We start from the raw sequence: 130,520 nt of genomic DNA on the forward strand, positions 1-130,520 counted from the left end.
ATAAATTTAATTATTAATAATTTTTATAAATTATTAAAATTATAAATTTAAATAATAAAGTATAATTACTTTATTTAAAGATTATTTTAATTTAATAAGTTAATTAAATAACTACTTTTAAATAATTTTATTTATAAAATTAATAAATAAATATTTATTTATAAAATAAAATTAAAACCTTTAAAAATAATAATTTTATTTTTATTTATTTTAATTAATTTATATTTATATTTTAATTATATAATAATTTTATATAAAATATTGAATACTATTTATTAATTAACTTAACTTATATATTTAAAAATAATTAAGTAATATAAATTATATTAATAATAATTAAAAGTTTATTTAATTAAATAATAAAATATTTAATTAAATTAACTAAATTTATTAATTAAATCTAATTTATATATATATATATATAAATATATTAACTTTATACTAATTAATTTATTATAATCTATTATTTTATATTAATAACTTTTAATTTTTAAAATTAAAATCCTTTATTTATTTTTCTAATTAATTAAAAGCTTTATTTACTAATAAAATAAGTTTTAATTAAATTATTAAATTATTTAAAATTATTATTAAATATATAATTATAATTTACTTAAAATTACTATTAAATATATAATTATAATTTACTTAATTTAAATACTATAAAATACTTTAAATTAATATTTTTATAAATTACTTAAATTACTTAAATTTAAATTACTTTAATAAATAAAATTAAATCTAAATTATTAATTAACTAATTACTTATTAAACTATTATTAAATAATATTAATTATTAATTAATCCTTTTAATAAATTTTTCTTTTATAATAAATTATTACTTATTTTATTAATTTTATTTTTTATTTAATTAAGGGTTTTATTTTATATTTAATTAGTTATATAAATAGTTATAATATCTTTTATTATTTAAATAAAGTATTTAAATAAAGTTAAATAAAGCTTAAAATATTAATTTAATACTTATATAAATATTATTTAAGTAGAGATTATTATAAAAATCTTTAAAAGTTCTAACTTAATTTATTTAAAATACTTTTTAATTTAATTTAAAGATCTTATAAAATACTAAAAATATATATTAAAATTACTTAAAATAAATTACTAATAAAATTACTAATAAATTAATAAACTTTATTATTATTAAACTTAATAATTATATATTCCTCTTTATAAATATTATTAATATATTTTTAATTTATTTTTTAATTTAAATATCTTTTTATTAAAATAATATAAATAAAAATACTAATATATACTTATAATAACTATAAATAATTTTATTTTTAAAAAACTTAAAACTATAATAGCTATAACGTTAAAGTATTCTACTAGTAGTTATAAAAAGAAAGAGAAAGAAAAGTTAAGAAAGAAAGTAAAATTACTTACTTAATTAATTATTTAAGTAATATAAAATAGGTAGGTAAATAGATTAACTAATAGATAGTTAAATAAATTAATAAATATATAACTAAATATTAATTTAAAGGTCTAATAAATAGGCTTAAATTATTAATTATAATAGAGAGAGAGTTATTATAAAAAAGTTATAAGACTTAACTAATAAAAGGTTATACTTAATTATTAATTATACTTAGATAACTTAAATAAATTACCTTTAAAAGGTTATAATAGCGATAATAGTATCACTAATTTATCTTCTTTAAACTATAATAATAAAATAACTTTATTAATTTATCTTTTTAAATTTAATATTTAAATAGCTTAAATAATTTACTTTACTATTAAAACTAATTAATAAAGCTAGTTAATAATTAATTAATATTAATTAGCTTAATTTATATATAAAAAGTAATTAAGTAAAATAAATTATATTAATAATAATTAAAAGGTCTATCTAATTAAGTGATAAAGTATTTAATTAGGTTAGCTAAACTAATTAACTAAACTTAATCTATATATATATATAGGCCTACTAACTTTATACTAGTTAATCCACTATAGCCTATTATTCCTATATTAGTAACTTTTTAATCTTTTAAAATTAAGGTCCTTTATCTCTTTCTTCTAACTAATTAGAGAGCTCTATTTACTAATAAAGTAAGTTCTAATTAAATTACTAAATTATTTAAAATTACTATTAAATATATAATTATAATTCACTTAGAATTACTACTAAATATATAATTGCAATTCACTCAATTTAAGCGCTATAAAAACGCTCTAAATTAACGTTTTTATAAATCGCCTAAATCGCTTGAATTTAAATTGCTTCAATAGGTGAAATTAAGTCTGAATTGCCAATTGACCAATCGCTTGCCAGGCCGTTGCCAAGTGGCACCAACTGCCAATTGGCCCTTTGTCGGTCGGCTTAGCTTACGCGTAAGAAGTGGTTGGGTGAAGTGGATTGTATTGGTGATAGTTAGAAGGTCTGCCTGGCTGGGTGGCGAAGCGCCCAGTTGGGTTGGCCAGACCTGCTGACTAAACCTGGTCCGTGCGTGCGCACGGGCCCACTAGCCTTGCACTGGCTAATCCACTGTAGCCTACTATCCCTATAATATTAAAATTAACTTATAGTTTATAATAATTTTAACTTTTAATAAATTAAATATAACTTAATATATTAATATAAAAAAATATTTTTTAATAATAAATAATATTATAAATATAAATTATTTCTTTTAAATATAAGATTAAAAGACTTATAATTATAATTTTATAATTAATTTTTTATTTAATTATGTTATATTATTATAATTTTATTTAATTTTACTTTATTTAAACTTTTTTAAGTTTTTTTAATTTTAATATCTTTAAAGAAATTAAAACTTTATATTTTTTTAATTTTAAGTTTAAAATTTTATAAATTTTAATATACTTTAAATTAAGTTTATAACCCTTTAATTTTTAAAAATATATTAACTATTTTAAATATTAATAACTTTTCTTTAAAATAAAGGTCTACTTTTATATAGTTATAAACCTAATTATTAATAGTTATTTCTTCTTCTATTAATAATAAAACTATTAAAATTATAAACTTAAAGTAGTAATAAAGTATAATTACCTTATTTAATTATCTCTTAATTTAATAAATTAGTTAAATAACTATTTTTAAATAATTTTACTTATAAAACTAATAGATAAGTATTTACTTAAATAGAGTTAAAACTTATATATATTCTTTAAAGGAATAATAACTTTTATTTTCACTTATTTTAATTTATTTATTTAAATTATATAATAATATTATATATAATACTTAATAATATTAAAATTAGTTTATAATTTATAATAACTTTAATTCTTAATAGATTAATAATATTAATTTAAATAAATTAAATATAGTTTAATATATTAATATAAAAGTATTTTTAATAATAGATAGTATTATAAATAATTATAAAGTTATTATAAAAGTTTTATATAGTAAATTTAATTAAATTAATTTTTAAAAGATATATTATATTTTATTTTTTAAAACTTTAATTATTTACTTTTAATTTAATAATATAATTAAAATATAAATAATTTATAAATATAAATTATAAAGTTATTATAAAAGTTTTATATATTAAATTTAATTAAATTCATTTTTAAAAATATATTATATTTTATTTTTATAATTTTAATTATTTACTTTTAATTTAATAATAAAATTAAAATTATATAAATAATTTATATATATATTTAAATATTAATTAAATATTTAAATTTTAATTAAATATAAAAATAAAATAATAAAATTTTTATATTTAAATATTTAATTAATATTTAAATATATATAATTTAAAGAATATATTAAAATATATTAAAAGTTTATATTTAAAATATTAAAAGTTAAAAATAATTTTATAAATCTTTTAATATTAATTTAAAACATATTTATAAATATAAAAGATATTTAAAAATAAATATTAAATAAATTTATAAAAATTATTAAATAAATAAATATTAAAATTAAATAAATAAATATTAATTAAATATTAAAAATTAAAAATAAAATAATAAAATTAAATTTTTTTAATTTTATTATTTTAATTTTAATTTTAAAACTTTTAATTTTTAATATTTAATTAATATTTAAATATTTAATTAATATTTAAAAGTTAAAAATAATTAAAAATTATTAAAAATAAAAATAAAAAGTTTTAAAAATAAAAGTAAAAGTTTTAAAAAAAGTATTAAAAAAAGTTTTAAAAAAGTTTATACTTAAAATACTAAAAATTTAAAAATTTTTAATTAAATATATAGTTTTATATAAAGTTTATATTTAAAACTAAGTATTAAGTATATTAATAAAAAATACTAGATATATAAACTAACTTACTAAGTATATAAATACTAGCTCACTTATAGATAGTTAATTTTTTATTAATTGTAGTTAGATATTATTAATAAAATAAGTTTTATTGTATGTGATATGCTATGAGAAGGCCCAGAGCTTCATCTGGAGGTAATTCTCGGCTTGCGAGCCCTCATGCAGAGGGAGGAAGATCCCCTTTGGAATCTGAAACTCTACCACAGGGGCTTTCCTGATTTTCTTCGCCATTTCCGCCTCAAGTAGGCTAGCGTACGAGTGATCGAGAAAGTCTTCCATGTTGTAAAACTGCTTAGTGAACTGTTCAGACACAATCTTGGCAATAGTGGCAACATTCGGGTGGTAGTGTGTCTGGAGTTGCACAACCTCCCAGATGCAGCTGTCAATGGCGTGTGTCTCCATGGGATCCTGCACGTCGGGTTGGAAAGGGTCATTCATGCCCTCGGTGGCGAGCCTTTCTATCTTCTCCTGCGTCCGGGGCGCCCGGTGCATCATGAAGGTGGTGGTCGGGTGCTTCTTGAAGAGATTGTACATCCATGGAATGATTGTGACTATTGCGCTTGGTGGGGCATTCAGACTGAGCCGTGCCAAACGTTTGATGAAGCTTGCCACGATGGCGGCGGGTAGATGGGAGGAAGCGAGAAATATGTCGAGGAGACGGAAGAAGCGAGAGCGGTGCTTGGAGTGGAGTATGTCTGCGTCCAGCAGGGAATAAAGCTTCGTATAGAACGCGGGATAGTCGAGGTTCCGCTCCTGAATTAGGTAGAAGACACCGGAGAGCGCCAGTAGGGACATGGAGCCTCCTGAGTCGTAGCAGTCGGTGAGAAAATCCATCAGCAACTCTGGCCTTGTGAACCACGGCGCGATAATCCCGGACATGTTGTCAAGCAGGCGTTTCCTCTGGTCCCTCGTCATGTCCCGTCCCATCAGAGCCAGCCATGCGTCCTGGGCCGCTTTCTTGTGTTTCGAGACCGAGAAGAGCTCGTGGCGCTTGTGATCCTGAGGGGGGTCAACGTAGAAGTCGACAAGCTCCTCGCGGGATTGTGGCACGCCCTCGATAGACGAGAGCAGCTCAAAGACGGCCTCGAACGGGCTGTCGTGCTCAGGCCCTGGTTCGCATGGCCCCCGCAGATTTTGCTCTGTGAGGTTGTCCTGGATGGCCTTGAATGTGTACAGCCTGACGTCATCATACTCGTCGACGAACTTCTCAACATACTCGCGCCGCACTTGTTCAGCCCCCGGACGGCACACGGCGGCCACGATATCTCTCAGAAGCACCCTCGGGAAGCTATGCTGATCCCCCTCGCGGTATGGGTACTGGCCGTGAGCCTTGAGCAGGCGCATGGACAAGGTCAGGGCGGTCAGAGCGTTGTCGTCGTTGGCGAGGAACGACAGCAGGATGCCGTTGTATTCAGCCAAGCGGTCCCTGAGCCAGTGCACCAGAATGACATCCTTCTCGGCCGAGCTTTTCCTCCTCAGGAGCCTGCCGGCAGCAAGGAGCCTGATAAAGATGCGGCAGAGGGCCACCGTGGCGAGCAATGCCTCATGATGGTTCTTGTCCTGGTCTCGGGCGATGTGGAGCAGGGTGGTGATGTTGTTGTAGTGTCGTTTGGACTCGAGTATTTCCGTCTCGAGGAGTAGGATCTTTGCCCCGGGGTCGCCGTGGTGGCTGTCATGGTCGTCACTGTCGGCCAAGGCACGGTTATTACTGCTCGTGCTCGTGCTCTGGGATCGTGCTCGTTTCTTTGGCGGCTCTGTTGAGTCTTGTCCCTTCCGCTTCGACGGCTGACGCATTCCCGCCGCAGACGGCATTGTGTGCAGCGATACTGACGGCTCAGAGTGCTCTCGGCTCCTTGCCAGAGGGCGTGCAGCAGGTGTCTCGAGAAAGATGGTGAAAAACGTACTTGGGCTGGGGAGGGAAAAAAACGGGCCCACCTGTTTTTGGCGACTAGAAGGGCACATTACATGGGCGGGCAGGCACACAGACTGCAGCACCGGGTAACCAGTTGCCAGGTACCTGGGCTAACAGACATGGCACGCCAGACTAACAGCACGGGGCTCTGGCCCAGCTTGAACGTGTTAGCGGGTACGGAGGCACCTGGGCCGGGCCAGGATGGGGCTGGCCGGCCCTGCAAGCAAACCTCTGTCGGAGCAAAGAGAGCAAGCAACTCCGTCAGCGCCCGAAAGCAAAAGGTCCTGCGAGAAAGTGTCTCAACCTCGCACCAACATCCAATCCGTCCCAGGCCCGACACGGCAAAACCCACACCACCCCGTCGTCTTCCACCACATCACAATGGCGTCCCGCTTGGCTAGAAGCGCTGTCGGTGAGTCCATCACTCCAACCCGCCCAATTGGCCCCGGTGCAAGGGACCGCGCACGAGGCTCGAGGATGCGTCGGTCGCCCGGGTCTGCAATTGAGACAGGCTGCCATCGAGACTGCCATCGAGACTGCCATCGAGACTGCCATCGAGACTGACGCGCTGTGCCCGCCTCGCGCCTCGCAGGGTCTGCCCGTCTGCGGCCCTCGATCCTGCCCCGATCTTTGCCCGCCCTGGCGTCGTCCCCGTCCGCCATCAACGCCGCCAGCGCCCGCTACTCGTCCAACGTCCCGGCCGAGGACCCCAAGAAGAAGGCCCAGTCCATCCTCGACGCCCTGCCTGGCAACTCGCTCGTCTCCAAGACCGCCATCCTGTCCTCTGCCGCCGGCCTGTCCGTCTACGCCCTCAGCAACGAGTACTATGTTGTCAACGAGGAGACCATCGTCGCATTCTGTCTGCTGAGCGTCTGGGGTGCCGTCATCAAGTACGCAGGCCCCTCCTACAGCGAGTGGGCCCAGGGCCAGAGCAAGAAGATTGCCGGCATCCTCAATGCTGCCCGCTCCGACCACACCCAGGCCGTCAAGGACCGCATCGAGAACGTCAAGCAGATGGAGGGCGTCGTCGACGTGACCAAGAGCCTGTTCGAGGTCTCCAAGGTATGCGCATCCCTTTGCCGCCCCACCCGCACCCTACCGCAGCGTGGCCTGTATCTGTCTGACCATGCCGCCACAGGAGACCGCAAGGCTCGAGGCTGAGGCCTACGAGCTGGAGCAGAAGACAGCCCTGGCCGCCGAGGCCAAGGCTGTCCTGGACTCGTGGGTCCGTTACGAGGGACAAGTCAAGCAGCGCCAGCAGAAGGAGCTGGCTGATTCGATCATTGCCAAGGTCCAGAAGGAGCTGGAGAACCCAAAGGTCCTGCAGCAGATCCTGGCCCAGAGCGTGGCTGATGTCGAGAGTAAGTTCTTCACTGGCGGTTTGTCCGCTGGCCCCTTAGACTTGTCTCTGCACTGCTGACATTCTCGCAGAGATCGTCTCCTCCAAGGCTCAATAATCGCTCTCGACATAGACGACGCGGATACAGTACTTGGGTTTTTTTTTCTTTGTGCCACCCCTGTGTCTAGAAAGACCGGACACCCGTGCAATAGCCCCCCAAAAAAGAGAAGAAGATGCCAAGATTTGAGAGGCCAAATCCAGTGCCCTCGCTCTCCGCGCTCCCAAGTGAAGTCTGTATCAATCTAGCTCACCAATTGAATGTTCCCGGCCAGTAAGAGCGTGGACGGACAGGCGATCGAGGCCACAAAGCCTCTCTGTTCCGCGCGAGCTCCTAGGCACCCAGGACCATTGCACCTAGCGTGCACGCTTTGAAGACGTCAACCGCGCTCAAGCCTCCCTATTCATCAACAAACTACCTTGACCTTGGGAGGCGAGATGGATGCTATCTCATCACGTGTTTTCCCAAAGGGTGCGGTCCTAAGCGTTTCTACACTGGGGGTGGTCTATAGGAGCTCGGCCAAGAAGAAGCCTAAGGCCGGCACACAGGTGCAAGCATCCCAGTACGGTTGGTCATCCGGGATGTCGCCCGAGACATGGGAATGCCCTCTGGCAAAACCATCTAAGGGGCCAGCAAGAGGGACAATGTCGTGACGAGTTGGGCACAAATTATTTGGACGAAGCTGAGGGGTGGTCATTTGAAGGTTATTCGGACCCGACAGGACCGAGGTTGAGGTACAGGAGGAGACTAATAAATATGCTACAAGGGGTCGGGCAGTGAGGTGACTGTGCAAGCCCTCTTCAGCAGTGCGCCCGAAGCCATGGAACAATGTCATGCCTAGCGAGCTGCCCACGAAGGGTCGAGGTGCTCTTTGCCGATGCAGCAACATCTCCGCAGCTTCCCCGCGCCGGCCCTCGGTTATAGGCGTCATGGGACCAGCATGCCCGGGTCGGAGGGAATCCTGAGACCAGGGGTGACCATTCAACCCGGCTTAGTGAGCGAGTGGTCATGTTTTAAAGCGAGCTTCGGTCGCGATGAGTGCCGCTCGGGAGTGGCCAGCGGATGGCGCACAGCAGATCTGGGCCCGCGCCTGAGTGAGGATACAAACTACGGGCCTCAAATCACCCGCCTCAAGACAGCCAGCATATGTACATAGCTACAATAAGTATAACCGGTCCAACCCCCCAGCCCACCCCCCCCAAACATACAAGCACACACACCCCACCCTTTCCCCTGCCCGAAAGCCGTGGCACACGCGCACACTGCGTCGCAGCAAGGTCATCTATCCGGGAATATCAGAGACAACGGGAGGTCTCTGAGATGGCTCGTCCAGCTGGCTCTGACGCAACCACCATCAATGGCGGCAGCCCCTTCACCCTAAAAGACGAGCCCGTCGAGAACTCGAGGCGGCTTAAAATCCGAGTAATCGGCGCCGGGTTCTCTGGAATCTGTGCGGCAATCAGGATACCCGAGCGGCTCAGGAATGTCGATCTTGTCGTCTATGAAAAAAATGAGGGCGTTGGGGGTGTCTGGTGGCTGAACAGGTATCCTGGCCTGGCTTGCGATATCCCGTCACACTCATACCAGTACACATTTGCGCCAAACCCACACTGGTCATCCCTGTATGCACCCGGGCGAGAGATCCAGGCCTATCTCCAGGGTGTCGCGGAAAGGTTTGGCGCAGTACGTTTCATCAAGACGCAGCACAAGGTCACCCGATGCGCGTGGGACGGCGAGGCCAAGAAGTGGGCTGTCCGCGTGCAGAAGGTCGATACCGGCGACGTCTTTGAGGAGAACGATGTGGACTTTGTCGTCACGGCTCGCGGGCAGCTGAATGAGGTTGCCTGGCCACAAGTGCCCGGGCTTGAGAGGTTTCGGGGAAAGCTTTTGCACTCGGCTGAGTGGGACGACAAGTAAGTGACACGCCATCCGTCAACTTCACACGCCGCGTCGGCATGGGGAGCGGTGTACAATCTGCTTCGCTGGGCAGTGAAAGCTGACGAGTCCAAGCTATGACTTCCGGAACAAGCGAGTTGGTGTGATTGGAAATGGATCCAGTTCAATCCAGATTGTACCAAGCCTCCAACCCGTGGAGGGCATCAATATGACCGTTTTCATGCGCTCGCCCACCTGGATATCCTCAAACGCGTTCGGTGACGCTGCCATGGCTGCACTTGGTCTTGACCCGGATGGGCGTGGGCGTGAGTTTGTTCTCCCCTCCGCACCCCGTCTTCGAACATGTGTCTTTCATCCTCCGTATATGGAACTGACCGAGTGGGCCTGCCCTCGTGTATAGTGACGTCGGAAACGCGGGAATCTCTCGCCTCGGACCCAGAGGAGTACCTCAGATTCCGCAAGGTCATCGAGGATGGAGGTAACGTTATCCACGAGGGGACCATTCACGGATCAGATATGCAGAAGGAGCTTATCAAGACCTTCACCGCGTCGATGAGGGAGAAGCTCGCCAAGAAGCCTGAACTGTTTGACGTTATCATCCCGACGTTTGCCCCTGGATGTCGACGCCTGACCCCCGGCAAAGGCTATCTAGAGGCCCTGTGTCAGGATAATGTGCAGGTCACCAATGAAGCCATCGCCGAGGTGACCGAGACGGGGGTTAGGCTTGTCAGCGGTCGCGAGGTCCAGGTTGATGCCCTGGCGTGTGCCACGGGCTTCAGGACCAGCGCGCCGCCCAATTTCGAAGTTGTAGGCTCCAACGGGCTGACTCTCGCTCAACGCTGGAGTCCGCATCCGGAGAGCTACCTAAGCGTTATGGTCGACGGTTTCCCAAACTATCTCATGATGTTTGGGCCGAACAGCGCCATTGGGTTCGGATCGCTGACGAAAATCCTCGAGAGCGAGTGCGACTACTGTGTCAAGATACTGCGCAAGATGCAGAAAGAGGACTACTCCACCATAGAGCCCAAGCCAGAGAGGGTCAGGGACTTCCAGCAGTATGTTGGGTCCTATTTCAAAGACACGGTGTACTTGGATAAGGTAAGTGCCGAGCAGTCTGCTTCCCAGGAGAGGCGTCGGCTAATATGTCCGCCCCCGCGCCAAGTGCAAGTCATGGTATCGGAGCGACGGCGGCAAGGGCAACTGGATCATCGGCCTCTGGCCAGGTTCGACACTTCACGCTCTGGACGCTCTAGCTTCCGTGCGATGGGAGGACTTCGACTTTGAAAGCGCAGATTCCACAGGTAACAGACTGAGGTGGCTGGGCAACGGGTGGAGTGTGACTGAAACGGACGGCGACCCGTCATGGTACCTCAACCCTGACGAGGTCAATTGGCCAAAAGAGGGCAAGCCGGAAGAGGCGCCACGCTTCAGAGCGAAGCCTTGGTCTTATTGACCAGGGTCCTCTGCCTCGGCCTGAACCCGTAGTGGACCATAAGAAAGACGATACCTCCTAGCTCTCACCATCCCACGTTCTAACATCCTACCACTGTAAACGTACCTAGGTAGTAAGCCAGGCGACAAATGCGTGGAACTCGATGTTGTGTTTATAAATGTCTCTCGAGGCCAAGGGGTGTCTCTGTATGACCAGGTGTAGGGCATCAACCTTCGTCAACTGCCACCATCAACCATGTTGCGTTGCCTGGCCTGCCGTACAATGTTTTTAAACGTAAACATTACAATGTGGTATCTTGCTTGGCACCTTTCTAGCCCAGCCCCAACTGTCCCGAAACGATGAACAAGAATATGGAGGATCTCGAAGAGAAGCAATAAGCAGAGGTGAAAAGAACCGTCTCAAACAGTGCCGACGCGGCACCGCTCCGACCCTTGAAAACTGTCGTCCCCTGGCAGACCCCGCGGTTTACCTACCTAGGTAACCAGCAGCTCGGTCCTCGCCACTAAGCACCATGCAGACTGGGTGGTTCTGCAGAATAGTGAGCTTCAGACCTTGCGGAGACATGCTATAAATGCCTAACCCGTAACGCCGTTGCTAACTGCATAAATCCCGCGCAGTATCAAGTAACTAGATCCCATATCAAACGCCGACACAATGCCTCTTTTCGTTGGTCTCTCCACGAGCACGCTCCCCTGGCTCCCCTGGGGGTATAACGGCCACCTTCCCGTCGCCCTTTCTGCACACCTCACACATGCGGCGCCCCAGGCCGCCCCTTGCCTAGCGACTCGAGCAGTTCATGGGGAGGGATTCTTTGCATGCCGCTGCCGCGGTCGAACATGGACGTCGGTGCTGGTTGGTATCCCTCCCGCTTCTTCCTCAGTCGCTCCATGGCCATACCGGCAACAACGATCAGAAGAGTCAGCCCGAGGGCGATTGCTAGCCCAATGAGCACGATGGCGTAAATCGGTAGGCTGCCATCTTGCTGGCCACTGAAGAAGTTCTTCTTCTCGACGAAGACCCGGGAGATGGTACCTGCAGTATTCCCTGCCTTGGTGGTAAGGGCAAATGGCGTCAACGCAGTCCCGTTGAACAAGGCAGCACTCGCGCTCCCGAAACCGGGAATCATAATGCGCCCGGTCAACATCAGGGACATTTTACCGTCGAGTAGGTCCGAGGAACCTTTCGCGTCGGTGAGGGAAAAGATTTGCAGTGATCGGATGTCAGTTCCATCTTCGAACGGCTGGCCAGCGGATTTCCAAATGGCCCCGTCGTATTTCATCAGGAAGAGAGAACCATTCGCCGCCTTGCCGGTTACCCACACTTGCTCGCCCTTGGCAGAACCAGAGACGACAAAATCCACCGGTCCAGGAAGGTCGGTGCCGCCCGGATAATTTTCCCACGACTGAGCGCCTGAGGTGTACGCGACCAGGAAGCTCGTCGACCCATTGACTGTGAAGTTACCCCCTGCGACAAGGTTCTTATCAGTTACCCATGCCATGGTTCGGGTTTCGCCCATCAAGTTGTTACCCGGACGACTCCACTGGGACGAGGATGGGCTAAAGGAGCAGACTGCTGGGCAGCCCAGAGAGCCGGCCGAAGTGAACGACCCGCCAACAAACACATCGTCGCTGTGCGGGCGAATGGCAACGGCGCTGACCGTGGCGCTGCCGCCTTCCAGCGCTGGAGGTTGTGGGCCGTAGTCATTGGCGCTCAAATCAAACGATACCAAGCCACTGACATTGGCCCCACTGACGAGACCGGTGACGTTGCCACCGGCAAATAGTTGGGAACCTTGGATGGCGACCGCAACAAAAGTCGAGTCCCGGGAGACGCCGGAGGCGAAGCCTGTAACGGTGGCGTTGTCGTCACTGTTGTTCACGATGGCCACATTGTGAATAGTAGAACCATTGCTTCCCGCAAGAGTGAACCTCCCTGCGAGAACAGTGATGTTGAGGTCATCTGTGTTCAAGAAAGCTGCGTCTACAACCCCAGACGCGCTACCATTGAGGATGTCGCGCGGCATCGCAGGGGGGTTGGAGGGTGTCGAGCCAGGCTGGATGCGAGCACCAACGTCTTCGAGTGTGAAGTCAGGCCCCGATCCGCTAAGACCAGCCGCCCCCACGGCCCCAAGCGTCGACGATACGACCGTGCCGGCATAGAGCGGGTTACTTCCGATCACGTCGAGAACGGAGGTGGTGAGCATGCCATCCAGATACTCCGCAGGCACGTCCAGGTTTGGCAGCCAATTCCCCCGGGTTGGTACCCAGACCCCGAAGCCGTTGGCCCCCACAGCCTCATTGCCTTGGAAGGCGTTGAGCTGGCTGAAGTTCCCGGTGAAGCTGACGACCTCCACGGTGGCGTCAGAGATGTTCATCGTCAGGGGTACCACCGTCGACACTGGTCCGTTGACACCAGAGCCCAGGGCACTCCAAGTATTGGTTGAGGTATCGAAGACAGCGACGTTGGAAAGGCCGGTCGCGTCATTGCTCTGCGTATTGTTGAAAGACCCCCCCACGAAGAGTTTGGTGCCATTGGCGTGCATAGAGGCGACGTACCCGTTGAGACCGCCGTCGAGGGGCCGCACCGAGGAGTCCTGACGATCAACGGAAACAATGTTGTTGGAACCTGACGAGGTGAAATTACCCCCAATGAAAGTAACAGTGCCCGAGGTTGCCAGAGCATTGACGGCGGACCCTGTTGAGAAGTTCATGCCGAGCTTGTCGAATACCGATTCCTGGAAGTCGGAGGAATTGAAGCTCGTGACAGCTGGGTCGTATTCGAACAATCCATTCAGCCCCCCCGTGGTGTTATACATGACGAAGCCGACTCTTTGGGCTACAATGGTCTGCTGGGATAGGGTCTGACCCCCGGCCGGGGTCAAGGTTACGGCGGGCCGAAACGAGTCCGAGGTCGCGTCCACGTATCCATAATAGATGGGGTCGTACTTGTCGAAGTTGTTCGTTTGAAAAAGGGAGGTGCTGATCGTGCCGTTGGTGTTGGTGGGTGACATGGTGCCACTGAGGCGGACTTGTCCACGAGAGTCGCACGTGTTGTCCTGCAGGCAGCCTGGTGTGTACATGTTGACTGTATAGTAGCCAGACTCCCTTATGTCCGGCAGGAAAACGACAGAAGCCGAGTCCACGGTGATGGGACTGGAGAGTTGGGCAGCCAGGTACCGGGAGCTGTTGGAGAACGAGGATGAAACCGCCCAGGGGCCGGTCTGGGTAGAGCCAGACGCGGTGGAAATGGCCGCGCAGGCGGGTTCGTTGAAGTCACCGACGGCGAACGCAAAGATGTCGTCTTGAAACAGCTCGATGCCGTTCAGGCCGCCACCACCTCCGTACCAGTCCGAGATGTCGATTCGGAACCCGTTCATTCCTATGACGTCCACGAAATGGAACTCCTGAAAGGTAAGGCCGGCATTGCTGCTCAGTGGACACTCGCTGGTGCAGGTGAGGTTCTGCTTCGATTCGGGATCTATGTAGGTGAAGTTCATGATGCCGTTGATGGGCAGGGCGGTGAAGCGCCACGTCTTGGTGCCGCGGCCATCTTGATGTGTGTTGTACAGACGCAGCTTTGTCGGCCGGTAGCCGAAGCCCATGTTCGCCTGCCAGAACCCAGGTGTGTTGTCGGCGAGCAGCCACGTGTCACCCGCTCCATCGTCGCCACTGGTCTTGCAGACGACGTTGCTGGGTTCGCTGAAGCCCTGGGTCGCGGTGGAACCCCCGGAAGAGAGTTCTGCGGTGGAGAGGTTGATAACCTGCTCGTCCGGCGTACTAGGCGTGCTCGCATTCCCCAGCCCGGTGAAGCTCCCGCCAAAAATGATGTGACCGTTTGAGGCCTTGGTGATTGATAAGACGGGGCCGTTAAAGCCAGCAAAGGGTAAGGCTGAAAAGCCGGCTTCAGTGCCCCTCCACGAGACCGCGTTTGTGGAGTTTTCGATGCCCATGAAGTTACCGCCGACATAGACCGTGTCATCGTCGCATAGGACAGCGTTGACGGAGCCCTGTATGCCGGGTAGCTGCTTGACCTCGGTCGTGTTCGGGTTGAAGAGGGCGATGCCGGTGGATTCCCGGTCGCCGAGGCTGGTGAAATTCCCAGCTATCACGACGCCGTGGGCGACGCCACCGGGGGCATAGGAACACATAGACTGAATGGAAGCATCGGCCTGGACGACGGTGGTGAGGACCCCATTGGGTAGTCGAGCCAGTAGCCCCTCGCTGCCATTTGTTCTAAAGGGGTCCTCGTCCTGGCCCTCGAACTGGTAAAGTGATATTCCTGCGAAGTCACCAGCAAAACCAACCCTGCCTAGTGCTGAGATGTCCAGATCGAGCAAGGCATCCGGCACGGAGGTAAAATTAATGGCGCGAGATGTCGGTATGGACGCAAACAAGGAGACTGTGATGAAGGATTTGAGTAATGTGTAAACACCCGTCCTCGGTTGCCGGGCGACACGGCGCCGCGAGGGGAGGGACCCCATGGCGCGAGTCACTCAGGTGAAAGATGGGCGACCCGTTCGGGTTCTGGAGTTGATGGGTGCCAGTATTGGAAGCCGCGGATTTGACGTGCTACGCGTAATCCATCTCAAGAACAGAACGACTGGGAGTAGGGTCGTGAGGGCTCGGGGGCGGGCGGCTCGGGCTCGGGGGCTCGGATTGCGTGGTTTTGCGGGGCGCGAGGCAGCCGGAGAAATGGGGCGAGGCGGTGGCGATGAAACGAGCGTGTGTTGAAATATTAATATCGAAGGAGGGACAAAGATAAGAAAATAGTCAAGAGACTGATGCCGATTGGGGGGGGGGGCGCGGTGTTGCGGTCCTCGCCTCGGTGTACACCACAGTGGACCGAAATTATTGTCGAAAAACTGTAGTTGCCCAGCCGAATGGGATGAGACGGGAGAGAGGGGGATGTGGCCGGGGGGGGGGGGTCAAGAACAATGGCCCTGTCAGGCCAGGGGAAGAAAAAGAAAGAAGAGGAAGGAAGGAGGGTGAGAGGGTGCGGTTGAGCACCGTGTTGCTTGCGTTGGTTGTCGCGGTGGTGGTGGTGGTGACTGTGGTGGTAGTGAGCAGTCGGGGCGTGATGGCCAGGAGAATGAAGACCTGGGTCGCACGGGTACGAAGTATGTACGGGCGGGCCGCTTCAGGTCAGGGACATTGGAAGGGACCAATGTACGGGTAGGGTACCTAGGGGGGCAGGAACGAAAGCAGCCGGGCAAAGCCACACTACTAAAGGCAGGCCTGAAAGCGGTGGGAGCAGCTGCAGGAGGATGGTAATTGGGGGGGGGCCTTGTAGGGAAAGGGGCAATCCGCGAGTGGGAGGATAAGGACTCTCGCCAGAACCTCTGTCTGCAACTTTTGTCACTGTTGATGTGTCAAGCAAGAGTCAAGAGGAAGACGGTATTGGGGCTGTGGCTTGGTGCAGGGAACCAGGGAACCCGGGGTTGCTGTAGTACCACAAGCCCATGTTTTAATTTGCCAAGGGGCCACAGTACGGGGGTGGTAGGGGATGGTAGGGACCGTAGCGGAATGGTTGAATTGGACACGGCGAATGGCAGCAGTTGCTCTGTTCCTGCAGATGTGGGCCCGCGGACCGGGCTGACTGGGGGGAAGGGGCCATTGGCAAAGCGAAAGCATGAGGAACATCCTGCATGAACCATACCTACTTGGCTACTCTACAGACTAGTAGTACTACCTACCCACCCAGGTACCTAGGTACCTAGATAGATGTCTATATCTACAACAGCAAATCAAACCGTTGACTCCCCGTCTCTTCACCTGATCTGTTGCCCGGGCCCACCTCGTAGCCCCTCGCCTGGTCGCCGTCCCATCTCTTCTACTGTGTATCTGATGATCAATTATTCATTGGCCTAGGAATTGCCAGAGACTAGAATATCCCCCGGCGGTCCGGGACGATCAGGCGACCGAGCCAGAGCAGCGACGCTGGTCCGGCTACCAAGCCGTAGCGTCGCGTACGCAGCACGGCATGGGCCTGGATCTTTGGGCATTCAATGCCGTGACTCGTGGGCTGCTCTTTCCATTCATACCTAGTGTACCTTGCGGACAGCTTCCACCTAGGTGAACACCTAGGTGTTTGCCCCGCAGGGTTACTGTCCCGTCAGTTTTATGGGTGTCTGCGGCGATTGCATCGTGAGCACCTTCCCGACGCTGGGCATGGAGCTGCAAGTCGACGGCGATGACGCGCCGCAGGATCATGCGGAGCCTTCCGAGGGGGAAATATATGTGAAAATTATATATTTCTCAACAAAGCCGGCAAGGGCAACGTGCTTGAAACCTGTTGTCGGCGGGCGGCCCTCACCGACAGCTCCGAGGCGTGAGGCTCGGCCCTAGCTGAGCCCATTTCGCCGAGAGCTCACTTGAATTTGCCATTCTCAGCCTTTTCAGAGTCCCTCATCCTCTCCTTGAACTGCCTCGGCGTCTCAAACGGCTGCCCACCCTTTCCCTCAGCCTTGCCCAGCCCAAACCAGCCCTTGCTCTTGCCTCCCAGGGCGCTCCACAGCCCCAGGTTCTTTTTCTTGGCCTCGGCCTCTGCCTCTCTGTACTTCTTCTCGATAGCCTCACCGCCGAACTCGACTCCGGTCTTGGCCTCATAAGTGGTCGCGAGCCCGCGGCGGAGCATTTCCAAGCCTATGTCACGGCGGAAGAACAGGAAGCGGCGAAGGTAGATGGTGGCAACGACGCGCTCGTACTGGTCGCGCTTGTAGACGCGCGCGCGCACGTAGCGATTCAGTATGGACGATTGGAGCCATTGGAGTGCCTCGGAAGCGTATGGTTGCGCGGGTCGACCAAAGTGCGCGCCTTCTGGTGCGTCAATGCCGGCGAGTCGGATGGGAATCTAGGTTGGGAGATGCAGGTCAGCAACAGGTGGGCATGTGGGAGGGTCGAGTCCCGGCCAAACATACGGTCTGTCCCCTCAACTGTCTCTTGTCCGTAGGAACAGTTCTCAGCCAACCCCAGCCCGCCGGTCGTCCTCCAGGTGTGTGATACAAATGGAAGCCGTCGCCGTCGCCCACGCTCGTCACCCGTCCGAATAGCGTCCTCCTGTTGTAATGATGCGGGAGCACATAGTTGACGCTGGGGATCCGTCGCAAGTACGTCCTGTATATCTTGAGTCCGCCGAGGAGCACCGTCGTGATCACAAAAGCTGGAATCCATGTCCTTGGGTCTTTGTAGTGATCCCAGTCCTTGACATCCAGCGAGTCGTTCCAGCTCACGGTACTCACGCCTGCCCCAGGCGGTTTGTCCTCCTTCTCCCTGTCGGCAGGGGAGGAAGACCAAGGCCATGGCATTTTGCTGTCATGTGTTGGATGGACGCAGGCCAATCCCCGGGGCGAGAGACCTGGAGTCGGCTCCTAGTACGATGCTGTTTGCCCACTTCTAGCTTCAGGGTTTCCGTCATAGGATGACATACTGGGAGGGCCGTGCGCGGGGGAGGCGTGGTTCCAGGGTCGGGGCCCAGCCAAGGTGGAGTTGAGTCTTCGAGTAGTTGCATATATCATTACAGGAACATGGCCGCACCTCTAGCAAAAAGCGATATAATGTCACACTAGAGCTGAGGATATTTGCCCCTACAGTATTGTTCCATAGCAGGTTATCCTATGGGAGGGCGGCTTGAAGTTTTTGTGGAGGGGGGTTGGGGCGAAAGATGCCGTGGCCAGGTAGCAGAAGCCCGAGCAGGGCCCTCTTATTAAACAAATGACAGTCAGCTACTCTTTTACCACGGGGTATCTACTGGTTTGCAGGTTCTGGATAATTTTATTGGTCTTATTTTTTCTCTTCAAAACCCATGTCACCCATACCCTTGTCTGCGGGCTTCGTAATATGGAGTAGTCACGAGCGCCCCTATGCCCTGCTTCTTTCTGTGTCTCGGCCGCCCAAGAATGAATTAGCAACTTGATGAAGAATGACAAATGAATGCTGACTCTCTTCTAGTAGTTGGGATTGCAAACTGCTACTCTTCAAGTTGTCCCAAAAAGGCTACCGCATCAAGCGCCCTGGACTTTGAAAGTCCGCCCACTAGCCGTTTTGCGTTCCTTCTCCTCGCTGTCGGGCCTGGCCCTCCGGAGCACTGTGTATCAAGTTAGTGTCGTTGCAGGTCTCATCGCCAAGTGGAGAGGGTCTTGCCTTGGAGGAAGTCTGCCGTACGTCGTCGCATCCTCGAGTGAATGTATGCCTGTGTCGCGTCAGTCGTTGCCTCACGGCCCACAGGGACGATGCTTGCTGACCTTTGAGGCTTTGATATGATAGTGGAAGTAATCGCGGAACGTCTGGATATGCGAGATCACCTCCGGCATGCGCTGCGGGGTCAGGTGTCGAGGAAATAGGACTTGGCCGGGTCAGCTGGTTCTTGCAAGAGATATGCGGGAAAGCCTCGCCTACCGAAAGTGACATAGCCTATTTCACCAGTGCTGGAGTTTTGGACCCCCGGAACACCCTGAAGCTCCAGGGGCGGGTCTGTACGGAACAAAACCTGTGGTGCATTCTGGATGGCTCGCCGTCTGGCATCCACAAACTCTTGGATGAACACCTTCCCAAACACGCGGTCTGTCTCCTCCCTGAAGACGGTGCTGAAGATGACAGTGACTCTGTCATGGCTCGCTTTGACGTAAATAGCCTCCTCCTCGCGATAATGGATCGACATGACCTCTCCGCCCTCTCGTACGCCTTGCGGGGCCTCCTCGGACGTGAACTTGGACGCTTCCTCTTTCAGCTTGTAATGCTCCGCGTAGGCGTGCTCGAATGGCGCAGCCATGGCGTTTCGCTTGAGCAAAGATATCTTCCTGACCAGCTCGTCTTTCGCCTCTGCGACCTAGCTGTCAGACCCATGTGAGGTGCTCCACAGACATTCAACATACCCTTTTCAGCTGGAAGATTGTCTAAATCGACCGTGACGGAGAAGTCATAGCCTGGCTCGGGAGGCACGACATACTCGCCATACTCGCGGTTGAGGACCTGCTCGGCACCATACTTGACGAGGTCGCGCCAGCATTTTATCTGGATGGAGACTTGGATTTTAGTTTTGGCCTCGGGAGTCGAGATGTGGAAGATGACGCCGTCGAAATCGGACACAGTCTGATCGATGTTGACAGGGGCGGCCCTAGAGGGAGAAGGTCAGTAATGGGTGGGAAGGGGGGCGACAATCGACCATGATACAGGGCAGTGGCACGTCTTACCCTGAGAACCGCTCCGTCAGGACCGACTGAATCAGCACATTCTGGTAGTCGAGAAGAAGCATCGCGACAGTTGCTGCCCGTCGCCGTTTGCCTGCGACGTAATGGCTTATGGATAGGTAATGTCGAGGTAAGGACCGTTTGACTGTGTTGTTAATCACCCCAGCTGTAGCTGCCTCCTGTCCGAGTCAGTGGGGCATGTAGGTCGGAAGGCGACCTTGCGGTATGATGTACTTGGTGCCCGCCCCCCCTGACCGCAGAATGAGTTATGTAATTGAGTCCGACCACGCTGGGGTGGGTGGGGTTATCGATAAGAAGACCCCTGCAAAAAAGTACCGACCTCTTTTGGTGGTGGTCAATAAGAAGGGCTTTGAACTTTTTGCCCAACGAGATCAAGCACCGTCGCAAGAGAGCAAGCGAGGTAGAGCAAGACCACCTGCGCTCCTGCAAATATGGTCAAGTCTTATTTGTATGATGGCTCTGTTCAAACATTCCGTCCCATGGCCCTGCTGACGATAACCGCAGAAAATACGAGCACTCCGAGTCGTTCGGCCTGATCACGTCGAGCTCGTCCAACATCCTCTGGACCAACAACCGCGGGACAGCGACCGGGGCAGGCCAGGCTGTCGTTTCTGCCAACGAGGATGTGATATGCTGGGACATCAAGAAAGGCGAGCTACTGTCTCGGTGGCGCGATGAAAGTTGCAAGGCACAGGTCACAGCCCTATCGCAGAGCAAGACAGACAGCGATGTATTTGCCGTCGGATATGAAGACGGTAGCATTCGCCTCTGGGACAGCAAGATATCCACCGTCATCCTCAACTTCAACGGCCACAAATCCGCCATTACCATGCTGGCATTCGACAAGTCCGGTATTCGCTTGGCCAGCGGCTCCAAAGACACAGACGTGATTGTGTGGGACTTGGTCGCGGAGGTCGGGCAATACAAGCTTCGGGGCCATAAAGATCAAGTCACGGGACTGCAATTCATCGAGCCGGCCGTCCATGCGCAAGATGAAGACACGCAAGAGAGCTTGCAGCTGGACCTTGAGGAACAAAGCGAGGGCTTCCTCCTCACTTCGGGCAAGGACTCTCTGATCAAGCTCTGGGACCTATCATCGCGGCATTGTGTCGAGACGCATGTTGCACAGACAAATGGGGAGTGTTGGGCTCTCGGGGTGTTTCCCGATTCAGATGGATGCATCACGGCCGGTAATGACGGCGAGCTTAAGGTGTGGTCATTGGACACGGCGGGCATGTCCGCGGCAGCGCGTCAAGTGGACGTGCAGAATAGGCATTTCATCCAGGAGCGCGGGACCCTTTTCAGGAACAACAAAGACAGGGCCATCGAGGTGTCGTTCCACCCGCGACGTGACTATTTCGCCGTGCACGGCGTCGAGAAATCAGTTGAGATATGGCGGCTCAGATCTGATGCTGAGGTGAAGAAGAGTCTGGCTAGAAAAAGGAGGAGACGACGCGAGAAACTTGCTTCTGGTAAGAAAAGCAAAGGTGTCGCAGATGTTGACCTGGAAGACGCAGAAGACCAGGAAGGTGAGACTGCCCAGCCAGAGCTGTCCGATTTGTTTGGTCAGCATGTTGTCATCAGGACAACAGGCAAGGTGCGGTCAGTGGACTGGGCGACAAATCATGGGCACAAGCAGTTACAGCTGCTAGTCTCCACGACGAACAACCAACTTGAACTATACGACATCACGGCGAAAGAAAAACGGGGCAAGGCCAAGAACGACGAGGAGCCAGATTACGCGAGATCCCTTGCCGTGGACCTCCCTGGTCACAGGGCTGATATACGGGCTGTATCGCTGAGCTCTGACGACAAGATGCTTGCATCTGCGGCCAATGGGAGCCTGAAAATCTGGAACGTCAAAACGCAGGCATGCATCCGGACCTTTGAATGCGGTTATGCCCTCTGCTGTTCTTTCTTGCCGGGAGATAAGGTCGTGGTGGTGGGTACCAAGAGTGGCGAGATCGAGCTTTTCGATATAGTGTCGGCATCCCTTGTCGACAGCGTATCGGCCCACGATGGTGCGATTTGGTCCCTGCACGTACACCCGGACGGTCGTTCTGTCGTCACTGGGAGTGCGGACAAGACGATCAAGTTTTGGGACTTCAAGATCGTGCAGGAGCAGGTCCTGGGGACCGCCAGAACAACCCCAAAGCTGAAGCTGGTGCAGTCCAGGATGCTCAAGGTTGCAGATGATGTTTTGAGCTCGAGGTTCTCCCCCGATGCCAAGCTTCTTGCTGTCGCTCTACTGGACAACACGGTGAAAGTGTTTTTTACGGACTCGTTAAAGCTGTACCTGAATCTCTACGGCCACAAGCTCCCTGTCTTGAGCATGGATATCTCGTACGACAGCAAGCTGATCGTCACTAGCTCAGCGGACAAGAATGTTAGGATATGGGGCCTGGACTTCGGAGACTGTCACAAGGCACTCTTTGCGCACCAGGATAGTATCCTGCAGGTGGCTTTCGTGCCACACAACTCGGACGGAAACGGCCACCACTTCTTCAGCACTAGCAAGGACCGTAGTATCAAGTACTGGGATGCGGATAAATTCGAGCAGATCCAGAGGATAGATGGCCACCACGGAGAGATCTGGGCCCTTGCTGTCAGCCATGGCGGTAACTCCATCGTCAGTGCCAGTCACGACAAGAGCATACGCGTCTGGCAGGAGACGGACGAGCAGATATTCCTGGAAGAAGAGCGGGAAAAGGAGATCGAGGAGCTGTACGAGGGCACGCTGACGACATCTCTCGGAAACGATGCGGACCCGGACCAACAAAACAACGAAGTGGCTGCTGCAAGCAAGCAGACAGTTGAGACGCTCATGGCGGGCGAAAGGATTGTGGAGGCACTTGAGCTTGGGATGGAAGATCTCCATGTGGTGAAAGAGTGGGAGGAAGCGAAGGCCGGTAACCCAAATGTTGCCCCACCGCAGCGAAACCCAGTCTTCATGGCACTTGGCGGCATCAGTGCGGAAGCCTACGTTATGAATACGCTGCAGCGGATCAAGGCTTCTGCACTGCACGACGCCCTGCTTGTTCTGCCATTCTCGACCGTCCCTTTGCTATTCACATTCATCAACCTCTTCGCGGCGCGGTCCATGAACATCCCCCTGACCTGTCGGATACTGTTCTTCATGCTCAAGACCCACCACAGGCAAATTGTGGCCAGCAAGACGATGAGGGTCATGCTAGACGGTATAAGGATGAACTTGAGACGGGCGTTGAAGAGGCAGAAGGATGAGTTGGGCTACAACATTGCCGCTTTGAAGGTTGTTGGGATGCAGATCCAGGAGAAGAACATCAAGAACTACGTCGACGATGCCTGGGAAGCAGACGAGGAAGGGCGCAGTGCCAGGAAACGTACCTTCCTTCACGTCTCATAAGGGAGAGCAAGCACCACCCGCACAGATGGGAAGCGGGCGGGGCGGGTGGCGTACGGCTGCAGACGGGACGGGTGTTCGCTCGGTGATGAGGGCTTTAGAAATTCAACGGCGGATGGGCGGGCGTGCTGTCCGGCGTGTGTCTTGGCGATCGGACCTGGTAGATTGAGCAATTCCAGTAGGGAGAGTTTTCCCTTCCCAAAGACACATAGCAAAAGCCTTGGTACCTGCCTACCTAGGTACCTAGGTACTTAAGAAGGTAGTCTAGAGGTAGTAAGCTACTAGGCAGCCTCGGGCAGAATCATACAAAGGATGTAAAGGGCTTCTTGAAACAACTGGTCTCACCGTAGAAGGGTGTCCCCAAAGACTCAAAAGGCAGGGCCAGCAGTTGTGGACCAGCGGCAGGGGTCTGGGGGATGCAGGGATTCCTGCAGGCCTGTGACGGGAAGGGGGAGGGAGTGTGGGGGCTCGCTTTGAGGCTGTTCGACTTGTTGCACTCACAAACCAACACCAAGGCGGCGGGACAGTACGCAATTGATTCTGGCTGGTTGCCAAAACCAGAGGTTCTCGTCGGCCAAACCCCACGCCCAAGACTAGACTGGTTTCCCCGAATGCCGGCAGGCCGGGTGCATTGGGCAGGATACCTGATTGACCTTGTTACCGCCCTTTGCTACACCTTTGCCACACCGGCCACCAGCTCCCTCGGGTCTGTTGGACGGATACTACTTCCTGGTATCCCAGTACTGGCCTCGTTCCACCCAACATGTCGGCTCAAGGCCACAACGGCCAAGAACCACATCAAGACCACGACCGGCCCTCCAATTCCCGCAGCACCCGCCACCTGCAGATTCAGGAGCCAGAACGGAGGCCGCTGCTCCCAAGACACATGAGCCATGAGCCCGACAGTGAGCCTGTCTTCTCGTGCGTGCCTAATCCACACTCTCACCTGCCTGTCTACACCAACATCCACCGCATCAGGAGGGATGTTGTCTCCATCGTCGAGGACTACATGAGCCTGGAGCAGCTGAGGGACGTGAGGATAAACATCTCCGTCATACGGCCCTTGGTCGACAAACTGTATGACCTTGACGACATCTCCATTGGTGAGCCTGTCCCGATCCCCTGTACCCACCACCACACCCCCAGGCACTGCTAGGCTAGCTCGCCATGCTGATGCCCTCTCCTCTAGTCTACTGTCTCCTCGTGAACCGCACTCAGTTCCTGCACGAGCAGTCTCATCTGCACAACAGGCAGAATGTAAACTACACCCGTGCCACCCTGTGTGAGCTTGTTGCCACCCGCATCCTCCGCCGCTTCAACGAGGACAACGAGGGGACCGAGGGGCTGCTTGTCCTCGCTCATATCCTCGTCGCCGGCTTCTCGCCCTTCCAGAATGCCCCGGGCGACATCCGCCGCGAGGCTGCCACATCCTCCTCATCCAGCTACCACACCACGTTGCCAGCCCTTGAGGTTGCCATCCTCAGCGAGAGCAAGCTATTCCTCAGCTCCACCTCCTGCCAAAAGGTCATTGATGCCATCTACGAAGGGCGCGTCATATACACGCCCAGTAGCTTCATCAACATCATCCCCGATCGGTACAAGCAGAAGCCAATAAGCCTGTATGACCCCAGGGCCTCATCGCTGTTGAACCAGTACCGCCTGATCGTCCCGAGGACGAGGAACATACTCGAGATCATGCAGTTCGTCATATTACTGGTTCTTTACGTCCTGTTCATGGCCGAGAGGGACCCCACGACCTTCTCCATCCTCGAGGTCATGTTCTCTGTCTACTCATTCGGATGGGTTCTCGACAACTTCGCCACGATACTGGAGCACGGGTGGTGGGTTGCCCCCCCATTTCCTCTCTTTGCCCCCCATTTGCCCCATCCACCCTTTCCCTTCGCACTGGTTCCCGACTGACGAGCTCCTCGCAGGCAGGTCTACACTCAGAACCTGTGGAGCTTCCTGGACGTCACTTTTGCCGTCATCTTCTGGGTATACCTAGTGCTGCGCATTCAGGGCTGGCGCACCAACAGCCAAGACACCGACCAGCAGGCCCTTGATGTCCTCGCGATGGGTGCTCCCGTGCTTATTCCCCGCCTCGCCTTCAACCTTCTCTCAAACAACCTGCTCTTCGTCTCCCTGAGGGCTATGATGGCCGACTTCACGACCCTAACAGCCCTTGCCGCCTGGTGTTTTGCCGGATTCCTCATGTCACTCATCTGGCTGGGTGAGGGGGACCACTCGACCATCACGGTGAGCAAGTGGTTGCTGTGGATATGGTTTGGACTCGACGGAACCGGCATCCAAAGGGCACCCGAGTTCCACCAGATACTGGGGCCGTGCCTCATGGTTACCTTTGCCTTCCTGGGCAACACCCTGTTCCTCACAATCCTCGTCTCCATGCTCTCAAACACCTTCAGCACCATCGTGTCCAACGCCACGGCTGAGATCCAGTACCGCCACGCCGTCCAGACCTTAGAGGGTGTCAAGAGCGACGCCATCTTCGCTTACCAGCCACCCTTTAACATTCTCGCTCTCTTTATCCTGGCCCCTCTCAAGTTTGTTGTGAGCCCCCGATGGTTCCACAAGATCCATGTTGCGGCAGTCCGACTCCTGAATCTCCCCCTCCTCCTCATCATCGCGGCCGTTGAACGTCGTGTCTTATGGCCTGTTTCGGCATCCACACAGCAACCTGTTGCAGACACCGGGGTCGATAAGAGGTATCACTGGTTCTGGGAGAAGTGGCGCATCACGACACACGGGGACATTCATGCTGTGTTCGGCCGTTCGCCTCCGGATGAGGTCGAAGATGCCATCTCCGTCGATGACGACCTGACGCGCCACATGATTCGCCGGCAATTCCAGAGAAACAGCACCGCGGACTCGACCAACCTGCACAACATGATCAAGCATTTCAGGACCAAACAATCACATGAGAGGGACGGCAACGCCGGCACCAAAGACGCGGGTGACCAGCTTGGGGCAACCCCGGCCGCCTCCGACGGCAGGCAGACGCCAAAGTCGCCTGCCCCTGGAAAAGTGTTGAGCAGAAGGGACAGCATGGCGCCGTTCCCGGGGCTGCGGCAGGAGCTGCAGGGCATCTTTAACGACAGCGAGGAGATTAGTGACCTGACGACACGGCTGGAGGCGTTGGAAGACAGCAATGCGCGTATAGAAGCAATGCTTGTCAGGCTGGTCGAGGACGTTGAAGATACCCCCAGTATTGTGGAGGAGTCGCAGGCTGGCAAGCTGGGCACGCTGGACGATTTTGACCGCACTGCAGATGAGCAGTAGCACCGACTGCTCTCCTTTGGTTAGTGTCCAGATGGGAGCCGGTCTGCTTGGTCATGCAATGGGGTCGAGACCTCAAGACAGACTGCGTTTCAAGCAAGTTCCTGTGGGCCGAGGGTATCGTATCAAGTTGAAATAGTAGCCTCTCCATGCAAGTAAAGCCCATCTTATACCAGAAACGCCCGCAAGTGAAAAGAGTCGACCAAAATTCACGCCCCATTGCCCCCCTCGAAAGTAACACCGGTAAGCATATTTCGACGTGGTTCACTGAATCTGGACGTCCTCCATCTCCTCGTCCTCGGAATCCTCTCCGAAGTTCATGGTGGGCGCTGTTTCCGCCATGGCCTGTGCGCCGATGTCCTGGTGCTCTGCCTTTAAGCTCCAGTTGTTAGCGAACCGCCCGCTTTTGTGCAAGTCGGCCACCTTCTCCAGGGTCGATCGAAGATAAACCTCGGGTTGAGGAATCGCAGATCGAAGAGCCTTGAGCGACCAGTAGTTGTACTGTCGGAAACACTGGAAGATCTTGTCCAGAAGCTCGTTCTCCGGCATGCGTGCGGTCTTGGCCTCGGCCTTGGCCTTCTTGGTCTGCGTGCGCGTGTCTTTGATGAAGGTCTCGAAGGCCTTGGTGGCTTGCGTGGTGCCAACCTGGACCACGTTGTTGGTGACGGTGAAACGGTCGATGATCTGGGTTGTGTTCTTTGGTGTTACTTGCTCCTGCGCGCGGACGGCCATAAGGTACGCGGTCTCTGGGTTGTCTGAGTGTGGGGTTAGATCCTGCTTATCTCGTGCCAGCGGCCAGTACGTACCTATTGGGTTCATGTTGACTTCCTGAGAGATGCGGCCATAGATGGCGGTTTTTTCTGCCATGGTATTAGCCTAGTCCGCTTCTATAGAGGCTGTCTGGTGTATTTCATGTCGCAGAGGCTTGGGGTCATACTGGGAATGACTTGTCTAAAAGTATCCCTTCCTCGCCGTCCTCGTCCGCCACGGGAGTTCTGCTGAGCCGGTTTCTCCACCTTGGCTCGCAGGAGATAGGAGGGGATGTTCTGGTCGGCAGCGTCCTTGCGCAGTTTGTTCTTGTTTTTGAAGCCGTCGATGTCGGACTCGGTGAAGATGAAGGTGTTTTTGACTTCCAGGTTGGTCTCGTCCAGGTCATACTCGCGTGGCAGACCCTGGTGGGCGGAGACATTGCTCTTAAGCAGAAGCCTCATCTTCCTCTATAGTGTGGGCCGTAACAGACTCTGGTCAGCGGCCAATGTGCGCAGGCGCGGGGAGAAGTGGTGCAAAACGGACCTTGGACATGCCCCTTTTGTCTGGCTCGCTCCAGAGGCGCAGCTTTCCGATCTCGATTGGGGTATCGTCGTCAATCTTGTCCCAGGCAGCCCAGACGTAAGTGGGCACGCGAGCCATGAAAAGGCTGTCCTGGGCAGTCTGGTTGCCGCCGGGGTCTTTTGGCGCGTAGAAGTCCAGATCGAGGTCGCCGACGTCGTCTTCATATGCATCGATGGCCATCGGGGATCCGCCTTGGAGGGTGTCGGGGTCGGGCTTGACAGCCGGGTCGGGCTTAACAACTGGGTCCGCCATGTTGGGTGATGCCTATGGTCTTGCCTTTGCCTGTGACTGAACCACCCCGAAACTGAGCTTGTGGTCCGCAACGGCAAGGTATCAGTGGTTTGGGAAGTCGAACTTAGGTCTGCGGCGAGCGCAGTGCGGTCCCAAGGCCGGCTAGCTTATGTAAGAACCGGGGGTGAATATGTACCTAGGTACCTAGGCGGCACCTATCGCCGCGCATGAGTACCTGCCGGAGCCTTCCGCTTTCAGGTGTCCTGTTGCCCAATCCGTCGTCGAAGAGTCTGTCTGCTTCGCTGGCTGTGGCTTGGCAAGGTGAGTCCTCTCAAAGTATGACAATTTTGACTTCCAGGCTTCCTTCCAATAGCCCTTCCAACCCACGTCCGTGTCTCTGCTCGTTGACCTGGAGTGCTTCTTGCTAGGCACCTAGGTACTTGGGTACCGAGGTGCACAGCACGCTGGCCGAGCCTTGTCAGACAGCTTCTTTTGCCTGCCGCCGACTCCGCTAATGATGTAATGCGGGAGACTGTTATCTTATCCTGACTCATTTCAGCGTGCGAGCCATGCGACACGTCCTGCGCGAGTCCACCTGTAAAGTCTGATCGCGACCTCGTCTATTTACTGACCTTTCTCTCTCAACACCTTCTTGTGACGACCAACCCAACTTAGACGCGCTCTTTCACCCATAGACCACACGTTGACTCACCACCGGCTCGCCACAACCTATTGGCGCCTCACCCCCAGACACTACTCCATAGTCGAGTCTGGGGTCCCATTCGTCATGTCTAATGAGGACCAGAAGCTGATGGAGCAGATCAGCCTCCTGGCAGGTAAGTCTTCACCAGCTGGCGCGTCGCGGTGGGCGACTGAGCGAATGCTCTGCCCACTTGCAAGACTCGGATGTTTCTGATGATTGGTCACAGGCCAGATCAACCGCGCCAAGAACCAACAGGCTGGTCTCGCCCAGGCAACAAGTGCCACCCCTTCTCCTCCTTTCCCATGTATGTTGAGCTGCCAGACTGAATTCTTGCCTGATAAGCGACTTTCTAACCAGCCGAAAAAAATCCAGCCCCGGGTCGTGGCGGCTACCACCGCGGTCGCCACCAGTATACAGCGACCGGGCGTGCTGGCTACCGCGTCGCGAAGCCCGTCCACCGACACAGGTCCCTTGTCCTCAACGGCCCCAGTGCCACGAATAACGCGAATCAGGCGGCAGGTTCTGTGGCCGATGACTCTTCCGCTTCCTCCTCATGGGTCACGAGGAATGACCGCCACCTTCAACTGATCAACTCCAGTGTTTTCCAAGAGCATTCCGAAGCACGAGCCAGGGCCATGCAGCAGACAAGACTCCACAAGCAGCAGGAAAAGGAGCATCGCGAGCGGGTCAAATTGATGAGCCACCTCAAGCATATTGCGCAACCCTCCACCGCATCTGTGAATCCCGCATCCCTCACGTCCTATGAAATAGTCGTGGAGGGCATCCGCTTCAGAGTCGCAAACAACGGTAGCAAGCTGGTCAAGCTTCCCGGTGCGTCCCGACTCCCTTTGCGTGCGAATCCTGGCTCACCGGCGTCAGGAGACCCCAATGGCCCCAAGGCCACGCCCAAGATGGCCCTGGTCGGAGGCGTCAAGTTCCATCGGTCCAAGAACGGCAACATGTACCGCCAGGCTATCGTCAAGGCCCATCGGTATGTCACTCTTCCAGGCTTGGTGTGTTCGCTTACTGACAACCCTTCAGACAATCCGTCGCAATCAAAAAAATCAACGTCGTTTGCAGAAATTTTTCCAATACTGGTACCCCTTTGTTCCTTCCCATCGCTCCTCTGCTACTAGGAGTGTGCGCCGTACCGCAAACCACGGGCGGATGTTACTGACGCCGACAAAACTTGTGCAGGTTCTTGTCCAAAGGGCCCCATGTGCCGCTACATACACGATCCGTCCCGAGTTGCTGCATGCAAGGATTTTCTCCAGAAGGGTACTTGTCCGGCCGGCGACCAGTGTGACCTATCGCACGAGCTGGTTCCAGAGCGCACGCCTCATTGTGTGCATCATGCCAAGGGCAACTGCAGGGCCAGTGAATGTCCGTATACTCACCGTATATTGCCGCTCGGTGCTCTAGTGTGCCAGTCGTTTGGAATTTACGGCTACTGCGATAAGGGCATCAGCTGTTCCGATCGCCACGTCTTCGAATGCCCCGACTTCAGCAACACGGGGGTCTGTAAGACAAAGGGTTGTAAGCTCACCCATAGAGAGAGGGCAAGCGTCCTCAGAAAGGCAAATGCTGCTCTCGAACAGAACGCGAGCGAAGATTGTGAGGGTGACTTGTCGAGCGATGACGACAATAATTCGGTCAGCAGCGACGATGTTGACTCTGACGAGGTTGAGGAGTTCATCGGTGAAGAAGACCCTACGGATTTTGACAAGGACTTCATTTCCTTGAGTTGATCTATTTGATCTATCTGGTCCCTGGCGAGGAGGCTGACGGTCTCGTGCGCTTCATTCGCGCTGGCTGACTTGTCCTTTAGCATTGACAGACCAAGTCGATGCTCTATCAGGAGAACCACAAGCGAGTGCAAAAAGAGGCCGATAGTGATTGAACTCAGAGAAGAGGAAGAAGAAAGAAGACGTGTATGCCAGTTAGAAGAATCACAATGTATACGGTATCGCATTAAAAGCACGTGGTATTTCCCGCACCATGATTGAACGTCGAAAGCATCGAAACTGCCCACAGTCCGCATATGTGTGTCTGAAATAACAGATCTGCAGACACAAGCCGTCCAAGAGGCATTGCGTGTACCTGGAGCGGGGGCGTACGTCAGACTATGTTCCGTAGCGATTAACTCTCGTGTATCTGACCTTGAAGGAGGTAGCGTAGACATGCAAGGCGGCCAGGTAGATGGCTATCCTATCAGCTGTGGCCCACGGTGGTCGACCTGGCAAGGCCCATCATACAATCGAGATCCGAGTGTCCCGCGGGTACTGTGTAGCTCGCCGTGGGAGTTCCCCGTCTTTACGCGCGCAGCAGCGCGACGTGCCTGGGGAAATCCGGTATCATGGGAGGCACTCGCACAGGCTAAGGTTAGAAATGGCGCTGGGTTGAACCCAGCCTTTCTCACCGCCAAAGTGGGACGTCCCGATTTTCCCGGTGTCTCGGCTGTCGACCTCTGGGCCCCGGGTGTTGGATCATTAAACCTAGTCCTCGAGGAAATTCATGCGTGCGTATCTGTTTACATGACCACACAGCCCACAGGTGTGCGAGGGAAAGACTGGTGTTGAGGAGCAGTCGCTCAGTCGCCGTGTTCCGACTCGGCCAAGATCAGCCTGAGGATAAGCTTTCGTGCTAGTCCTAGCCCACACGGCTATCAACCATGCCCTCGCCTCACTGACTGCGATGACGTCGTACAATTTGAAAGTTCCGCTCTTGGTTACACACTGGGAGATGTGATTGTAAACAACCTTGGAAGATGGTTGCCATTGCCCGGGCAGGCAGGCAGGGAAGGCTTTACTGCGACCGCAGGCAGAGCCCTGGCAGCTGCCCGGCCGGGAGAGGGTAGCAGGCGCGCCAACAACAGACCGGCGTCTTGCAGGTCTCCCCTGCGCGAATGAATGGTTGAACCTGATGACAATTCTGGTGATATGTATGCCCGAGAGCCTACTCGTGCGTCAACAGGCAGATGTTGGAGGAGCACAGACACTCTCACAAGGGCCCTGGGAAATTGTTGACAGGCCTGCAGGCCTGACGGCTGGGCTGCTGGGGAAGTAGGGACGGAGTGGCTGGTAGGGTCTACAAGGGTCACAAGGGTTCCCCTGGCATAGGCCACAGCTTGTTCCGACGTCCGTAGACCAACTCGGTAGTACATTAAGTAGGTAGTAAACTTGGACCACACGGCTGCATGGCCAGTAAGAACATTACTGTTCATGCTTACAGAAGCAACACATTCGCTGCGAAGCCCCTGTGACTTGAACAAAAAAGCAAACAAACAAACAAAACAAACATTTGTCCAGTCCTGACAGTGAGGAAATGCCGTGGCCCAGTGGCCGAACGCCCGAGTCAAGCTCGCACCGAATGACAGGCCGAGAGCTGGCGTGACGATTGACCGTTCACCATGCCGACGATGGCGGGAGGCAGTCAGTCTGTTCCAGCAATGCTACAAGCACGACCGAAACCAGCGTGCCGAAACGGCAGAGGCGTGAGCCACCGTCACGGCCCACAGCCCCAGGACTGCAGCACACCCGACGCGCCGTTTCACCAGCCCGCTGCGAAGGTGACGACCAGGCGGCGGGCCCAGGCCGGCTCGTCCCCTCGACAGACCCGGAGCGAGCATGGGGCAGACACATGGCGCGCATTCATCCACGGTCCACGGCATTCGGCTCGCGCTGGAGGCCTCTCCCGTACATAAAAGCAGGGCTCGAGGGAGCGGCAGGCGCGGCAAGGCGATATTCCGCCCATGCTGAAGGATGAGCTGACGCCCGAGTACAGCATAATCATCCCGCCGCCCCGGAATGGAGACGCAAGGGCGACTCCTCTCCGCGGGAACGAGATACAGTCGGCCACGGACGCCAAATGTGGGTGTAGGAGGAACGGCCAGCCAGGTTTGGCAAGCGTCAAGTCAGCAGAGCCTCCTCCAAGAGGCTTCCTACCTGGGTCGTCAGGGTCGTCGACACCCCACGCCCCGATGCTGGCCACTGAAGCCCCGGCGAGCGCGCTTGGAGTCAGCAGCGTAGCTATGCGCCCTGTTGGTTTCTTTGACCGCCGAGTGGGCCTTGGCCCAAGATGCCGCTTCTTGGCTATCTACTACATAGTACGGACTACCTGTTCCCGACACGGCGGGCAGCCGGATGGAGAGCATGGTGGCATGATACTGGCGAGCGCGATGGCGCCCGGCGTGTCGCTGCTGCCCCGGACGCATCCTCAGAGGTCGACCGGCAGCGGGGGATCAGGTTGGGTGCGGCAAGAGGCCGGGGCCGTGAGGGGAGATGGGAGAGGGGAGGACGACATGCCATTCCGAGTGGCGCAGGGCTGTCTGTGATCGGCCGCGGGAGACGACGGCAAACGGGTAGACCAGGGTTGGTTGAAAGCAGGCGAGCGACTGCCTCGACGGCTGTGCTGGCCATGCTGCCATGCCATGCCGGCTTGTAGTCGCTCGTCAGCCAGCCGGCCGGCCAGCCAGCCCTGCAGCTGCCCTTCACGGTTGGTCGGTCGGGCAGAAAAGCGATGAGGCGACGGGCAGCCAGGCGCCAGGTGCCAGGCGCCAGCTGCAGGGGTGAGGATCTGACGATGGGTCTCGAGGATCAGTCGCGAGTAGCACGCGTCGACATTGTTCGGGAGTGCTGACCGGACTGGATCCGCCGGGCCCTGGATCGGCCGGGGGAGGTTTTGCAAAGGGCAGGATCGAGCGGTGATTGGCAGGCCGGTCGTGGGCAGACGACACACCGACTTTACGACGGGCCATGTTGGGAGGTTTCTATCGGTCGTGTGTGGTGGACAGGCGTAGCGGGATGGGTTTTGGGACTCCACGACGGGCCGCATGATATGCGGCCGCAGTCTCGCTGGGATGTTTAAGATTCGCTCCATCAGCCAAACACGACGCGCCCTCCCCTGCGACCTCCCCCTGTGGTCTTGTGTATCCCAGCGGGCCTTGCATGCTTGCCCAGCCACCGCCTTTTTTTTTTTTTTTACCCCCTTCCCCTTCTCCTTCCCCCCCCCCCTTCTTCCTTCTTTGTGCGCAGCGTGCACGGAGGACCTGCCAGGCAAAAAGGCCCCCAGATAGCGTGGTAGCATGCGAAGCAGGTGCCACCCACTGCCAGGTGCTAAGTGCGCAGCAGTGGCATGCAGCAGAGGCATGCAGCAGAAGAGGGTCCCGGGTGGCCAGGTCGTTCGGTTATCGCGACAGGCAGGGCGATGGTAGCTCAACAAAAGTTGGGCGGATCGCACCACGACGCGTTGCCAGCGGACGGAGGTAACGCGATCTGTACGTGGTGGAGTCTCGTCAAGGCCCGCGGATGAGAAATTTCTGATTCAACAAAGCTTGCCCGGCTCTGCTGGTCTGATACTACTGTGTACTAAGTATGTATGCGGCTACTTGTAAGTTGCACCACGGGTCCACGACTGGCCGTCGTGCCGTCACGAAGAGTACCCTAACCCCCGACCTCAACGGGGCGGAGGCGGAAAGGTTGGCGCGGGATGCACATGTCCATCGACCTCGCCTATCATGATGCTCGACATGGGCATGACTCGAGCCGAGCATTCTCATGCTGGACTGCATGGGCACGGGCTCTGAGTCAGGGCCCCCTGGGCCCCAGGCCCCAGTCGAAATGCACGACCGGGGCAATTGCGAGCGTTTCGGCCTGGCGGCCTGGCAGCCTGGTGGGTGAGGTGAGTTTGCCGGTAGCATTTCGACGTCTGCACGGTCAGCTGGCTCGACGGCTCGACGGCCGGCCACACATAGGGTGGGTGAGTCGAGCACGCGCGGGTGCCCAGATGGGCACGGCACGGCATGGCATACTATTTAGGCCTGGGCTTTGGTTGGTGTACCCAGATGGGCAGGCAGGCTCCTTCCTATGTTAGCACTTGAGTAGGTACCTAGGAGTAGGTACCTAGGAGTAGGTACCTAGGAGTAGGTACCTAGGTAGTCTGGTGGTCTTCCCGCGCCCGCCGGCCCGCCGCTGGGTACCTCGGGGCCTAGCAGACGGATCGTGAGATACCTACTGTGTAAGCCGGCCTTGGGCACAAACGTCCACCGTCCCACGGCAATGGCCGTTGATACCCAACCCACCGCAGGGCTGCACGCTTAGGAGCACCTACAGCATGCTCTGGGCCAGTCGTCGTTGACTGACTCTGGACTGGCGTTGCCCGCCCTGTCGCCCTGCCGCCCAGTCGCCCAGTCGCCCAGTCGCCCTCATATTGGGCATCGTCAGTGTCCAAGATCCTGCGGTCATCGCGTGCCCTTGGCCCTGGCAGGCCTGCCTGGTGCTCCTGGAGCCACGGCCGGCCGAAAAGAAGCCGTGCATGATCTTCTAGAAGGTGGTCTAAGAGACTTGAGATTACCCAGGCGGGCAAGTGGGTACCGGCACCCGTTCCCCAGATTTGGATTTTCCGTCAGTGAACGCCGCCGGATCGCCCGAATCGGTTCGGATCGGACGTGTTTTGTGTCTTGTCCTTCTCCCACCCCCTTCCACCCCCTTGGCCTCTCTCTTTCCTCTCTCTTGTGCTTGTGAGGCAGGGCCATGGTCATGCCATGGTCATGGAGAATACTTATAGCAAGCAGAGAGATCAAATCAGGAGGCCAGCGCCATCAGCCGTGGCGCCTCCCGCTCCTGTCCTGTCCTGTCCTGTCACTGCTCGCTGAAACCTGTGACCACATCTGATAAGGTTTGTTAGCTCCCCCATGGTCTGGCCAGCCAGCCAGCCAGCCAGCCAGCCAGCCAGCCAGTACTGGAGTATGTACAGGACACTACCTACCTACCCGTAGGTAGGTAGGCAGGTGCCCTGTACCCGGGCAGCACCTGGGCAGCCAGCCAGTCTGGGAGAGATCAGCCCCGGCGATCGGCTGGGACTGTGACAATCAGCCCGCACCGCACGATTGCACACCTGGCCTGCTGCTGCCAGTTCCAGCCCAGCATCCCACCGCCGTTTTGAGTCGGTGCTGCTATTAGTCGCCTTACCTCTCTGCTCTGCCCGGGAGGCTGGCCTGCCAGCCTGCCAAGGTGATTGAATGCTAGCGTCTTCTGTCGAAACTCTACACTACCTGAGGTCCCGAGGTCCTGAGGTCCTGACTGGCAAGCAAACTGGAAACGGAGGTCCCAATCGGGACTGCACCCTGTCCGCCGCTCCCGCTCAAATCACCCAGGGAGCATCATCCCGTACTCCACATTGGATGGCAGGCCATGTTGTACTATGTATGCAGCGCAGGCGGTACGTACCGTGGTATTGTGGTATTGTGGTATCCATACCCAACGGCCGACCCTGGTCACACACGCTCATGCCCACCTCCAAGCTCTTTTCCCTCTTCATCAAGCCGGCGCCCAGCCTGCGTCTTCGAGGGGGTACAAATCCAAGCTGCCCCTCCGCCGTCCTCTCCCGACCCCGACTGCCACCGTCCAGAAAACATCATCAACAACTACCTGCTCGAGTCACCTGCCCGAGTTCCAAGGTCCTCGACACAACATCATCCTCGCGTCGCCTCCTACCCGGCCCGGCACACCACGCTCTTGCCGCGCACACCACCGTCTGTGTGGCCACTGGTCAGTGCTGCCCCTCCTCTTCCACCTGTCGCCTCCTCCCTCCCACGCCCCTCCCCGCGTCTCAGCAGCACTCCTCGGCCTGGTGTCTGGATGTCCAGTAGTGTTGCCGGGGCTGAGTGCGGGCTCTGTTGACTCTTGAGTGGTCCCAATAGTGGTCCTGCCCGACCACCCGACTGACTGACGGCCCCACACCCTTGACCGGCTCTGTCCCTCGTGCTTACCACCCCCCTCCCATCCCCCCTCCCATCCCCCCTCACCTGCTATGTATCCTATTCCCCAGATTCTTGCACACCCTACCCCCCTCCCTCGCATATTCTTTTCTTTCTGTTCCACATCTCTCTTACATGTCTGTTGCGTGTCTGAGAAAACCTTGAGTTGGGCACTCCCATCAGCTACTTGGCGAGCATTTCAACGGGGCCCCCCGTCGCACAACCCTTCCCACAAGGTCTGGCTTCTCTCTCCCGGGAAATTTCGAACTCGGAACATTCCCACATCTCCTGTCTTCGCTCATAGTACATACATCCCAGGCTTGCCGCCCGGGGAAAGGAACCCAGAAGCCCACCCTGTGGTTCCTCCACCCACAAGCGCGAGCCCCAGTCACTTCCAAAAATAAAACCTGCCCATGAGAACCTGAGCAACATCCTTCTTTCTTTTATACATACATGGCTCACACACACCCTTCCCCTTCTCATCAACCCGTCCCGTCCCATCTAGCCAGCCGGCCTTCTCAAGACTAACCCCGTCTTCCCACCACAGACAGGAAAGCCTTTCGTCTCCGGCACGACCGAGGCACCGTCACCACAGGTCCTAACTGGTGTCCAGAGAGACCATCATGGTCTCGACGCTACAGATGCAAAATTACTACCGGCATTCTGGGTTGACGGTAGACACCGGACACGCACAACAAAAATACTTTGACGACGAGGACTGCATATTAGACGACGGCATTCTCGACCAGAACGCCATGGACTCGGGCCTTGAAATGTCCCCAAACATGGCCGACAGCAGAAGAGAGTCTTTTGCCGTGTCATCCACGCTCTTCTCCCCCAAGAACGAGCCATGGGCCGCTGTTGACATGGAGTCAAACCCGTCCCAGATGTCCAACAACCCGTTCATGGACAACCAGATGGAGCAACAACATTCTCAGCACCAACACCAACACCAGCATCAGTCCCAGCCTCACCCACAGCCACAGCCTCCGCACCTCAACAGCAACAACCCCTTCTATCGCATGGACCAACACCAATACCAGCAGCATCAACCTCAGCCCTTTGCTTCTCAGCCTACCAATCCTTGGTCCATAAGCAACTCTGGTTCCTGTACCCCTATGGCCCAGTTTGATGGCCTTCCAGCAGAGTACGACACCACCAACGGCAACAATCACAACAGCACTGCTGGGATCCCCTTCCAACGCCCTCAGATACAAGGGCAGACTCCATTCAGCAACCCGGCGAACCAGGTCCCGATGTTTCCCCCCGTCAACGGCCATCCCATGCAGCAGTCAGCGTCAAAGGATGGCTGGATGACTGGCCTCAAGGACCACAAGAACGACAGCCCTACCATCAGGTCGCACAACGAGCTGAGGAGAGGGGATGGCATCCGCAAGAAGAATGCGCGTTTTGATATCCCAGCCGAGCGTACGCTCAACAACATCGACACCCTGATAGCCCAGTCGACCGACGAAACTGAGATCAAGGAGCTTAAGCAGCAGAAGCGGTTACTGCGCAACCGGCAGGCAGCGTGAGTTGATTACCCCCGTCGTCCCCCTTCGGACCACCATCCACTAATGTTTGGCACAGCCTCGACTCGAGACAGAGGAAGAAGATGCACACCGAACGGCTCGAAGATGAGAAGAAGCAGTTTACCTCCATCATTGGGGACTTGGAGGCAGAAATGGACCAGCTGCGTCTCCAGCTTGACCAGATGATGCGCGAGAAGCAGCAGGACGTCCAGCTCATCGAACAGCTCAAGTTCGAGAAGGAGGAGATGGTCCGCACGCACACCATCGAGACTGGTGAGCTCCGCAAGAAGGTCAGCGTTCTCAGCAACCATGTTCAGGCACTGGAGGGTGCGGCAATGTCCCAGGCAAGCGGCATGGCCAACCAGGCTTTCACCGGTGCAACCTTCGGCGACATGGAGGGAATGGCAATGGACGGCCCCTGGGATGGCATGGGTTTGTTCGGCGCAGAGTTCCCCTTGGAGCAGCCAGACGTCAAGCAGGAGATGCAGATTGTGTCCACCAAGAAGTCAGACGTCAATGTCTCGGCCGATGTTGAGAAGCCGGCGACTCAAGGCGGCTTGCTCTTCATGCTATTCCTCGTCGGTGCATTCGTGCTCTCCAACCGCCAGTCCAACGTTCCTCGCGTATCCGAGGATGTCCGCGCCGCCTCGGCTTCTATCCTCGAAAACGTGCTCAAGGACGCTGGTGTCGCGCAGTCTGACTCCGGCGGCATGGAGTCGATGGCCCACCAGCCAACGGGCACATCATGGGCTTCAGTACCTACGGCGTCGATGCCTGTCCTTGGCAATGGCCTAGACGGCGTGGCTCCCTCGATGCTTGGCGATTTGTCGGACAGCCTCACCCAGCCGACCCAGGAGCAGCAGAACGAGCAACTCTTTGGCCTCACCCCGTCCCAGTACGAAGGGGTGAACTCGCATGACTTCCTCCAGAATGCCCCCGCCGAGAAGCCTACCAGCCAGGGCAGGAAGAACCTGGCGCAGGCACTCGCCTCCATGAGGACTGAGAGCAAGGCCGAGGTATACACCAGGTCTCTGTTGTGGGATCAGATCCCAAGTGACGTTGTCCGGTCGTTTGCGAAAATGGTGGCCGAGTGCGGCGCTCCGGACAATGGCGGCCATGGCAAGCCTGCCACAGCATGATTGATGAAGATGAAATAACGACGATTTGACGCCAACGATTCGCATATACGTCGAACCACCAACGAAACACCACGATCATAGACCAGAACCATCTCCGCTACATATGGCTTGTTTCACCCCGGGCCAGCCAGCCAGCATTGCAAGCCTGTATTGAAGGTACCGCCGCACATATACACTTCTCCGACGCGCTCCCGCGCAGCGATTACATACTTTTGTGCTCGCGCACACGCAAAGATTGCTATTTTCTGTTCTCGGCTTTGCACTGACTGGGGTCCTCGTTACTCAACAGCGATTTCTTTCCTTGATCTTGTTGCTTGCTTTGTCCCTTCTGACTCTTTTACCTGTTTTTTTCTGATCATATCGTTTGTGTCCTCTCTGCCTTGGGTTGTTTCCTGATTTAAGCGATTTGATTTTTAGCAGGCGAGCGAGCGTTTGAAATTTGACTGCACACCGTCTCCCAACACACACGTTTGCTTGGTGTTATTCTTAGTTGTATTTGTCTTGGCTCACATATCGGGAACGGGAATCATTGGGCGGCTGGTCTTTGGGGCTTCTTATCTTGGATATGGCAGAGCGCCGAACATTTCAACAGTTGCATGGGCTGGTTTGGGACATGGGACGGCCAATTGTCTGTTTAGGACCGCGGCAACGACAGTACAGAGAGCCCTCGAGGAGACGAAATCCGAATCTTCACGGCAAAGACCCCAGAGTTGAGGAGAGCTTGAGTCAACTGCTCTCGGACTACGGAAGAGAAGCGAACACAGCAGCCAACCCGCGCGGGAAGACTGGTTCTCTACGACTCGATACTTTCTTTCCCGACACCAAACAAGGGTGAGAGCTAGTCCTGGCGGGAGGTTGTCCGCATTCTCTCTCACACACACACACACACACACACACACACACACACACACACACACAGACCAAATTATGTCGGCTTCTCACGGCAACGCGCATACAGTCACTCTCTACTGTCAAGCATCTCATTTGTCGGCCACTTTCCTAGCTTGTTTCCCTTTGAGCGGTTGGGTGATCGGAAAGCAATGTGCGAGGGAAGGTGATGGACAGAAAATGACGGTGGAAAGGGTTGGCGGACGATGGTGATGTGGCTTGGGCGGCATTGAAGCGTTCTGAAGATCAGCTGCAACCCCCACGACTATAGACCGTTGTGCTGGGATGTTGAATCGGATGTGCGCTCTGGGACGAATGCATGTCGTGATGATGGCGAAAGTGAGAATATTCGAGCCAAATGTGACACGTGGAGCCCCCTCTCCCCCAGGCATCTGTTGACATAATCTCCCTATATGCGGTGATGTGATATGCGCAGTGGCTGGCAACTGTGAACTGCTCAGCAGGATATACCTCGGCCAGATGCGATCAGTGACCGCACATTTTGGCGCTGGTGACTGTGTCCTCTGGCTGGCTGTGCGTCTGGGGACCAAGGGCTAGGTCGTGGGCTGGGGCTCACTCTGCTGACCTATGGTGCGCCCGAATACTGATGTGAAAGGGTTGCATGAGTCGGAGCCCCATTGATCTTGTCTCAACCAGTCGACACCCCCGTTCCAAAACGCGGGAGGGTGGCGTGGGTGTGCTCTGTGTTCGCTTAGGCGGTGTGGTACGGATGACCTACCTGGAGACTGGTCCTCTCGTGCTTATCGTACCTGGGCAACTGGGGAAAGAAGGTACTCCGTACCAGCCAACCGGCCAACCAGCCAGCCAGCCAGCCAGCCAGCCAACCCCTCCCCCCTTACCAGCGGGGGCTCTTGTTCTCTAGCTCCGAGCGAGAGTAAGACAGGTCGAGTTTGCATTGGGCATCAACTATTCGTCATATGATTGTCCCGCGACGCGGTAATCTGCAGGCGACGAACGACAGGTCAGTCAGAAGATGCCGAGAGGCTGCTGTGGGAAGCACTGGAGGCCCGGATTGAGAATAAGACAGTTGTGCAAGTCACACACAAAGCCTCTCGACCTTCGATACCGGCTCTGGTCAGATCTCGATCCGGCTCCTCCTCTATCAAACTGCCCCGAGCCCCTTCGCAACAAGGTGGCCTCGCCTACACCCCCGCCAAGATTCACGATGTTTCCTGGAGACAGCATTTCGTAACCCCAGGTCGATCACCACGGATTTGGCGATGACCTTCACACGCATTATCCCCCGAGCATCATCAAAACCTGGAAGGAAGAAACAAAAAAAAACAATCACGATATCATTCTAAAGCCGCGGCCGCGTAGCGGACACCCTGAGCTATTTACAATACCTGTCTGTTCCGACGCTGACCCTGAAGGCAAGATGGCGTAATGAATACGGGCCGACGACATACGTACGGCTGCTCGGTGGTTTTGTAAGAAACCTGCAGCTCGCTGGTAGACCACCGGGTTCGATACAGACGCTGAAGGCCCACGTAGAAGCAATCACAGGGTTCTCAAGGTGCAATGTGAGCGCTCTCGCCAAGCCACAAATTGCCAGAGGCTAGCAACCTTGGAAATACATGCCTGAAGCACAGCCCTTCTCAAAAGTCAGCCCCGAAACGAATCCGATTGCTTCAGGGCAGGCCCTCCCAGTCGGTTCTGATGGGAGAGCATCAACAGGCTGGAGATCCAAGCTCTCGAGGTCCTAGTAGGCAGGCCACTGCAAGTGGCCTAGTTTCGTAGCAGGTTCCCAAGGCACATCTGCATTCCACCCCCAGGCAAGCCGCGAAACTTGCCCCAAACAGAGCCCAGCCAGGCTCGGCCTCCTGCCTGCATTTCCCCAGGCCCGCCGTGTAACGCATTGGTACTCCCTTGTGGTACCACGGCATAGCAGACCGGTGGCACGGGAACGCTCGGAAAGTCGGCCGCCCCACCTCGTAGAGTACACCACCAAAGAAAGACCTGCAGCTCGACTTCTATTTCTTGCCCTGCCTCTTATTTTCAGGGTTGTACTTGTCCTTCCAGATCCTAAAAGACCCCATTAGTATAAGCCCGAGGCTGAGTCAATGATCGCGTTAGGTGTGCTAGCTGCCGAGTCGTCTTCGGCTGGCAGGCAGCTTTCATGGTCGCAGGGGACAAGCAGCAGACTGCCGGCTGGGATGGGGCGAAGCGAGCAAGGCTCGACACCTTTGTGGTCGTGCACGTGGTCCACCACGCACGATGGCCATGCAATGCAATAAAGACCAGGCTAGCGACCAATTCAAGACACCCACAGCCTATCGAGGGTTTGGCTGGCCAATCGGCCTTCAAGACTAGGACGTCGACTGATGTGGGCTAAGCAGCGGATTGTGCGTCCTGTCTCGCTCTGCGGATCGAGGCATAAAGCAGACGGTGGTCGGAAGAGAAACGAAGCGACGACTTACCAAGAATTTCCCAACGTCTTATTACCGTTCTTCTCGGCCAACCGGTAGTACTTGGCGGCGGAATACTATAGGGTTGCCAGTGTCAGCCTCGTTCGGGTGTGGGCAGGGCTCAGAGGGTGTGATTTGGGAGCCAACTGGCCGCCGACGGCTGTGGAGGACTTGCCTTGTCCTTCTTACATCCGAATCCCTCCAGGTAGCACCATGCTACCTCGTTCATGGCATCTGTTCGGCGGCGGCGGGTTAGCTTCCTCTCTCCGCAGGGCATCATCGGGGAAAGCCAATGGGGAAGAGCAGGCTTGGACAGGCTTCGACTCACCCGTGTCCCCGAGATTTGCCGCTGTTTCGTAGTACTGCCACGATGAAAAAGTCAGCCATGGCTGTCGGAAACGTCCAGACGCTTGCATGCTAAATTCCGCTGCTGGTTTCCAGACCAGGCACATAAAGAGCCGCGTCTCGACAGTGCCGTCCGGACAAGGCAGTCACGTACCTGCTTAGCAGCGATGGGGTCCTTATCTATGCCCCAGCCCTGACGGAAGCAATTGGCCAGCTCAAAGATGGCCAGGACCAGTTCTCCCTTGGCCGCCCCGCCCTTCTTGAGGCCGGCCTGCAGAGCCAGGCTCTCGACATCAGCGGCATTCTTGGCAGCAGCAGAAAGGTAGAAGACTGCCTTCTCAGGAATCGGCTCGCAGCCCCATCCGTGCCTGGGAGAGTCAGCATGGCTTCGGCAAGGCGCCAAGTTCCACGGGCGGGCGTGGCCGTCGGAAGGCCCAGGTGGGTGGCACGGCAAACCACTCACCTCAATGCGAGACCGTATAGCACCTGGCTGAGTGGGTTGTTTGCCCCTTTCGGATCGGCCAAGATGCCAAACAGCCTGGTGCTCTCCTGGAGCTCTCCCTCCTCGTGCAGGCGTATGGCCTCCTGGATGTCGGCGTCGATGGCGGGCGAGCTTGCCACAGCGTTGCTCTGCCTCTGGTCGTTGCTGATCCGCATGCTCCCCAGCCCGCCCTGGATCCCGGCAGCGACGTAGGGGTCCGTGGTAGGGCTCGCAGGACGGCCCCGTTGCAGCTCGTTCTCGTTGGCTGTTTTGGCGAGGATCGTCGCACGCTTCTCCCACTGCTTCTCGGCGTCGTCTTCCCCCCCGGCGACGACGATCTCGGGCAGGTTCTCAGGCACGTTCTCGGAGCTAGCAGGGGAACGCTTCAGGTGTAGGCGCTGTGAGAGGCGGCGGCTGGGCCCGCCCTTGTCGGGAGCCGGCAGGCTGCTGGGCCTGTCGGAGGCCGACAAGCCTCTGGAGCGAGGCTTGAAGGCGTCCGAGATGCGACGTGGCCGTGACGCGCCCCCCGCGCCCCCCGCGCCCCCAGGATGCTGAGCATCACTTGCGCTGAGAAAGTTCATATTGTCGTGGCTGACATCCGGGCTAGTGGGATCGCTGGGTGGGTGTATGACCTCGTGCGAGTGCGTATCGGAACGGATGAAGGTGAACTCTGGGACCTGTAGGTTGTTGACGGCATCTTCCCTCTTGCTGTCGTCACTGCTGCCCTCGATCTTGTCCTTCTTCTTCAAGATGTCCCTCAGACCCATCTTGGCGGGTATATATGCGCCGACCAGTGCGAGGACAAGTGTGGTGCAGTGCCTCGCGGCCCAGCTCCCGAGTTGTAAGGGCAGTGCGTGGGTTCCCGGCTCTGGCGTCTCGTACGTGCCCACGGTCGAGGACGCTGTCGCTCTCGTTGCCGGTCTCGTTGCCGGTCGTATCCGTTTGGGATTTGAAATGGCGAGGCCTCGACGGCAAAGGCCAGCGCGAGTATCGAAGCCGGCGACGAGGGGTCCGACGATTTATCAAGGAACCAAAGATGAGGGGACCGAGTGATGATCACCCCCCCACACACGCGTGGATCCTCCAATACAGGGGACACTGGTTTGTCTGCTGGGCAACAAGACAGGACGAAACAGCTTTCCGTCCGGCCATGTCAGGGGGAAGCGCGGCGATGATGGCGACGGCGACGGCGACGGCGACGGCGGTGACAGCTGATGGGCGGCACAGTCAGCTCAGCCCAGGCAGGCAGGCAGGCCCGGGAAATGGGGAAATAATAAGGCTGAGTTGGCGGGCGAGGGTGGCGCATTGCACCTGCGTTCCATTCCAGGACATGGTGGCCCTGGCCTGGGCAGCGCCCAGTCAGCCAGACTGCCGGGTCAGCCCCCAGACTACTGTGTACCACAACAGCCCGTGAAGCGACAGCACTCCCTGTACTGTGAAATTGACACACATACATGGTAGTATGCCAAGTACACTTCCCAGAGGAGTCTGGCTGTGCTGGCAGGTCTGGGTGGAGGTGCTGTAAATTACATGGTCTGCCAAGGATGTCTGTTCCCCTGATAAGGGGCCGATCCTAGGGGCCCAGGGATGTCGCTTGCACGTCGATCCCCCGACGACTCGGTCCCAACATCAACCCTACCCCTCTGGCCCCTGATGTCTTGTATTTTATGTTTTATGTTTTGATTTTTTCCTCTCTTTTCTCCCGAGTCCATCCCAACCTCGTCCGGAACTACTGACCTGCCCCAGATAGGTGCAGCCAACCAAAACCTGGAGTAGCATACTTAAGTACTTAGTAGCAGTGGCGGCAGCAGTAATAACAGAGACCTAGGTACTTGAGTATACATCGTGCCCGACCGACCGATCAAGATGAACAATTCACTGCGCCATGGTCCCGCGGGCCTCTCGTCTTTTCTTCTTCTTGTTCTTCTTGTTGTTGTTTGGTGCAACGATGCAACCCAGGATCTGGGCCCAGGATCTGGCCCGCGGTCAACGTCAGGCTGGGACTAGAACCTGCGGCCTTACGAGAATGTCCAGCCCCGGAAATCATCCACAAAGCGCACTGCCGATGCCAGGTACCGCTCATGAACATCTCCCCAGGTCCTTGCCGCCTCGCGCATCGCCCTCACCGCCTTGACAAAGTGCGCATCCGTGGCATATTGGCCATTGAGAGCCTTGTCCTCGACGTACGCCCACCCCTTCTGGGAGGACCCCTCGGGCCAGGGCACGTAGTCCGGGTCGATCTTGGGCCTCAGCTCGGCAATGTAAGTCGACACCGTCAACAGCCACCACTGCCGCACCAGGGGGATGTGGAACTTGGCGGGGATCATCGGCAGCAGGATGCGCACCGCGTGGCTGGTGGTGAGCAGGTGCACGACCAGGAAGTTGTACGAATGCGCCCCCGGGGGCACGGTGGCCACCAGCAGGGCCGTGGCCGCCTCCTGGCTCTCCTCGAAGCGCCTGGCCGGGTCGCTGCCCACGTCCCACGCGTTCCAGTACTCGAGGGCCAGGTCCTCGTGCTTGTCGAAGAGGAGCTCGATGTTGTCGAAGCCCTTGGCCTTGTCGAACAGGCCCCGGAGCCTCTTGTCGGCCCTGGCCCTGTCGAGGACCTCGAGGGGCGAGGTCGAGGCGAAGGCACCCCCTGGGGGCGGGCGGGTGTATTTGGGGTCGTCGAGGTACTTGTGCATGAAGTCATACTGGGTGGCAGCCATGGCCAGGGCCTCTATGGCGAGCTCCTTGTTGTCCAGCTCGTAGGCGTAGCCCAGGTGGATCAGGGGGTGGCCGAGGCCTGCGATCAGATTGTTGCCCAGGGGCGGGCCGGCGGCGTCGGCGTGGCCCCAGACGTAGTCGTTGACGACCTTTGTCCAGTCCCAGGACTGGGTGCCGAGGCGCCTGCCGACCAGCTGGTCCTCGAAGAAGTCGACATAAGCCCTCTGGTAGCGCCTGTCGCCGAGATAGTCGCGCCAGTCATCCTGGACGATCTCCGCGGGGCTGTCGGACCAGGGCTCGAGCTCTCTGGACTCGTAGTCGTAGATGGTGTGCAGCTGGTCGGGGGAGGCGCCGAGGAGGTAGGCGGAGCCCAGGATGTGTGGCAGGTGGTTGTGGAACCGCAGCGTGTGGTAGAGGATGGCGTGGTTGGTGTGGTTTGCGCGGAGCAGGTGCTTGAGCGTCCGGGGCCGCTTCTCGGGGGCCGCCTCGATGCGGTGCACCTCGACGGGCTCGATGGGGATGGCCTGGGGGGCCGCCGCGCCGACCAGACGGCCGTATATGTATGAAAGCATTGCCCTGCGGTGGTGTGTGCTTCGCGATGTGGTTGCGAGGGCGGCAGGGGAAACGCGGGCGCGGGCGCGGGCAAGCGTCATGTTCCAAAGGTCCCGTCCGCCCCTCATGACTTGAGGCCGGCAGTTAGCTCATTGATCGGCCGGCGTCGCGTCCATCTGCGTGCAGTACCCTTGAGTACGTACCCGGGTACCAAGGTACCTAAGTTGCTAAGGTACCCAATGGACCCACCGACGTCACGGCACTGGCCCCCGCCAGATGTGGTGAGCTTGAAACTCTGTCTGGGGCCGTGGGTTCTACGGATGCCTGGGCAAGTGCTCGCATACCTTCAACGCCCATCACCGGCGCCGCTTGCCCAGATCAGTTCTTTGCCCACCTACCTACTCGGTAGGTATCCATCACAATGGCTCCCAACGCCATCATTGCCCCATCCATCCTGTCCGCAGACTTTGCGAGGCTCGGGGCGGACTGTGCAAGGACAATGGAACAGGGCGCGGACTGGCTTCATGTCGACATCATGTGAGGTCTCCCCGAGCCCCTTCCCTCTCCTCCGCCTGTCGCTGATGCCAGCCCGGTCCAGGGATGGCCACTTTGTGCCAAACATCACCTTTGGCGCCCCTGTCGTGGCCAAGATCCGCCCCCATGTCGACAAGCCCACCACCGCCCACGGCCGGGGCACCTTTGACTGTCACATGATGATCGCAGAGCCGAAGCGATGGGTCAACGAGTTCAAGAATGCTGGCTGTGATTTGTACTGCTTCCACTACGAGGCCGCCTTCTCTACCGCCGCGGAGACCCCCTCGGCCGAGAGCGAGCTAAAGACAAGCCCCAAGGAGCTGATCCGTTACATCCACGACTGCGGCCTGCTGGCCGGCATTGCCATCAAGCCAAAGACGGGCGTTGACGTGCTGTGGGACATCCTGGACAACCCAGACGCCAAGGAGAGGCCAGACGTGAGTGCACACACCCGGATCGCCGGTAGCCACGGCCACGGCCACGTTGGGACGTTGGGGCGGGGGTGATGAAGCTGATGTCGTCGCAGATGGTGCTGGTTATGACGGTCGAGCCCGGGTTCGGTGGCCAGAAGTTCATGGCCAGCGAGCTGCCAAAGGTCCAGGAGCTCAGAAAGAGGTACCCTGAGCTGAACATCGAGGTCGACGGCGGACTGGGGCCGGCCACCATCGACCAGGCTGCCGACGCCGGCGCAAATGTCATCGTGGCAGGAAGCGCTGTTTTCGGAGCCAAGGACCCCTCCGAGGTCATCTCGGTACTGCGCAAATCAGTCCAGTCCAAGTCTGGGAGGCTCTGAATGAGACATGAGAGATGCCGTCACCCAGCCAGTTGTAGGTCCCAGAGCGAGGCCCAGAGCGAGGCCCAGAGCGAGGCCCAGAGCGTTCAAGTTGGGAGGCGCATTAGGTGGCGGTGAGGCCTCATAAATCTTGGAAATTGTTGGTCAGATCGAATTCCTCGCCGTCACACACCTTGCGAGGGCCATGGTGGCTGTGCCATTTGCCCCCATCTTGTCACATCAGAACACATGCCACCTCAAACCCGGGATCGCGCCTGCTGGGACCGCTCCCAAACCTGATGCCACGCCTCTCCCTGATGACCATGCGCGTGTAGTTCCGGTCATAGCACCCTGAATAAATGTGCAAAGGGCACTGGTAGCTTTCGTATTCGTCGGGGGGTAACATGGCGTCCCCATTGCCAAGATGAGGGCATTGGCTGAACCCGGCGTTGGGAGCGCACAACTCGCTGATCTGAAGCCACTTGCACTTGCACCTGGGCGACTTGAACATCGCAACCTTACACATTGCTGCTCGCGGGTCTCCTCTTTGACGGTGACTTCCCTCGACCTGGGGCAGTGGACAAGCCGTTTCTGTGTTTCTGTCTCTCTCTCTCTCTCTCTGTGTGTGTGTGTGTGTGTGTGTGTGTGTGTTTGTGTAAGAAACAAAAACTGAAGATTTGACCTGAAAAGTTCAAACTCCAAGGCGGAGGGATCGCGGGCGAGGAGGTGGGGGGAGGCGTGTTTCTTGGAGTCGGAAAAGGGCGTGACGACCCTGGGTAAGGGGAGGGTGGACTGTCTGTCAGCACCCTTGGGTGAGTTGGTCTTGGGCAGTGGACGGTGACGTCGAGCTCGTTGTAATTCACCTGCCTCACCAGGATGGATCACCGCCCACGTTCGCAGCCACCAGTCCCGGGCAACTCCAACATGGCATTGGAGCTGATTTTTGACTTCGACGGCACAATCACGGAGGCCGACAGCATTGCGTCTGTCGTTGACGCCGCCCTGAGTCACCACAAAGCCTTGTCCCCCACCGAGACTTTTGCATCCTTGACTGATGCCTGGCATCACATTGTCAGGTCATACCTGGCCGAACTTGATTCCTACCACGGGATTCTGGACTCTACCGTCCTGGGTCATCATCACCCGTCGTCTCTACAAGTCGCCAAGGCCCAGTTCTCAAATGGCCAACGCCGCCGCATCGAACAGGCCTCGCTGTTGCGAGTACAAGACGCCGGGTTGTTTCGTGGCGTCCCGCTCCAACACCTTTACCGCTGCGGCCAGGAGCACGTAGAGAAACAGATCATCAAACTCCGCAATGGCTTCTCCGAGCTCATTGATCTCGCACGCGGCCCTTCTTCGGTGAGCGCGTCCCCAGCCGTGGCCGTCAGGCCCGGTCGTATGCCCTGCCCTTAGTAATGCGCCTGCTGATTCCCGGGCCCGGTCTGCTGAGAAGATGCACAGCACGAAGGTGCTCTCGGTGAATTGGTCTGCTACGTACATCAGGGGCGTCTTGACCCGAGTGGGCACCTTGCCCGTCTTTGCGAACGAGACAAACCCGGTCGACGGCTCCATCATGGCTGTCCCAGCTGCGTCTGCTGACATCGCCGCGGCTGCATGGCCCAGCGTCCTGACTGTTGGCTCGGACAAGTTGTCGGCTCTGCGATGCCTCCGACGGCAGCATCACGGGGCCAGCACAAACATCCCGCCTGAGATTGTCTACTTTGGTGACTCGACTACCGATCTCGAATGCCTTCTTGAGTTTGGCGGCATTGTGATCTCTCCAAGGGCCGAGACAGTACAACCACCCGGCAACATGACCTCGGATCCCAGTAGCAAGGCAGTCATGGGAAGCGACCTCCTTCACGTGCTACAAACAACGTTTAGATACAGTGTCCCTCATGTCTCCCAGTACAAGGACGAGCTCGTCTGCTGGGCTCGCGATTTCGCCGAGGTAGTGCACAGCAATTTCCTACAGAAACGGGCGGCCAACGTGCGGGCGTGAGTGGCAAGACCAGCCTCGTCGGCGATCGATTTCCACCCGATGCAGAGCATCAGCGTGCCTGTGGCGGGTTCGGGCTGAGTGTCCAAATCGGATAAGGAAGCTACCAGGTTCGCAAACATCAAGGAGCAAATCTCTGGGGCCAAGACTGGGCTACGGATGGGCACGAGAAATAATAGGGGGAGCCAATACGGGTGGATGGCATCGGAACGTCCAGTCCACCAAGCATCAGTTTCTAAGCAACAGGACGGTATGGCCTGCCCATCCGGCCATTCCTACCGGCATGTCTTGGAGTGAGTACCTAGGTAATCGAATCGCCAATCCTGTCCGTCCTCGAAGTCCCGGACTTTTTGCATCAGTGACCATGAAGGATTGGTGCATTTTGCTAATCATGGCACATGTTCCTGTGAATCCTTGGTGTGGACCCCCCTACCCAACACTGCTTGGGTGACTCATTAATGCACGGCACGCTTCTTACCATGAGCATGCCTTGTCAACCGCCCAAGTACATGCTTCGCTCTCAACGACCTGTCCCGCCAACACAGACATGCCATGCCAAATCGAACAATCCATCCATATGTGCGAGCTTTGTTCAGGTGCACATGTAAAAGACCACAGAACCTCGTTATTGCATACACTATGAAGACATACCGCATCCCCTATGGCTCATTTACTTCCGTTGTGTTGTCTCATATGCCCCGTAAGATAGCAGGACATTCTTTTATAGGTCATCCTGGGAGGGTGGGGGGGCAGATGCTGTTGCCGCGTAGCGAGCACCTGGGCAAAGCGAGTACTACTCTACCCGAATAGTATTCAAAACCTGTTCTCCTACAGGTTGATCACCGCGGAATCACCTATAGGACAGCATGTCATGGGATAGAATCATCTATAATGACCCAGGATGGTGGTCTAGGTGCTATCACCCCAATGACCACGAATTTCGCCTGGGTGCCCGCCACGTGGTCACAGAATCTCCATGGGGCAGCGCTTAATCTTGACCTCCCGTGGGCTCGGCCTCGAGTGGGAAGCTAGAGTCCCATGGGATGATGTCGTCCTCAAAGATGACCATGTGGAGTGGCAAGCCGCAGCGGCCTCTGAAAATCGACGAACTTTTTTAGTGTGTGTGGCTCACTTGGCGATAGTCCAAGTCCAGGTGGTGTTGCGGCTACCTTGTGGCCGAGGAAACCCAAGCACGCGAAAGTATCCTCACAGAGCAGGATAAGGCAATAAATGAAATCTGGTGCCAGAAGGCGGTTCCTGGCGGGATTGGTGCCCGGGAATCATCACGGCAGCAAGAGAAACATGAAACGCGCATCAGCACAACTGTGACTGCCTAGGCTTCTGTGCCCTATCAGATTGTTTTCAAATCTGGTATTCAATCAAATTCACAACATAGGATGGCAATTGGACACTTCACCCGCCATCGGCCAGAGAGCAACTCACGTCCCCCAGGGCTCCTCGGCCCAATTTCCCCGTTCGCCCCACGTCGTTTTGGGAGAGAGAGACAAAAGAAAACACAACAAGAAAATAGAACCGTGACCTGTCTCCGACCCGATCGGCGGTTCCTAAAGGTTGCTAAATTCAAGTCCTGTTTTGCATATGGGGGTACGGTTGATTGTTGGCCGCGAGTTGAAAAGGCCGGATACGAGACAGACGCGTGCACTTATTCATTTCCTCGTGCGTGATCTTTTGCCACTGCTCAACCATTCCCATGACTCGGAGACGCGACCAACGGACAACGTTCTCCATTGTACATCACTCGGATTCGGAATCACCGTTGTGATCCGAAAAGCCCTGGAATTCTTCCTCTGACTCATCATCCGGCGAGACTCCATTTGAAGGCCGGTCGCCGTCCTCGTCCTCGTCCTCTTGCTCTTCAATGTCGTAAGAAGCGCTGACATCCCACCGGTCCCCCTTGGCCTTCCTGCTGACGTACTTGACAAACCGTAGCGTTCCACTGTCACGCAGCACGATGGTCAACTTGTTCCAAGCCGCTGCCTGGAAAAACAAGATATTGTCATCGTCAGCAGATGACTTGTAGATCGCAGCGTCCTCGTCGTCGCCGTCATCGCCCGCCATGTAGACCTCGTGGCCGCCCACCTCCTCGGGCAGCTCCTGCTCCTCGGGCTCCTCGGGGACCACCAGCCCCCTGGGCCTGGCCTTGGCCTTGGCCGCCTTGCCCTTTGTCCTGGGCTCCGAGCTGCTCCCATCTGATGCCTTGCTCTTGTCGTGGTCTTCGACCTCGTGCTCCCCTCCATCATCATCCTCATCGCCCCAGCCGGAGGTCGGGGTGAAGCCAAGATTGAGCTCCAATCGGGGCTTACCCACATGACCGGTGGCGAGCGTGTAGTCCAGACCGCGGCGGAAGCGGCGGGCAAGAATATCGGAGCTCTCAATGGTGCAATTGGTAGCCATGGACAACCAGGCCCTGAACTGAGGGCTGGGGAGGAGCTCATCAAGCAGCTCCCGGACAGGAGAGTCCTTGTCCCTGCCGCCCTGCCCCGGCTGCATATACAGGAAGCGGTGCTTATGGGGTGGCTTGGCGACCCTCCACGGTGTCTGGCCCTCAACCGCGTCGCTTGCCTCGGGCAGCCCCTCGGCCTCCTTGCTGACGACGTAGTCTTTTAGCCTGGCCGCAAACTTGTTGCCCAGGATGTTGGGCAGGGTGATGCTCGAGTTCTCGTCAAAGTGCTCCTGCATCTGCTCCAGGGTGTCTGGGGTCAGATAGGTGGGGTGGAGGAACCGGAGCAGGAACTCGATGTCGGACTCTTCAAAGTCGTCGAAGGTCTTGGCCTGCCCGGCGGGGACAGGCCTGGGCTGTGGCTCGTCGTGCTGGTCAGGGTTGCCCTGCAGCTGCATCAGGCCGCTGTTCTTGACCTGGGCCTCCTCGGCGCCCTCGACGTAGCCTTCCTCGCCGACCTGGGGGATGTGGAACCAGCCGCTGATGGCCATGCGCACACGGGCGCCCTGGGATTCCAAGTGGAGCTTGGAGTCGGGGTGATAGACCTCCTCGACGTCGTGGAAGCTCTCGCCGGGCTGGACCGCGAAGAAGCTCAGCTGATTCCAGGCCGGGGGGATGACCTTGACGACGTCAGGGCCGGGGGTCTTGGCAACGGCGCCGCCCTTGCCCCTGCGGTCAAAGACTGGGAACAGACGGAGGGCACCGCCCCACTCGGGCTGCCACGGCTGGTCCGGGTCGGTGAGGTACAGGATGTAGCTGACCTTGCGGCTGCCAATGACGTCGTCGTGGCAGAGAAGATAGCAGCCGGGAGTGTAGACGTTGATGGCCATGTCGGTCTTGCGGCCGCTCAGGGGCCCGCAGCCTGTGATGTGGGAGACATAGCTGCGGAAGGCCTCGGAGTATATGGCGTCGCGCAGGGAGAGGAGGCTGGGAAGCTTGGAGAGGGCGTCGTCGTCCAGGCCATCGAGGTTGGCCAGGTCGCCGGACTGGTGGATCTTGTAGATGTCGGTCTCCTTGGGGGTGAAGCTGACGTTGTCACGGATCTCGTTGCGGACGCTGCGGAGTAAGGAATCGTCGACCAGGGAGTTGATGACGCTGTGCTTGTAGGGCGAGGATGCGGCGTAGGCCTTTGTGTAGGCGTCCAGGACCTGACGGTCGAAGAGGCCTTGGCGGAAGCGAGCCTTTGCTGCAGGCTCTGGAAGGGCTGGGGGTCACGGGTTGGCGCGGGTCAGCGGTTGAGGAGTCCAAGGCGAGGCAGAGGTAGGTAGAGTCTGACTTACAGGTCTTTGGGCGCTTGGAGGATGCCCTGTTGGGACCTGGCTGCGATGCCGCCTTGCGCTTCATGTTTGGGCAAAAGAGCCGGAGGCACTGGCAGTGCAGACAGAAGCAAGGCAGGGGGACAGGATGGGCGGGCGGCCGAGAAGATATAAAAAAAGAAAAAAGAAAAAGAAAATAGACAAAAATCAAAACAGCCCAAGGCAACCAACCAATGCTGTGTGTGGGCTGATGTGCCCGGCAAGTTTTGGAACAATGAGACGATGGCGGACGGCAGAATGTTTTTAGTGGGCCCCTGTGATCTCATCATGCTCGTCGTCGTCGTCGTCGTCGTCGTCGCGTTGTGGCCCCACCGCCCTGGCTGGGTACGGCCTCATCGCCCAAGCTCACCTAGGCAAGCTAGGTACCTAGGCAGGTAGGTACCTACCTATCTTAGGTAGGCATGTACATACCTAGGTACTTACTCAAGTATGTAAGCTGCCGTGCCTCCTCCACGTGACTGACTGGCCGACCTGTTGCGAGCTGATGGCACCCGCTGCGGCTGTCAAGCTCTCGGCCCGTGTCACACGCCCTGCCTCTACACAGGACATGACACGCAAGAGGGCATGCACGTCCAAGGTGCGCACTGGGTGCATCACTTGCAAGGAGCGCCACGTCAAGTGCGACGAGGCCAAGCCAGCCTGTCTGCGCTGTGCCCAGGCCGGGCACGTGTGCAGAGGCTACAATCCCCTTCGCAGCCAGCAGAGGCCGCCCAGGCCCGAGCCCGTCACACGGAGGCTTCTTCCACGCCAGCATCCTGGCCAGCCAGCCGCCCTCGCAATCACCGTCGGGAGGTCCCTGGCCCCGGTCCGCCTCCATGGGGATGATGTCCTGTACTTCGACTTCTTCCGCTCCCACGCCGTCGCCGACCTGTCCGGCTATCTGCCTTCCTCCTTCTGGTCCCACACCGTCCTCTGCCACTCTCTCACCGACCCTTGCACTCGCCACGCCATTCTTGCCCTGGGTGCCGCCTCGTATCCTCTGGTGCCTCCCGGCCATGCCCACGCCCGACTGAGCTTCCACGGCAGCGCTGCCGTTGGCCATCACACAAGAGCCCTGGCTCTGTTTCGTGCCATGATCGCCGACGGCGTCGACGGCCCCCCCTCCCGGTCCTCCCGGTCCGTCTTTATTGTCACGCCCTTACTCGTGGCATTCGCCATGCTCCAGGGCGACAACCACGCCGCCGACGCACTGCTGTCTGGCCTCAGCCTCTTGGGGAGACACATCCGCCGGGCCTCCAAAGCCCCTGTCGTAAATCAAGAAATGGAGTCACTGACCTGCCTCATGCTTCAGGTCTACAGTAAGGCCCCTCTCGATTTCCGGCGCTGGCCGCCGGTCGTGAGACGGTCAGCCTGCGGCACCCTCGTCTTGTGCTCTTGCTCTCACCGGCCAACGCCTCCACTCGGCTTCCGGGGCTGACTCTGACTATCAATCCCATAGTGCTTTGCGGCCATAACCCACTATATCAGTCTCAGAAGGGCAATGTGCTTGCCATGCCGAGTAACATGTCAGTGCCATCCTCTCGTGTCCTGAAAATTCGGCCGACTAACTCGTGCTAGGTTCCTCGACTCCAGCCCTCCTCCAGATGCCGGCGAGCGGCCCGTGACAGCGTCTTCGCTGGAGCCCATCCTCGCCGTCTGGGCTTCCTTCACCTCCCGCTGTCTGGTCTGGCTGCGCCATACTGACTACACTAAGCATAGCATAGCACCTGGGATTTACGCGAGAGCATGTGCGGAGCAGGCTGACCTGCTGGCCCGTCTCCTCCGCTGGCAACAGTTCATATATGGCTTGCGCCCTGCGCCGGACTTGGACCAGGCCTACATGCGCGGCCTGAAACTAATCCGCCTGCAATACGAGACAATCTTCGTCTGGGCCTCGGAAGGCTTGGACCGTACTCGAATGGGTTTCGACCACCACACTGCCAGGTTCGAGAGCCTTGTCCAAAGCTGCGCCGAGATCCTGGGGCTTGGCCTCGCCGAGGGCGGGGACGATACGAATGACCAGCGCACAACCGGACACTACTCGCCAGCCCCGTACACAGGTTATACATTCGAGGGCTTTGGGGTTGTGTCGGTGCTGGGGTTTGTTGTCACCCGGTGTCGGCTCGGCCCGATCCGACGCAGGGCCATGAGCATACTCGCGCGGATATGGTGGCGCGAGAACGGCTGGGACACGGTCGCGACCTACCGGGGCGCCAAGGCGTTGATGGAGCTTGAGGAACAGGGCGGAATCCCTGGTGCCGATGGGGAGCTGTACATTCCGGCCGAGTCCAGGTACTATTGGGGTGATGCCCGCTGGGAGCACGCCTTGCCCGCGAGCCAGAGGCTGATCTGCACTTTCGCACAACGCAGGCCTGACGAACTAGGGGATGTGTGCGGTGTCCCGGTTGTAATAGGCCTGTCATCCCCGCGGCCCAAACAGTGATGGACGGGAAGCTGCGGAGATTTGATGGGGTGTTGCATTGGCAAATAGGGGGGGGGGTGGACTTGGGGGCATCCCGCTCGCTGTCATGACCAAGCCTGTACCAGGTCCACCAGCAGCTTTCCGGTGGGCCCTTCCTCTCTTCTCCATATTGCTTCATGGTACGTGTAAGCCAACGGCGTTGCACCGGCTTTAGATCCAACACTGTGGGTACGCACAAACTGACGATGGGGACATCCATGGCGGATACATAGGGTCTCATCACGGACAGTGTGACAGCAACATAGCCGCACATTTAAATCATATAAATGCTATACGTCAAGTTTACTGGGTGCTGAAATATTGTTGGTAGAGTTACTGTATAAAATATTACCAGTCTCACAAAAACGTCGCTGTTAAAGCCCTGTGGACTACTTGCCTCTCATCTAGTCAATTTACACTACGCGTCAATTCGCACCATGCAGCCACAGCATCGATGTAGCACAACCTCTTACGTGGGCTAATAGCTAACACCCGTTGCAAGTAGGCTGCACCCACGCAGGGAACCCGCCAAACCGGGTGATGAGAGATCCGTTGGCGGTGAAACAAAAGCTGTACAATCATTGTCATTTGCCATTGGCGATGTTCCCCTTTGATGTCGCGGATCTGCAAGCCGTGGTAATACCTGATGTCCCCTGGGAGGTTACCCGAGAAGAATTTCCCATTGAAAGTGCAACTTGTTGGTCAGCGCCCCCGCAGGCTTATCTCCAGGATGACTGCGTGCTACAGAGGCATACAGAGTGCTCTGGCATTCTTTCTTGTTCTGCTTAATTTTCAGACTGCAGCCGTGTTGCTGGAAGTCTGAGGTAGTGTGGACTAATACGCAGAGTAAAAGGCAGGGCCTGACCAGGCTACCTGACAAATTGACTTGGATGGTGTCGGAAGATTCAAGGCAGCGGGGAGTCACAAGGTCGTCTCTTAACCTTCCGCTCTTACTCTTGAAGGCATGCCAGGTAAGTGCCACGCCAGAACACACGTCTCCACCTATCGCGAAGAAGGGGGGGGGGAGGTCACACACCAGTCTAGGCCAAGTTCTCTCTGCAAAGATGAGCCGGAGCGTCGTTACTCTGTTATTTACTTATTTACTATATTTTTATTTTTATTTTTATTTTTTATGTTTATATATATATATATATATTTGGGGTTGGGATGGCTGTGTTTTCAAAGACTGATTTCATTTGGTAGCCCGGGGATATGGCATAAAATCTCTCGTTGGCTGTTTGAGCTCCCGCTGTTACAGTCGCGCAATTGGGACCTTCGCCCTGGGCCCTTCCTCCCCGGCCTGTTGTTCGTCAAACTCTTGGACCAAGGTCCAGGCGAGCTCCGCGACTGGGCCCCTCGCGTTGCCGAGCATCTGGGCGTTTGTGCTGCTGGCCTGCCTGACGGCAGCGCGGGCAGCGATTCCCTGGCATATGGCGCTGAGGCGAAAAGTGGCAAAAGCCAGTGTCCACTTGAGCTCCTGCTCCATGCCGTCCCACCTGCCACTGCCGAGCCCGGCGGCGGTCGCGTAGGTAGAAGCGAGCTGTTTTGGGTCCGGGAGGCCCGGGGTGGCGCCGGGCAGGAAGGCGGCTTGGGCATGCGGGATCCTATTCTCGGGTGGCCCATTCACAGTGCGGGCCGACGAGAAGGGCATGAGAGCATTGGCAAGATCAGAGAGCGGGTGGCCAATGGTGGACATCTCCCAGCTGTAGGACGGGCGGGCGGGTTCGTGTTGTCAGCGAGTGTCGCCCTTACGGACAAGGTACGGAGGGCCGGGGATTCGACAAGGGGAGAGTGTGTTGGGGGGGGGGAGTACTGACTCCAGGATCCCTATGACCCTCGGCTCCGTCTTATGGAAGACGAGGTTGTCGATCTTGTAGTCGCCGTGGATCAGCGTGCCCCTGTCAGTCGGCTGGCTGGCGGGGTTCTCGAAGAATGTGGTCATTTCTGCAAAGTGCGGCAGGTGGCCGACCTTGAGGCCGTTGTCGAGGTCGGTGACGGCGGCCTGGGCCTCGCAGATGGTTCTCCAGGTCTTGACCTGACGGTTGTAAAAGCCGTCGGGCCTCCCGAAGTCGCCGAGCCCGAGGCGGGCGGGGTCGACGGTGTGAAGCTTGGCCAGGGTGCGGATGGCGTCGGACCACATCTCAGAGCGTTGTTGTGGGGAGACGCCGGGGATGGAGGGGTCCTCAATGATGCGGCCGTCAAGGAACTCCATGATGTAGAAGGGGGTGCCGATGACGGCAGGATCCTCGCACAGGATGTATGCCCTCGGGGCGGGGACGTCGGTGTCGCGCAGGGCGTGGATGATGCGGTACTCACGCTCGACCTTGTGCGCCGTCTTGGACACCAGCTTCCCGGGGGGTTTCTTGCGCAGGACGAAGCGCTGGCCGGTGGGCCTGGAGGTGAGCAGGTAGGTCGGGTTGCTCTGGCCGTATCCAAACTGCTTGACATCCAGGGGCGGTGTGATGTCGGGCACCGCCCGCGAGATGTAAGCCTCGAGGGCGGCGACGTCAATGGGCTGGCGGACCGGCCCGGCCATGTCGGGGCCGAGTGAGCGAGTGAACAAGTCTGAGTGTGTTTGCTTAGGTGTGTGTGGGGGGGACTGTTTGCAAACCACAGAGAGCACGTTGGAGAGACAGATATGGAGAGAGTGAGGGTGAGGGTGAGGGTGAGGGTGAGAGAAACGGCCCAGCCCGCCGGCTCCGCCGTGTCTGTGTGCCGAGGCACACGGGGGCGCGTCCTAGGGTGGAGGTTGCCGACGGAGCAATTGAACGTTGGCTCTTGAAGCTGGGGTAAGCCCCACCTCCCCAGCAGGGGTGGGGGCTTTTATAGGAGTGTACCTCCAACTCATCTACGCTAAGCCAGATACCTAGGCACCTAGGTACCTAGCCTAGCCCTACTGGGGCTTGGGATGCACTCCTGCACGCCAGCGCCAGCGGAGGCCGCTGACCCCACAAGTTCCTGATCTGCTCGAATCACTTACATGCTTGCTGCTCTTGCCCAGAACATGAGGGTGCATGTGGCTTCAAGTATCTTGTTCGTCCCTTTCACCGTGACTAGCACTCCAGAATAATATACAAATTAATCATGGCTGCTGCAGGTGAGCTTGAATCGTATCCTGTCCCCACAGTGCTCCCTTTGATGGCACCTGAGCCCCCGGTTCGCATCATCATTAGGCCCCTACCTCGCAGGTCCATGCCATGTTATCCGCAAATTCTTCGTCTAACCTTTCCGTTATCATGCATATCCTATTTGTCTCGCCACAGCCAGCAGGAGGGTGCCCCAATAATGGCCTCCATGCTTGCTTGCCTGCTTGCTTGATGCGCACATCAACCTGGCCGTCTGTAAAACAACGTTGACCTAAACGCCTCTCATACAAAACCACCCATGCTGACTCTCTCGCCCCCCTCGACCCCCTCATGACTTACCTACTCGGACTCACCTGGTTGGTATACAGTTACCTAAAGTCGCCCGTGCCTGGCCTTGAAGATGGCCACCTTGTCGTCGTAAAAAAGAATCTCCCTCAGGCGCAGTCGCGTCTTGGCCGCTGGTTCCACAAACGAATCGTCGTCGTCTGAGTCTTCGTCGCTGTGGTGTTCCTCAGACTGGGTCTCGTCCGGGTCTGTCGGGCTTGTGGGCGTGCCCTCCTCGTCTGAGTCATCCGCGTCGTCAGAATTGTCTTCTGTGTCGTTTTCGTCCTCGTCGGTGGCCTCGTCAACCTCTGCCGGCGATTGTCCCATGTTCGAAACGTTACCGCTCCCTGAGTTGGCCGCCCCACCGTTGCCATTCAGGAGGCCCGAGCCTGTGACATCAGATGCACGCTGCTCCATGATCTCAAAGCACTTGGTCGATATGCCCACATAGCAGAGCTGGATCTCCGGGCAAAGTGTGATGATGTCTGCCACCTGCATCACCAACTCCTTGGGCTCGAAGTTGCCCATGACGTGATCCGCCATGTATGGGATATGGAGCGACCGAAGCTGGGTCATGTGAGGCAGGCGTTGCAGGAATGTGTGCTAAGTCTGCTGTTAGTTATCAAGGACCCCTATAGCCAAGTGATAAACAAGATAAAGATTACCCAGTCCTTATAGTCGATGGAGACAGAGAGCTCCTTTAGCCTCCTCATCCGCCCACTGGTCACATACTGCAGCAGGTCGCTGGTCAGGCACCAGGACCGCCACCTCATGGTCTCGGCAGAGTTGGCCCCTGGCGACGTAACCTTGTTCGAGCTGTCAAGAAGGAGCTTCTTCAGGCTATTCCGGTGCCGCTTGATGGCCCCCTTGAAGATCGAATCGATTGTGACCTGGGGAGGGGCGCTGGCAGCGGTGCCACGCCTCCGGTCTTGCAGGAACAGGCACTCCAGGGAATTTGGAGCCAAGGTCTCCTTTATAAAGGCAATGAGGGACGGGGATGTCTGATCCGTGTGGATACTCTTTAGGCCCAACTGGTATTCCAATGGACCGTTGGGCACCGGCTTGCTCGAAGTCGGAGAGATCCCGAACCCGGACTCCAGAGGCCTGGGCTCGAATTGCTTCTTCAGCAGTTTCCACAGGTTCTCATGCTGGGCGCAATCAAGGATCGTCAGACTGGCCAGCACGGTCCAGTCAAATGCCTTGCTGCAGACCTGCATGGAGAGGGGCACTCTCTCCAGCTCCAGGGTCGTCAGCCTGAGCCTTCCATCCAGTCTCTTCCTCGCCGGGGTGCCAGGTCCTGAGCCGCCTGGTACCCTCAGGGCCGAAGAACGCCTCGAACTCATCTCCGTGTCGATAGACGGTGCCCCCGCTGCGGGGCTTGGCTCGCCTGAGAATGGCGGGGGTGAAGCACCAGCCGGTAGAGTTGGGGCGCCGGACTCTCCTGTCAACAGAGCTTGCTGCCCGGGGCTGCTTTCAGGCAAGGGCAGGGGTGGGTTTGGTTTCGTCTTGGGTAACTTCCTCCGGATGTCATATACACGCCCGATGAGAACGCCCAGAATGCCGCCGAGTCTCCTCTCTCCAATGGCGCTCTCCCCCGGCCACCTCGCGTTGTGATCTACCTGCTGTAGCTCGGGACTGTCCCAAGTCTGCACAAAGTCCTTGTGGACAGCCTTGGCGGAGACACCCAGCCTGAGCTCTTGGAGGATATGCTTGGACCGCTCGACCAGAACGGCCATCTCGTCGAGATAGGCCAGCTCATCCACATCCAGCACCGTGAGGCTCTTGAGGGGGGGCAGGACACTGAACGTGGGGTATTCAACCTGATTTTCCGAGTAGGTAATGGGTGGGCTTGGGGCCGGGTGCGATGCAGTTGAAGGGAGCGCTATACCAATGGGCGTGAGGGTACTACCTGCTGGCACGACGGCTGCCTGAGGAGCAGCGGGAGCGGGGCTTGATGAGGAAGAAGGGGACGCGCCAGTGTCGTTGTTGTCATGCCACCGGATCCAGACGCGCTCTAGCATGCACTCACGGGTTTCCTCATCCGGCAGGGAGCCTAGCGCGATGAAGATGTCGGACAGGACGCCTGTAGGCATGTCCCAGATGAAAGTCTCAAGACTCTTCATCTTGGAGACGGCCAGAGCCACCAAGGTGCCCAGCATCTTACCACTCTCCTTGTTGATCATGTATTCAGCAACCCAGTCGTTGGGTCCGTTGCCAAGCGAGAACTTGCGCGTGTGCTGTGCATAGTTGTTGTCTCCGAACTTGATGGGCGCCGGGGTCTGGTCGCCGTAATTGCGGAACCGGGTGGTCGTGCGTGCGAAGGAGCTTCCCAGGCAGAGCGTTGACAGACCGTATGTTAGGGCGTCAACGCTCTTGGCCTCGGTGGTGGTGGCGTGGGCATCGGGCCAGACGATGTCGAACCGTGAGTAGATGTGAGGGATTGCGAGTTTATAAAGGGTCGAATTGGTCAGGGCCAGGGAGGTAAGGTCATTGGTGTGCGTGATCTGCGACCGCCCGCCGTTAGCATGACTCTGGAGCTCGGAGCTGCGGGTCCGGACGGAGGAATACCGCACAGAGCCGCGAGGGTATACTTGCCTCTTTGACAACCAGGCGGAGGATGTCCTCAGGGAGGTCTAGCAAATTTTTGGTCTCGGGCGGCTGAACGTCCCAGTCCGGGTCCTTGCTCTTGAGGTATTCCGCGATGGGGTCGTGGTCAGTGATGTCGCCGGCCTCGTCCTGATAGACCTGGGAGATGTGCCTCGGGTCGCCGGTGAAGTCTTGATCGAGACCGGGACTGTCGAAGTCACCCGTAAGGGTATCATCTGGATACGCGCCGTGTTGAGGTGGAGGGTCGTCATAGTCCCGGTTGTTGTAAGCATTGGGGTCGTGGTCGTCGGCATCGTTGGGTGTATTGCGGTCGTCGTAGGAGTCTTCAAAGCCGTTCGACTCGTCATAAGCCTGCTCGGGGTTTGGGTAGCCACCGTCCTGAAAGTCTTCGTCGACGTACTGATCGTGGCTCATTGTGACGGTCGGGTTGGCCACCCAGCTCTCGTCGCCGTGGGGGGGGCGGGCGGTGGGGCAGGGCTCGGCTTTCAAGTTGAAGAGGCGGTTTGTGGCCGAGCTGCGACTTCAGACCAGTTACACAACACCTGGGGTTTGAGTCGGTATTGGTGTTGGCAATGGTATTGGCAGCGGCAGTAAATACCCATATGCGTCAGGCAGGAGGTGGGAGTTTGACTGGGGTATTTATGTGGCTGTCGTGTCCGAGGTCGAGGTACTATGTATACAGACAATGGCCCGGCACGACGGGGACGTGAACACAGGAGTCAGAACTGCGTCTGAGGAGAGAGCGGGCAGGGAATGGATAGGAAACCGGCCGGTATTAGACGAGATGCTGCAAATGACAGAAGGGGGGGGACGAAAAGGACGAAGACACACGGGTGCAAGTCAAGGCCGGGAGCTCGGAGGGGGGTTGTAGTTGGCCTGGATTCGGATTGGACGTTGGGACGATCGACGGATAGCCTTTTCTCAGAATAGCAGCCGCGGGAGCAGGGAGACGAGGAGGCACTCAGCTCATATCATCCAACCCAGCCAGCCAAACGGTCGACAAGCACTGCCCGGCCCAGTCCAGTAGGCCGCAGCAGGGCCCAGCAGCCCTCGCCGGACAGAGCCAGTGGCCAGTGGCCAGTGGCCTGCAAGCACCAACCCCAACCTCCAGCCTCCAGCCTCCAGCCTCCAACCTCCAACCTCCAACTCCCAACCTGCAAACCTCAGCAGGGGCCAACAGAAGAGGGCAAGAGAGGAAGGGACGCTTTGCGGGTCAAGGGGCCTGTGCCATCCTAGCCCGCCCCAACTCACTTTGCGCACAGACCAGCTGGTGGCCCGTCGCCCTACCTTGTCCACGTTTTTGGCCCCTCGCAGCAGGGATGGAGACGCCCGCGGCGCTTGGGAAGCTTACCCGCGAGCGACCCCACCTCTCTCTCAGTCCAGGTTTTGCAGACCACCGTGTATGGAGAGCATGGCCTTGCAGGAACAGCACCTGCAGTGGGTGGAGCAGGTGGACGTCGGGAGGACGAGGAGGCTGACCAAGATACAGTAAAGTAAAGAATTGTTAAAAATGACCACGACCACCCGGCCCGGCCTTCTATACGGCCGCTCCGTGTCCGTCTTGTTTCACTCCCTGGCTGACAGGATGGTGGAGTAAAAATAGACGGCAGGCTGCCATCACACAGTATATACCAAGGACGTACTTACACACATGCGTGCAATAGCAACAAGAGCGTAGTATGTACGAGCTCTGCTCGGCTGTCCGCTATGCAGTCACTCCATCTCCTCCCCACAAGACGTCCCCTCATATGGGAGACACTACTATAGGATCACGCTCTATAGAGGAACCTCGTAGGGTAGCTCGCCTAGCCCAGACCAGGCCCGTTGCATGCGCCGACCTGCATCTTCGCCAGGGGCTGGCCTCTACCATGCACGCGGCCTTGAAGATGGACAAGATGTTGTCAGTATTGTGTCCACTAACCTCCTCTTGGCTCTTACAATTGAGCTCGTTCGTAGCCCCGCATTGTCTTCTGCTACCGCACATCGCCCCTTGGAAGGGTCACAGAAAAACAAGACAGAGAGGGTGTGGGTGGGTGGTTGAGTGAGAGTAAAAAGAAACAAAAGTCTCTCTGCCCCCCTTCCCACCCCCGCCAACGCCATTCCGAACGCAACACTGAGGTACAAGTGAATCGGCGGCCACCGTGATTTTGGGTTCTTGTTGTTGTCTTTTTTCTAAAAAAAAAAAAAAAATGAAAAGAAATTGATCAGTCGTCCTCGATATCATCATCGCTGAGAACTAGCTTGTTCTGCAGGCTGCTGATCATCGAGCCCTCGCCCTCTTCGCCGCGTGTCCTTATTGCAGGCACTCGTCTCTTCCTCGGTGATGCGTCTTCCGTGGGCCTGTCCGTCGCCCAGGCCTCGCCCGCCGGCCCCACACTTTCGTCCACCTCGGCGTCCGATTCCGCGTTCGCCGGGGGGCCTATCCCCTGGAACGACACCACCTTGTCCAGGTCGCGCACGTCCATCGAGCAGGACGAAATGCGCCGGCTGCGCATGATTTGTACCATATATGGAAGCCTCTCGAGAACCATCTCCTTACGCGCCGAACTTCCTAGCGACAGCAAAAACGGGGATCCGGGATTCCGCATTTCCTCGCGTTCATTCTTCGCTGGTTTCGGACTCGTCGCGTTCTTTGTCTCCGACTGGTTGCCGGCCCAGTCACCCACGCTGCCGCCCTTGGCCTTGCGAAAGGCAGAGGCGCCACTGCTGAGCCCCGGATTCCCGTCTCGCACCACTGCAGATGCCGGCATCTGGTCATCTCCCTTGAGCATCTTGGTGGCCCACAGATCAACCAGACCTTCTACTTCCTCTTTGTTTCGCCACAGCTTTATGCTGGTCGGGTAATACATCTTGAAAGCGTCACCGCCCCTGCCAGATGTTGCGCTCTTCCGCTTGACAGGACATGGCAGAGAGAACAGAAGCCCGCGAACCGCCACCTCAAAAGCCATCTCGTCCTGCCGGAGGATATGGCTACCCTGGTCTCTCCCCATGTTCGAGAAGCCCTTACCGCCAAAGAAAATGTCCCAGGACGGATTGAGAAGATCGCTCTCGGAAAGATATTCAACGCATTTGTTGGCGTAGTCCATGGATGAGCACGGGTCGGAAGGGCCACTGCGCTCGCACGACAAGGCGTAGTTCTCATGTAGTGCGGAGATGAAGGTGGAGGTGTCTGTTCCCGTCTCGTCAATCAACGCACCCACCGCTACCTGCGATCGCTTCGGTCGCGAGAACTGGTCTTGATACGGCGGCATCTGTTCCGCTAGGGCCTCCTCCGATCCTGCTGCATACGGTTGCTCGTCTCTCTTGTTGTAGACGACTTTGCCGACCGCGTGGAATATCCCCAGGCTCGCCTCTCGCTGTGAAATTAATTCTAGGCTCTCTTGCTCTCCTTTTGTCAAGACCTGGTCCCTGCTGGCCTTCTTGGTCTTGGTGAATGCAACCCTTGAGCCCCAGTCTCCGTCGCCATCGCCTTTCAGACAGAGGAATTCAAGCGATGAGATCGCACTCCTGACGTCACCGATCTCGGCCAGGCGCTTCAGAACCAACGGCCCTGGAGTCCTGCGTCGCCCGGAGATTCGCGCTTCCTTCTTCACGATCAGCTCTAGGGCCTTGACAAGCAGGGTTGGCGCGACATCATTGTACTCAATAACCCCGGTGCCGGGGTGGCGAAGGATCTCGGGCCCAAGGAGGCGGTGTGCGGTAAAACTGTCGGCAGATGCCGATGTGGTTGTAAGAAGAGTCTCAGAGATGATCATTACGATTGGGATCGATGGTTGAGAGGGCCCGCGTTGCCCAAAGGCGGTCATTGAAGGCGTGCTGTTGGCGAGGTACTGCATCACTGTTCTCCGGAAAGATGTGAGGGCAGTCCCGGAGCGCATGAACGTGTTGGGGAACTCTTCAACCAGGATGACTCGTTTCTGATGTACCCGCGACTCCTGTGACGTCTCCGCGGGGGCCTTAGCTGGCTGATTGGCAGGTTTGTCGCCATCGTCCAAGTCCAGTTGGCCGAAGCGACCTCCCCGTCCTATGAATTCTTCAAACTGAGACGCGGCGGACTGGACACCTCCTGTATTGGCGGCGGACAGTGTGGGGTTCCTCCACTCTAGAATCTCGAAGCCGAGGTCTTTCGCCAGTAACTGAACAGTAGTGGTCTTACCTGTGCCTGCCGAGCCCTTGAGGACAAGCAGGCGCTGGCGCATACGACCGCTCAGCACGTCGTCCAGCCACTTTTGCACGTCAGCCACCTTCTTTTTGTGTACCACAAGCTCATCCATACTCAATGGGCCAAATCGTTCTGACCAGGGCCTCTTGTCTTCGCCATCGCTTGAAGGAGCCGAGCTCAGCCGTGGGGGTTTCATGAACCTCTGGCTAGCAACGCCGCCGGACCCGGAAGATATGCCAGAGTTAAAAGCGTCGCCAATTCTCTTGTGCGCCCTCTTCCCAATAAGGCTCGAACCAACAGCTCGATGTGCTTCGATTTCTTCGTCATCTGAGAGGGGGTCGCTCAGAATATCCAGTGGCTGAGCGTCAGCCTTCTTGGCCACGCCGTTTGTTCCGTCCCCTGTCGCGGCCCTCTGACTCTGCTTAGAGAACAGCGCCTGGATATTTGCCGATTTCCCCTTCTCTTCGATGTTCTTCCTGCTCTTGGCAGGGCTCTTTGCATTGTTTTGAGCGGCAGCTGCGCTGCTTGGTCGGTTCCGACCTCCAGTGGCCTGGACGTGAGTTGTAGTCACAGGTGCACGCGCCGATCGAGAGGACTTGCGGGTGGGGCTCGGCGATTGTGGGGGAGACTTGTCATTGTCCGTGTTGGAAGCCTTGGCGGGTGACGAGAAGTAGAAGTTGAGGTTGTTCCTCTTGGGGGTAGTGGCGGACGGGGGCGGTTTTCTCTTGTCTTCATCATGGTCCCCGTCGGCGACCAAATCCCGCCTGCGACGTTTTGCAGGCGGCGGCGCCATTGCAGACTGATGGGCCTTGTGGCATCTGTCGTGTGCCCGCTGCGGTGACTTTGTAGCGTGTTGGCGACGGATTGTGCCGGGGCAGGGCGCCCAGCAACGCGGCGGAGACCAATTGATGATATGAGGCTGCTGACGAAGCTTTGATGCGCACTAGTACATGCGTCCGGGATGGCATGGGGCACTTTGGCACCTTGTATGGGTACGGGGAGATCTGTGTGGGGATCAGGACGGGTTGCCTGCAGGTGGAGTCGCCGTACTGCGTAGATGGCCGGGCACTGCCACACTGGCACAGTGGGCAGCTGGGTAGGGGGGGTCCAGGGAAGTTGTGACTGTCTGTTGTTGCCTGCACCACGCTACCCATGTGACCTGGCGCCTGGCTGTGGGCGTGGTCAGCCCGCGTCGCGTTATCAACCCGCGTCAACACTTTAGCATCCTGACAACTTCGCCCATCAACTTCACCTCCGCTGTTGAAACCAAATTACGCATCACTCCATACTGTGACTGTGGGATTCTGGGCCCCATCTGGTTCTCTTGATCCATGTATTGTCGAGAATCTGCCCCATAAATCGTCGCAAGAATGACCCAGACAGAGGAAGAGTACGATGAGGCGCAGGCGGGCGATGAGAGCATGACTGGCCCGGGCGCGCCCACGCCGCTGGCAGCTCTCGAGGTGAGTCCTGAGGGGCACGGAAAACCCCAGAGGGGCCCCAGAGGGGGGATTCTCAGGGTTTCGTTGCTCACAAGTGTCGATCGTGCAGGGCCTCGGTGGTCTCACCAAGCGCGACATTCAGCTCATCGTAGATGGGGGCTACAACACCGTCGAGTCTGTGGCGTACACGCCGAGGAGGAATCTCGAGCAGATCAAGGGCATATCCGAGCAGAAGGCAAACAAGATCCTCCAAGAAGGTGAATATCCTTTTCCCACCTTGGCAATGCCCAGGCAGGCATTCGTGAGGCGATCCTTCCTGACCAGACACTGACCTCCACCGGTACAGCATCGAAGCTCGTGCCTATGGGCTTTACCACTGCCACCGAGATGCATCAACGCCGTAGCGAGCTGATTTCCATCTCTACCGGCTCCAAGAATCTCGACACCCTTCTCGCTGGTGGTATCGAGACTGGCAGTGTCACCGAGATCTTCGGCGAGTTTCGCACAGGCAAATCGCAAATCTGTCACACCCTGGCCGTCACCTGCCAACTGCCCTTCGACATGGGTGGCGGCGAGGGAAAATGTCTCTATATTGACACTGAGGGTACCTTTCGGCCCGTGCGCCTGCTATCTGTCGCAAATCGCTATGGTCTATCCGGCGAGGAAGTGCTTGACAACGTTGCATACGCAAGGGCCTACAATTCAGATCACCAGCTGCAACTCCTCAACCAGGCTGCGGCCATGATGTGCGAGACCAGATTCTCCCTTCTGGTTGTCGACTCAGCCACGTCGCTGTACCGGACGGATTTCCTGGGCCGAGGAGAGCTCAGCAGCCGGCAGACACATCTCGCAAAGTTCATGCGCACGCTCCAGCGGCTGGCAGACGAGTTCGGAATCGCCGTCGTCATCACCAACCAAGTCGTTGCTCAGGTAGATGGAGGCCCCTCTGCCATGTTCAACCCAGACCCCAAGAAACCGATTGGCGGCAACATCATTGCCCACGCCTCCACAACCCGTCTTAGTCTGAAGAAGGGCCGTGGGGAGACTCGTATTGCGAAGATCTATGACAGCCCCTGCCTTCCCGAGGCTGACTGTCTGTTTGCCATCCAAGAGGACGGCATCGGCGACCCCTCTCCTAAAGACATGGAGAAGATGGACCGATAGCTGAGTGAGACTGAGAAATTGTTACACTGTGTGAGTCGCTGGCACGCTCGAGGTGGATTCGGCTGCCTCGGGCATGGTGGAACTCAGGGTCTAGGATGGCGGGCAAGCCCAAGCAGGGAACGGGGAACGTTGGAGCTCTCATTATCAGAATATCTGCCTGGCTTGTTGGGCCGCCCCACATGATAGCTAGGCGCTGTCGAATTTCGCTTTGGAACTTTTTCGTATCACTTTACTTCGTATCGCATAGTAGGTAGGAGGAGACTGTGGCGCCGCCGAGCGTCTTGCAATCAAGCTTCTAGGTCTACGACGAGGGTTTCGGAAAAGCGGTGTCCCTCGGCCCAAGTATGGATGCGTGTCATCCTATCGAGCACCCTTGCACACTCTTCGGCTCTTTCCCTAGCGGTGAAGTGACTACCTAGTAGCTCCTCCTGGTCATAGACAGGTAACTCCCAATGGGTGATTGTGTGCCACCCTTGACGGTCGAGCTTCACCCGTTTGTCCTCCAGGCGGCACAGTATCTAATACCCTAGGGTAGCTACCATTGGGGCAGTACTCACTATATAAACTCTAGCAGGGTAGTTCCACCGATCTATAGCACAGGCTGGGTTGGAAACCCTCCAATGGGCAAAATAATAGTCTATGAGCAAGTTATAGGATATCCTGATAAAGTTTTCGGGTTCTTTTGAGCGCTTGTTATGCATAATGGGTGCTGTTGATGAATATCTTGATGTTTGTTGAGAATGAAGAGTAGGTTTTTTCAATCACATATCTCATTGGAGGTCCTCCAGTGACCGCAGTCGCTGGGTGTACTGCCCTTGTACTTATGGAGGGAGTAAGATCAATCAGAGCATTAGAACAAGTCTGAGTACCATACTGAAAAGTTGCTTAGCTGTCCGCTACTTGGCCACGGTCTCTATCCCTCAACCTTGTGTGCGACAAACAACCTCATACCTCATACAATGAAACATCTTAAAAGATGGTCTCCCAAAAGTAGACCTCGTAGAACACAACCACCTGAGGGCATAGTGCCTCGCACGTATCGGCTCAGGGTTTCTCTACCTCCCCGACAACGTCCTATCCAAAGCAGCAGTGAACGCGTTCACCTCATCGACTACATCCTCATTTAGTCAGGACTTTGCACATCTGCAGGCACGGCAGGCAATCCATATTTGTTCTTGGAAGCGGGCTTTTCTTGGGCGTGGGGCAGGAGGGGGTGGGTAGCAGGAAAAACTCACGAGTGTTATAATGTACCATACTCACCCTCACAACGCCATCTTTTCCAAGACCCATGATCTCGTTCACGAGCCTATTTGAGTAGAAAGCACCCCATCTGAAGCCAAATCTTGTCTCTTTTTCCACCGACTCGACCAGCTCCTTCGAGTCCCAACCCTTGACAGTGAAGCTAATCGTCGGTACCCTGACCGATGCATCGTCGCTCGTCTCGCCGTGCACTGTGACGCCTGGTCTCCCGTTGAGGTACCGCAGTAGCCTACCCTGTAGCTCTGCCTCCTGCGCGAGGATGGCCTCCCAACCCAGTGACCCAACATACGCTGTTACGGCCCCGATGGCCCCGACGAGCTCGTAGCTGGCGCCAGCCAGCCCGAGCTTGTTCTCGAGCGTGGCGTGCGGGTTGAAGAAGTGGCCGAGACTGTGCATCTGCGCCTGGGCAGAGCCGGACGCCGCGAACATGATGGCGACATGCGGGCCGTACACCTTGTACCAACTGAACGCGTAGACGTCGACCCCGAGAGCACGGACGTCGACCCGCCGGTGTGGCGCGTATGCAACCGCATCGACGCACACCAGCGCCGAAGGGCTGGCCGCGTGGGCAGCAGCGCTGATGGCCTTGATATCATGAATCGTGCCTAGAATGTTGCTTGCGTGCGTGCACGTCACGAGCCGCGTGCGCGACGACAGAAGGGGCACCAAGTCCGAGGCAAGGAGCTTGGGTGAGGACGAAGGGGCGGTGGGCTTCCACCACTTCAAGACCAGGTCCTGGCGCTTTGCGAGGTCGACCCAGGGCGCGATGTTTGCCTCGTGATCGATGGCTGAGACGATGATTTCATCGCCCGGCTGGAAGGCCAGCGCGGAGGCAAAGTTGCGGAAGAGCTGGGTCGTTGAGGCGCCCAGGACTGTATGGCCAGCTGCGTCAGCAATGGCTGCCTTACGGGGTGTTGATGGCAAACCGAGACGTGCCTATCTCTTCGCGCGAGGCGTTGATGTACCTGGCCGCTGCCTGGTAGCCGTCTTCATATCTCGAAGTAGCCTTCTTGCCAACATCATACGTGGCGCCGAGCTGCACGTTGGAGTTGACCAGGTAGTCACGTATGCTAGGTCGCAGGCGGAATACTCTGTCAGTCGGGTTGCAGTCGGGGCAGTTGTGCAAAGGCCGGGGCTATGGTGTACAAAAATGTCCAAGACGTCACCTACGACTCAACGACAGTTCCAAGCACTTGGCTACCACCGGCATTATCGAAGAACACCTGGTCCTGGCTCAGGGCTGGGAAGTTGGCTCGAACTTTCTGCACGTCCATGGTCGGATCTGATGATTTGTGTTTGTGCGTGTGTGTCCCAGGTTTCCAAGGATTGCGAGCGCGGCACAGGCATCGTGACGGGCACGATCTGGCGAACGCGGGGCAAGACACCTTCCAGTTCGGGAAATGGCTCGGTGCAATCGAGGGTTTCCACACCGTTGACGGCGGCCCGCCATCGGCTCTGCCCGGCGCCGCCGACGGATGTTCCCCTTGTGGACCAGAACCAAACGACAATGCCCGTGGACGTCTCGTCAACCACCATGCATGATCTTTTCTCGGGTCGGCCACAGCATCAATCTAGTGTACCTCAAGGGTACATGCAGGACTCTACGACCATGTCTCATAGGGCAACGGGAGGTTTCGCAGAGGCCAGCCTCCCACCGGACAACCTCTTCAGTTTTACCAAAACATGCTCTTAACCTCATCAAGGACAACCTCCTATAGAATGACATCTTGACTTGTGTCAAGATAACCTCTTAACCTCTGATTAGATAACATCGGATAACATGATAAGTTCAGAGGGAAACTAAGTCGTAAGGACTCTGTATGATGTGGTTCTTGAAGATGTGGTGCTGCAACGGTAATAATGTATGTGGCTAACTGCTTCTTCCTCATGACATGTTTTCAGTCCTGCCTGGGGTGACTTGCGAGAGTGGCCGCGCAGTGTGGTGAGATGCGGTGCGCAGCGCGTGTTGACCAGTCGGCTAATTGATGCAGCCACGAGCATACTGTCGCCGGGAGTGAAACCCTGGAGGCTGTGCGCCGGTCTCGAAAATCGAGCCTCGGGCCACCAATCGTAATCGTCTTGTGCTGGTTGTCAACGTAGCGCGCCGCTGGGTGCCTTGCCTTGTCTTGAGAGTTCTCGACAGCCGTTGCTCCATTTCCCTCCATGCATCATGGGTCGACCGATGGAGCAAGGTTGAATTTGTGAAACCAGCGATTAAGCGTTTTACCGCGGGACACCTGCCCTGCCAGCTGCCAGCTTGGTTGTGTAAGGTCCGTTGGGTGATCATGGATCAAGGAGCCTGCGCGGAGACTGAGCACAGCAAGCAACCTGTATTTACGGCAGGCGCAGATGATGACCACCCTAGAAGAGTGGTGGCCATCGTGCAATTTGTGGGGGACGGGGGGGGGGGCCGCGCGACGTCCAAAGTTCGTCGAGAGCATTTCGGCGTCGCAGAGGTCGTCCTGGTACGGCGGTCCCGCGAGAGGTCTCGGCCGGCTTCGGCTAGAGCTATGGTGGGCGCAGTGCCACGACGCCTCCGCCCCCAGAGAAATCTGGGCCGCCCAGCGCCGGCCGGGGTTCATTGGCCCGCCAGCCCACGCACCACCGAGACGGGACTGCTTGGACGAGGCTTGACCGGCTGGCTTCCCAAGCAAGAGGGAGAAAGCATGGTCGCAGCAACCGGTCTTCTTGGTCATGCTTGGGCCTGCCATACGCTTAAGACTAAAATGCAGGTTCGTTTGCAGGATTCATGGGTGCCGGCTCACAGTGGCAGATCTCTGTTGGGTACCGCAACGGCAGATGAGATGACGACAAAAAAAAACAAAAAAACGAAGCGGTCGACATCATGCTCCGTTGCTAACGGTACTGGAATGTGGCGTGCATTCGCGCATCTTGTTCGCGGGCCGGCTCTTCTCAGCACCGTGAAGGGAAAAGGTCTCCGGTGCGGAGGATGAAGTTGCGTCAGTGTGTGGGGGCCAACCGTTTTCAAAGCCGCGAGCCGGAATAGGGCTCTCCCAAGATGAACTGGCCGGGCCTCTGGGCGGCACTCATCAGGTGAGCGCTGGAGGAAGATTCGTAACATGCGGACAAATGTGGCCGGCGTCGCGTCGGGTTGCCTGCCAACGCTGCGCATGGGCGTGCTCCTTGGGGGGCGGGTCTGCCGTCCAGCAAAGGGTGCAAAGGGATGGAGATTGGACAAAATCAAGTCGTCCTGCGGGGAGCTGAAGGAGACACAGTCAGATCTGCCATAAACTGTACGCCAGGTGTCGGAGAATGAGACGACGGAGTATCCGTTGTTTTGTGACGCAGCCTGCGCAGGTTGGCCCAGGCGAATACAACCCCACCAAAAGCCAATTATGCTGGGTCAGACGAGTGATGGTCGAGTTTGCCTGCCTTGTCTTCCGCCATGCCTGCCTGTGCAGGACCGAGGGCTGTCATGACTGGGCTGTACCGAGCATTGGCCAGTCTGTTCCTGTTGAGCGCGAGTTTTGCTTCTTGGTTCCGTTTTGGTGTCATGTGTTTTTTTGCTTCTTGCCCCCCCCCCTTCATTCCTCTCTCCGTCTTTCATTTCGACCCCAACCCCCCTCCCCTCTCTTGTCCGGCACTATCATGGCAATCTTCCGATGCGTGTCTGGTCGGGAGGACCAGCTCGCCAAGGGGGTGAAATACCAAATGTCGGCCCAGCATCGAAGAGTCGTAGGTACCTACCTAGGCACCTAGATGGGTAGCCTGTTTCCACCTGGTCGCGGAAGCACAAGTATGCTGGGCCGAGCACCGAGCCAACCACTGGCGGGATCTGGGCGCCGTGCCCGCCTTGCTGGCTGGCTGGCGGGCGAGTTGCTCGCAGGCAGGCAAGGTAGGTCAGAAGGCACAAGGGAGTGGAAGAGGGTTCTTCGCGGGTTGAGAAGTCGACTGGGGTGCACAGGACGGACCAGCACGTCGTAGTGGCGGATCCGCCTGACTTCTTATAACACCATCAATGCGCAGGCCGCCCAGTACGTGTTGTACGAGCGTGCTATGCATGCAGCCAGCCTCATCGAGCACCGTACGTTTTGTGACGCATCACTGCTGTCTCTGCTTCAGAAGACCTCGGGAGGGGTGGCTCCTGTTGCTGTTGCGACAGGGGAGCGCTGGACCTGCAGAGAGACGAGTGGCCTCGGAATGGTTGTCGGCTCTTGTTCCCGTCCTGTCTTCAAAGTGCATCACGAGTCAAGACTCGGCAGCGTGGGCGGTGTGTTTCCCCAGGGCGCTGGCTGGTCGGGGAAGGCTGGCAGATAGATACTTAGTACCTACCTACCTAGGTGCCTAGGGTGCCTAGGTAGGTAGATAGGTACCTAGGTGCTTGAGCAGGCAGTTGAGTGCGGATGGATACACACGAGTACATGTTCAGCCTGCTTGGACCTATTACTGTCATGACCGACCCCGCAGGAGTCGAGCCCTTGGCCTGCCTGGAGCTAGCTGGCCTACTGAACCTGAGCCTGAACCCGAACCCATTGCACTGCTGGGGTGCCAGCGGGTGAGTGTGGTGCTCGACTGCAGCTGACGAGCGGGGCCATGGCGCGGTGGATCGTTGTATGCCGGGCTGAGTGCTGTGATGTGCTGTCCTGTGATGTGTTGTGATGTGTTGTGATGTGTCGTGATGCGTTGTGATGTTTGTGTGTTGTGCCACGCCGTCTGGAACGGTACTTGTGTGTACGGAGTATCTACTTGCGTGCGGATACCTTTGGTCCTCTGAGTGCCTACCCAGGTGCCTAGGTAGGTACTTGAGTACTTCCCTAGGTAGGTAGAAGGGAGGGCGGCAGGGGAGGCACCAGAGCTCCTCCCCGTCTGATGTCGCTCTCGGTACCCCTGTCGATGATCCCTCTGCTGCAGCTGCACGGGCCAATAGATAAGGATGGATTAGCCTCGATCTGGGAGGTGGGGTCCAGCTGACAGGGGGGTTAATTGATTTTCAAAGGTTGTCCCAGCGCACCAGCTGCGCACATGGACCTATCGAGATGAGGCGAGGGGCCCCAGGGGTCCCAGGGTCCAGGTCCAGTCCCAGTCCGGGTCGCAAGTGGCAGGCGAAGGGTCTGAGTGCATCCGGATGCAAGAACAAAAGACGATATTCCGACCGCTTCAAAGTTCCGAAACCTGGAAGTGAACCTTGCCGAAGCTCGCAACACTCGGCTGACTTTTCCCGTCACCAAGACTGCTCTGACTCGGCAGCGACCAGATCGTATCCCCAAACAAAGTCGTGGTCCACGGCGATCACCACCGCTCATCTTCCGCGGACGAGGCAGGCTGGCATGGCAGGCTGGCATGGCAGGCTGGGCGGGGCGGAGGGGAGGGATCAAGGATGGGCCTTGCCATCGCATCGCCTCACAGGTCCAGCGGTTCAGTAGTGCAGCTCTGTGGCCGCCAGGCCAGCCAGGCCGGATGGTTGATGGGTCCTTGGGTCCTTGGGTTCTCGGATGCGCCAGTCTTGTGCTTGTCCTCTGCACTTGTGTGGCGTGCTCGTGAGCAGCCCCATCCCCAATCCGTACCCAAATCCATGTCCTTGCCCGTGTCCATGTCGCTGGCCTCAATGTCCGACCATGCGTTGCGCCCCCCCCCCTTGCTCACACTACCTACCTAGGCATGTATGTTGTACGGTTGCAATGTAGTCTGATGTAAGTTAACTCGGTTGCTTTTCAGTTAGTTATTAGTCAGTTTGATCCGTTAGTCAGTTCAGTCTGCCAGTCAGTCAGTCAGTCAGTCAGCCAGCCAACCAGCCGGTACATGCATCCCTAGGTAGTTTGTAGGCAGTTAGTTCATTTACGCAGGCTGTCTCTCCCGTCAATCCTGGCCCTTGTCTGGGCCGACGACTTGTAATTACTGCGTCAAGTAGTAAGTAGCCCGCCGCTCCACCTCTTTACATCCCTGTGCGCCTGGTCTACCTTTCTCTCCCACTGGTGCCCCCTCCCTGGTTCCCGTCTTCCTGTCTGCCTGTCCGCCGTGCCGGGGCTGGGCTGGGCTGGGCTGGAGTGCTGTGGTGTACTGCACTGCACTTGCAAGCACCTCGCTGCGACACATGGACCCCTCCTCCCCACACATGACTGACTGACTGACGGACAGACAGACTGCATTGGCATCTGAGACTCCAACTCCCCGTCTCTCCCGCCCTCTGCCCTTCCTCCTTCTTTCTTTCTCACCTGGTCTTTTCCTCTGGCCTCCTCGGAACTGTCTCTCACCCTGCTGGCCTCACCCCGTCTCTGCAATCCTGAGGGCATCACCGAGCAGCAGCCGACGCGCCAGACAAAGCTCAACAACCCGCAACCCGGTCGCCCACTCCAGTGCCACCGCCCGCCCTGCCTGCAACTCCCCCTGCCTCATGTGGTGGGTGTCGAGGCCGCATCCGGCAGCAACCTAACCCACCTTACCTCGGCCATAACATCACCACAACCGCCAGTACCACCACCACTACTGCCCGGCTGGAAAACCCCCGTGGACACCACGCCTCCCGTCCGAGGTCATTCATGCTCACCGTCTCCCAGAACAACAGCAACAACAACATACCTGTGTCTCACCAGGTGGCTCTCTTGCGCTGCCGCCCCCCAACCCTAGCCGTCGACCTGAGGCTCATTCCGACTGGCATCCCCGTCCTGCTGGGCTGCACAAACACACACACACACACACACACACACACACACAACGCGGTAGCATGGATGACGATGCCATGGACTATGAGATGCAACGCCACGATCCCCACCCTCACGTTGGACCACGGCTAGGGGGCGGTTGCCCGGCACTGGCCGGTTGGCGCGGCGAGCAGTATCGAAGCCCGTGGCAGGCACACCGGGGCTGGAGCCCCCAGTACTTCCCGCCAGTCTCATCGGATGCCTTTCTGTATACTAACCACCACCCCCACACGCCCTCCTTCCTGCAGCACTGGCCTCAAGGCGGCGCCATAAACAACGCCGCCAACAACGCCGCCAACAATGCAAGCAACACCACGCCGCACCTTGGCCTGCCAGCGGCATCGCGTCCGCCAGATTCGAACCACGATGGTTCCTTCAACCATCAGATCCCAGAATTTAGCCCGCTACCTCCAATACCGGCCCAACAGCCATACTCTCCAGTCACCTTCGTCCCGCCGCCACCACGGCCCGCGCAGCGAAACCCGCAAATCCCCCAGGGCCCAGGCGACTTTCAGCATATCCTGCACTCCAACCAGGCCAGCCCGAACCCCGCGACGGAGCCCTTCGACGGCGGAGCACCACGCTCGGAACTCCAACCAGCGTCCAGGCCGCCCCAGCCCCCTGCGTCTGCAACCCCCTCTGAGCCTGGAAACGCTGCCTCTGGTCATGACAATGACGGGGGCATGTCTGCTCGCCAGTCTCACAACCCCCTGCCCCGCGCAGGTGGCCACGGACCACCCCCGCGTCACCCGGATGTGAACGTGCAGCCACACGCCAGGCCCCCCCCGCCGGCCTCAAACCTGCGGCCTTTGCCCCCGGATGCTGTCTCGAGGAGGTCCTCGGCTGCGGCGTACAGCTCCCGCGAGAGTTTCGCGTCCCCGGCGTCTGCTTCCGTTGGTCTGAGATCCCGGTCAGGCGTGATATCCACCGAGGGGAGCAATGATGCACCGGCGTCTCCGGGGTCTAGTTTGGACGACGACGACGACAGCGATCCGGACGAGAACGGCCCACGTTTCCACTATGCCGGCCTTCGCAGTGTCCGGCAAGCCCAACTGCTTCGTGGCCAGATGTCCAACAAGCGCGTCGCTTCCCAGAGGGCCATCAAGGCTCTACAGAACGTAGACATCGAGGGTCTGCCTGAAAATGAGAGAAGTGAGCGATTACCCCGATCGATTGATCCCCGATCCTTCGGGTTCATTCTGCGTTGAAAGCTGACCCATCCAAGCCTGCGTCATTTGCTACAATGACTTTGGCGTGCTCAGCCCGGAAGGCGTCACTGAGCATCCCCTGCGTCTGCCCAAGTGCAAGCACGTCTTCGGCAACCACTGCATCCTCAAGTGGTTTGGGGATGCCGACAGTTGCCCGTACTGCCGGGATAAGCTGCACTCAGAGCCCGCACCCCCCAGCAGGGAACTGTTGCGTAGGACATACCAGGTCGCCAGGGTCGACGCGGAGCTGGGTGTGCCTACATACCGCCGGGTGACACAGTCTCTTAGGAGGGACACTCCTGCCGTCGATATGTACCATCAGTATGCCATGCACTCGCATGGTTCTCAGCCTCCCGCTGAGGTCTCTCATCGGGAGGCCTCAGTTGGTGGCGAGCGGCGGGCGCTGCCCGAGGACCCGAGCGATACACAGCGAAGACAACGCCCTCGGCACGATCCTTCGAGGGCACTCGATCAGCGGCACGGAGGCTTACTCCTTACTGGCGCAGTCAGTGAGCAGAGATTCGATCCTTCCAACACTGCATCACAGCAGCACAGTCCGGTCCGTCAGCCTTTCTCCCCTACCCAGTCATATAGCCCAGCCCAGCGTCATCACCTACCTCATCTCTGGCCCCACAGGACGCTAAACGCACCCAATTTCCAGCAGTCAATCTTCCCACGCAGGCCCAACATACCGCATCAACCGCATAACCCCATTCACCCTACCGCTCTCGCGCCACTCGGGCCCGCTTCTTCAGGCTTCTCGAGCTACGTTCCCCCCAGCCCTCCCACAAACGGCTCATCAACTGGCTATCTTGCGCCGTTGCCACACGGCTACTCTGGCCCGCTTGGTGGCAGCGGTCTGCAAGCACTATCGTCAGCCGAGCTTCCTCTCCCAACACCATTTCCAGGATCACCTCATGCAGCCTTCGCACAACAACCACCCCAGGTCCAGTTTCGGAGCTCTGCCTACGCGCCGTTTAATCATGGCGCAGGGTATGGGCGACCAGGGCACGGTGTGAGTATGGAGAACAATAGCTTTTATCCTCCGAACTAGTCCCTGAGGAATACCGAAACTAGATACTGTGGCATCTCTTACGAAAGTTGTGTACGCAGGATGGGCTCATCTCAGCACACTGCCAGTGGGAAGAATGCAAATTATCCACTGGGGGGCTTTTCATCCCTCACAAAGCACGTCGAGCTGGGTCCAGGTCAGCACTTGAATGCCCACGCAACCAAAACAACCGTCCCCCCCCCGGGGGGAGAGACGGGAATCGCTAGAAGTAAGAGCGTACATGCGAACGAAGTGGAGCGGAACGGTCAATCAGCCAGCCTGTCAATCCGCTACCGAACCCACGTCTAATGCGGTTGACAAACACGGGCTCTGACTTTCCAAATCGAATTGTGGCTGCTGTTTTTACTTCATGTCTTTTGTTCTGGGTGAGGGCATAGCACAACCAGGGCGTCCTCGGCATATAGATCGCATGTCTTCTTCATCTCTTGCACCTCAAGCATCGGAAAACTCCCGCGGTACGGCATACGAGCTTCCCCGTGTCGCTCACCGGCCGACCCTCAGGTGGGCTTTCCCACATCATGACATTGAATTTCTGTCTTTCAAGCGGCATTTGGGGCGGGCATAAGCAGGGTAGGGCAGAGCTTTTTTGTTTTCCCCCTTTCCATCATACATACCAACGGAGTTTCGGATTTGAACAGGAACGGACCCACATGGTGGTTTTGTGCTTAAGGAGCTTCGAGTGATCGAGAGCCTAGCCTAGGTTGATATATCACAAATACAGGAAGCTATTACCTCCCTAAGACCAGCTGGATTTTTTTCGGGACGGAGAGAAGAAGGCTGGACTGGAATAGGGCACCGTGTATGTTAGGCTTGTCTTCTGTATCTCTTAAGCGAAAACAAAGGCAGGGGCCCATTTACCATGAGAAACGCAAAGTGTGTGGCATTATGGTGTGGACAGCGGTCGGGCGTGGGGCCGACTCTGACAATCCAAACGCGGCGACAAGACCTCTGCTCCCCTGCCGGGGCGTGTCGAGTGCTTCATGGGCCTAGCTTGTTCAAACAAAGACCCAATTAGAGTGCTTTGGCGGAAAATCATTCCACCAACATTCTTGCAGCACATGGCCAGCCAGCCACATCAACAGGTATCTTAATATACGTGCAGCCGCATACTTTCTTTTAGTGCAACACCGCCACGCCTGGCAAAATCACAGCATGTTAAACTAGAGCCCTTGTGGCTTACCTGTCTTGTCTGTTAGAAGTTGTTCTACGGCCAAGTGTGTAGAGGACTGGTGGCCGAAGTAAAGACTAGCCTCGGCCGACTGAAATCCTGCATAAAGCGTACAACCGTCTCTGCATTCGTGGGCCTTGCCTGAATTGGAGGCTGTGATGTTGCATATTCTGGAGCCTAAACGGGCTGAGAGGAGCGAGGATGGCTCTAACACATCACGTGCCCAGCAAACTTTTTTCCTGTTTCGGTCTCGACGACAGCAAGTGCAGTCTCATCCGGACCTCGACCACCGCGCTTCCCCTCTCTTTTCGCAAACACAGCAAAACACCCGCGTGGGCAAGCCAGCCATGCTCCCCACGCCGGACACCTCGCACGTGCCCTACTCTAGAGTCTATGAGCCGGCAGAAGACTCGTTCCTCCTCCTCGACACGCTCTCCTCCCCTTCAGAAACCGCCTTTCTGCAGCAGCGGTTCGGCGCGCCCAGCAACGACGCTGGCGACAACCACCTCGCGACGCCACCCCCGCCCCTGGTCGTCGAGGTTGGTACCGGCTCGGGCGTGGTGGTGAGTTTTGTCCACGCGCACGCGCAACCCATCTTCGGAACCCGCGACGTTCTCACACTGGGCGTGGACGTCAACGCCTTCGCATGCGCGGCAACGGCGGCGACGGCAGCGCGCGCTACCGCCGATAACGCGACCACACACGGCATGTTCCTGGGCGCCGTGCGGGGGGACCTCGTAGCTCCGCTGCGACCTGGCAGCGCTGACGTGTTGGTCTTCAACCCACCGTACGTGCCGACAGACGACCTGCCGGCGCGGGACGACGCGCGGCTGGCTGCCGAAGGGGCCGGGGAGGCCGGGACGGACGGCCGCACGTTGAGCGCGAGCGCCAGGTTTGACCGCGACTCGTACCTGCTGTCTCTATCGTACGCGGGCGGCAGGGACGGGATGGAGATTACGGACCGGCTGATCGAAGCGCTGCCAGGGGCGCTGAGCGCGAGGGGCTGCGCATACCTGCTTCTCTGTGCAGGCAACAAGCCCGAAGATGTCAAGGCGAGGATTCGGGGCTTTGGGCCGACGTGGCGGGTGTTGACGGTTGGGGAAAGCGGCAAGCAGGCCGGGTGGGAGAAGCTTCAGATAATTAGAATTTGGATGGACGGCAGCGACGAGCACAGGACTAGCATCTAAGGGGAGGAAAGAGGACGCACAATGAGACGCTTTCTCTTTCTTCTTGGGATTCGGGCAGATACATCCTTCTCTCATTTTTCGACGCGACGCTGCGTGATTGCCCTGATGAGTTCAATCTCCCTGCTCTCCGTCGCCCACGCCGGGAAGAGGCGCCGGACCACCGGCAAAACATGACCCGTACCCAGCGAATTAAAGCCACCTTGGTGCCTGTCAAAGTCGGGTTGTTCGCCGTGTACAGGAATGCAGGGGTGGCAGTCGGCCCGAGATGCCATGCCCACGTCGCATGAGCTTGGCCCAGCTCTGGCAACCATTGATGAGGCCACGCGCCGGGCCCCTGCGCGCCTGACCTTTTCCCGACCCGCCAACTCCGTTTGTCGCACGGACGGCTCGGTCTAGACAAGATTACCTTCCACCTACCGCCCCCGGCCAAAGCCCCGGCCGCGGCCTCCCCCTCTCCCGCGACCGCCGCCCCTTCCGCCGCGGCCTCCGCGCATGCCACCACCTGCTCCACGATCGGCCTCCTTGCGCGCCTTGTTCTTCGGTTTTGGCGCGTCGTCGATGAGCAGCGTATCAAGCGGCAAGGAGTCGGGCAGGATGTAGTACCGGACGGTAGAGCCCCTGATGTTCATGGCATCGAGCTGGACCGGGTCCTGACCCTTGGGGGTCATCTTTACGTTGCGCAGAGCCGTGTTCATTTGTGGGGAGACGGACGTGATTGTGCCGTGGACGATGGTGCCTGAGCAAGACAGATCAGCATCGACATCCAATGCAGCCACCACGGCGCGCGCCCCCCCGGGGGGGGGGGCTGGGAGAACTACCATTCTTGAGCTCGATTGTCACCGTCTCGTTGGCGCATTTCATCAAAAATCTAGCATGGGGTCCATGATTAGCCTCGAGGTATGGCACGGTCGGTTCGCGATGCTTGAGGCAGCTGGTTCAGCACAAACGGTGCAGAGGATGGAGACAAGAAGAGAACGGAGGGCATGGGAAGAGCTTACCTGACGAGCTTCATCTTGGGGTGGGCGGTTGGGACAAGACACCTCGCCTGTTGACTGCTTGTTACCGGGTGTTGAAATGGTCGCGAGCAAGGCTGCCTGGGCAATGACTGGAAGCCAGAGACGCGACCCGAGAGCTCCAAATTCAGAGGCAGGCGGGCGGGCACGGACCATGTCTGGAGTCATGTGATGACCTAGCTACTTTGCAGATACTTCGGACTGTCTGACAGGTGCACACCAAGTAAGGTCCTTCACAAGTAGCCCAGCCAAATGCCATTCGGACAGAGACGGGAGTATTGTTTCTATGTACAAAGGGGCGCAGAGAAGATAACCTGGTGGTTGCAAGGGCCGTGTGCTGTCCCAGGCCAGTCTTGTCCGTCCAAGGCCCCAATCCAAAGTCCATCGCGTCTCGGCCACCAGCGGGACCATCCCAGCCGGCCCCGTTGCTCCGATCACTCTGGCCCGCTCACTTGGTCTTGTCGCTCTCGTACTCCGAGACCTTCTCCCACTCGTCCTCGGTGCTTGCGCTCGACTTGCTACCCTGTGACTGCTGCGACTGCTGCGACTGCTGCGACTGGCGCGGCTTCACCTCGCCGGCGCCGGGCCCCTGTACCTCGACGTCCCTGCTCGTTGCCGGGCCGGGCTGGTCCTTGGTCTTGCTTCTCTTCAGCGCCGTCTCCACCTCGGTCTCACTCTCGGCAGGCGTCCTGTGGGCGGCCTGCGCTTTCTCCGCCACCTCCCGGTCATGGTTTGCCTGCAGCTCCCGCGCGAACCAGTTGATGGCGTACCAGAGGCCACCGCTCAGGAATGATAGGACGATGAAGTGGATGCTGTAGGTCGCGAGTAGCAAGGCAAAGAGAACAACCTGTAGGCATGCGAAGGTGACATTGGTCGCGATCAGGAGCGATGGTGTGGGCCCGGGGATGAATATGGACTCCCATAGGTCTTGCAGGAATTGCGACATGCTGACGGTGTTGTTGGTGTTGTTGGTGTTGCTCTGCTGCTCTGATGAAGGGGCGGGTTCTCGATCGACTACAAGGCAGGCCCGACGTTAGTTCAGCGTCCAGGCTGCATGCAGTTGTGGGTGGCCGCAGAGGATTGCTTACCCGGCTCGATGCCAGCGTGCTGCCTTGCGGGTTCAGCAGAGGGGCAGTGACGGGGCCGAGGGTGTGAGCCTGTCGAGATTCCGCCTCGTGCCGCAGGGCTGCCGGAAGCGGGAAGTCAAGTTGAGCGAAAGAGGTCTCGAGACCGAGGATTCAGAGTCCCGTGCCGCCAGTCACTCGTGAGTTGGGAGTCGGGGGCGTTGGCTCTACGCCCGGAGGGGTTCACGCCAAATAAATCAATGGCGGGGAAGTCGCCTTGACAACACAGCTTCCTTGCCGCTCGGCAGGGGTTGTTTTGGGACGTCCACCCCCGGCCCGGCATCCCACTCTTTCGCGCCTGGAGTCTGCACGTCAGGAGTCGCCATGGCCGCGTGCACTGTTGCAGTGCCCCACACCCTCATGCTTCGTGTATCTTCTCATCTTCGTCTGCTCGTTCAAGACCTGGCTTCCAAACATATACTGCACCATGTCCGATATGCCTGAAAACACGCTGTCTATGCCTGCTAGGTAGTTAAGGGGTATCTAATAGGTATGGCGCGCAACTTCCACGGGGCTCCCATCGCTAGGTTGCCCGCCCACAAGGCTGTAAAAGCCCCTCATGTCCCAGATAACTCACATTCCATGAATATCTACAGCTATGCCTGAATTGTGTTGAAATTCGTCATCTAGGCTCCCAGGCGCCCGCCCGCCCCGGTCCCCCACGGGGCTCGTTCACGAGTCTGACCCGTTGAACCGAGAAGCACATCCAAACGCCCATCCCAATGCTTGAAGAAACGCCATCGATGCTGTCATCCTTGCTCCGCGTGGGGCACCAAGGCCGCTGTTGTGCCGCCGGTACTCTCAATCTAGGAGAACTTGTCCTTCAGTTCGTCGTCATCAACCGTGCTGACAAATGCGTGCCTGAGGAAGTGAAGCCAGATCTTGTTGGGCTTCCTGCCCTTTTTCTTCTTCTTTTCCTTCTTCTTCCTCTTCTTCTCGGTTTCTACGCCACCGGGTTCAGGCCTGTCGGTGCCCTCTTCGTCATACTGTTCGGCCGAGTCGTGGCTGTCTTCATTGATGACAAGATCCCCACGCTCTTCAACATCAAAATCTTCCAGGTTGCCAGCGAGGTCGCCACCAGGCAGGAGCAGTTCAGTAGTCTTGGTCTTTGCAGTTTTGCCCATCCGGTACGCCAGCTCAACAAAACTCCTGACCGTCAGGTCGGTCAGGTTGTAGAGCTTGTCGTCGTACGTCGTGTACTCTATGTCAAACTGGAACTCCCGAGGCTTGGGTCTCTTGTTCTTTGGCACCTTGTTGCCGTGCTTGCCTTTGCGCCACTTTTCAATATCAACATCCTTGGACTGTGGCGCGATATCATTGTTGATATAAGTTAGGTTCGCGTAGTATTGCTTGTAGCCAGTGAGGGTCAGTGACTGTGGTGAGTACGCAGGTCCCGGGGGCGATGACTTGGAGGGGGGCTCAGGGACGACCAGGTTGGGGTCCTTGTGCTTCTTTCCCTTCTTTTTCTTTTTGTCGCCCTTTGGCCTCTTCGGCTTCTTGCCCTTGTATCTGCTCGTCTCAACATCATCGTCCAAACCGCGAAGTTCCAGCTCCGTGCCGGTCATGTCCTCCGGGTCATACTCATGGGGGGCCGTCGGTAATCTCTTGGTGTAGTCCGCCCATGTCACTGCGTCCTCAAGCCCGGTGATGTTGTAGTCGAACACTCGGAGTGTTGGGAAGTAGTTTGGCACGATGCTCGGGCTGACAAGGGCCAAGTGGTATCGCTCGGCCCATTCGCTGTCAAGCTTGCCCTTGCCCTTACCATTCTTGCCCTTCTTCTTCTTCTTCTTCTTCTCCTCCTCCTCCTCCTCCTCCTTCTTGTTGCTGTTCTTGTTGCTCCTGTTACTTTTCGATTCGAAGTCTAGAGTTTTAGGCCGGTTTGGGTTTGGTAGCTTGGCCCACCCCTCACGAAGTTCCTCGAGGTAATCGGTGGCTGACTGCAACGAGACCTCATCCTCGAGGTTCTCACGATCAGAAATGAGTTCATCTCCATCCTGGTCCCCATCCCCGCCCTCGATCTCATACTGGACCTCGGCGGGCCGAATGTCGATCTCGCTTGTGTCCATGAGGACAAAGTGGTCAATGTTCATGTGGCCGTAGAGACCACTGATGACAACGTCGCGGTACTGTTTCAGCCATAGGGTGTATTTCTGCCAGCAGGTCTCATCCCAGAGCATTTTGCTGTCGGTCCGAGCTGGTGGCACGTGGCCCATGAGGATAGCTTTCATGCCGCGATCCCGCATGAACTGCAGTTGAACCCTCAGCCACTCCATGTGCTTGAAGCCAGGCTCGGATGGCTTGACACAATCGTCAACGCCGGCATTCCTGTCGAAGAAGTACAGCGTGTTGAGGCTGAAGACTGCGAGCCTGTTCGGGATGACCTCGACGTAGAACCAGCCTCCAAACTCAAAGCTGTGGCGCTGCTCCTCGGGGATGAAGTGATGCCAGATGTCGGTGTAGTACCTCAGCCACTTGTTGGGCCCGGGCATGAGGACATTATGTGGCAGGATGTCATTGTTGCCAAAGGTGGGGATAACTGGCACGTTGACGCCGTTTTTGTCGTCGGAAAAGGTCTCGGCGAACTTGTTGGCCAGCAGGCGGTTCGTGCCGAGGACTTGAGCGGGCGACCTTGGTATGTCCTCGTCAGAATCGTGGCGGGCACTGTCGCCGGTCCAAATGACGAAATCGATCTCGTCGCGGAGTTTGGAGGTGACTATCCAGTCAAATGTGGCATTGACGAGGGATAGGGGAGTGTCGCAGTCCGAGGTCTCGGCGCCGTATGTTCCTGCAGGGCCCTTGCCACTATGGCAGGCACGGCCCTGAGCGGTGGAGGTGTGGACTTTGTAGAATTCGTCAGGGTGGAAGTCTAGAAGGCGATCAGTGTCAGGGCGGCAGTTCTTCAACTCTCGGGGACTTACCTGTGATGTGCAGGAACCGGCCATGCAGCTTTCTGGACTGGGCAGCCTTCGTCTCTTCTGTAATTGGCGGCGGCGGCGGCGGTGGTATGTCGCCCAGTGGGTGCTGCGCGAGTGCGCCAGCTGCAAGGGGCAGCTGAGGTGTTGCCGGGGCGGGCGCAGCGATGACGCCAGCGCACAGGTGTGTCAGGACTGGAACAAATAGCATGACGCCGTAGACCATTCTGGGGCTGTGACCTGGCGCGGAGGGAGGGCCCGAGGCAAGGTCGGAAGCGAGAGCAGAGTCGGAGTCAGGGCTCGTGAAAGGTACTTAGTATGTTCGAAAAAAAAAAGGTGGGGGGGAGAGATGCATAGGTGTTGTGGCTCCTAGGATTATGCCGAGCGAGACATCGCAGTGCTGGATGATGTATGATATACGGTGAGAAGAGGGTAGAATTAAAAATGATGCTGTCAGTAAGGCCGACCGAGGGCCACACAGTCAGTCGGTCAGAGGACCCTGTTAGACCTGGAGGAACTGAGGCGTGGTCGAGGAGAAGGCACGTCTTTTGAATGTGCCGGTCGAGACTCGGGCCACCAGCTGTTAGAGACAGGGACAAAATGAAGAAATCCCCCCTTCCCGAAAAAACCAAAAAAAGCCACCCAAAAGCCACCAAAAACCCGTGCGGGATGTGCTGTCCACTCGCAGCCTGACAGCCTAGTCGGTGGCCTACTTTGGTACCTGAATAAGGCTGGAGGAGGCTGCGAGGCCGAGACCCAAGACGGTGTGCGGACGGCAGTGACGGCAGCTTACAAGCGAGGTGATACGTCACTGGTGTGTGGTCAGGGCTTAGGGGATCCCGCCCGGCAGATCCAGCCAACCGCCCAAACCTTGGAAGTAGACGTCTCGGTCGAGGAGTCCAGATGGACGGCGATGTTTCGAGGTGAGAAAAGTCGCCCAACGAGCGAGCGAGAAGGAGGAAGGAATATGTATATATATATGTGTGTGTGTGTGTGTGTGTATGTATACATACACATGTATACACATACATATGGACAGACGACAGTCTGTGGAGAGGCAAAGAAATGTGGGGCAACAGAAAAAGAGGCAGACATGCACAAGCACGCACGCACCCCAAGGTACTACATAGTATTCCGCATACTCCGTATCGACCCAGATGCCCTGGCTGTCTGACCCAGTCATCCGGCTTCGAGGAACACGAAACTTGTTGACCGCGGATCGTGACTGACTGCGTGGCCAGCGTCCAGTCCCGGAGCCCCCGGTAGCTGGGTAGCTGGGTACCTACTACATACCTATGTAGTAGGTAGCTGCCACCTGGCCTCGTGCCGCACCGCGCTACCCGCAAGGCTGAACCACCCGCAACCACATACATCAGCACTGGGATTCCCTAGATCCCGTCTCGGGCCAATGCCCGTGGACCATTCCCACACGTGTTGGCATCCTCAACCTTGGCTCCAAACACGGCCAAGCTCTGCACGATTCGTATGCGAGAACCTGTGTGAGCACGCGACTGGAAGAAAAGAATGTTAGCGACAATGCGGTTGCGGCAGCCCAGCTGCCCAGCTGTCACGTCACGTCACACACTCCCGTCATTCCCCCCGTCATGTCATCCCCCGCCGCCCCACCTGGCTTGGTCCGTGCGTCATGCTTGCAGAAGGCTAAAAAATCCCTTCCAGTCCATCTCTCGACAACGGCTTTTCCTCTCCCTTGCCTCAACATTCATATGCAACCGCTTCATAGAACGCCCTGGCCCACACATATGGCTCGGTGTCTTTGCCCTCTTGGAAGGGGAGAGTTGCAAGATTGACACAGCCGTATGTTTGAGGGTGGTTGTAGCACTTTCGCAGTGACGACCTCCTATGGTTTTAAGCCGGCGACAGCACGTCTCATTAGTCCATCAGTTTTTTTTTTTTTTTTTTTGAGGGGGCGTGGTTGCGTCCTCTCGACCTTCCGACTCCTCACAGGCCGCTTCTCATGGCTGGGGTATGAGGACGCCAGCGGTGTGGTCACCCAAGTCTCGTCAGTCAGACGCCCAGCATCGTCAGTTGGCGAGGACCTCAGGACCCCAGGCACGAGGAGCAAGTCCATCTGTGGCTGCCAGCAATTGTAGATGTAGCATTTGGTCATGCCGTCCGGGCGGCAATTTGGATTCCAAGGGAGTGCTGCTGTGCTACGCACGTGCTGTACACAGTACACCTAGGCTAGGTGCTCCGTGCCCACAGGTACCTACCTATCTAGAAGCCCGGCTAGGCATCTACCTATTCAGATAGGTAGGCACCTGGCTGCAAGAGTTGCAGGGGTCGATGGTTGGCGGGCCCCGGCGGGCAGAAATTCTGCCAGCCTCAGCAGCACTAGAAACCGCGTCAACGCGCCGACACTTCGACACAGCTCCCACCCCAAGCAACCCCGGCCCTCTGTCGCCCGTCTGGACGTAGCCAGCCGCCCGTTGGACTCTGCTCTGCTTGGACTCTTCGAACGCAGGAGGCAGCTTTCATGATGGACCCCGAGCCGCCAATCCTCTACAAGGAGACTCGCGTCAGTCTGGAGCCTGCCTCCAACGCGTCCATCGTCCACATCAGGCTTCCTGCGCCTACCAGGTCCAGAGACCGCCGTTCCCTCGGGCCCGACAGGTATGGCGACGATGAGAGGGTATATCGCTCTAGGAACTTGGCAACCGCGGCATCCGTATACCACAGGAAGCACCACACCTCGCCCCGCAGCTTCCTCTGGCGCGTCCTCGAGGACGGCACCGTCCTGAGCATCCGTGCCGCCGACGTCTCCAAACAGCAGACCGCCCCCGACGCGAACCTCATCTTGCACCTGCGTTTCCCCAACCCCCTACGACCTTCATGCATCGCCCTTGCCGACGCTCCTGAGCACGACGCCCTTACCATCTTCGCCCTCGACCACACCAACCATCTCTTCACCATAGTCCTGCGGCCCGATCACTTCCGAAGGCGCTCCGCTACCGACAATGGGATTGGCGACGCCTGCAAGACCCATTTGGCCGGCACCTTCAGCTTCAAGCATCCCCACCGCCTGGCCGCCATCAGCGCCCACCAGGTGGTCGTCACCTTCCATGACGGCGGCCTGATCAGGTTCGACAGGGACCGCGCTCACAATGGTATGGCATCTCTTGTTGTAACACGGGCATCACCCCGGCTGACGTATCCCTCGAAACTAGTCAACGGCCAGCCATGGAAGGAGACCAACTTCAGTGCTCAGGGCTGGGCAACGAGCTTTCGCAGCCTTCTGCCCCTACCGTTCCAGGGCGGCCACACCATAAAGCACGGCAAGGCAAACATGGAACTAAGTGCCGCCACCTCCGTGGTCACAGACTCCTTGGGCGTGGACTACGCCCAGTTCCTGTTCTCGGTCTGTTTAGATCACCGTTTGCGCATCTGGAACGTCCGCTCAGGCGCCATCCTGTACACAGCGGACATGCTGGGCGTGGAGCGCAACCCGCAAGAGATTGGAAAGTGGATCATCGACCCGGGATGCCATAATCTAGTCCGCATTGTCGGTCAGGCTGAAGGCAGGCGTACCTTGGTGACTTACTCCCCGGTTGCCAACGAGTTCAAGTTTTGGAAGGTGGAGACCCAAGATGACACGACCATATTTGTCCATGACATGTTCCCGGACCAGCAACTCAGGCCCCCCGGTCTCTCCTCAGGAGATGTGTGGACCCTGGCGGACTTTGGTGTGGCGCAACCTACCGGCCAGGCCTTCCACCTCTGGATACTGACCAAGAACAACCTTACCTACCGAGTCCAAAAGCTCGAGTTTCGCGCCTCTGACTCCGAAGATGTCTGGATGTCCGGGTGGATGTCTGTCTACATCGATAACGAACAACCAACCGCCGAGTCATCGAACCCCGGCGACCCTACCGACGCCACGGAGAAGTGGCTCCAGACGTTGTTCTACCCCGGGCGATTCTCCAAGGCCACGCTCGAGGCTGCCCTCGCCATGTATGAGCGAGGGCTGGGGTCCAAGGAAGCCACCTCCCGGAATGGGAAGGGCCTGGTCGAGGCAGTATGCTCAGTTTTAGGCTCAGCAGCTACTCTTGACAGGCTTGCAAGCGGCGAGATGGACTTCGACCAGTTCCGATCACACAGTCAGGTCTCGTGGCGCCGATTCTATCGCCTGGTCTTGGAGCTGGACAAGCAACGTGGCGAGGCACTCTCACTGGCTCTCGACCACAACTCGGGCATGGCCTGGGTGCTTTGTGCTGACCTAGTCGCGGCTGTTCACCCCTGCTCAACTCTCGACCAGATTTACCACAAGTCCCAGGGCTCCATAGATATAAACAACGAGAATGTCGCGGCCCTAGTATCCGCTGGACTGGACCTTGTCGATGACTTCTCAGACAGTATTATGCAGCAAGCTGAGGCCGCCCTGCGGTTGGAGTTGTTCGAGGCGTCGCCGGACACGGATATGGAGAGGATACAGCGCTTTTTCGATCATTCAGCGTCATGGCGAGGGATCTCCGAAGAGGACGCCGCTCAAGTCGTCGAGAGCCTAGGGAGTGACTTCAGGATCGTCACACAGGAGCTGTACCGACAGCTCATTGATCTTTTCGCGGCAAACGAGGAGACTCGGTCGCGGGATGTGCGACATCCACTCACAGAATTCGGCAGGAAGGTTGTTGTCAAGTCGGTCCAGGAGACTGCACGGTTGCAGTGGCAGGTTCTGCTTAGCCAGCTGCTCCTCCTGGTTCACATGGAGTATGAGTATGATGAAGATCACGAAGAAAGCGCACTTCACTCCAGACTCGATGTCGGCTATGTCTACCGCCAGCTCATCGAAGCCCTGAAACGCCTCGATTTCCTCAGGTGGCTAGTCAAGACAGAGATCAGCGTTCCTGCTCTGAAACCGGAGCGATCTAACGGTTCGCCAACAGTTGCAAAACGGCCAGATGACACGCGGACAATCACCGTCTTCGAAGTCATTATCAGCCACTTGCTCGGGCTTGTGGATGTTGACGGTCAGCCTTTGGCATCAAGCCTGGCGGATGTAGTCATCGATATCTGTGCGCCAGACAGCGGCATTGAGCTGTCTCCGGAGCTGATACAGTGTTCACTGCTGAAGGCGGACCGGCCAGATTTAGCGCTAGAACTGACGAGGTTTTGTGGGCAAGACCCGTTCCCTGTCTACATCCAAGGCCGCGTCTTCTTGTCGCTCAAAGATTATACCGCGGCCGCACTCCACTTCACGAAAGCAGCGGTTGGAATGAGTAAGTCCTCCAGAGCCAGGCTGCGGGCAATCCCGCTCACTAACGCTCTATCAGGCGTCCCGATGAAGCATACAGAACGGCACACTGGTGGGCTGCTAGATGAGACCGAGAAGAATCTTCTGAACAGCGGTCTTGCCAACTACTACTCCCACATAGTCGCATTATATGACCGACACAAGGCATTTTCCTACGTCATTGACTTCGCCCGCCTCTCCCTACAGTTCGCCCAGGCCCCAGACGCCAAGGGGACGAGGGCTGAAATGCTCAGCCGCCTGTTCGCGGCATCGACATCTATCTCACGATTTGAGATGGCACACGCGACCCTTCTGTCCATGCCAGACCGCGCCCTGAAGCTGTCTTGCCTGAAGAGGCTCGTCGAGCGCATGTGCGAGACGGCCCAGACGTCAGAGCTGACCGCGCTTCCATTCTCAGGGATGCAAGAGGAGGTCGACTCCATACTACAGCAGAAATGCAGGAGCACAACGGACGTTGTCCGTGGGACCCCGTACCACCAGATACTGTACGCGTGGCGCATCACGCACAACGACTACCGTGGCGCCGCGGCCGTTCTCCACGACCGGTTGCAGAAGCTGCGCCAGGCAGGGGAGGGCGACAGCCTCAACGGCGGCGACGTGCTAGATACAGCGGTGACGAGACAGTTCCTGCTGCTGATCAATGCGCTGAGCTGCGTCGACCCCAAGCAAGCCTGGATCACTGTCGAGGAGGCACACTCGGCTGACCGCGTTGCGCAGGAAGGGGGAGCCGACCACACTGTGGCCGCCGCCACTAAGCCGAGGAGGAAAGTGGTCACTCTTTCGGACCTCAGAAGGCAATATCAGACCGAGCTGGACCGTATTGCGGCGATCCAGAATAACCAGTTTGGGTTCATGGCGGACGATGCGGACGATGATGTGATGGTCATTGATCAATGAGCGTACAAAAAGGCAGAACAGCTAGGTAGCAAAGACGAGATTCGGTGCGGACTCTGTATGATTATGAGGCACATGGGGCACAAGCACAGCACAACTGCATTTCGGGCCTGGGTGATGATGCCGAAAAGGCGGGCAGAAATGAATATCAGGAGCCGAGCCAACAAAAGGGCTCCGTGGCCATGAATGAGCTGATAGACAGTTGCATCGAGCGCGACAGTGACACCAAGTTCAGGGGCAGCATCCACGAACGGTCCACAAAACGGGAAGTGCACAGGAGGGAGAAAGCCCATGCCTCGTGTGGGTGGTTGCGCCTAGTTGCATCACGGTGCCAAGGGCCGGGAAGAGAAGGTTTTTACGGGCCAGGGCGCGAAGGCAAGGTGCTTGGTCGGAGTTGATGCAATATGGAAGAAAGAAGTCCCGTTGAACAAGACCTATCATAGTACGAGAACGCCGTGACAATGCTTTGAATGGGAACTAGATAGAATCATGAGCCGCCACACTCGGTGAGCGAGTCCCAAGTGCGGAGTACCCGCAAGGACTCATGCATGAGCCGCCGCGACCTTGCTCGCGTTCTCGGGGGGCGGCGCCGGTAGCGCTGTTCCCTCGGCGCTGCCGCCATTTGCGAGCTCGGGTGCCTGACGGTATAGTATTATTTCTGACTGTTTGAAATATCTCCGCGCATCTGGTAGCACGCGCGGGTCAGTCAGGGTCCCCGGAGCGGTGTGACTGATGGGGTTCTCCCGGGCACGATGGCGACTTACCCTCGTCAATGAGCACCAGACTCAGATAGTATCTAGTGGAGAACTTCTTGTTGACGTCGCGGAACGTTGGGGTCAGATCGAAGCCGCCCAGGAAAAGTCGGATCGGGATGGTCTCTCCTCTTGATGGCGAGCCGTCCATGATCTGTCCACGGCAGGACCCAATTAGCATACGCAGCGGGCGAAGGCCGTTGTCTGGCAGCAGCATCACTCACCTCGAAGCGCACCAGCGTCTCACTCTCGTTGTATTGGTTCGGCGCCGCGCCGGTGGTCTCGCGCCGGATAATGCTAAGCTCCATGTGCTTGATCTTCAGGCGGACTAGCAGGAAGTAGATCCTCCCGACTATGACGTCCTTCAAGTGGTACTTGCTCTTGGAGTACTCGAACTCGATGTGAAGGCAGTCCTCGATGCCGACGTCCATCTTGATGCTGCTGTTCATCTCGGGCGGGATGCGGTAAGAGTACACCCATATGTCTTTCTCGCGGATGACATCTGCCATGCGGCGGCTGACGGTGACGCGGACGAAGTAGCGCAGCTTGACGTTGATGCCGTTGTAGGACTCGTACTGTTTCTCGACATTCTTGAAATTAAAGTCGTAGGTCTGGGGGTGCTGGAGCTCGCCGGGCGCGGCCAGCTCCTGGACCAGGGAGAGAAATTCGTAGTGGTTCCCGCGGTCGAAGAACATTTCTGCAGCGCGACGGCGTCAGCAGGTGAGGCTCTTCCGAGGCGAGGACAAGCCCCCGAGTGCTCCTGTGCCTTCCAGGAGGCGGGCCAGCATACCTATCGTGCCGATGAATTGGACCTTGACGCCGGTGTGCTCCAGGCGCTTGCCGTCCTTTGGCCTGACTGTGACGGCGCCCTTGACCGACTCCCCGTCCATGTACAGCGGTGCCTTCTCGCGGCGGTTCTTGTCCAGCTTCACGTCGACCATGGCGCGCTCGTCGGCATCCTCCAGGACGACGTCGATGTCGACGGGCGTCGCGAAGAAGTACGACATGTTGCCGGCGCCCCGTGAGCTAGGCAGCTTGACTGACGCTGGGCTGGTCTGGCGGGAAGGCGTCGTGTGCGGAATGGGTCGGGAGCCTTGACGAGCGGCGGCGCGTCGACGCTGACGACGGTGACGCTGACGATGGTTGCGCTGAGGTCGGGGTGTTGAGAGGAGACGAGAGGTTGCGCGTGCGAGTGGCCGTGGCAGGGGAAGTGGGATGGGCCGTTGTCGTGGGCGAGTACGTGCAGATCGATCGCTCCTGGTAGGTAGCACGTAGGTAGCACGTAGGTACCTGATAGGTGCAGTGCACTGTTCCGTACTCCTCGGACGGACGAGGCGTCACTGCCGGCCGAGCTCCCCGCTGAAGACTGCCTAGGTACCTAGGTACCCAGGTCGGCACTCCGTACCTGCCCAGGGGCATAAGGGGAGCTCTTACACCGCGGCTGGAGAAGGGAACGAACGCATGGACCAACCAAGACAGACAAGCACGTCTGCATCACACATGCCCACATGAGAAGCCTGCGCGTTGTCTGCTATCTATCCTACACACGACACGAGAGGGGAGCCTTGCTACTGTGGCCGCGTCTCCAAGTCGAGGGCCACATGGCTCCAACGCGAGACGCAACTGCATGCCAGGGTCACTGAACGCCCAAACAGCCAGTCTCCACAATGCTCCATGTGCAAGCGTCAACGGCGGACGCCGATTAGGAGATGCAAGCTGCCCGAATGCCTCTCATCTATTAGAATTGGGCATCCTAGGTACCTAGGTAGATAGGTAAGGTAGGCAGGTGGTAGTGGTGTATGCCTTGGGTAAGCAGGGAAGCAGAACACATGCGCAGAACCATGCCTGCTTCCTGCCACAGATACCTGCTTACCTACCCACCACTGTAGGTAGAGTAGGTAGACTGCTACATAGTAGACACTCCCAAGGTCGTGCCAAGCAAGGGTGGGTGGGAAGGTGGGAGGCAGACCGGGCTGGCAGGCTGGCGGGACAGCCTCGAGCTGCTTATCGCTTATCGGGACCAGCCCGAGCCGCGCCAAGTGGGCCCCACACCAGCGGCGCAAAGTAATTCCAAGCTCCGGCCTGGGGCAAATCCCAGCAGGCGCACGAATTTCGCTTGGCCCAGTGGGTGTTTCTCAAAAGTTGCATTGCAGTCGGGAGAGAGAAGCTCGCGGCCCTTTGAAGATACCCTCATCGACAACCATCTCGCCACACCACCCCCGAACCGACCGGCAAGATGAAGTACATTCATTCCGAGGAGACGCTGGTGATCCCAGAGGGAGGTACGATTAACCTTCTGCGACGCCCCAACCCCAGCCAAAGCGAGCCAAAGCGAGCCAAAGCGAGCCGTCAGTTGCCAGGAAAGAGGAGGAAAACCCGACACACCGCGACGCCCGAGAAACAGACCGTTGGGACACGGGCATGCTAGCCCTCGGTGCTCTTGAACCCTTGCATGCGCGGACTGCTGTGATCTCCTCTGCTCACCCAAGCGGGAGCACACGGGGATGCGACACATCTGGGATCTGTTCCTGACAATTGACTGGCAGTCGCTGGTGCTGGCTGGGCGGGCGTACAATATGTATGGGTCGGGCTGTTGTATCAAATGCTGACGAGGTTTTGTCTCCACAAACAGTCAAGGTCCAGATCAAGGCCCGACAGATCACTGTCGAGGGACCCCGGGGCAAGCTGGTCAAGGACCTGTCCCACATCGCCGTCAGCTTCTCGACGCCCAAGAAGAACGTCATCGCCATCCACATCCACCATGGTGTCCGCAAGAACGTCGCCGCCCTCCGAACCGTCCGCACCCTCATCAACAACCTGATCATCGGTGTCACGAAAGGCTTCAAGTACAAGATGCGATACGTCTACGCCCATTTCCCCATCAACGTCAACCTGGACAAGAACTCGGACGGTGTCTATGAGGTCGAGATCCGGTACGTTTTCAAGCCAGACGCCATCAATTGACAGTGTGCTGCGCTGGAGGTCTCCCCCCTGGCGGAGAGAAGGCACCTCCGGCCCCCCGGGGGGGCTCGACCATGAGAATTCGGGACGCGGGCCACACGAGATGCCATCGCAGGCGACGTGGTGCAAACATGGAACATCGAGGCTGATTATCTCGGCTTGAACAGGAACTTCATCGGCGAGAAGCTCGTCCGCAGAGTCATCATGCAGTCCGGTGTCGATGTCGAGATCTCCAAGGCCCAGAAGGATGAGCTGGTTCTGTCCGGCAACTCCCTCGAGGCCGTCTCCCAGTCCGCCGCAGACATCCAGCAGATCTGCCGGGTGCGAAACAAGGATATCCGAAAGGTAAGATTCCGCCCTGGTGGGGGCCCTACTTGGATGGTGTTTATTTCAGAGGGTGATCGTGGTGGGCTGACCTTGTTGATAGTTCCTTGATGGTATGTACGTCTCGGAGAAGGGCAACGTTGTCGAGGACGCAGCGTAAATGGAGACCAGGGTCCTCGGTCTCGATTTCTTTGTGCTTTTCTGGGTTCACGGAGTGGCAAGGGGTTCATCAATTTGGGGCACATGCATGTCAAGTAGCATAACGCTACGGAATGGAAAAGAATCGGAAATTTGACGAATCGATGCTTTGCTCCTAGCCAGAATGATGGCGACCCAACGACTTGATTCCTCCCGAGCGGGACGTGACAGATCAAAGATGGGCGTGATTGGAGTGCTTTCAGAGATGGCATGGAACGGTGTGCTCTTGGTGCCTCTTGCCGATGACGAAGCCGCGAGCAGAACTAGAAAAATGCATGGTACCTCACCAATCAAGGCCTCGGGGCTGTCTGACAGGCATGTTGAGTGGGCTGGATCCTCGATGGTTGTCCACGGAGCTTTCGAGGTTTCGAGTTGAGCAGCTGGCATGACGTTGACAAGCAGCTGATGGGACCAAGTCCCGGAGACCACCGATTCGCATTCAAGACCCTGCCGCATGAGACGGGCCTACAGGTCCGGGCCAGTGGTTTTCATGGGGCTACGTTGGGCCGGATAGCCTCTACCTTTGTAAAGGGCCCGCACGGTCCCGGAGGGAGAACTGGGGCGTGGCGGGAAGCTGTAAATCTGTGAAAAGAGTCTGGCCCAGATGAGAACACATGAGATGCGTGTCACTTTTGTACGTGCCATTGAGCGGGGCTTGTCGTCTTTGTACCGGATCTCTCTGGTCGTCCAAGACAGGACATGTCTGAATATATGACAAGGGTTTTCGGGTCGGGCAACACGGTGAATGTTCGAATTCCTGTCGTCACTGCATGTATTGTTGAAGGCCACACACATCGAGTAGGGCCTTAGCAAAACTGGCTACTATACAGACCGCATAGAGTGCCTAAGGTAGGCAAGGTACCTACTATAGCGCTCCCCTAGGGGTTTTTAAATATAGTCTCTAGATTATCCCTTCTACTTTAAAATAGTACTTTAAATAGTCTTTAATACCTTAAAACTATTCCTTTATTAATACTTTTTAATAATAACTATAAGATATATTAGTATTTTTTTTAAAATTAAATTTTCTTTAAAACTAAAAGGTCCTTTAAAACTACCTTTTTTCTTTTAAAGGGCCTAAAGGACCTCTTCCCTTAAGGGGGGAAGGAACCCAACTAAGAGCTAGATAGATAAGTAAGCAAGTAGAGGGCTAGCTAAGGGTCTCTTCTAAAAGAAAATACTATAAGAGGAATAGAAGAGGAATTCTTTTTTAATTAATCTTTATATTAAAATAAAAGCTTAAAGTTTAAGGATTTTAAAGATTAAACTTTTTAAGACCTAATTTTCTTCCTAAAAACCTCTTTTTTACTTAAAAAGAATATTAAAGAAGGAAGGACCGTTAGGAGTTATAATCGTCACTAAATTATAATTAGGTGGAGATGATTTTTAAAAACCCTAGGGTGTACGGTACAATAGGTATCTAGACCTAGGTACCTAGGTACTTGCTTGAAAGGGCTGTGCGGGCTGTCTGGAAGGTGTTTGTCGGCCAGTTGGCCGTTATCGGCCGCGGGACGCCCGATTGCCCTGACTAGTATCAACAAGCCCGGGACGGCAAGCCTGTGATAGCCGGTGGCACACGAGTGTCGGGGGACCAGGCCATCTGGGCAGCTGGGCTGGGTTTTCGTCCTCTTTTGACTTTGTGTCTCCTTTCCTCCTCTCCTGCTTCCACTTTTCCCGATCCCACGAGCACGCCGAGCGCACAACATGAGGAGAACAGCATTGCTATTCAGGCCCCAGCCCGGCCTCGGGGCAAAGGCTGGCGTCAGCAACTCACCTTCAGTGTCGCGCCGCGCCCTGTCCTCATGCTCCTCCTCGTGGCGGCCCTCACCACCGCTGGCTAGCTCACCCCACAGATTGCATTCCGCAGCCACCAGGCCAAGGGAGAGCCTGGTCGCCCCGGGGCCCGGCCGCAGGGGCTACTCGTCCGAGCCTCCTCTTCAGAAGACCGCCCTGTACGATCTTCATGTGGCCCACGGCGCAAAGATGGTCCCCTTTGGCGGCTTCCAGATGCCCGTGCAGTACTCTGGCCTCTCCGTCTCCGAGTCACACAAGTTCACCCGCACCAACGCCTCGCTCTTCGATGTCTCGCACATGGTGCAGCGCATCTTTAGCGGGCCGGACGCGGCCGCCTTCCTGCAGACGGTCACACCCTCCAACCTTGAGGCCCTGCCGGTGAACAAGAGCACCCTCTCCGCTCTCCTACATCCCGAGACGGGCGGTATCGTCGACGACACCGTCATCACCAAGCTGGCAGCCGACCGCTTCTATGTCGTCACCAACGCCGCCTGCCGCGCCAAGGACGACGCCTACCTGGCCGCGCAGCTTGCATCCTTCCGGGGCAGCGTCCAGCACGAGAAACAGGACGACAAGGGGCTCATCGCGCTGCAGGGCCCGCTGAGCGCCGGAATCCTGGAGTCCGTCCTCGTGGACCCAGAGTCCGTGGCCCTGACGGGGCTGTACTTTGGCGGCTGTACTACGGCCAAGATCAAGCTGCTGGGCATGGATGTGTCCAGCCCCGTGCTGATCAGCCGTGGTGGCTACACCGGCGAGGATGGTTTCGAGATCTCGGTCCCTTCTGCCCAAGAGACCGTGGCTGTGGCCGAGGCGCTGCTGGCGGTGGGCCCGGAGAAGCTCCAGCTGGCCGGCCTGGGCGCCAGGGACAGCCTGAGGCTGGAGGCGGGCATGTGCCTGTACGGGCACGACCTGGATGACACAACCACCCCCGTCGAGGGAGGGCTGGGCTGGATCATACCAAAGGAGCGGAGGGGCGCCGAGGCGGGCTACCACGGCGCCGAGCTCATCTCAAAGCAGCTGGTGCTCAAGAGCAAGGGCGGCCGAGGTGTCGACCGGAGGAGGGTAGGGTTCGTGGTCGATGGCGCACCGGCGAGAGAGGGGGCAGAGATTGTGAGCAAGGAGGGCGACAAGATCGGCCAGGTCACGAGCGGGTGCCCCAGCCCCACGCTTGGCAAGAACATCGCAATGGGGTATATCAAGGACGGATTCCACAAGTCGGGCACGGAGGTTGATGTTGTCATCAGAGGCAGAAGGCGCAAGGCCACGGTGACCAAGATGCCATTTGTGGAGACAAAGTATTGGAAGGGCACGGCTCCCGCGTAGAGACGAGCTTACTCGGCCCTGTGGGACAAGGTCGACGGCGGCCGAGGTACGGGGCAAGCCTCTGGACCAAACCAGAGCTGAGCAGAGCAGCAAAGCAGCAAAACCTCTCAACTACCTAGGAACTCACCCGAGCCCCGGGACACCGACAGCGGCTGTCCTCAGTGCTGAAGTTGTCGCTCCCTGGGAGAGTGCCCCCCCCCCCCTCGCGCTGAAAGCTGGCGGTGGGGAGTGCTCGTAGAGAACGTAATGTATGCCTCTGGGGCGCATTGTCATGTGGAGCTGTCCTTTGACTGCACAGATGCTGTGGCGGAATAGCGGACAGCTGGATATAACTCACACGATGGCATCGGCGACACTGGGCTGGAGCAGTGAGCACCCGGGTCGTGGCTACAAGCGCTTTCTAAGGTTTCGCTCTGGAGCGAGCACACCTCAAGTATCTAGGTACCTAGGTACCTAGGTACTTACTGCTTACCTACTAGACTAGTCTATGTAGTAGACAGTAGGTAGGCTGAGCGACCCCTGTCACCCGAGGTTATTGCCCAGGCAGTGGGGGTGGCAGCTCCCTGGTTGGCGGGACAGCAGGCTCATTGTGTGGGCTAGCTGTATGGGCTAGCTGTATGGGCTAGCTGTATGGGCTAGCGGTGGTGTTTGATTGTGCAGCGGCTATATCATCGTCGTCTACTGTGTATCTGTGCCTGTGGTGGGGTGCCCTGCCCCGTGACGAAAGAGCCGTCGGTGGGTGCTGGAAATGGGCGAGGTTGGGGACTGGGGCCGAGGTGGCTGGTAAACAAGCTCCCATCCCACTTTGGCTCACACCCCAGCTTTGACATGGCTTCCTTCCTATGCGCCTGCTTGTCATTACCCTGCTCTCCTGCCTGCCCGCCTGCCTGAGTACCTCCTAGGTAGGCAGGAGTACTGGAATCGTTCGGAATCCCTACCTGCGACTTTGCCAGCCATCCTAATAAAAGTCCTTGGCCCTAGATACGGAGTACACACACACCATACGGACAATACCCGGCCATTTCCTCGCCCTTCTCCTCTTCCTCGCCCGTCTTCTGCCTCTCTACACCTCCCCGGGCAATCTCACAGACACCTGCAAACCCAAAATCATCATCCGACGCCTCGACTTGCCCCAGCTTCATTCCTGCCCCAAGCCCCGTTCTCTCCTCGTGGGTTCCAAGACACGGCACGGCACGGCTCGAAGCCTCTCCCCCACAGGCATTGGCCAGCTCTCACTGCTGACTGCACATTCCTGGGCTCAATCACCCGCTGTCGTTGGAGGCGTGAGGTGCCACCACCAAGGAGGGGCTGCCCATCTGCAGCGCTCTTTTGCCTCTAAGCAAGCCCTCGACGGCCACGGCCACGGCCACGGCGACAATCTCGGCCAGCCATCATTATCATCATCATGGTCTCCTCAGCTCACCGGCGGCCCCGTCTGCTGCTGCCCTCCAACATATCATTACGAAGCCTACTGCTGTGTCTGAGCGCATCGTCGCAGCTCGCGCATGCCGGCCCGTACCCGAGGGATGACCTGCATGATGTCCTGGGCTCCGGGTTCCTGGTTGACCGCAGCTGCGCGACATACTGCGGCGTGGACAACCAGTATTGCTGCGCTCAAGGGCAAGCCTGCACCACCAATGCAGGAATCGCAGGGTGCACCGACACCGCCCTGGGCGGTGGCTTTGGTATATACACCACCACCTGGACCGAGACGGACACATACACCAGCACCATCTCGAGTTACTACCCTGCAACAACAGGAGACAACGGTGCCGATTGTGTGCCTCCGGCCGGCTCGGGCCAGATCGCATGCGGCCCCATCTGCTGTGCGAGCTGGCAGTACTGCGCCTCCAACGGCCAGTGTGGTGGGGGCCCCGGCCCCACCACCACTGAAGCCGCCGGAGGCGGCGGCGGCGGCGGCGGCGTCTTTCCGACCACCATCACCACGGGTGGGACCACCATTACCACCCAGTATAGCGCGCCATACAGGGTGACTAGCGGCACGACCGGGACCGGCACGACCACCTCCACAGGGACCATGGAGAGCGCGACGGCCACGGGCAGTGGCAATGGCACTGCCGTGACCACCGGTGGGGATGGGCTGAGCGGCGGTGCTATCGCCGGCATAGTCATTGGTGTCATCGCCGGCGTCGTCATACTACTCGCCATCTGTGCGTGCTGTATAATGCGTGGCCTGTGGCACGGCCTGCTGGCCATCTTCGGCCTTGGCCCCGGGCGCAAGAGGAAGTCTCGCAGCCGCGACCGCGAGACCATCATTGTCGAAGAGGAGCGCTATAGGCGCGGTGGCAGCGCCGCGGCCCATTCCAGGCGGGACACACATGGCGGCTGGTTCGCAGCACGGCCGCCGAGGTCAGCGGCGGACAGCCGGCGTGCGTCTGGTGTATCAGAGAAGAGGAGAGAATCAAGCAATGCTGGATGGTGGGGAGCCGGCGCCCTGGGCACGTTGGGCCTGTTGCTGGGCCTTCGACGAGACAAGAAGCGCAAGGAGCAGGCGAAGCGGACGTCACGGCCGAGAAGCGACGTGAGCAGTAGCTACTGGTCGCACTCGTACACGGCCAGCAGCCCCAGTGAGTTCTCTTCAGACTACACTTACTCCAGCGTTTACACGCGGCCTCCGCAATCCCATGCTCCGGTTCAGGCCCACCGGGGCCCTCCTACTGTGTACTCGGCATCGGGTGCCGGTAGGGAGAGGGATGACTATTTCAAATCTAACGTGCCACCCGATTATGCAGGCTCCGCGAGCTCTGGTGGCAGGACACGAGATACACGCCGCAGTCGCCGGACGGAAACCACACGCATCTCGCGTGCTCCGTCCAGGCGATGATGAAAGGAAACAGCGGTCGCCTTCTGGGGCTGCCCCATGTTCCAAACCTGTCCAGACAAATCAAAAGTCGTGTATCTCCTGTTTTCTTTGTCAACAGCCACCAATAGCGTCCGTCCTCTCCTCCCGGGAGCGACCCGAACCTCTTGCCAGAGAGGCACTACCACCGCAAAGCCCCATGAACCCCCCAAATGTACAAAACACGAGATCAAATACCCCAACCCCACGAAGAAGAAAGTCGCCCGCCTGATGGCTGCCAACATCCGCAAAGCTTTGCATGTATTAGGCCCAGGCCGCTTGTCAGGTCAGCGACCTGGAGTTCGTCGTATAATAACACTAATCTTCGACCATCTTCCACCCCCCCTCAATCAAACAAGCCTGCTTGCATGCCTTTCTTCTTCTTCTCTGATTGGGCTTCCCTTTGAGAATACTGCTCGGCGTGCGCGGAAGGAACGAGGAGGATAAATACAGCGAAGGAGATATTGGACCACTTCTCCCTTTCCACGTCGGTATAAGAGACGAGATATGAGGGCGGGTTGGCGGGATGACGAATGACGAGATGAAAGGAAAAGAATCATGAAGGAATGTTCATGATGAGATCAGACCGGTCGGGTCGCAGAGTATGGTTGGAAGTAGCGAGGAGTAGAGCTTACGGACGATTTGTCCAGGTAGGATCTGTGAAAGGAGAAACATGATAAGGGACGATATTCTATAGTGAAGCAACTTGGGACCAGGTTGTGCGACAAGACATTTGGATACCCGTAAAGTTAATAGATGAATAATAAGATATAATTTAGAAGAATAATAAATAAATACACCCAAGCTCTAATAGGAGCTTTATAATAATATACTTATTATTTTTATTTTTATTTATTATAAATTAAATAAAGAATAAAAATTTATATAACTTTAATTAAAAGGTATATACTCTCTTTATTATTTAATTAATTAGAGTATAAAGCTTTAAAGTCTTTATAACTTTAATAAATAAGGTGTCTTTATAATTAAGGGACTATAAATAGGGTAAGTTAGTCTTTTAGGAACTTAAGTTATATTTATTAGCTCTATTTATAGCTCTCCACTATACTTCACACTTTAAGGTTCGCTCTCTTTACCTTAGTTAGTTTTTTAAAAAGAAGTTATCTTATATTCTATACTTTTTAGTTAGTAGATAAGTATATATCTTTTAATTAAAGGTATATAAATTTCTATTCTTATTAAATATAAAGTTATTTAAAAGTATATAAAGATAATTAAATATAAATAATATAAATATTTTTTAAAGTTTATATAAAGTTTTTATTAATTTAAATAAATAATAATATTTATATATAAATTAATTTAATTAATAAATTTAAATAATTAAATATAAATAATTAATTTTAATTTATTATAATTATTATAAAATTAATAATTATAATTAATTAATTATATTAATATTATAAAAACTATTAATATTAATATTAATTTATTAATAATATTATAATAATTATAATAATTATAAATATTTAAATTTATAATTATATAAAAATAAATAATATATTTTTAAATATTTAAAAATTATAATTTTTATTTAAAATTTTAAATTTAATTTTATTTAAAAGATATATTAAATAAATTTATATAAGAATTAATTTAAAATTAAAATTAATTTAAATTTTAAAAATAATTTAAAAAAATAATTAAAAATTATAATTATAATATTTTTAATTTTATATTTTAAAAATTAATTTTAATATATTTATATATATATAATATATTTTAATTTTATTATATAATTAATATAATAAAATATAAATTATTCATATTTTTAATTTTATTATTAAATTAAAATAAATAGTTAAAGTTTTAAGAAAATAAAATATAATATATTTTTAAAAATTAATTTAATTAAGTTTATTATATAAAATCTTTTATAATAACTTTATAATTATTTATAATATTATTTATTATTAAAAATACCTTTTATATTAATATATTAAACTATATTTAATTTATTTAAGTTAATATTATTAATTTATTAAAGGTTAAAGTTATTATAAACTATAAACTATTTAATCTTAACGTTATTAAGTATTATATATAAGATCGCTATATAACTTAAGCCTTCTATAAATATAAGTTAGCTAAAATAAGTAAAGATAAAAGCTATTATTCCCTTAAAAGTTCTAGCTCTACTTTATAAGTAAACACCTATTAAGTAAAACTACTTAAAAGTAGTCACTTAACCTATTATATAACCTATTAAATTAAGAGATAACCTTTAAATAAAGTAATTATACTTTATTACTATATATAATATTTAAGTTTATAATTCTAATAGTCTATAAATAGAAGAAAAAATGACTATTAATAATTAAATTTATAATTATATAAAAATAGATCTTTATTTTAAAGAAAAGTTATTATTATTTAAAATAATTAATATATTTTTAAAAAAATTAAGAAATTATATATCTAATTTAAAGTATATTAAAATCTATAAGAATCTTAAACTTAAATTTAAGAAATATAAAGCTTTAACTTACTTAGAGATAAAAAGAATAAAAAAACTTAAAGAAAAGCTTAAATTAAACTAGATTAAGTTATAATATAATAAAATAGTTAAATAAAAATTAATTAGAATTTTATAATTATAGATCTTTTAACCTTATATCTGGAAGGGATATAATAAAATATATTATATATTAATAAATTTATATTAAAATAATAAACTACTTTAGAGTAGGGAAAACTTAGGGATGCTTATAGGCTGTAGGTAGCCTGGTAGCTTGACATGAGGTGGAGAAGGAGCGCCCGCCAAGCTCAATGTATGGTGCGTGTGCAGTTCAAGGCAGCTAGCTGATGACCCATGCCATTTCGTAATCATTCTCCCCAGCTTCTCGACCACGACCTCGACCACGGCCTCGATTAAGAAGCCTGTTGTGACGGTGCACCGTTTCTTTCAGCAACCAGCGAGAGCGCCACAGCTCATTTTTTGCCTTGTTCCTTTTCCCGGTTCCTATTTCCTGCTGCAAACCTCCAACCAACGACTCTACTCACCAAACCCGAGGAAACATGTCGCTGGACCCACCAACATACCTTGCCTCTCTGCAGAACAACATCCGTCAACGGCCGATCCCCTGGGAGGGTGCAGTGCGGGCTGGTACCCTGACGGAGAACCAATTGGCCAAGATCAAGGCCGTCGAGCGGGCGAAGAAGGACGCACGCACGCAAACTGTTCAGGGCGATCTAGATGGATATCGCATACTGTTTGTCGGCGAGGAGGGCAAGCCCAGTGTCCTGGAGCTTGCGCGCAAGAGGACAGAGGTCGTACAGTACATCTTGGTCCTTCTGAGCGACCTCCTCGACAGTACGTTGGACCTGGATCACCTGACAGCGGCCCTCACAACGGCCTGGGCATTGCTGAAGCCGCTAACTGGTTGCTCACAGGCGTCCCCCCTCTGTCGAAAGTGCTTTTCAAGAACGGTGACCCATACAAGCACTTCCTCCCGCTGCTCGCACACTCCTCCAGCTCCGACGACCCCATACCCCTCCTCACCTCCACCGTCCTGACCAGCCTGATGGCCAGCTCTCGAGACGAGTCCGCGGCTACTGTCAACAAGGCCCTGCCACACCTTTTCAGCTACCTGTCCTCCCTGACCAAGAGCTCGGACGCCGGGCTGCAGGACATTGGCGTGCTCGAATACTCCTCCTTGCTCTACGGGAGTGCGTGCAGGAGGCAGTTCTGGGCCCAGCGGAGCGAGACTGTTGCCCCGCTGGTAGAGATCCTACAGAAAGCATGTGGTGTCTCCAATGGTGATGTATCTGCGACCCTGTGGATGGGCACTACAGGCGTTTCCAGGACCACCGAGTCTGACGGCTCGTTGGGTGGTGGTGTTGGCCTGCAGCTGCTCTACCACGTGCTGCTTGTTCTCTGGCAGCTGAGCTTCGAGGGCGAGGAGGTTGGAGATGAGCTGAACGAGTAAGTCACGGCCGCCCATACTAGACATTCCTGTCTGCCCCGGGTGATGACGTCCTGGAAAGGCTGTGCTGACACGTGACAGCGAGTATGACATGGTCCTTCTCTACACACAGCTCCTTCGCCTGTCACCCAAGGAAAAGACGACGCGTCTCCTTGTCTCCACACTCTACAACCTGCTACGCACCAACCAGAAGACCCTCCTCCCACAGGCGGTGCTGGTGCGCCTGCCCGCGCTGTTGCAGAACCTCAGCACGCGCCACCTGACAGACCCGGACCTCCAGGAGGAGCTGGCGGCGCTCAAGGAGATGCTGGAGGAGTACACCAAGACCAAGACGACGTTCGACGAGTACGTGGCCGAGGTGCAGTCAGGCCACCTGAGGTGGTCTCCGCCGCACAAGAGCACGGTGTTCTGGGCAGAGAACGCGCGCAAGATCATCGACTACGAGAATGGGGAATTGCTCAAGAAGCTGGCCGATATCATGACCAAGCCGTGGGACAACGACAAGGCCGTCCTGGCCATTGCCTGCAACGACGTTGGCAACCTCGTCCGTGAGGTACCCGAGCGGCGCGGCACGCTGGAGAAGCTCGGCCTCAAGACGAGGGTCATGCAGCTCATGGGCGAAGCGGACGAGAACGTGAGGTGGGAGAGCCTGAGGGCGTTGGGCGGGTGGCTCAAGTATAGTTTTGAGAACAACGACAAGTAAGGGTCGGCGCCAACGGCGATTATGCCGTTGGGGGATGGCAGGTGGAGGACGGGTAGCATATGAGAAATTGTACGAAGCATGGCATTTGTGCTCTGTTCTTGTTTATCCAGTGCCGCCAGTGGGCCGTTTTTGACAACGACTCACTTCCATGGAACAGAATCACGGAGGACATTTCCGTGTCTCGTGCATGCCAGGTGCAATGGTGACCCCCCTTGAGGGCTAGGACGTTGCCTGCCAGCTTCCATGATTGTACCTGCACAGGTAACCTTCTGGCATTCGGACTGGTGTCAGGTTCAGCTTACCCTCAAAAGTCAAACCAGGACAGCCAATCTCAATCTTGCACGGGTGGTTGTTGCCTGCGCCGTCACAGTGATGATCTGTGCAACACATGACGTGTTGTTGGCCATGCACTCGGTGGGAGACGAGCAGATGAATAGATCAAAAGTGGTATTGCCTGCTCCTGAATTCGCGCCGGCGAAGCAGTCCTGAAATCTGAAGGCGGAGGTCAAAATAGTCTCCCAAGATGGCCCCTATATGAGGAGAATCCCATAGGAGTGCTTAGAATCATGCAGACTGAGGTTCAGCTCTATTATGGCCGTACACGGGGACCATTGGCACGTCTCTATCTATTGCTCGCAAGAATAGACCGCTCGACCAAAGGACCATTTCCTCAAGAGACTTCAGGACCAGTGTTCCCGCCCCACCTGCCCACCAGCACAACACATCTCTTGTTATTGTGTCAAGGACTTCTTCAATGGCCTAATTTGAGCGAATCCATGAGTCCGATTCGAGGTGGCATCCTTGCGGAGGATGACGGGTTGGAGTGATGGCTGGACGGCCCTGGCGGCCACCATTCTCCCGCCACCACATTGTCGTTTTTGGAAGTCTCAGCAAGTCTGATGCCATCATCATTTGCCCACGAATCCTCTTGCAGGGTTCCATGGTCCCAGGGCACTGCCTCATCCTCCCGTCTCCCCTGCGTCAAGCTGGCATCCCCTGCCTGACCGCGGCACGCGCGGGCAGCCTCAACCGCAACAACCCAAGCCATATCTCGGTGCGCCTAACTCGCGCCTATTGGGAGCCTTTTTATCCTGTTGCCTGGAAACGCCCTTTCCGTAACCCCTTGCCGCGGTAAATCCTGCTGAGACGCCTGGGCCCCTGTGCGCAAGCGTGCGGATTACATATGTATCCAGGTACGAGTGGTTTGCGCGGGCCCAGGTGGCGGTCGCGTCAACGGCCGCTGTCTCTAACGCCTGGCAGGGCAGCGTAGCTCTGCGGGCTCGAATCATTGCCATGCGGCTGCAACATATTGCACTGTGTGACAGGCTATGGGCCGACCACGGGCATAGGGCCGCGGTTCACACCGAGCACGAGGTTCGCGAGAGCCGCCCTTTTGGGCATACAGAGTCTCGCCAGAACTGGTCATGCAGAGACCTCGAGAGCAAGTTGTGCACAAGATACATGTCCTCCTGAAGAGCCAAGGCACTCTGTTATGAAACAGACCCTGCTCATGCCCGTGGCACTTCGACCTTTCCTCCACGGCCAATGGTCGTCCGAGATCGAATCTGTCTGGCCTAGGCCATGGTGGGCCGGATCTGGCCTCGAGCCCGGGCTTTGGCGGCCAGGGTACGGGAGGGAGAAATCATATCGAGGGTGGGGGGAGCGTGAATTCGAACGCAGCATCAGAGTTCTGTCGTCCGCGTCGTCTTTGTACTCCGTGTGCGGAAATAGTCCTGTGACCCAAGATCCCGCATGCCTAGTCGTGATGACCATTCGCGGCTGCTCGAGGTGGCCAAGCAGGGGTGCCTAGGGGACCTCACTCTCCGCCTGCCACGCTTGATTACCGAGAGATGCCTGGCTGGGCTCTCAGCCAGGATCCAGCACAACGGGTAACTTGCAGGGCGCCAAACTGGCAAGAGGCTCGGTGGTGAGAGGAGGGGGGCCGGTGGTCTCGTGGCGTCGCGGGCGATATTCGGTGTCCCAGACAATCACTCTGAGATATGACATCTCACCGAGGCAGATAACGTCGTACCTGACCGGTTTCCATCTTTAGCAACAGAGACGCCAAAAAGAAAACGGTGGTCGAACCGAACATGATCCGGTTACCCCTTCACGAGGGCCCCATGCCGGTCCTACAGCGCAGAGTGATCACCGTATGCCGTGATTCTCCAGCAACTGCTCCTCAGGCATATCAGATGTATCTCCATAATCACAACGACCAATGGGTATAATTCCATGGGAACAGAGTGCAGGCCCCTCTGGGCCGCGGCTCATCCTGCCCATCCATCGCAGACCCTGCGTTGATTTTCACAATAGCTTTGCTCATCTTGTGCCGCTTCACCAAATATTCAAAGAATGCCACCTGGGAGTCAAGGGGAGTCCGGGGCAGCACGTTGTGGAAGTTCTGCGAATGAGAATACGATGACCCCATCACAACGGTGTCGGAGACCCGTCAGGATTTATTCTTGTTTGAGAATGCCAAAGTGTGCCTGTCCTTGTCAGTGGGAGATCCCACCGACAAGGACGGCCCGGGGGGGGGGGGGGGCTTGCCAGCTGCCAGCGGCATCGAAGCCTGAGCTCTCGGGACACCACAGGTGCCTTGCTCTGAAAGTTGTGGTCCGTCGTGGCCCCGTCTGGACATCAACTGAGGGGGGCCGACGTGGGCAGGGACGGCATATGCTGTCTCAGAATGGAGCGCGTCCTCAAAGATGTGAGACTGCACAGGTGAGCTACTTAGCTGAAAGAAGCTGACGGTTTGTGTCGTAAGGAAAGCTCTGCCCGGATTCTACATTAGCCAGTTGTCCCTCGAATTACCTCGTCCTGTTTGGAAAATATAGTTCTTTGGCAAGCCCCAGGGAGCCGGGCCTCTCGAGCAATAACTGCACGTCCTGGGCCGCGTGGCCCTAGGTCATAGCTGCAACGGTCTACAGTTTCGTTGTGACATGTCTACGAGTCTTTCGTCTGAAAGCTAGACAATGGAAAGATTGGTACAAGACCGAATTAATCATCCTCGATCATCACAAGTATATCGTGACTGGCACACAAAAGGAGTAGAAGAGGAATCAGATTGGCGGCGGCGGCGGCAATCAGAGACCCGCGCACAAAGGGACGGGCGTGTCTCCTCCCGGTGTTCAGCCAGTCAGCCAGAGCTAACCAAGTCCGCAGCGGATATCCCAGGCGATGATAGCTTCACTTGCTAAAAGACAAGCACTGGGCCCCTCCCTGAGCGGAAGCCACGACTGTGACGGCGCCAAACAGTCTCGTGAAAACAGGTGACACCACCTGGGGACGTTGGGTCTTCCTCTCGCTGCGTGCAAGTCGTGTCACCTTACATTCCTGAACGGCAGGACGGGCTTGTGTGACACGCTTTGTTGCATGTGTAACCCCAAAGGACCATGCAGAGGGCAAGAAGCAAGAGCCGTTGCCCGCTGGTCGGGGTTTCTTAAGCCGGTGGCAAGTCAAGTCACAATGCCAGTGGGTGAAACAATATCCAGTGCCGGCAGCGGGGGACGACCAACCCTCGCGTTGGTAAGGCTGAAATGTGCTTACTGTCTCACAGTCCTGTGCAGTGCAAGTCCTGGTTCCCAGAGCACCGGGACCTTCACCAGCAGGGAGGGGCACAATCCCGGGGAGAGAGCAATCAATATCTGAGAAACGCTCCTGTTAGCCTGACCGCCGTGCTTGCGTGCTTCCATCGGTGGGCGAGAACTGTATTCCACCCAGTCGTGGCAGTCTATAAGCCCGTGACCTGTCTGCAGAAGACCTCACAGTCATCCGAGACACATCTGATGTGGTGCTAACCCGCCTCTGAGATCTTGTGCCACCCAAGCACCCAAGCCGTCAATATCGAGGCCAGCCACAGCAACGGGAGTGGCATCCCATCCGGTTAGCAGCCGAATCGGCCGGTGTCTCTGTCACACCCTTCGGCGCCCGGGTCGGACAATTGTTTGTTCTCCTGTTGCTTCTGGCCTTTGCCTACCTCGGATTGGGCTCGCTACTCCAAGGGTGAAGACGTGCTTCTTTCTGCCTTGCGTGGGCGCCGCCGAGGCGTTCCTCGTCTGCGCCTCTTTGGGAAGCGAACAGATACGTGGCTTGCTCCTGGTAGGCACATCGCGTCCTGATCCAGAATGGCGAGTTGGGGGCTGCCGTACCTGTTCCGGCCAGCCGGCGAATCATGGCCGTAGACGTGCCACCATCCATTGCCTGTAAGGGCGGTTTCTTGCGCCAGACGGTCATTCAAGCGAGATCGACGTGTATCAGTACGTGAAGTCACTGCGCAGTCGAGATGACGCTGGTCTCCGGCGAGCGAGCGCGATGACACACAGTCATCAACATCAGCATTTGGCCGGCGCCAAGCCGACCTGCCTACAGCGTCTCGTCTAGTTGGGCCGAGAGAGCAGATCGCTTCACGGCGGCATCGAGAATAGACGAGACGATGGCACAGAGACGGTCGTGCTAGCCCAACAAAATCATCACTTTCATTAGGGCTACAGGGCCTAGACCCGACGAGGACGACAACTTTACTGCAAACCTGGGCCCAGGTGCCCCGGCAAAGCATCGACAGCGGAGACCGAGTCGAACAGGCCAATCCCTTCGCAGCAAATGCATCTGCCTGCTGGCACCGTTGCTCGGCCTCGGGACCGATGGGGGTTTTTTCTATTTTATTTCATTAAGCGGACGCAGCCGCTTAATGGCACGACCCGCCCCAGCCAGGAGTTAATCGAGAGTCCGCCTTGTGGCCGACCCTCGAGGGCGGAGCAACGGCCCTAGTTCTCACCACCCATTTTCACGGGTCCTTGAGTCGGCTCTGGGGTGTGGGACACGGCGGTCCACAACCTCGAAAGCCAGCTCCAATCCCGGTGCTTGCTCCCAGCGTTTCGGAAGCTGCAATCGTATCTGGCAGGTGTGCCTCAGTTTGCTGTGGTCTACCCGCGACCAAAGGAAAAATTCTGGCTCAGACACAAGCCCCACCAAGCTAAATGTCGGGGCAAATATTGGAGGGGCAAGAAGCCGTCGTGATGCAGAGCCCTCAAGGTGCGGTCAAAGGTGTGGGGGCGTCTTGTATGCTGACGATAGTTTTTCGCGATCGTTGCGACCCCCTGCAGCCCCTTTTGGTAGCAACGCGAGAGACAAGAAAGAAGTAGAAGAAGAGCAAGGGGTCGATGTCAACCGAGTACCACTGTAGCATGGCGTGCAAAAGAACCCCCGTTGGATGCATATCTCTTTTTAAGCTGTTGTCACACCCATGTGCCGTGACAGTTTTTCCCTGGTCAGCCGGGGTCGACTTGACACTGTCGAGGCAACCGGATGCTTGCTACCTCCCTTCATTGCATGATCGGCCTGCTTGTAGAACATGTGGTCGCCGCTTTCCCCCAAAGTACTAGACCGTGATCTTGATTCGGCTGTGGGTCCTCATTTCGAAGCATCCGACCAGCGCCGTACTCCGTACACCAACCAGGGTCCAGCTCTCATCTCATAAGCTGTGTTCTCCATTGAAGTGTGCAATCACGCGTCTCCGGTGCAGCAATGAGTTGTCATTTCACACAGGCTTGCACTTCGGTTGAAGGGTGCTCCGACGAAATATTGCTCAAGATCCCACGCGGCCGTGACATCACACTGTTAATTGGTACTGCTGCTGCTGCTGCTGCTGCTGCTGCTGACCCTTGATCAGAGACGATGGCCGTAGGGCTGGAGCCTGTCCGTCCCTTTTGGAAGTAGTCGTCGGCCAAGAGAGTTCCCCCGTGCGGGGATGCCCATGTTTGTCAGCTACGCCCCAGCTGAGGGACCCTTCGGCATGGTGCCAGTGGGTGAGGGATAGCCTCAACCTGCACCGGATCGTGCGGTGTGGTTTAATGGCGGCTTGCTGACTCTGTTCGATGTCGCTCACGGCTCGAATAGACCGCATTTCGAACCCGTCCTGGAGATGACTGCATGCTGGATCGAACTCGTTCGCTCGGTTTCACGAAGGATGGCCACATGGCTCGGCCTGTTGGTTGGTTTGGGTGTGTGTGTGGGGGGGGGTGGGTTACAAGAGTGCAGGCACAGTGGCCATCCGCATTGTAGTAGTAACCCAATCACAATGGTGGCGAGCCGGCCAATAGACAGTGGGTCCACCGCCCGCTCTGTCAGGCTCAGATGGCCGGCGTTGCATCTCGACTTACGGAGACAAAGGGAACTAGATTGATAACGATGATGGAGCCATCGCGTCTAGACCACGAGATGTTGTGATAGGAGGTCATCGAACTTGTCCCCCGGTTCAGTGAATACTAGTCAGCGTGTTCGTGTCTCAACAGAGAAGCGATGCGTAGGCAAGATCTGATTCCATGCACCCTCGGCGTGCGCCTGAGCGAGCTGGCAGAGAAGGCAAGGTCTTTGCCGAGACGGTTGCTTGAGAGTCGACGCAGTTGTGATAACCTGGACTGCTCAGTAACGACAGGCATTGAAAAGTAGTGCTGGCCCCGACTCCTTGTTATCCGTCCCGTTCCCTGGCCAATGGCAGGTGTGTTTGGTTGCTTGATCATTCATGACTGGGCCTCGCAGGCCGGCGACCGGCCAAGGCTTCAAGCAATCGAGGCGCAAGCCTGCGCCGACATAGACGCCGCAGAATTGCTACAAAATAGGTGCGAACAGCCGTTTTTTTTCCTCCTTTTTTCAAGCATGAATTTTGCCCATTTTGACGACTTCCTGGTTGCGACACTAATAGCTCCCAGTGAGCAGATACGGTCAGCAGGAAGGAAGCTAGCTAGCCACCGGGCCATTCGCCGGAGACGTCGTGTAGCCTATCTCACTGGTGTGTTCTCAGGAAGAGCCCGAGGGAGGTGCCTGAGCCCGAGCCCCGTAGGGCTGCGGGAGTACCCACGACAAAAGCAATCCTCCCGTGCAGACCATGCGAAGTGCCATCGTCTGCGCTGTCAGAGGAGTTTCCCACGGCCGTTGCATGCGTCTCCCATCGAGTTCGTATGACTGCGGGGCATCTGGGCGCGGTGGTCCTGGAAATCGGGTGCGCGACAGGCGGGCTGGCGGGTGAGCTGTGTGTGTGTGCAGTGACACCCATGCAAATGGGGGTAATTGTCGGTGGCCTTAACAATTTCCGCAGCAGGTGATGTGTACCACAGTAGGACCCCTGGTGGTGGTGGTGGTGGTGAGGGGGGGGCGTGGGCCCAGCGACTGCCTCAGTCTGGTCCATCTCTGGTAGTCTGACCGACTGTTTGGGTCGCACAGCCCGTGTGCAACCTGGCGTGTCCCGCGCAGGCGCGGCTAATTCGAGAGGACCGCGGGCGTTCATGTGACACAAGGTGGCCCCCAGTAAGCACTGTGCCACCTTGAGAGTGGGCTGTGTAACGCCGAGAGAAAAGTGTGCCAAAGACTCAAGCGCGCAGCTCGTCAGCTCGTCTGCAGAGTCTCTGCCATTGTCAAATGAATACATAGTACCACCGTCTCGGCCATTGTCCGGTGCCGACGCCACCCGTCAGCGGCGCCGGGGTTGTATCATTGGAGACGAACCCCGTCTTGACATGTTGTCGGTACGGCCTCGAGGCTGCCGCCAATCTCTCCCCTCCGGCTGTCCGGCTGTCCGGCCGGCCCTGCGCCGCGGACGGCGCGGCTCAGACTGGGCAAGCAGGCAAGCAGGCAAGCAGGCAAGCAGGCAGGCAGGTCGGGCGGGCAGGCGCGATTGGATCGACAACACTGCGCGATATCGTTAGCGACGGGGTCACACGGTAACGCAGTGTGCACTGTGACATGTACGGAGGTACGGAGGTGCACCAGTCAATGGCGGTTGTTGGGTTCCCACGTGCCTGCCCACCCCTCCTCCTACTGTGTTGCATCGAACAGGGTTCTTTTGTAGGCCATGACACGCTGTGAGTTCGCCTGCGATAGACCGGACCGCCAAGGCGAGGCCCACTCTGTTCTCCGGGTGCGATTCCATGTCCCAACACGTCGAACCCTGACGAATGAAAACCCCGATCTGTGATCAAGGGTGGGCGGCCCGCAACTTAGTGCACATGCTCGATTGGGGGATGCCTTGCCGTCCCGTACGGACCACCAGACGCGTTGTTGTACTGTAGGTACCTTAGGTACCTTAGGTACCTAGGTGCTTGGGAAGCCTGGAGCCTGGGAAGCCTGGAGCCTGGGAACCTGGGAGCTTCATTCAGCCGGCGCCTGATCGCGCCTGATCGCGCCTGGCAAGCGCGGCCCAGGACTGGTAGCGAGCCTGCGAGGAAGCTGCACCGAACAAATGAATGCACCTGGCACCTACCAGCCCTGCTTCGATAGCGATAACAAAAGGCCCCGCGCCAGGGCCCCAAGATTGCTATGCAGTACCCGTACCGCAGTGCTGGAAAGTGGCTCCACAAGAGAGTTCCACAAGAGGGTCGCCAAGTTACGGCAAGGATCAACGGCCCCCGCAAGCCGGGGAACAAGCCAGACAGCGCCCGTCGTCGCCCGAGCCCTCTACACTATCGAGTGCTTTGCAGTGTGGACTCGAGTAGTGTGCTAGTACTACTACAGTACGGAGCAAGGCAGATTATCAATCCCGACCAGAAGGCAGACAGACTCGAGACGCTTGCTTGCACAGCCCGGCTGTGGGTTCTCGCACGAGCACCGACAAACACAAACAAGTGACAGCCAGACACGGCCGGGCAGCCGGGGCGTGCCCGCGCAGGCCAGGCTGCCCAGGCTGCTTGATCTTGATCGGGGGGCCCTACACGTGTAGTTGCCCCGGGAATAATAGTGTAGTGCGGATTGTTAAATAGGCAGTACCACACGGTCGGAAGAGGTTCTGACTCGAGCAACCCCGACCAATTGGCGACCCGCGGAGCGACGAGAGGGCCTTTTGGTGGCGTTACACCGGGTGTGACGGCTCGAGGGGCGGGGCAGCTGCTTCTGCTGCTCTGCGCCGTCCCCACGAGGGCATATGCAACCTCCCAGGGCTGCACCTGAGGCAATGCAACGCTGCGCTGCCGCCGTCCAACCTCGGGTCCGATGCGAGCTGCCCTGCATCGGACGGCGGGGCAATCCCGGCTGTGATGCAAGCTTTCGACCGCTGCGTCCTGGTAGCATTAGGCAGACACGTCTTTGGCAAGATCAAGATGAGGAGGGACTTGCCGGCCAGGTAGGTCCCTTTGTGAGCTCCACACACATGCTGCTGCGTCTGGTCCACAGGGCAGGTTCTCCCTGGGGCCCGCACGAGGCCACCCAGCCGTGGTGTGGTTGGTGTAGTGTAGTGTGGTCATGGTGCCTCCCCGGCCGCCCTGGTATGGCGCTGGAAGTTCAAGGCGCGGCCATGGTGGCCGAGTGAGCATCCCGTCCGGCGAGGCACGGGGTTTTGCATGCAGGCACAGCGCACAGCACGCAGCACATAGTCAAACAGTCAGTGAACAGGTGGAAGCCCTGCGTCTGCCTCAGTTTGGCTGACCCCTGCAGCCCTCAGAGCCGGTTACTCAGGCACGCCATCTCCAGCAGCCGGGCTGCCGGGTCTGGTGGAGCTCGCGGCTTCATGCCTCGTGGCCCCCCTGGGATCTCGTCAGCCGGGACGAGGCACAGCAGATTTCGAAGAAACCTCGAAGGAATGCCGCCCATGCCACGGGCTGTCGCCGTTGGCCGGCACACCAGGTTGTCTCGGCGACATCGGTGCCTGAAGCTTGCGGTGTACGCTCGGGAATCTGAGGTCAGGGACGGACACGCCAGGCCCCACGGCCAACGGCCAACGGCCCTGACACATGGCCTCGGCTGGCTCTTTGGCCTGCCACACGTCTCGATATAGAAACAGCTGCTGACCTTGACCACCTTGGTCGATGATGCGCCGAGGCCGACTGAGGGGGGCCGCCGCCACCGTGTCGCCCATGAGGTAGGGAGGTATTCTGGGGTGCAAGTCTAAAACCTTCAATCGTCCCCTAGAGGGGAAGGAGTGCGCATCCATGTCGACCAATTCAGCCAGAGAGTCGGATGAGCTGAACCATCCGGTTGATAGGGGGGGGGTGACGTCGGTGTGCTTCCATTGGCGGTGCCATCTGCCTTCTTTGCTCTTCACGTCCAGGTACGGAGTACCTGGGTCATCTCTCCCATACACTCGGGTCCATGGCCTGCTGGCTTTCATGCACGACGAGACCAACGGCAGAATTGGCCGCCATGGCCGCTGGTCATATGGTTTTCTAGAACAAGTCTGCGCCCCCCGGGGCCAAGCCCCCGCCACGCCCTGCAGCAAGTGCGGTGCAAGTTCCCAAGACACGGGATGCTCTGACTGTCTGACTGTCAGCGCGGTGGTTCATCGCCTGTCTGACAGGCAACTAAGAGGCAGACCACTAGCTCGCCAGCGACGCCCGGCGGAGAGAGGCAGGAAGAAGCCCATGAGCGCCACGCGGGAGAGAAGCAGGGTGCGGACTTAATTGTTCCTGCCATCTGCCAACACGGCGGAACCGGGAACAAGATCGCACCGGGCGCTCACAATGCAGCTACTCCTTACGGAGTACTTACAGTAGGGGTCGTTAGTGGTTGCTGCATGGGTTCTAGGTCGGGAGGGCAATCTCGCCTCCCCACACCGGCCTACAAGCCGCCCCTTCCCCCCTGGCCCCTTTTTGCATCCAACGCAGCAAGCTCCTCGCCATATCAAAAACAAGACACCGTGCTCCATCTTTGCTTCTTTGGGCATTTTGCCCACTTAAAGGCAGGCATGTTTCATCTCGCCTGCAGCCCACTGTCGAGGTCGGCTGCCTCGGCTGCAGAGCACCACGCGAGCTGGCCTGCGTGCCTACCTGCTGCCAAGTTGCAGCCTGCGTCGCCGTCCAACTGCCAACCCAACCTCTGCTGCCCACTAGTGTCTACCTAGGTACCTGGGTAGTGTCTAGTGTCGGGTTTCGGGGCCCAGGCCACTGCACCACTAATCAAGGACCATCAACCCAGCAGCCCAGCAACCCAGCAAGCGCCCGTCGCAACGGCCTGCTTGCGACTACCGCATTTCATTGGTCGACGGCAGCAGGTCGTGCGCCGAGTGCAGAGGACGCAATGCGATGCTTTGAGGAGCATCATGATGAGGCTGTCAGCGCTCTACAGGACTCCACGCTGTCGAGCAATACATCAGAGGCAAGGCCGGTCGGAATCAGCCCTTTGCTGGTGGGGGTCACGCTGTAGGGGGTCACGCCACACTTTGAGGGTGCAAACGTCGAGTTGCGGCTACCGCCAGCCATCTGCTCGCTACGGACTCCTTGGCAGCGACGAACCCCCAAAGCCCGAGGCTTCTAGCCTGCTTGCGAGCAAACCCCGAAGCGTATTCCCGCGGGGACGTGATATCACCCGGGGAAAGGGCGGGTGGGGTTTCCACAAGCCCACCGCCCGTCGGCGACGTGACGTCTCTACTGTCTTGCCCCGGAATACCACCCTGCCTGCGTCCATGAGAGGTGTGAGTCAAGCCAGAGGGACGACTTGACGAGCCCGGAGAGCTGGGCCACCCTTGTTGCTTTAGAATCCATGAGTGGGCATGATTTCAGAAGATAAGGCGGCAAGACCAGACACTCGGGTTGGACGAGACGAGGGGTGGGCATGGTCTGGGGTGCTAGTGCGCCAGCCTCAATGAGAGGGAGGCATCACCGCCTGAACATAGCACCGAGCAGGGCTACATGTGCACTCAGCTGTAGCTCGGACAGGGCAGTGTGTCTCGTACGAGACTCGGCGCCGGGGTCGATTCAACGCTGAGATGGCAGGATGATACATTGTGACGGTTTGCAGACATTGACAAAGCAGATGCTGGCTGCTGATTGCCGTTTGTGAGCTGCGTCTTGGGATGGTTCCGATGGTCACAACATAAGCTCGCACGTTCTCGATGCTTGGCGTCCCATAGACTCGGGACAGCGTCCATCTCGCAATTGAGTTTAGGGGTGTGGGGCAGGGGGGGGGGTGCTAAAAAGTGAGACGCCAGCCTCCACCACGATGTCCTTTGGTGGGGGGTTTGGGTGCACATTTCGCCCCTTCGAGCATCACCACAAAGACAAGCACGGTGGCCGGGCGTGATGAGCAAGGCATCAGATGCCACTGCACCTTTAAATAGAAGATTATAGGAGCCAGAATTCAATTTCTTAGCAATCCTACTGATAGTTGGGTCGGGGAGTAATGGCAATACGTGACGACTGCCCCTCGAGAAGAAGCGTCTTCCATGGGGTCGGGTTTGAAGTGAAGGTCCGGCATGCATACATGCATGATAGTCCTCGCAGCCCCCTGATCTCTGTCTGGCTGTCGCCCCGCCTTGTCATCGTGTCCTACAACGGCACACTACCGCGTAGGCTGGGCAGAGCAACGTATCGGATCATCTTTCTTTGGCAGCTGTGGCTCACCTCACCCCCGGAAGCGCCTGATTGCGTCTATGCAGGACACTGCTACACACAGGGCGGACAGGCACCACACACGCACCCACCACCAAAGGCAGTCGGAAGGATCTTTGCCGCGCCAACGTTGTTGTGTGATGGGCTGAGAACCGCCGGAGGTAGCAGGCCACACGCAGTATCCCTGACTAGACCGGACCGCCTGCCGCACATGATCCATCGCGTACCCATCTTTTGTTAGCGGTGTCTATGATTCAAACTAATCCTTGCGGGGTAGGAAGGTGCATTCTTGTCAGATAGGAGAATCCTCTGTCTCTCGGTCACATCGGCCCTGACATCAAACCCAGGTACTGCTCAAATTGAGCCAGCAGCGCGCGGCAGAGCGTACGACGCCAGACGCCAGACGCCCAGCCCAGCCCAGCCCACGTGCTTTGCAAAGTCTGCAATGCTCTTCATCTCGTAATGCAGGGTCCGGGCGTGCTGTCCGTCGGGTTCATCACACCGGGCCCCTGACAAGCATGCATCACCACACCAGTCTGCTGAATAATGTCCCCAGACGTATGTATGCCTTGGTGACGGGTTCTGGGCCCGTGCGGGCGGGCTTTCCCAGCTCTGGTCGCAGATCGGGGGCATGGGTCTCATGGTATCGACCGCAGGCCGTTGATCTCGACCGTCCAAGCCGCAAAGAGTCCATCTGCAGTCAAGGGCCCTCGTCCCTGCCGTTGCTGCGCTGTCAGGGCAAGCGATGCCGATAGCAGAGCGCTCGTACAATGGAGTGGCAAGAGTGGGTAGTGAGTATTTTGCCCTTGGGGCACTGGCGCACCACGCACTTGAGACGGCATGGTGATTGTGACAGCTGCCCCAGGCCCAGCGAACCAGTCAGTCAGTGCCCAGAGCTCGGCCCCAAGTCAGGCAGGCCTGCTCCATGCTGCCGTCAGCCGTTGGTCAATGCGTTATAGCCCTTGTTGTATTGCGGCCCACGGACCTGACGGGCAGACGGGATGTCGGAAGCGCACATCACACAATGCAGAGGAAGTGGGCTCATTTCCATCCACAATGCCAGAGCGAGTGAGAGGTGCGCCATTGCTGCGTTTGTTTGAGAGATCCCTGGCCAAGCTCCATGCCAGGCGATGCGCTCATTTCCCTGCTGCAGCACGCGTCGCCTCCAAAAGCCTCCCTCATCATGGCCTGTCGTCGTGCAGACTGGTTGAGGGCTGCGGCGCAGAGCACCGAGGAGGACATGGGACGTCGAGCCAGGTTGCCAGGCTCACATCGTGGGAGTGCTATTTGTGGTGCATGGGCGTACTGGAGCGCCGGCCGATGATGTGATGTGTTGTCTTGTGTTGTATGGCGCGTGCAGCGTGCAGCGTGCACCTGGGCACCTGGGCAGCTGGGCAGGCTGCAAGAAGCCGGAGGTGCTGACGGGGCGAGACGGCGACCCAGGACGACGGGTCGGCCTGTGCGTCTGTGCGTGTGCGAGTGCAGTAGCACCTGCGATGTGCGACCATGACGATAAAATGCGACACGGTGACACAGCGCTGGGACTCATCCTTGCCGACCTGGGCAATAACCGACCGTCGAGCCAGCCCGATCGAGGCAGCGAGGCTGGTGCTACATACCACAATAGTAGTACGCAGTACCAAAGTACCGCAGTACCGAGCACCGCAGTAGCCCTACCAAAGGACCTTACATGCGGTCTTCAGAGTACAACCTGGTCGATACCCACCTCCCCCAGCACCCGGCTACTAGGCGGCAGGTACCGACGGTCAGTGGTCAGAGAACGAGGGGAAGTAAGGGCAGCCCAGCCAAAGGCCAGCCTAGCGTCTTGCTGCGTGGCAGTCCCCTGGCAGTACGGAGTAGTAGTGCTGCGTACGGCGCACCTTGGCCATGTACCGCAGTACCGAACAAAGTCTCGTCCCCCGGCCGCCCGCGGTTGCCAATTCTGGCAATCGCAATGTCCAATTTTACCCAACGGGTACGTATCATGGCCCCACCAGGTCTGTAACCCTGGGACCAAGGCGCTGATCGTCAACCAACAAGATCAGAGAGAATGCTGAAGCCTACGACCCACCCGCGGTCCACCTCCCACCCGCCATTTTGGACCGGGCAGGACCCAGCACGTCGCGGTGGGGTGAACCACGGCCGGAAGAAGCAGCCGCAGCAGTGCAAATAACGGCGGATTCTTTGTTCGCAGGCGCCTCGAAGCCCTTGGTCTCATACTGCCGCATGTGCTGTCGGCCAGTAGAGCAGTACGAGGCGAGCTTACAACTCACCCAGCCAGTGCCATGGATGGATGGATGGATGGATGGCACTGGAGCAGGTCAGGGCAGGGCTGGCGGGCAAAGTGCCAGTGGCACACAACCAGGACTGCTGTGCACGCTACTGAAGAATCGTCCGTTTCCGCCGGCTTGCGCTAGCGCCAACGTTACACAGAGCAGCAGCCGACCAACGGGATCGGGGGCAGGGACAGGGGCAGGGCCAAAAACAGGGACCGGGGCCGTATACAGCCAAAGGTCGGGTTCCATCTTGATCTTTGTATGTGTGTGTGCTCGTGCATCTATCCATCGACGACCACGACGCATCTGCCTTGCGGCCCTGGCCGCTGGGTCTGACAGAGCAGCACCCAACCACCAACAGCAACTCACGACCCAGATTTCTCACGTCGTACAGCCCGGAATCTGGAGCCTGTGCCCTTCACACGGTCGCACAGCACTCCGTGGGGCTGATGGCTGTGTCGCCATCGTCTAGTCCCCGGCATCTGCAGCCGCCCCTCCTGCCCTCCTTCCAAGGTCTGTGTTCCTCGCCCGCACGGTCTCTTGTCCGCTGCTTGACAGGCTCCGTCCCGCGGCTGCAGTACTGAAATGGCGGGCGGCGCAGACGAGACACAGACAGAGACACAGCAGACAAGAACCACCAATGGCGAGTTACGCGCTTCTGGGCAGACACAACCCACCCCACCCCACTCGCTCATCGTGCGTTGCTCCTGTGTCACACAGGACAGAGACCAGAGACCCGAGAACACCTCAGCTCATCTCAGCACACCCAGAATTGGCCCTCGCACTCATCTCCGCCCTTCCTCGACCGCCAGTGCCAGTGAGCCTGACATGAGCCACCACCCGTCGCCCGTCGAGAGCAAGATAGGTAACTCCCCGAGACGGGTCACTTCTTGGAGTGTCTGTGCCGCCAGTTTGTCTCACGGGCGCCCTCTGGGCTCGTCCACGCTGCCCCACGAGCCCCCTACCATGTGGACGGGGACGGAGTTGCTGTCCGCCCACGGCAGACAAGCACACATCATCATTGTCCATCGTCATTCGTTGTGACTCTGGGAATATCACCTTGCCGCTTTCCCCCTAGCCTTGCCTATTCTGAGAGCTGCCCTCGTGGCGGATGCGCCCCATGTCCACTCCAGTAACCTGGCCTGGGTACATCGATGCCACACAAAAGGCCCCCCCCCATCTCACTCGGCACACGCCCCCACGCACACCCCCCTCCAAGACAACTGCTCTCTCACTGTGTCCTCTCCGTGGACACTGTCTACAACGGTGCTACTGTGTCTTTGTATCTCGGTCTACGCTAGCCCAGCCCAGCCCCAGCCCAGCCCAGCCCAGCCCTGCCCTGCCCTGCCCTGCCCTGTGTCTGGTGCCCTTGTCCTCGAGGTTCCCACCTACAAGTGCTTGTGTCCATCAGACTTGATACCACCCCCCCCCAAAACACGGCGAGCAAACACAGAACAACAGCAACTGACTGCCCTACCGTTGCCCACCCCGCGCCATCCTTGCACGCATGCAGAATCAGGACAAGACCAGGGCCGGCCTGGTACCCTTGTGCTGGGTCGATGTGTGTCGTCTCCCTGCCCTGCTCCGGCCTGCTCTGATCTCTGTCAACCACAATGTGGTCCTACGGCACTGTGCCCTATGCCCTGTGCCAGGGCGTGGGTACATGGCCCAAATGTCCCCATCATCCATCATCTCGTCTCTGGTCCTAGCTCCCTTCCGACATTGCTCGCCAGCACCCTGCTAGCCTCGCTCGCGACATGGGCCCAGGTACGGTTCGCCCATGTACCCTCTCCCTGTCCCGAACCAGTGCGCTTATAAGCTCCAGTGGCCCTGCTCGATGGGGACTGCCCTTGAGGCTGAGATATCCGTCGAGCTTCCTTCCTACCAAAGATAGACGCTACAGAGCCTTGGAGCTCATCGTCCCCGTAACGTTATTTTGCAGCCTGGAGATACCCATCGACGGCCTCGTCTCCACCTCCACCTCGTCTGTGCCTTCGCCTGTCTATAAGTGCGTCTTTGTAGGCGCGGCCTGGGACGACAGCGATACCGCAGCTACACCACACACACCAAGTCCAAGATACCAGCGCAATACCAGCACAACTCCATTCTGTAGAGGGACTGTCCACTCGATACGGACCGGATTCACATCACCTCGGGCCAGCTCAGTGTGTGTGTACGTGCATGCCAATTTTCTTGCGTCACTCGTCCTCACCCTACCCTTCTCCCTGCCCTTTTTGGTTGTTGCTATTATTTCCTTTGCCCTGTTGCTCCTTCAGAGGCCAGAGCAGACCATTCAAGATGGGACGTGCATGCGTGGATCAGGCCCGGGGAGACACTCGCTCACCAGACCCCATATCCAGAGCTAGACCCGGCAGCGGAGGCTCCACCACCACCACCACCTCCTCCTCCACCACCACCTTCACCACCCACGGATTCTTCCAGGGATTGCATATAATCGACACCCCCCCTGCCCCTACCCACCCCTCCCACCTGGAACCCACTCGGACTACCAGGACCCCTGGGCCTGGAACACCACGTTCAACATATATCAACGCCCTCTCCTCCTCCCAGACCTCGTCTTCCTACCCACCTTCACCCGCATCTCAACCTCAAGCCTCGCCGTTTCCACCTCTACCTGAGCACATCCCGCCTCAAGCCTGGCTCAACATACCATCACGACCTCACCCTGACGGTACTCCAAGCGTACGAGCAGATCCCGCCTCGGATTACTCCTTCCACTCCTCGCTCGCCCCTCAGCCATCACCGCAGCCGGCATCATCAGACACTATGAGTACTGCTGCTCTCCACTTCGACCCTGGTTTCAACCACTTCAGCATGGGCAGCCGATCCTCCTTTGCCTGGCCTGGTATGTGCAGACCAGACACCACCTGGCCGCCTCCTTCTTCTGCTCGACCGGGCCATCCATCTAACCCTGCAGCAGACGTCGTCCTCGAGCCCACAAACGGTGGTCTTCTCCCCCAGGACATGGGACATTACGCACCCGAGTCCAGCCTGAGTCCCCCTATGCACTCTCGTTCCGCAACGAGCAGCCCACCCAGGATGAGTGCGGAGCAGCGCGAGCTCAAGAGGCAACGCGAGCAGGCACGCCGGGACTCTAAGCTCTCAGCACGCATTCAACGGGCAGGTAGCCAAGGGTCGCATAGCGGCTACGAGGTCGCCTCTCCACCCTCCACCCAGGGAGAGTTTGCACACACCTCTAGCATGTCCAGCATGCCAGTCTATACCACAGCTCCCACCGATATCTCCCTCCTCACAGAGCCAACCACCTTGGCTCCGCAAATGGTTCTGCCCTCTTACTCTCCGCCGCTCCCGTCTTCCAACCAGATGGGCTTCCCCAGCCCATACCAGCAGCCACAGTACATCGACTACCCTTATCCCCCATCAACAGGTGCTCCCCTCTCCTCGCATTATGGGTAAGTCCTTTATTTCAGCACCAAGGACGTTTGATGACCCTTGAAACTAACGAAGCCCAAAGACCCGTCTCCCACGATCCAGCCATGATGTATTCTATCCCCCCCGTGATGCAGACCGGCGGTACTCCTCACCAGCACGACAACCAGGGGCACGTCCGGGTCGTCCAGAGTAGGCCCAAGCCCCAATGTTGGGAGCACGGGTGCAACGGTCGCCAATTCTCGACCTTCAGCAACCTCCTTCGCCATCAGCGGGAGAAGTCTGGGCAAGCCACCAAGGCAAGCTGCCCGGACTGTGGGGCCGAGTTCACCAGGACGACTGCACGGAATGGTCACCTCCTGCACCAGAAGTGCAAGCAGAAGAGGCAGCCTTCGACGAGCTCGTCATGAGCGAGACACTGGAAGGCGAAGCGAAGACAAGGAAAAAAAAAAAGAGGCACAAAAGACAGAAAAACCACACACCAACGACCAAGGCAGAGAGATGTGGGCTTGCATGATACCAGGGACACTCTCCCAATCGTTTTGCGCTTATTACAAGGGCCGTACACTTCGTTTCCCTCACGTCTCTAAGCAGCCCAATTACTTTGCTGCACTACGAACAACATAATTCATCTGGATGGCATTCCAGGATCTGGACAGACTTGGGCGTCATATTATCTGAACGGCCTGGGTCCACGACGCAAGAGTAACGGGATATGAATGAATAGATGGATCGGATATTTCTTGGTCGTCACCACTCCTCCACGAACCAAACGGATCCGCCTCTACCAACTGGACCGTCCTCCCCCTCTTCCACTACTACCACCACCACCTACCAGACCCACGCGTGTTTTTCTTGGCGGAGTACCAGCGGCGCAAAGACGGAACGGAGTTTCTGCTCCACACATCACGGAGTGAAGATTTCACCTGTACTAGTGTGGATTTATCGTGTTTTCTGTGACCATCAAAACATCATCGGGCCAGTGATTTAGCTTTCGATTCTTCTAAAGTAGCGTTTCTATGCCAATACTGGGGAAGAAACCATTATAGTGTACTTGATAAGATGTGAAATATACCATCATCAGAGAAAAGTTCCAGAGAATGATCCTTGTCAGTGACATGCGCCAACACAACCAACATGATTTTCATCTAGCGAGACTCGAAGTCTGTAGGGGTCAACCAACAGAACAAATATACCCTGTCGATGACCCACGCCAGGACCACATTTCCCTCGACGCCTCGACTCGTTGGCAACCAACAAGATCAAAGTTGCTGTCATCTCCACATCGCCAACAATTCTTGCCCAAATTTATCACATGTCGGGGTGGCTCCTAGCGCGCGGCACAGTTGCTCGGGTCCAAGGATCAATGCTGAACAGAGAGGGGGGGGGCAGAGAATTGGAGGTTGTCGCGAGACAGACCTGCCTCGCCGCAGGGCTGATTTCGGAGGCGAGCAGAGCAAAAGCCCGCGCCGCGCCTGGCACCAACGGCCGGAGCAAAGCCGATACCTCCACCTGCCTGCCTTATACTGTGTCTTTCCAGGATGGGCGGACGGGATACCTAGCCCCAACGCCAAAATGAGGCGCGACCGTGTCAAAGCAACGCAACCGCAAGCCCGCAAGGGCAAAATGCGCCGTCCACACGCGCATCCTGCCGCACCCCCCGGGCTTCGTCGCCAACATCCCGCTAAGACCGGACCACAGACATTCCGGAACACGAAATAGTGATTCAAACTCCAGGCCATTTTCAATCAGCTACTTAGTATGAGCAACGAGGAAGGAGCCCTGCCCACCACAACCTCCCATCCCCGAGACTCGTGCCATAACATATCAATGCCGAACTGCAATATGTACGTGTGTACCTTGCAGGATATTGTATATGTGACCTCTTCCGAAATGAGAAGAAAAAGAAGGAGGAAAAAGGAAAAAAAAAGGGGGGGGGGGGTATGAGTGTAGACAGGCACGTGAGGTCAGGTCTTGTTCTCAAGCAACCCCCCGATGGTGGGCGAAGACAAGGTACCTAGGCACCTAGGTACCTAGAGAGGAAGTGGGCATTTGCCCCCTGCCTTCCGACCAGCTCCGGGATTACCAACACCCTGACGCTGATTTCCTTCCATGCAGCATGTTGTTTCCAGGGAGCATCGACCACCTCACCTCTTTGCCCTCACCAAAGAGGGGAGGGGTAGGGGAAAAAAAGAAAGAAAAAGGAGAGAGAGAGAGAGACCGCTGTGCAGGTCCTGTATTTGGTGTTTCCACGGCATGACTCGGGAGGAGCGTCTGCTGTAGCTTGAGTCTTCTGAATTCAGCGCCGGTGTTGGGCATCAGCCAATAGATGGACGATCAGCGATGGATCCATGACCGGCCACTCGTCTCGATTCAAGGTAGGAGCCTCATGGTACGAGGCATGTTTGTATATCATGGGCTGTTCATATGTGCCAGATACAGGCTGGACCTAGGCGCCAGCAACCATTACCACCTCGGCTGACAGCCACATGTAGGTACAGACCTGCAGACGAGGAAGAAAACCACATCGCCCACGATGCAATAACCCAGACAAGGAAAAGTACACGTGTTCGGCATAACCAACCAGTCACTCCACTCCAGTCACCACCCACACCACCTCTTGTGCCTGACAGCCCATGCCGTTTTGGTTCCTCCCACGTGCGCCAACAGCACCTGCGCAACCGTGGAGTAAGCAGAAAACGCAGCCCAGTTGGGGCAGGGGGGAAGAGGGGAAGGGGAAGAATCCCAGCCTCGCCGGTGACGTGCATGCTTCTGTCGCACACCTACGCCACGGCTTTCTTGGTGAGGCTGGGCCCCCACTGAGGATTTTGCAGCCCACGCAACGACAAGATCGGTGGCTAGGGGTGTGTACTCAGGCGTGAGTTCAGGCCCATGGCACATTATGGTAATAGCAACAGCACAATCCTGTACTTGGCAGGCTGGGGGATATTGGCTGGCTCTGTCGTCTTACTGTGACACACACCAACTCTGCAACCGCGCCAAGGGATTCCCACGTTTTCTCACCGTGGTTCATCCGCCTTATTCCTAAAAAGGAACCACCTGGCTTGCTGCTGTGGTATTGTGAATATGCACCTGGGGGGCCGGCTGGCGCTTACACAGTACTAGCCCACCTGCAGTCACCTGGATCTCACATCTCATTCTTTTGGCCCTCACCTGCCTTACCTACCTAGGTAGGTAGTCACTCTCTTGCTCCCAGACTCGAATCCTCCCGCTCAACAGCGACGGGGTAATATCCGCACGCTCGCATCCTCCTGCACGTGGTCGTAACTTGGCCTGGCTTGACTGCGGCACGTGGCTCACACGGTGCCTAGAAGAATCTGGGAACAGGCTAGTGATCTGGCTCAGATCGGATCAGTCTTCCCGGGCCCCATACCAAATTCCATCATCTAGATGTTCAGTTACTCAAGTACATATATACATACCTAGCTGGCTGGCTGGGCATGTAGACCGCTGTGCAGACCCACCCACACGCGCTGACGCGCTTACCACACACTCTCTCGCACACGAGGCGATTTGGTCGCATCAATGCAACGGCACCATGTGGGCTGCACGCACAACCCGCCCGCAGAAGCGCATGCAGACACGCAAATGCGTCTCAGCCGGCGGCCCTCCGTCTCGTTGTAGACCAGAACCAAGTTGTCGCCTGCCAATGCAAGACAGAACTTACATCATGGATGCGGGTAGGGGTGGTGTACCCCATGGTATCGAGGAGGGCCTGGCCTGACTAGAGTCGGAAGTTCCGACTGAGAACTTGGCCGGGCTTTACCACCCCCTCCCCAGGTGTCTACGTACTCGGGCATGCACACACGTATGTAGGGCCTCGTGGCTACCTAGGTATCCAGATGCAAGCACTCCCACCCCACCTAGGTCGTTGCGCGCAGATTTGAGCCGGCCGCTTGCTGCGGCCATGTATGTGCCCTCTGGCCCCTCTGGCCCCTCTGGCCCCTCTGGCCCCTCTGGCCCCTCTGGGTGCCACCCTCGACTCTTCCTGTCTGCCCCTGTCTGGACTGCCCCGGCTGGCACCGGCATCCACCACGTGGCGCGCCAAATTTAGGTCAGCCCTGTGGACTACTGTTATCTGCTCGGGCCTCCAACCACCCAACGCCGGTCCCGCCGCCCGGAAGGTCTGACGAGATCTGCCAAGTCCCGGGAAGGAGCTGCTCGTTGCTAGCTCCCAGCAACCGAGGGATGAAGGTGACCTGGCCCCCTCTCATCTTGTAAGCCGAAGGGATGGGGCGGGGAGGCTTGCAGTGGATGAACGAACGGCCCCTGATCCGTCCTCGACACGGACAAGAACCTTGGGTCGTCACCATCACCAATGGCCAGCACTGCTTTTGTGAATACCAGCAGAGGTCGACCACACCATGGTCGGCCGCCTGGTTGTCAGACACACTGCGCCAACGTCGCTTGGAGGATCCAATCATTGCAGGGGAACTGAGGCCCGGCCCAAGGGGGGCAGGGGGCGTGTCACCCGTGCAGCCGTGACGTTAACATGAGAGCCCAGAACGGGTAACAAGTTGGGCGCTGGGCTCATTGTACGGTTGAAGAGGCGATGTGGTTGGGCGGGCTGGTAATGGCGGCACGGGATGGATACCAAGTGTTGAAAATGGGCAAAATTCACCACAGGACT

At 55.8% G+C, this 130,520-nt stretch overlaps 35 protein-coding genes across 35 annotated transcripts; 18 read left to right on the forward strand and 17 right to left on the reverse strand.

The window, feature by feature from the left end:
• Positions 1 to 4,373: 4,373 nt before the first annotated feature.
• On the reverse strand, positions 4,374 to 6,230 carry KVR01_011102 (ribosome biosynthesis protein NOC4). The gene has a single exon (XM_044789971.1). It carries the CDS (start codon positions 6,113 to 6,115, stop codon positions 4,409 to 4,411), a length of 1,707 nt encoding a protein of 568 aa, XP_044640249.1. The 5' UTR covers positions 6,116 to 6,230; the 3' UTR covers positions 4,374 to 4,408.
• A 366-nt stretch (positions 6,231 to 6,596) lies between these two features.
• Positions 6,597 to 7,672, forward strand: KVR01_010833 (F1F0 ATP synthase subunit 4; the record flags this gene model as incomplete). Its single annotated transcript, XM_044785795.1, has 4 exons — positions 6,597 to 6,627; positions 6,808 to 7,277; positions 7,354 to 7,576; positions 7,647 to 7,672. 4 exons carry the CDS (start codon positions 6,597 to 6,599, stop codon positions 7,670 to 7,672), a joined length of 750 nt encoding a protein of 249 aa, XP_044639980.1.
• A 1,260-nt stretch (positions 7,673 to 8,932) lies between these two features.
• On the forward strand, positions 8,933 to 10,961 carry KVR01_010788 (uncharacterized protein; the record flags this gene model as incomplete). The annotated part of the gene is made up of 4 exons (XM_044781514.1): positions 8,933 to 9,525; positions 9,623 to 9,807; positions 9,909 to 10,606; positions 10,671 to 10,961. 4 exons carry the CDS (start codon positions 8,933 to 8,935, stop codon positions 10,959 to 10,961), a joined length of 1,767 nt encoding a protein of 588 aa, XP_044639935.1.
• A 745-nt stretch (positions 10,962 to 11,706) lies between these two features.
• KVR01_011022 (uncharacterized protein) lies at positions 11,707 to 15,441 on the reverse strand (the record flags this gene model as incomplete). The annotated part of the gene is made up of 1 exon (XM_044782553.1): positions 11,707 to 15,441. The coding sequence occupies one exon, from the start codon at positions 15,439 to 15,441 to the stop codon at positions 11,707 to 11,709; it is 3,735 nt and encodes a 1,244-aa protein (XP_044640169.1).
• Positions 15,442 to 16,577: 1,136 nt separating this feature from the next.
• Positions 16,578 to 18,403, reverse strand: KVR01_010964 (uncharacterized protein). The gene is made up of 2 exons (XM_044787231.1): positions 17,878 to 18,403; positions 16,578 to 17,810 (listed from the first exon to the last, which is right to left on the reverse strand). Exons 1-2 carry the CDS (start codon positions 18,262 to 18,264, stop codon positions 17,328 to 17,330), a joined length of 870 nt encoding a protein of 289 aa, XP_044640111.1. The 5' UTR covers positions 18,265 to 18,403; the 3' UTR covers positions 16,578 to 17,327.
• A 307-nt stretch (positions 18,404 to 18,710) lies between these two features.
• On the reverse strand, positions 18,711 to 20,362 carry KVR01_011125 (uncharacterized protein). Its single transcript, XM_044787328.1, has 6 exons — positions 20,149 to 20,362; positions 19,831 to 20,072; positions 19,355 to 19,777; positions 19,201 to 19,301; positions 19,100 to 19,148; positions 18,711 to 19,043 (listed from the first exon to the last, which is right to left on the reverse strand). The coding sequence occupies exons 1-6, from the start codon at positions 20,208 to 20,210 to the stop codon at positions 18,961 to 18,963; spliced, it is 960 nt and encodes a 319-aa protein (XP_044640272.1). The 5' UTR covers positions 20,211 to 20,362; the 3' UTR covers positions 18,711 to 18,960.
• A 235-nt stretch (positions 20,363 to 20,597) lies between these two features.
• KVR01_011025 (snoRNA-binding rRNA-processing protein DIP2) lies at positions 20,598 to 23,551 on the forward strand (the record flags this gene model as incomplete). The annotated part of the gene is made up of 2 exons (XM_044785476.1): positions 20,598 to 20,605; positions 20,671 to 23,551. 2 exons carry the CDS (start codon positions 20,598 to 20,600, stop codon positions 23,549 to 23,551), a joined length of 2,889 nt encoding a protein of 962 aa, XP_044640172.1.
• Positions 23,552 to 24,311: 760 nt separating this feature from the next.
• KVR01_010771 (uncharacterized protein) lies at positions 24,312 to 26,845 on the forward strand (the record flags this gene model as incomplete). Its single annotated transcript, XM_044791791.1, has 3 exons — positions 24,312 to 24,651; positions 24,738 to 25,389; positions 25,483 to 26,845. 3 exons carry the CDS (start codon positions 24,312 to 24,314, stop codon positions 26,843 to 26,845), a joined length of 2,355 nt encoding a protein of 784 aa, XP_044639918.1.
• A 261-nt stretch (positions 26,846 to 27,106) lies between these two features.
• KVR01_010906 (transcription factor IIF subunit TFG2) lies at positions 27,107 to 28,426 on the reverse strand (the record flags this gene model as incomplete). Its single annotated transcript, XM_044790043.1, has 4 exons — positions 27,107 to 27,597; positions 27,649 to 27,702; positions 27,780 to 28,059; positions 28,136 to 28,426. The coding sequence occupies 4 exons, from the start codon at positions 28,424 to 28,426 to the stop codon at positions 27,107 to 27,109; spliced, it is 1,116 nt and encodes a 371-aa protein (XP_044640053.1).
• Positions 28,427 to 29,192: 766 nt separating this feature from the next.
• On the forward strand, positions 29,193 to 30,856 carry KVR01_010756 (uncharacterized protein; the record flags this gene model as incomplete). The annotated part of the gene is made up of 5 exons (XM_044788505.1): positions 29,193 to 29,241; positions 29,335 to 29,412; positions 29,481 to 30,099; positions 30,150 to 30,205; positions 30,531 to 30,856. 5 exons carry the CDS (start codon positions 29,193 to 29,195, stop codon positions 30,854 to 30,856), a joined length of 1,128 nt encoding a protein of 375 aa, XP_044639903.1.
• Positions 30,857 to 36,419: 5,563 nt separating this feature from the next.
• On the forward strand, positions 36,420 to 40,874 carry KVR01_011074 (uncharacterized protein). Its single transcript, XM_044786993.1, has 3 exons — positions 36,420 to 37,100; positions 37,412 to 38,395; positions 38,455 to 40,874. The coding sequence occupies exons 2-3, from the start codon at positions 37,488 to 37,490 to the stop codon at positions 39,533 to 39,535; spliced, it is 1,989 nt and encodes a 662-aa protein (XP_044640221.1). The 5' UTR covers positions 36,420 to 37,100; positions 37,412 to 37,487; the 3' UTR covers positions 39,536 to 40,874.
• Positions 40,875 to 42,417: 1,543 nt separating this feature from the next.
• On the reverse strand, positions 42,418 to 44,445 carry KVR01_011072 (uncharacterized protein; the record flags this gene model as incomplete). The annotated part of the gene is made up of 6 exons (XM_044788841.1): positions 42,418 to 42,469; positions 42,865 to 42,929; positions 43,028 to 43,086; positions 43,181 to 43,214; positions 43,352 to 43,565; positions 43,661 to 44,445. The coding sequence occupies 6 exons, from the start codon at positions 44,443 to 44,445 to the stop codon at positions 42,418 to 42,420; spliced, it is 1,209 nt and encodes a 402-aa protein (XP_044640219.1).
• Positions 44,446 to 45,696: 1,251 nt separating this feature from the next.
• KVR01_010774 (uncharacterized protein) lies at positions 45,697 to 47,064 on the reverse strand (the record flags this gene model as incomplete). The annotated part of the gene is made up of 1 exon (XM_044784664.1): positions 45,697 to 47,064. One exon carries the CDS (start codon positions 47,062 to 47,064, stop codon positions 45,697 to 45,699), a length of 1,368 nt encoding a protein of 455 aa, XP_044639921.1.
• A 293-nt stretch (positions 47,065 to 47,357) lies between these two features.
• On the forward strand, positions 47,358 to 48,263 carry KVR01_010865 (ribulose-phosphate 3-epimerase RPE1; the record flags this gene model as incomplete). Its single annotated transcript, XM_044788858.1, has 3 exons — positions 47,358 to 47,473; positions 47,535 to 47,907; positions 47,997 to 48,263. The coding sequence occupies 3 exons, from the start codon at positions 47,358 to 47,360 to the stop codon at positions 48,261 to 48,263; spliced, it is 756 nt and encodes a 251-aa protein (XP_044640012.1).
• Positions 48,264 to 48,477: 214 nt separating this feature from the next.
• KVR01_010858 (uncharacterized protein) lies at positions 48,478 to 48,768 on the reverse strand (the record flags this gene model as incomplete). The annotated part of the gene is made up of 1 exon (XM_044785864.1): positions 48,478 to 48,768. The coding sequence occupies one exon, from the start codon at positions 48,766 to 48,768 to the stop codon at positions 48,478 to 48,480; it is 291 nt and encodes a 96-aa protein (XP_044640005.1).
• A 101-nt stretch (positions 48,769 to 48,869) lies between these two features.
• KVR01_010998 (uncharacterized protein) lies at positions 48,870 to 50,807 on the forward strand. Its single transcript, XM_044787788.1, has 2 exons — positions 48,870 to 49,601; positions 49,696 to 50,807. The coding sequence occupies exons 1-2, from the start codon at positions 49,119 to 49,121 to the stop codon at positions 50,242 to 50,244; spliced, it is 1,032 nt and encodes a 343-aa protein (XP_044640145.1). The 5' UTR covers positions 48,870 to 49,118; the 3' UTR covers positions 50,245 to 50,807.
• Positions 50,808 to 51,549: 742 nt separating this feature from the next.
• Positions 51,550 to 54,328, reverse strand: KVR01_010849 (oxidative DNA demethylase). The gene is made up of 2 exons (XM_044784752.1): positions 53,983 to 54,328; positions 51,550 to 53,906 (listed from the first exon to the last, which is right to left on the reverse strand). The coding sequence occupies exons 1-2, from the start codon at positions 54,044 to 54,046 to the stop codon at positions 51,997 to 51,999; spliced, it is 1,974 nt and encodes a 657-aa protein (XP_044639996.1). The 5' UTR covers positions 54,047 to 54,328; the 3' UTR covers positions 51,550 to 51,996.
• Positions 54,329 to 54,442: 114 nt separating this feature from the next.
• Positions 54,443 to 56,845, forward strand: KVR01_010968 (uncharacterized protein). Its single transcript, XM_044782968.1, has 4 exons — positions 54,443 to 55,316; positions 55,457 to 55,523; positions 55,576 to 56,598; positions 56,692 to 56,845. Exons 1-3 carry the CDS (start codon positions 54,503 to 54,505, stop codon positions 56,438 to 56,440), a joined length of 1,746 nt encoding a protein of 581 aa, XP_044640115.1. The 5' UTR covers positions 54,443 to 54,502; the 3' UTR covers positions 56,441 to 56,598; positions 56,692 to 56,845.
• Positions 56,846 to 57,616: 771 nt separating this feature from the next.
• On the reverse strand, positions 57,617 to 59,224 carry KVR01_010805 (uncharacterized protein). The gene is made up of 2 exons (XM_044790306.1): positions 58,276 to 59,224; positions 57,617 to 58,161 (listed from the first exon to the last, which is right to left on the reverse strand). Exons 1-2 carry the CDS (start codon positions 58,992 to 58,994, stop codon positions 57,711 to 57,713), a joined length of 1,170 nt encoding a protein of 389 aa, XP_044639952.1. The 5' UTR covers positions 58,995 to 59,224; the 3' UTR covers positions 57,617 to 57,710.
• A 239-nt stretch (positions 59,225 to 59,463) lies between these two features.
• KVR01_010983 (uncharacterized protein) lies at positions 59,464 to 63,622 on the reverse strand. Its single transcript, XM_044785233.1, has 3 exons — positions 62,464 to 63,622; positions 60,534 to 62,372; positions 59,464 to 60,471 (listed from the first exon to the last, which is right to left on the reverse strand). Exons 1-3 carry the CDS (start codon positions 62,887 to 62,889, stop codon positions 59,917 to 59,919), a joined length of 2,820 nt encoding a protein of 939 aa, XP_044640130.1. The 5' UTR covers positions 62,890 to 63,622; the 3' UTR covers positions 59,464 to 59,916.
• A 1,057-nt stretch (positions 63,623 to 64,679) lies between these two features.
• KVR01_011059 (uncharacterized protein) lies at positions 64,680 to 67,701 on the reverse strand (the record flags this gene model as incomplete). The annotated part of the gene is made up of 2 exons (XM_044786133.1): positions 66,752 to 67,701; positions 64,680 to 66,701 (listed from the first exon to the last, which is right to left on the reverse strand). The coding sequence occupies exon 2, from the start codon at positions 66,672 to 66,674 to the stop codon at positions 64,680 to 64,682; it is 1,995 nt and encodes a 664-aa protein (XP_044640206.1). The 5' UTR covers positions 66,675 to 66,701; positions 66,752 to 67,701.
• A 122-nt stretch (positions 67,702 to 67,823) lies between these two features.
• KVR01_011138 (recombinase RAD51) lies at positions 67,824 to 69,629 on the forward strand. The gene is made up of 3 exons (XM_044790609.1): positions 67,824 to 68,100; positions 68,189 to 68,336; positions 68,426 to 69,629. The coding sequence occupies exons 1-3, from the start codon at positions 68,008 to 68,010 to the stop codon at positions 69,241 to 69,243; spliced, it is 1,059 nt and encodes a 352-aa protein (XP_044640285.1). The 5' UTR covers positions 67,824 to 68,007; the 3' UTR covers positions 69,244 to 69,629.
• A 392-nt stretch (positions 69,630 to 70,021) lies between these two features.
• On the reverse strand, positions 70,022 to 74,421 carry KVR01_011039 (uncharacterized protein). Its single transcript, XM_044789444.1, has 4 exons — positions 71,674 to 74,421; positions 71,440 to 71,573; positions 70,479 to 71,375; positions 70,022 to 70,354 (listed from the first exon to the last, which is right to left on the reverse strand). Exons 1-4 carry the CDS (start codon positions 71,775 to 71,777, stop codon positions 70,299 to 70,301), a joined length of 1,191 nt encoding a protein of 396 aa, XP_044640186.1. The 5' UTR covers positions 71,778 to 74,421; the 3' UTR covers positions 70,022 to 70,298.
• Positions 74,422 to 76,389: 1,968 nt separating this feature from the next.
• KVR01_010879 (uncharacterized protein) lies at positions 76,390 to 80,309 on the forward strand. Its single transcript, XM_044781890.1, has 2 exons — positions 76,390 to 78,314; positions 78,388 to 80,309. The coding sequence occupies exons 1-2, from the start codon at positions 77,186 to 77,188 to the stop codon at positions 79,422 to 79,424; spliced, it is 2,166 nt and encodes a 721-aa protein (XP_044640026.1). The 5' UTR covers positions 76,390 to 77,185; the 3' UTR covers positions 79,425 to 80,309.
• Positions 80,310 to 80,811: 502 nt separating this feature from the next.
• On the forward strand, positions 80,812 to 81,797 carry KVR01_010919 (S-adenosylmethionine-dependent methyltransferase; the record flags this gene model as incomplete). The annotated part of the gene is made up of 2 exons (XM_044784057.1): positions 80,812 to 80,829; positions 80,931 to 81,797. 2 exons carry the CDS (start codon positions 80,812 to 80,814, stop codon positions 81,795 to 81,797), a joined length of 885 nt encoding a protein of 294 aa, XP_044640066.1.
• Positions 81,798 to 82,210: 413 nt separating this feature from the next.
• On the reverse strand, positions 82,211 to 82,809 carry KVR01_011029 (mRNA splicing protein SMD1; the record flags this gene model as incomplete). Its single annotated transcript, XM_044785298.1, has 3 exons — positions 82,211 to 82,533; positions 82,616 to 82,665; positions 82,796 to 82,809. The coding sequence occupies 3 exons, from the start codon at positions 82,807 to 82,809 to the stop codon at positions 82,211 to 82,213; spliced, it is 387 nt and encodes a 128-aa protein (XP_044640176.1).
• A 449-nt stretch (positions 82,810 to 83,258) lies between these two features.
• Positions 83,259 to 83,756, reverse strand: KVR01_010940 (uncharacterized protein; the record flags this gene model as incomplete). Its single annotated transcript, XM_044790207.1, has 1 exon — positions 83,259 to 83,756. The coding sequence occupies one exon, from the start codon at positions 83,754 to 83,756 to the stop codon at positions 83,259 to 83,261; it is 498 nt and encodes a 165-aa protein (XP_044640087.1).
• A 984-nt stretch (positions 83,757 to 84,740) lies between these two features.
• On the reverse strand, positions 84,741 to 87,072 carry KVR01_010992 (endopolyphosphatase; the record flags this gene model as incomplete). Its single annotated transcript, XM_044790568.1, has 2 exons — positions 84,741 to 86,800; positions 86,853 to 87,072. The coding sequence occupies 2 exons, from the start codon at positions 87,070 to 87,072 to the stop codon at positions 84,741 to 84,743; spliced, it is 2,280 nt and encodes a 759-aa protein (XP_044640139.1).
• Positions 87,073 to 89,343: 2,271 nt separating this feature from the next.
• Positions 89,344 to 93,012, forward strand: KVR01_010822 (uncharacterized protein; the record flags this gene model as incomplete). The annotated part of the gene is made up of 3 exons (XM_044791808.1): positions 89,344 to 89,971; positions 90,032 to 92,080; positions 92,135 to 93,012. 3 exons carry the CDS (start codon positions 89,344 to 89,346, stop codon positions 93,010 to 93,012), a joined length of 3,555 nt encoding a protein of 1,184 aa, XP_044639969.1.
• Positions 93,013 to 93,551: 539 nt separating this feature from the next.
• Positions 93,552 to 94,768, reverse strand: KVR01_011101 (retromer subunit PEP8; the record flags this gene model as incomplete). Its single annotated transcript, XM_044781591.1, has 4 exons — positions 93,552 to 93,694; positions 93,774 to 93,915; positions 93,986 to 94,458; positions 94,552 to 94,768. 4 exons carry the CDS (start codon positions 94,766 to 94,768, stop codon positions 93,552 to 93,554), a joined length of 975 nt encoding a protein of 324 aa, XP_044640248.1.
• Positions 94,769 to 95,868: 1,100 nt separating this feature from the next.
• Positions 95,869 to 98,203, forward strand: KVR01_010857 (uncharacterized protein). Its single transcript, XM_044790479.1, has 4 exons — positions 95,869 to 96,043; positions 96,394 to 96,694; positions 96,890 to 97,067; positions 97,150 to 98,203. The coding sequence occupies exons 1-4, from the start codon at positions 95,998 to 96,000 to the stop codon at positions 97,204 to 97,206; spliced, it is 582 nt and encodes a 193-aa protein (XP_044640004.1). The 5' UTR covers positions 95,869 to 95,997; the 3' UTR covers positions 97,207 to 98,203.
• A 745-nt stretch (positions 98,204 to 98,948) lies between these two features.
• KVR01_011049 (glycine decarboxylase subunit T) lies at positions 98,949 to 100,361 on the forward strand (the record flags this gene model as incomplete). Its single annotated transcript, XM_044783620.1, has 1 exon — positions 98,949 to 100,361. One exon carries the CDS (start codon positions 98,949 to 98,951, stop codon positions 100,359 to 100,361), a length of 1,413 nt encoding a protein of 470 aa, XP_044640196.1.
• Positions 100,362 to 101,766: 1,405 nt separating this feature from the next.
• KVR01_010995 (uncharacterized protein) lies at positions 101,767 to 103,206 on the forward strand (the record flags this gene model as incomplete). Its single annotated transcript, XM_044794869.1, has 1 exon — positions 101,767 to 103,206. The coding sequence occupies one exon, from the start codon at positions 101,767 to 101,769 to the stop codon at positions 103,204 to 103,206; it is 1,440 nt and encodes a 479-aa protein (XP_044640142.1).
• A 2,817-nt stretch (positions 103,207 to 106,023) lies between these two features.
• KVR01_011010 (H(+)-transporting V1 sector ATPase subunit H) lies at positions 106,024 to 108,736 on the forward strand. The gene is made up of 3 exons (XM_044790225.1): positions 106,024 to 106,555; positions 106,636 to 107,167; positions 107,250 to 108,736. The coding sequence occupies exons 1-3, from the start codon at positions 106,261 to 106,263 to the stop codon at positions 107,869 to 107,871; spliced, it is 1,449 nt and encodes a 482-aa protein (XP_044640157.1). The 5' UTR covers positions 106,024 to 106,260; the 3' UTR covers positions 107,872 to 108,736.
• A 16,020-nt stretch (positions 108,737 to 124,756) lies between these two features.
• KVR01_010900 (uncharacterized protein) lies at positions 124,757 to 126,279 on the forward strand (the record flags this gene model as incomplete). The annotated part of the gene is made up of 2 exons (XM_044782290.1): positions 124,757 to 125,892; positions 125,955 to 126,279. 2 exons carry the CDS (start codon positions 124,757 to 124,759, stop codon positions 126,277 to 126,279), a joined length of 1,461 nt encoding a protein of 486 aa, XP_044640047.1.
• Positions 126,280 to 130,520: the final 4,241 nt, after the last annotated feature.

This window comes from Diaporthe batatas (assembly GCF_019321695.1).
Source record: "Diaporthe batatas strain CRI 302-4 chromosome Unknown Contig00014, whole genome shotgun sequence".
Taxonomy (NCBI): Eukaryota; Fungi; Ascomycota; class Sordariomycetes; order Diaporthales; family Diaporthaceae; genus Diaporthe; species Diaporthe batatas.

Bases quoted from the DNA above. Each gene is read 5' to 3' on its own strand.
- KVR01_011102 (XM_044789971.1), bottom strand. From the start codon at position 6,115: ATGCCGTCTGCGGCGGGAATGCGTCAGCCGTCGAAGCGGAAGGGACAA.
- KVR01_010964 (XM_044787231.1), bottom strand. From the start codon at position 18,264: ATGCCATGGCCTTGGTCTTCCTCCCCTGCCGACAGGGAGAAGGAGGAC. The intron at 17,811-17,877 runs GTATGTTTGGCC...CTCCCAACCTAG, and splicing joins GACAGTTGAGGGGACAGACC to ATTCCCATCCGACTCGCCGG.
- KVR01_011125 (XM_044787328.1), bottom strand. From the start codon at position 20,210: ATGCTTCTTCTCGACTACCAGAATGTGCTGATTCAGTCGGTCCTGACG. The intron at 20,073-20,148 runs GTAAGACGTGCC...TTCTCCCTCTAG, and splicing joins CTGACGGAGCGGTTCTCAGG to GGCCGCCCCTGTCAACATCG. The intron at 19,778-19,830 runs GTATGTTGAATG...GCTAGGTCGCAG, and splicing joins CAATCTTCCAGCTGAAAAGG to AGGCGAAAGACGAGCTGGTC.
- KVR01_011074 (XM_044786993.1), top strand. From the start codon at position 37,488: ATGGTCTCGACGCTACAGATGCAAAATTACTACCGGCATTCTGGGTTG. The intron at 38,396-38,454 runs GTGAGTTGATTA...TGTTTGGCACAG, and splicing joins CTGCGCAACCGGCAGGCAGC to CCTCGACTCGAGACAGAGGA.
- KVR01_010998 (XM_044787788.1), top strand. From the start codon at position 49,119: ATGGATCACCGCCCACGTTCGCAGCCACCAGTCCCGGGCAACTCCAAC. The intron at 49,602-49,695 runs GTGAGCGCGTCC...TCTGCTGAGAAG, and splicing joins TCGCACGCGGCCCTTCTTCG to ATGCACAGCACGAAGGTGCT.
- KVR01_010849 (XM_044784752.1), bottom strand. From the start codon at position 54,046: ATGAAGCGCAAGGCGGCATCGCAGCCAGGTCCCAACAGGGCATCCTCC. The intron at 53,907-53,982 runs GTAAGTCAGACT...CGTGACCCCCAG, and splicing joins CTCCAAGCGCCCAAAGACCT to CCCTTCCAGAGCCTGCAGCA.
- KVR01_010968 (XM_044782968.1), top strand. From the start codon at position 54,503: ATGGCACCCGCTGCGGCTGTCAAGCTCTCGGCCCGTGTCACACGCCCT. The intron at 55,317-55,456 runs GTAAGGCCCCTC...TCAATCCCATAG, and splicing joins CCTCATGCTTCAGGTCTACA to TGCTTTGCGGCCATAACCCA. The intron at 55,524-55,575 runs GTCAGTGCCATC...AACTCGTGCTAG, and splicing joins CTTGCCATGCCGAGTAACAT to GTTCCTCGACTCCAGCCCTC.
- KVR01_010805 (XM_044790306.1), bottom strand. From the start codon at position 58,994: ATGGCCGGGCCGGTCCGCCAGCCCATTGACGTCGCCGCCCTCGAGGCT. The intron at 58,162-58,275 runs GTCAGTACTCCC...CCCGTCCTACAG, and splicing joins AGGGTCATAGGGATCCTGGA to CTGGGAGATGTCCACCATTG.
- KVR01_010983 (XM_044785233.1), bottom strand. From the start codon at position 62,889: ATGAGCCACGATCAGTACGTCGACGAAGACTTTCAGGACGGTGGCTAC. The intron at 62,373-62,463 runs GCAAGTATACCC...GGGCGGTCGCAG, and splicing joins TCCGCCTGGTTGTCAAAGAG to ATCACGCACACCAATGACCT. The intron at 60,472-60,533 runs GTAATCTTTATC...CAGCAGACTTAG, and splicing joins CCATCGACTATAAGGACTGG to CACACATTCCTGCAACGCCT.
- KVR01_011138 (XM_044790609.1), top strand. From the start codon at position 68,008: ATGACCCAGACAGAGGAAGAGTACGATGAGGCGCAGGCGGGCGATGAG. The intron at 68,101-68,188 runs GTGAGTCCTGAG...TCGATCGTGCAG, and splicing joins CGCCGCTGGCAGCTCTCGAG to GGCCTCGGTGGTCTCACCAA. The intron at 68,337-68,425 runs GTGAATATCCTT...CCACCGGTACAG, and splicing joins AAACAAGATCCTCCAAGAAG to CATCGAAGCTCGTGCCTATG.
- KVR01_011039 (XM_044789444.1), bottom strand. From the start codon at position 71,777: ATGGACGTGCAGAAAGTTCGAGCCAACTTCCCAGCCCTGAGCCAGGAC. The intron at 71,376-71,439 runs GCACGTCTCGGT...CTGGCCATACAG, and splicing joins CGCCTCGCGCGAAGAGATAG to TCCTGGGCGCCTCAACGACC. The intron at 70,355-70,478 runs GTGAGTTTTTCC...ATGAGGATGTAG, and splicing joins TATGGTACATTATAACACTC to TCGATGAGGTGAACGCGTTC.
- KVR01_010879 (XM_044781890.1), top strand. From the start codon at position 77,186: ATGGATGACGATGCCATGGACTATGAGATGCAACGCCACGATCCCCAC. The intron at 78,315-78,387 runs GTGAGCGATTAC...GACCCATCCAAG, and splicing joins TCTGCCTGAAAATGAGAGAA to CCTGCGTCATTTGCTACAAT.
- KVR01_010857 (XM_044790479.1), top strand. From the start codon at position 95,998: ATGAAGTACATTCATTCCGAGGAGACGCTGGTGATCCCAGAGGGAG. The intron at 96,044-96,393 runs GTACGATTAACC...CTCCACAAACAG, and splicing joins GCTGGTGATCCCAGAGGGAG to TCAAGGTCCAGATCAAGGCC. The intron at 96,695-96,889 runs GTACGTTTTCAA...CGGCTTGAACAG, and splicing joins GTCTATGAGGTCGAGATCCG to GAACTTCATCGGCGAGAAGC.
- KVR01_011010 (XM_044790225.1), top strand. From the start codon at position 106,261: ATGTCGCTGGACCCACCAACATACCTTGCCTCTCTGCAGAACAACATC. The intron at 106,556-106,635 runs GTACGTTGGACC...GGTTGCTCACAG, and splicing joins TCTGAGCGACCTCCTCGACA to GCGTCCCCCCTCTGTCGAAA. The intron at 107,168-107,249 runs GTAAGTCACGGC...GACACGTGACAG, and splicing joins GTTGGAGATGAGCTGAACGA to CGAGTATGACATGGTCCTTC.